The 144,179-nt window shown below is 44.0% G+C and overlaps 2 protein-coding genes across 4 annotated transcripts; one reads left to right on the forward strand and one right to left on the reverse strand.

The window, feature by feature from the left end:
* Positions 1-1,122: 1,122 nt before the first annotated feature.
* Positions 1,123-4,519, forward strand: ppil3 (peptidylprolyl isomerase (cyclophilin)-like 3). The gene is made up of 6 exons (XM_064936379.1): positions 1,123-1,204; positions 2,605-2,679; positions 3,244-3,337; positions 3,558-3,625; positions 3,703-3,821; positions 4,106-4,519. Exons 1-6 carry the CDS (start codon positions 1,202-1,204, stop codon positions 4,230-4,232), a joined length of 486 nt encoding a protein of 161 aa, XP_064792451.1. The 5' UTR covers positions 1,123-1,201; the 3' UTR covers positions 4,233-4,519.
* A 1,616-nt stretch (positions 4,520-6,135) lies between these two features.
* On the reverse strand, positions 6,136-119,894 carry LOC135513807 (collagen alpha-1(XXVII) chain B-like). 3 transcript variants are annotated; one of them, XM_064936746.1, is made up of 60 exons: positions 119,378-119,893; positions 116,321-116,391; positions 110,636-112,035; positions 104,703-104,756; positions 92,915-92,968; positions 87,454-87,507; positions 87,080-87,133; positions 78,626-78,670; positions 76,865-76,918; positions 74,764-74,808; positions 71,429-71,482; positions 70,747-70,791; positions 66,170-66,223; positions 63,237-63,281; positions 61,562-61,615; positions 61,368-61,412; positions 60,766-60,819; positions 60,609-60,662; positions 60,424-60,477; positions 60,269-60,322; positions 59,005-59,058; positions 58,766-58,810; positions 56,201-56,254; positions 39,062-39,106; positions 38,791-38,844; positions 37,931-37,984; positions 35,089-35,142; positions 33,893-33,946; positions 30,264-30,317; positions 29,818-29,862; positions 26,003-26,047; positions 25,692-25,745; positions 20,795-20,848; positions 20,617-20,670; positions 20,358-20,411; positions 19,947-20,000; positions 18,544-18,651; positions 18,188-18,241; positions 17,812-17,919; positions 17,661-17,714; positions 17,106-17,159; positions 16,035-16,091; positions 15,877-15,930; positions 15,720-15,773; positions 15,491-15,544; positions 15,263-15,316; positions 15,028-15,135; positions 14,789-14,896; positions 14,478-14,585; positions 14,312-14,365; positions 13,434-13,496; positions 13,022-13,075; positions 12,868-12,903; positions 10,280-10,333; positions 10,122-10,145; positions 9,941-10,006; positions 9,524-9,695; positions 9,123-9,232; positions 8,357-8,578; positions 6,136-8,057 (listed from the first exon to the last, which is right to left on the reverse strand). In XM_064936746.1, exons 1-60 carry the CDS (start codon positions 119,428-119,430, stop codon positions 7,911-7,913), a joined length of 5,202 nt encoding a protein of 1,733 aa, XP_064792818.1. In that variant the 5' UTR covers positions 119,431-119,893; the 3' UTR covers positions 6,136-7,910. The 3 variants fall into 3 exon arrangements, with proteins under 3 accessions (XP_064792818.1, XP_064792820.1, XP_064792819.1); XM_064936748.1 differs by lacking the exon at positions 6,136-8,057 and adding an exon at positions 8,806-8,854 and having other exon boundaries at positions 8,488-8,578; positions 119,378-119,894; XM_064936747.1 differs by lacking the exons at positions 6,136-8,057; positions 8,357-8,578 and adding an exon at positions 8,585-8,854 and having other exon boundaries at positions 119,378-119,894.
* Positions 119,895-144,179: the final 24,285 nt, after the last annotated feature.

A 144,179-nucleotide genomic window follows, 5' to 3' on the forward strand; every position in this document is an offset into this window, starting at 1 on the left:
TCTGATTAAAGAAGCAATGAAACTGGCCTTTAGACTAGTTGAGTATCTGGAGCATCAGCAGTTGTGGGTTCAATTACAGGCTCAAAATGGCCAGAAACAAATAACTTTCTTCTGAAACCCGGCAGTCTATTCTTGTTCTGACAAATAAAGGCTATTCCATGCGAGAAATTGCCAAGAAACTGAAGAGCTTGTACAACGCTGTATACTACTCCTTTCACAGAAAAGCGCAAACCGGCGCTAACCAGAATAGAAAGAGGAGTGGGAGGCCCCGGTGCACAACTGAGCAAGAGGACAAGTACATTAGAATGTCTAGTTTGAGAAACAGACACCTCACACGTCCTCAACTGGCAGTTTCATTAAATAGTATGCACAAAACACCAGTCACAACATCAACAGTGAAGAGGTGACTCCGGGATGCTGACCTTGCACTCAGTCCTTGGGCCCCCGGTTGCACGTTTTGTTTTTTGCCCTTGCACTACACAGCTGATTCCAATAACCAACTCATCATCAAGCTTTTACTCTTTGAATCAGCTGTGTAGTGCTAGGGCAAACAACTAAACGTGGGCAGAACCAAGTTTGGGAAACACTGGTCCAAAAAAGTACTGTCCCAGAGCTACTGGTCGTGGTTCTCGTGGTTTCATCTTCAACCGAAAATGTGTTTCCCAAAAAAAATGTATTCCCTTTCAATATTCCCGCTGTAATGATGTTTTCCATTTTAACCAAATTAACCAATCCAATCTATCTGTTTCAACGTTGATCTCGTGTACTTAATTTGTATCAGCTGATTGAGGCCGGTGGCAACCATAGAGATAATTAGAGGACACAACATCGTATCTGTCCGATTATGGAATCTATGAGATCATGGGCAGCGCCATTGACAGTAAAATATACTTTGGGGCACTAGAGTCCTTTATCTATTTTTATGCGGCAACAACAAATATGTGATTACATTTCTTGCCACTGTGGGTATTACATATTTTCGTGGGTTATTCAGATTCTCCGGTAATCAAGCACGGGCGATTGAAATTCATTGTATTGTATTTTTCGGCTAATACAAAACACTACGGTAATTCGTAATTTTAACGTCCGATAAAGTAGGCTCATCGAACTATAGACGCAGCGGAACCATTGTGCGTTCAGTGTATGACGCTAGTCGAATCTATTTGTCTGATGCACCATCTCATCTTCCGGCGTTAAGAAAATGGTGAGAATATTCAATCTTACTACGCATGTTTCATGTATAATCTTTGACGAAATGCACAAAACATGTAACAAATACAAGGCCTGTTATCATTGAACACAGTCATCTTTGTTTGAAGTAAATATTTTGCAGCTGTAAACTTCGGGAGCAACACATAAGCTGACGCGTCTGCTACAATGCCAATTTCCACTCCCTAACAATACAATCTACCTCGCTATGTAGTCAACTTCGTGTGAACAAATAATTGCAGGCAATTCTTAATACGTAGATATTACGGATTAATTAAACCATACATGTTTTAAATAATGGTAAGTTACAGTTCATATAAGGAAATCAGTCAATTAATATATATAATAATATTGAAATACATTCATTAGGCCCTGATCTATGGATATCACATGACATCAGAAAACCAGTCAGTATCTGGTGTGACCACCATTTGTTGCATGCAGCGCAACACATCTCCAACACAGAGTGGATCAGGCTGTTGATTATGGAATGTTATCCCTCCTCTGCAATGGCTGCGTGAAGTTGCTGGATATTGGCGGGAACTGGAACATGCTGTCGATCCAGAGCATCCCAAACATACTCAATGGTATGCAGGCCATGGAAGAACGGACATTTTCAACTTCCAGGAATTATATACAGATACTTGTGACATGGGGCCGTGCATTATGCTGAAAGATGAGGTAGTGGCGACAGATAAATGGCATGACATTGGGCCTCAGGATCTTGTCACGGTGTCTCTGCATTCAAATTGCAATCGACAAATTGCAATTGTGTTTGTTGCCCGTAGCTTATGCTTTCCCTTACCATAACCCCACCTCCACCATGGGTCACTGTTCACAAAGTTGACATCCGCAAACCGCTCGCCCACACAACGCCATACAAGCTAAGCTGTCTACCTGCCCAGTACAGTTGAAACCGGGATTCATCCATGAAGAGTACACTTCTCCAGCGTGCCAGTGGCCATCGACGGTGAGCATTTTCCCACTGAAGTCGTTTACGCCACCAAACTGCAGTCAGCTCATGACCCTGGTGAGGACGACAAACGGTTTCATTAGCTGTCTGGGAGGCTGGTCTCCGATGATCCCACAGGTGAAGAAGCCATATGTGAAGGTTGTGGGCTGGCGTGGTTACACGTGGTTGAGGCCGGTTGGATGTACTGCCAAATTCTCTAAAACAACATTGAATTATCTGGCAATGGCTATGGTGGACATTCCTGTAGTCAGCATACCAATTGCACACTCTCAACTTCAGACACCTTTGGCATTGTGTTGTGACAACTTCACTTGTTGCATTCTTATTTTGCATTTATTTTAGTTCAGTATAGACAAATAAGGAAACAATTCACAACTTTGCCTTTTGGACAATATTTAATTATTTTCAAATCCCTTTTACAGGCAGTGACACTGCACACAGACCTTGGGGATTTAAAAATCGAGCTGTTCTGTGAACGTGCCCCGAAATCATGTGAGGTGAGTCACACACTGTGTGTGCTGATTTGCTCTGATCATGGTGTCTCACCGGTCTTTGTTCTACCTCAATACTATACTTGGATTAGTCACCTCCATCGATAGAGGACTTAAAATTCTACAAACGCATGTCATACAGCAATTGGCTGCTACGCACTAGCTCAGCACCGGGATTAAACACTTGTCAAGTCAAACAGTAGTTACCTAGCCATAGCCATCTTCCACCTCTGCACTGTTTTGAGTGGAAATGTAATGCTATTCACTGCAGTTGATGTGCTTGTCCTAAAGCCAGCTGGGCAAGTAGCCTTCCCGTCTGCTTTGTGCCACTGGCATGGTCCTTAAACCAACCCCTTTATACTGCACTTGCCTTTTAATCAGGATTGGAATGATTTTAGGTGCCTATTTTAAATTTGATGTTGCACTAGCATACCCAATCACCATCCCTGCTTTACATCCTTTTGGTCTCTAGAACCAGGATTGAAGAACACTGCTCTACACTAGCAAGTCATTACAGTTGGCTGTAGCCAATAGATTGCTCTAATCAGAACTTTCTGTTTGTGTTGACAGAATTTCTTAGCCCTGTGTGCAGGTGGGTTCTACAATGGCTGCATATTCCACAGGAACATCAAAGGATTCATGGTTCAGACCGGCGACCCCACAGGTAGCTTTATCAGAACTGAATCGTGTTGGAAGGCTTATTGTCTTTAATTTGGCACTTTTTTTTTTAAAGGACCAATAGCCCAATGTACAAGTCAATTACTTTATCAGATACCAATTGTCAGCATGTCACTCCAAACCCATGGAATAGTTTGTTTTCTGATCATGGAAAGAAAATGATCTGCCTCTCTTGACAACATGCATTACTTTTTTAATCTTGGAAGGCACTGGAAAAGGAGGGACGAGTATTTGGGGACGGAAATTTGAAGATGAGCTGAGTGAACACCTAAAAGTGAGTACCTCAATGGGACAGGTAGCAACAATTCTCGGAATATATTAACTGACATTTTTTCATTTATTTCCGTGCAGCATAATGTGCGTGGCGTAGTTTCTATGGCGAACAACGGCCCCAACACTAATGCCTCCCAGTTCTTCTTCACCTATGCCAAGCAGCCCCATCTGGACATGAAGTACACCGTGTTTGGAAAGTAGGTCTTTGTGGATGTCTGAAGTTAGCTAACTAAGAGGATTATCAAGAATGGTTTCTGCTACAATCTGCCGTTGTATGTCATTGGGGATCCAAATACACACAGTGTCACTATTTAATGTGGTTATAAGTGATTGCTAGCAGATCATGACTTCAGTCTGTTATTTTGATCTAAACATTCTCTTGACTCTGCATATTATGTGGTTTGTGTTATCTCCAACATTTTGTGAACTAATGCATTGCTACAATACTTTTTTCCTCTGTTTATTTTCTTTCGATAAGCAGAATAATAGATGGCTTGGAAACACTGGATGAACTGGAGAAGCTCCCTGTCAATGAAAAGTCATTTCGGCCGCTGACTGAGTCTCGTATAAAGGACGTGACTCTTCATGCCAACCCATTTGCAGGATAGACTGTCTTAAGCACACGAACACACATCCCTAGACCTGACATCTGCTAATTTAGGTGAAATCTTCATTTAAGCCTCTCAAATGTTTAGACCATTTATAAACCAGAGGCCTTTGAATTCAGTAAGGCATCTAAAGAGACTGTCACTGGAGTTTAAAATATATTTCCCTTCATTGAATTTGGCATGTAGTATGTCCTCAATGCTTGGCCCTTGCAGCTATGTGAGCTCAATATGTTGGTTTTATAAGTAAATTGTTTAGTATTTTGTACCAAATAAACTTTTTTTTTTTACATTGTGTTTTCTTTTTTACACCATGATAACTTGACATGCCCTGGGTTTGTGAAATCCTTAAAGAAAACTGCATTCGTGGAGTTGCTGAGCACAGCCAACGATGGTGGCTCAATGAAGATTCGTTCACTCAGGGCGTTTACCATTGGAAACGATAGTTGGTTCCGGTCTAATTAACTTGGTGTCTCCCATACACACACCAATCTAATAGCAGCTGGTTCTGGTCTACTTGGTAGTTTGTTGACTTTAATTTAACCGTCTCTGGCACCGCCACAAGTGAACTTGACCGACATAAAATGAAATCGTAATAGACGTTCTAAAAGCAGTTACGGCCTCGGAAGGATTTCGGGTGAGTCGGATTTCAGTGCATGTTACCCCCTCAATCACACCGATCGTAAATGCACCAGAAGTACATTACTTTCCTATGGAACTCTGGGTTTGCCTCGCAGTTGCAGTGCGTTCTGTGGTACATACGTTGGATTTATCAAACGTATGCCTCAAACTGACGGGTTGACAATAGCGGTATCTAATGTTTAACTACGAAAATAGTTTTGTGAACCCAAAAGTGTACGTTTTATTCTAGAGGGGATGAAAAACAATTTGGTTAGGGTGTAGGGGCAGATTTGTTATATTGTCTTCAGGAGATTTTATTTACTTTATCTAGTCTGATCAGTGGAATAATTCTTATAACAATGGGATACAATAGAGGGTAATTACTGTGCTTGTCTGCAAGAACTCTACTGTTATTCCCCACTATTTTATTATTCCACTTCCCAATTTTACCAGTGTTATCACATATTTGAAATCTGATATGGCTACCGGTGTCTGAAAATGTATTTTGAGGCTGTGTTTTTGCAGCCATTTATCAACAGTTTTGAGCAAGTCATACAAATAAGCATTGGATATCTCCAGTAATCAAATATCATTTTGTACATTTTAGTATTATGCACATACTAGGTAGTAAGCAGTAAGGATGTAAGCAGACCCATGGGTAGAACAGGTGAGGTGGCTCATGCTATAGCCTTCATGGTGTCGGACGCTGTCACATTCATCACAGAGGTCAACCTACCCGTGGACAGGGGGCGCTATGCCATGTGTCCAATATAATATCCTGTGACTTCATCAGTGGCCTGTCAATACGAAACCCTGAACTATCTGGTTTGTGTCACTTTTGTATCTCTGGACCCCAGACAGATTAAGTGTACAGTATGCTCTGTTCTAGAGTAGAGAAGGGAAAAAATAAGGATCATGTGACAAATAAGACCCTGAGCTAAATGTTCAGCTAGACTTACATTTTGCTTAAAAATGAGATAAGAGTACCCTCATGTGGCGAAGAGGTGAAGTGTATAGAGTTGAGCCGCTCGCTATTCTTTCAAGATACATTTTTCAATAACTATTCATATTGCAGTATTTAAGTTGCAATAACACATGAGCTGTTTTACAATAAAAGCCTCGTGGTTCATGTACTATGATAACTATTAATACTACATTAAGTATTTAACTTTAATTGAGAACTAAACTCTGCTCAGTGACTTTGTAGCTGACAATGAAAGTTGTACTGGATAGATTATCAACTTTTTTTAATAAGAGAATGAGAACCAATGGAAACACACATCTATTTGGGTTTCAAATATTTATTGAACACCTGAATGTTGAAGAAAATGAAAGTGTTGAAAACTACAAGCTGTATAATTATGATGCTGACAGACAGAGGACCTGCAGAGATGAATGGGTGAAGTACACGATGACCACGGATATCTGTTCCTGGCCCTTAACAAAGACGTCAGATGACCCTTTGGATGTGTTATGGCTATACTAATGTAAGAACATGATGGAGGGCTGTTTAAGATGTGTGATATGAGAGGTATTCTGAGTTTATAGGTTGGTTGGTTGAGCTGACCGCCTGTACAGAGATTTCACAAACATGGTCAGCAAAGTAAAACAGTAAGGCATAAAAGCATTGAAAATGGTTCCAGTACAGTTATGATTATTAAAAAAACAAACCTATATAACAAAATCAATGAAGCCCCAAATTTATAAAAAATAAAAAATGCTCTGCTAATGATGGGTGTCTGGCTTAAAGTTTACAGAAAGTTGCAAAACCCATGGACATTAAATAACATAAATTAGCATGTTGGGATCCACTGTATACAACAAAGCTTTGCATAATTATACACATTTATACATTTCAACAAGTCAAAAATAAGACAAATCTTTCAATAATAGGTTCAGACTCATACAAAGGGGAGTACAATAGCGATGCAGAGAAAGAAACGCTGTTTGCTAGCTTGTTTTGCTAGCTTGGAGTGAATTTGAAAAATGTTCCTTCTTTGCATTCATACTGTGTAAAAAAATATTCCCTTTGCTGTAGACAAGGTTTATATGTTCTGTCAGGATTAAACAAGACCACCTCATAATCCACCACAGGAATTATTATAGCACCAGGTACCAGGTGTCATCATCTCTGGTTCAGCTCATTGAGAGATGGGAGGTAGACCGACTCTTCTGACACTCTCTGGATTCGCTCTCTAACTGCAAGCTTCAATTCATTTGACTAGGGAAACACACATCAGGAATGCAATAGCGCAATAGTTATTCGTAGACCGGTGGGCTTTTCTTCAGCACCTAATCACTATTACAAGTAGATTCATCCGTTATCTGCAGACCAGGCAGGAGAAAATAGCTGGACAGCACACACCTGTGGATGTATGTATGCTGGAAACTAAGCCTAAGCCTGAATGTTGTGATAATATTATATCCAATTGTTGGGTCTCACTGTAAACCTTTAATTGCTTTGAAAAACTGCAGAACGAGATATGTTTATTGCACTTTTATATTAAGATATACATATAACATGTATAAATAATACATGTGTATGTGTGACATTTAGAAGGATAAGTAATGCATTCATAATATGCAAATGCATTTATAATCGTTCCCTATTACTTTACACATTTCATAACATTTTGAGAGTTCATGACCATAGAAAGTAATAAGTTAAAAATGTTGTCCAAGAGTGATGTTAGAGACTCATTATTTTTTATCTCACTCGGGCATCCAGGGCTCGTGCCGTGCGACAGTAAAACAAGTCCCTGAAAAAAGCCAAAGCTTATCTTCTCTTCAGGCAGGCGGTAGGAACTAGTGTGAGACGTCTCAGTATCTCTGCAGTTTCTCCTGGTCTGTCCCTCAATGGTGCACCCTGCCTGTTCCTGCAGTCCGAGCATATGCTGGAGGGTTAGGGGCCTGGCCTGCCTCTCCTGAAGGGCCCCAGTATATGGGGACAGGAAGACCCCCTAACCTTCCCCATCCCCCCGCAAGTCACTCCTATGAGGAGGCTGTGTATGTACTGTATCCTGGGCCTCTATAAGAACAGGCCTCTATAAGAACAGGCCTCTATAAGAAGCACACGGGGCCCACCTCTAGGTGGTAGTGCGAGCCAGGCTCTGTGGCCGGTAGGTTATACACGTCCAGGATGGGGAGTAAGTTGGGGTCCTGGGTCTGGAAGACGAAATGGGTCTGGTGCCAGCGGCCATCTTTGATCTGAAAGACAAGGGGATTTTACTTTTTAGAACCTACAGAGACTGGTTTATTCAGACTGTGCAATACATTATATTCAGTTGGTATACAATTTACTATAATTAGAGCTTAATTACATGGTAGCCTTAAATACATGGTAGCGTTAAATACATGGTAGCCTTAAATACATGGTAGCCTTAAATACATGGTAGCCTATGTAACAACATGTAAAGTGTCATGCACTATTTCATCCACTATTCCACCAGCTGTATGTTCAGTAGGAGAGCAGCCTGTCACATGATCCAGGCTGGAGGTTGACATACCCAGCATTCGTCCTTCACTACGTGGGGCTCCAGGAGCCCTCCAGCCTGGATCATGTCTCCTCCGCTCCAGGCCTTGAAGCGCACCGCGGTGGGGGAGGGCTCCAGGGAGGAGCTGTTGGCCCACACAGGAACGTTCAGGCAGTGGATGGTGATGTGCTGCACTGCCTCAGAGCTCAGGAGATGGAGGAAGTTCATCTGGATACGACCCACCCCCATCTCCAGCTGCAGACGGACACACATCAACTACCGTTACAATTTAATCCCTAATCTATTGTGTCAGACAACACCAGTGGACATGCAAGATTTGGTTCTGGATGCCAGATACAAAACCTGTCTGAAGTAAAAATATAGGATGTGTCAAAAGAAACAAAAGACAGGAAATTCAAATGAGCTAAATAGTAAGAATGCTGTTCTGTAGTACAGTACGACGGTTGTGTGTGGAAACATACAGATGTAGGTTCTTCATTTGAGCCAGTTTGCTACAGCAGGAAAATAATCCTGCAGCAACAGGAAATGTGAATTATTATGTGGATCCTAATTAATGGGCATTTTTGTAGGGGTTGATACATATTTCGTAAGGGAAAATAAAGTCTGAAATTTCAAAGTGTAAATTGCAAACTTCAAAAGCCTTTTTAAATCTAAAATACACTACAAGTTTCTCTGAAAACCTGACTAAAATATTGGATTCCGATTATCAGTTGTTTTGACTGGATTGTGGCTTGTTTTGACTGTAAATGGCTGAGTAGTAGTGGAAGTTGATGCTGACCTTGGATACTGTGATGGGTTTCAGACAGGTCTGACCACCACTGCTGAAGTTACACGTCACCTCGACGGAGTCAGCAGAGCAGCCGAGGTTTGGGTCGATCCAGTAAGTTCCTTAGGAAAGGAGAACAAACTGAGTGAAAAAGGAGTCTTGATACAGTAGTGTACTTTTAACAGAGTGGACAAGTATGTAATGCTTTAGGAAGGGATATCACTGGTCAGGTGTATATAATTATCACTATAGATGACAATTGATAGCTTAGTTATAGCTTATAACTAATCAGGTCCACATTGTCTAGAAAAACTATTGGACCAAGTATACTGTAACTGAAGGATTGAACCCAAAATGTGAACCTCAGGCTACAGTGTGTCCTGTATCTCAGACGATGTTTGTGCCTTCCTCACCATCATTCATCCTCTGTTCACAGTCTTTGAGGTCTCTGCAGATGCGCGCGGGGTTGTCGTGGGTTCCTAGTGGGTTCTTCAGGCTCTGGATCAAGGTGCTGAGGTAGTGGAGGGTCTTGAATATCTCTGTACCCTGGTGGTCCAACATGGGCAGGTCCATGTCGTGGTAACTCTAGAAATGATAAGAGACAAACGGTCACACACTGAGCACCAAATCTGCACAAACATCCAGCCACCATTGGAGAGTGATAAATGACAAGCATGAGGGTAACCGTACTTTTGTCATGCATTAATGCTAATGGAATATTTGTGTAAGAGTTGGTCATACATACAGTACGAACATGCAAGTTCTCTGTATTGTACTGGGTACATTGCTTATTTGCCAAGGGACCAATGATGCTTCTCACAGTGACTCACCTCTGACCTCAGCGCAGCATGGGAATCAATAATGAGCTGAAAAGCAGCACCGATAGCCTCCCTTCTCTAGAAGAGAAGACAAAAAGACAAAAGTATGGACTCTGAAACATTCTCCCACATTCACGCCTTACTCCTCTCCATTGCTTCTGAGAAAGTCCAATTGTAAATAGAGGAGACTTACAAATGGCATAGAACCAGGGAGACCCTATAAGACAATGGAAATAAAAGGGGGGGGGGGCTTAATGCATGGTCCAGTCATAGTGCAGCATATAAAAAAATCTGAAAAACGAGTGATACCACAATTGCAAAGTCTTTACATAAATAACAGAAAATACTTACTGGGGGTCCGGGTGGTCCACGAGGACCAGGAGGACCCCTTGGTCCTTGTACCCCCTGTTTATAAAAAAGCAAGATCAATATTGGATTAATACACCCCCCCTAGACCATAATGCTGCAGTTTGACCTCTCAATATCAAGATCCTCTTCATCTAAACTCCTCTGCCAACAGACGGTAAAGCAGCGGCAAGCAGTAAGTAGCCTTTCTGTCTCAACTTATTCCTAGTTGTCATGGTGAGTGGAACAACAAACAGAAGCACTGAGGGAAATGAAAAGTGCTTTAGGGGTTGAGGCTGAATCTCTTCTAAGCAGTGTGCTCTACATACTAAGCACCCGCTCCTGTCCTGTGATAAGTAGTGTGCTCTACATACTAAGCACCCTATCATGTCCTGTGATAAGTAGTGTGCTCTGTCCTGTGATAAGTAGTGTGCTCTCATACTAAGCATAAGTAGTGTGCTCTACATACTAAGCACCCTATCCTGTCCTGTGATAAGTAGTGTGCCTCTACATACTAAGCACCCGCTCCTGTCCTGTGATAAGTAGTGTGCTCTACATACTAAGCACCCTATCATGTCCTGTGATAAGTAGTGTGCTCTACATACACCCTATCCTGTCACCCGCACCCGCTCCTGTCCTGTGATAAGTAGTGTGCTCTACATACTAAGCACCCTATCATGTCCTGTGATAAGTAGTGTGCTCTACATACTAAGCACCCGCTCCTGTCCTGTGATAAGTAGTGTGCTCTACATACTAAGCACCCTATACTAAGCACCCGCTCATAAGTAGTGTGCTACTAAGCACCCTGTCCTGTGATAAGTAGTGTGCTCTACATACTAAGCACCCTAATAAGTAGTGTGCTCTACATACTAAGCACCCGCTATCCTGTCCTGTGATAAGTAGTGTGCTCTACATACTAAGCACCATACTACCTGTCCTGTGATACTCTAAGCACCCTATCCTGTCCTATTCTGTCCTGTGATAAGTAGTGTGCTCTACATACTAAGCACCCGTCCTCCTGTCCTGTGATAAGTAGTGTGCTCTACATACTATAAGCACCCTATTCTGTCCTGTGATAAGTAGTGTGCTCTACATACTAAGCACCCTATCATGTCCTGTGATAAGTAGTGTGCTCTACATACTAAGCACCCTATCATGTCCTGTGATAAGTAGTGTGCTCTACATACTAAGCACCCTATCATGTCCTGTGATAAGTAGTGTGCTCTACATACTAAGCACCCTATTCTGTCCTGTGATAAGTAGTGTGCTCTACATACTAAGCACCCTATCATGTCCTGTGATAAGTAGTGTGCTCTACATACTAAGCACCCTATCCTGTCCTGTGATAAGTAGTGTGCTCTACATACTAAGCACCCTATCATGTCCTGTGATAAGTAGTGTGCTCTACATACTAAGCACCCTATAAGTAGTGTGCTCTATGTCCTGTCCTGATAAGTAGTGTGCTCTACATACTAAGCACCCTATATCCTGTCCTGTGATAAGTAGTGTGCATGTCCTGTGATAAGTAGTGTGCTCTACATACTAAGCACCCGCTCCTGTCCTGTGATAAGTAGTGTGCTCTACATACTAACCCTATCATGCACCCATATCATGTCCTGTGATAAGTAGTGTGCTCTACATACTAAGCACCCTCTGTCCTGTGATAAGTAGTGTGCATACTAAGCACCCTATCCTGTCCTGTGATAAGTAGTGTGCTCTACATACTAAGCACCCTATCATGTCCTGTAATAAGTAGTGTGCTCTACATACTAACCCTATCCTGTCACCCTATCATGTCCTGTGATAAGTAGTGTGCTCTACATACTAAGCACCCTATCCTGTCCTGTGATAAGTAGTGTGCTCTCCATACTAAGCACCCTATCATGTCCTGTGATAATTAGTGTGCTCTCCATACTAAGCACCCGCTCCTGTCCTGTGATAAGTAGTGTGCTCTACATACTAAGCACCCTATCATGTCCTGTGATAAGTAGTGTGCTCTACATACTAAGCACCCGCCTCCTGTCCTGTGATAAGTAGTGTGCTCTGTCCTGTGATAAGTAGTGTGCATACTAAGCACCCGCTCCTGTCCTGTGATAAGTAGTGTGCTCTACATACTAAGCACCCTATCCTGTCCTGTGATAAGTAGTGTGCTCTACATACTAAGCACCCTATCCTGTCCTGTGATAAGTAGTGTGCTCTACATACTAAGCACCCTATTCTGTCCTGTGATAAGTAGTGTGCTCTCCATACTAAGCACCCTATCCTGTCCTGTGATAAGTAGTTTGCTCTACATACTAAGCACCCTATCATGTCCTGTGATAATTAGTGTGCTCTCCATACTAAGCACCCTATTCTGTCCTGTGATCACTCTAAGCCTTGGTGTAAGGCAGAGCTGGGTTCAAATACTATTTGAAATAATTTCAAATACTTTGTGTGATTCATTTCCTGTCTTAATGGACCAATAGAATAGTGCCACAACTCTAAACCCCGCCCATCTGAAATTCCAGGCAGAAAGGCTAGAGTATATACTCAAAATACTGTTTGAACCCAGGCCTGGAATAAGGGATATGATTCATAAAAACAAGGACACGCACCATATCCCCTCGACTTCCTTTGTCACCTTGGGGACCCTGAGAGAGAGAGAGCGAGCGAGAGAGAGGGGAAGTTACTCCATCGCCCCCCCCAAAAAACTGAGTGATAACATGTTCTTTGGCAGATAAGGGGTATGAGATATGATGATGTACATACTGTATTACCACTGGGGCCGATGATACCGACTGGGCCTGTGGCACCAACATTACCCTGTAGAGAGAGAGAGAGAGAGAGAGAAAGATAAACATTGTTAGTGAGGGCAGCCACTATCTGAATTAACAAGGAATATGTTGTCAATATGGTGGCCCTCTTTCACTTAGTTAGTTGAGCAGGGTGTTTGCAACACCATGATAGTGGGTTTGATTTCCCAGGACCACCCGTACGGAAAATGTATGGATAAAAGCGTCTGAATTATGGCATATACTATATGTATTATATATTAATATGCCCTGTTTTTCAGCCTAGGATGAACTATTGACCCAAGTTCCAATCTATAAATAGGCCATGTCACCTGACCAGGAAAAACACAGAGAATTACGTAATAACAATTTTTCGAATCTCCTTTTACCATCAAGCCATGTGGCCCTTTCGGTCCCTGAATGCCGGCTGGGCCCAGATCTCCTGGAGGTCCCTATGAAGACAAAACATATGTGTTGATAAGATACAATGTGTTAATAAGGCAAGTATCACTTCATATAGAAGCTTAGGCCAACTGAGTGCCAAGGTTGCACCATATGGGCTGTATGTAATATGCACAGTAAGCAACACAGTCAGCAAGAGACACAACACTGCAAGTTTCTTCAGTTAACAGCTCTTTTACTGGAAATTATTATTTGATAGGTCTTGATGATGAGTCAGTAAGCCTACAGTGCGTCTGACATCTAATTTGCCAAGTCAGAGAGTCTATCTCCACTTCTGCATTAACGCCAAGGCTCAGCAGCCTAACATTCCTCTGTGCGATGTGTGTATACAGTATGTTAAAATGGAACACTCTCGGAAAAATGTTCAGTAAAGCCTGTAACTTCTCGGTTTTCTTAGCTGCCCAACACCTGCAGAGCAACATCACTGGAGAGTAATAAAGTAACTGAAGTTATGGCGTGTTAAGTGACATTACACGTGGGTGGAGTAAACTTCTCGTGGACCGTGATAGATTTTCTGCCCCAATGCAGCAGTCTTTAATTCCATTTATCCCTTTCAGAGCAAAGACAATAAACGCTACCAAATCGTTTGAGGCTTTAAATTCCTTTAAAGCTTTTTCCTATTAATCTCCAGCAGATCCCTGATTTCCTGCTGAAAATGGGTTCTGCTTTTTTGCCGGTGTTTTATTAGAACCATATTTTCTGCGGCTTAGAACTTCATTCTTGATGGTCCACGTTTAAAGCCCTGTGTTATTTGATCATGTGACTCAGGTGTGAGATGAAAATGGGGTGGGGAAGTCTAGCGTACCTTCGGTCCGAACATCCCGAGAATCCCTGGGTACCCTGATTCACCTGTGTCACCCTGGGGAGAGAAATGGAACCATCTTCATCGTCCTCACCTCCTCATCATCATTATCATGTCCTAGTCATGATGACCAATCAAACGGACTCAGCAATGTTGCTATGTTACTCACGGGCTGTCCTTTGTTCCCCTGGTCACCCTGTTTTCCTGGAATTCCCATCCCACCAATGTGGCCTCTTTTCCCTGAATATCCAGTTTGGCCGGGGAGACCCCTCTCACCCTGTGACACACACACAAGGACAGACAGCCACTTAGGACCAGTACCGTGTGGAGAAGGTTGATTTCTTTCAACACTCGAGTGGGAAGTTATGATGGAGCAATAGCTCAGGTGCTTATTTCTCGTCCTTCAGACCTTGTACAACATATAATAGGATGACCATGGTGGTCACAGTTCATTGGGGCATGTTCTCTCTTCTCTCTCACCTTGGGTCCGAAGGAGCCCTGGTCGCCTGGAAGCCCTGGCACGCCCATTTTACCACTGTTACCAGCTTTGCCAATGATACCAAACTCTCCGTCGTCTCCTTGCTCCCCCTAAGGAGTGGACACAAACAATTGAGGATGGTTGAGGCTTAACAGAGAAGACCAATCATACAGTAGCAAAATACTCTGCTTATTTCAGTCAATGAAAAGAATGCACAGTTATGGTGTCTGTCCTTCCTCACCTTCATTCCTTTGTCACCATCTTTCCCAGGAGGCCCGTCCATTCCAGGTTGGCCCTCAAGGCCCTCTCTTCCCACCACTCCCTTTGGGCCAGGTGGACCCTCAGGACCCTGGAAAAGATAGAGATTAATGCTACATATGAGATGCATTCTAGCACAGTCAATCAATTAATCAATCAACCAATCAATCAATAAATGACATGCAGTATTAAAATGAAAAGATACAGATCTCACTCACCGGTGGTCCTTTGGTCCCAGACTCGCCTTGTTTGCCCCGTTTGCCTTTCTGACCCTGGAGTAGATCAGAGAGGTATAGACCATCAGCTCCAACATGACATCACTACATAGCAAAAGAGCCCCAATGCATTCAAATCGAATTAAAGGGGTACCAAAGTGGTTGAAACTGGTGTTGTGAGGTAAAACTGGATCCACCAGTTTGGTTGTTGTTGAGGTATTTTGTCCTTACTTGATCTCCTTTGGATCCTTTCAGACCCTGTATTCCCCTTGGTCCAGGATGTCCCTACAATATTAAAAAAAAAAGAACGAACGAATGAAAGATGAAACAATCAAACAAACAACACGTTTTACCTTTCTTTAATAGGTAGATATTCTAATGTGGACACTGTCTCAAATTTGATTTGATTCAGTGTGAGAGAACACATTTTATCATGTCACAAACAGAACATTTTACTTACAGGTAGTCCAGTTGCTCCGGCTTTGCCTCTCGATCCGTCCACCCCTGGCTGGCCCTGGGAAATAGACATTTGTTAATGTTAGCCGTTTCCATGAATAAAGTATATGTTCCAAATGAGACAACATCAACGTATACAATAAAATCGACGTCCCACTTACTAGGTATCCTGGGTCCCCTGATTCTCCTCTGTCTCCCCTGTCTCCGGTAGGACCCTGGTTTCAGATGGGAACCAAACAGAATGAAGCATATAGATCCCTAGCTATTTTAGCAAGGAAACACCAAAGTACACAGCAGGCGGAGGGCTACATGAACTCACTCTGTCACCTTGTGGACCGGGAGGGCCTTCCACCTTATTGTCCTCCCCCTGTTCACCCTGGAAAACATACAGGGAAAACAGATTTTTTTTTTTTCAATTAAACATTTTAATAAAGTTAAATTCATGATATTCCTTCCAGTACAATGGAATATTCCAAGCAATTATAGTTTTTGTTGGTGATGTAATAGGTTGCTTTCAATAAAAAGGGGACCGAGATTGCATTAAATGTTCCAGGGACTTTACAGGGGCCGGTGAATGATGTGGAATGCTTGTAGTATTTCATAGTGCATGAGGATCAGCTAAGCACAGGAGGAAACAGTGGAACAGGGATCCAAAACGAAACAATTTATGAGTAGTGGCACAATATTGATCTCATTAGAAAGTAAGTATGGTCAACATCGTGAGTTGACCAGCAAACAGAAAAGAGTACTTCATATCGAAGTCCTATTTATCAAACTGAACCATGATTGATCTGATTAATGATGACAAGGAGTATTCCAATAGCAGTTGAAAGCAGTTTGTGGCCAATGACCTACATTTGATACAATTTCTCCAGAGTTAATGAGAAGTGCCATTGTGCGTACCATTGATCAATTATATTTAATCGCTTCTTGTGGGATAATCAGACTGAAATAGCCGTGGAATTCAGTCACTCTCAGCGGCTGGAAACCATGTGATATGGCTAGGACTTTTTCCTGATAGCAATGGCCTATCTCTAGTGCCCAGTAATTGCCTATCTCTAGGGCCCAGAGTTTATCCTGGTCAGGGCACGTGTTCAGGAGAAACTCCTAGCTCTACCAACATGTGATAATGGGATATGTGGGACATACAGTATGTATGCAAATGTGTGCAAACATGACTGTCAGTCATTTTGGATAAAAGTGTCTGCTGAATCGCACACATTAACATTAGTTTTATATATTACATGGATTGACTATAGGACAGAATGAGAGATGGACAGTGCTACGGCTGTCACCACTAATCCTCCAAAGACCATAAATCTAGACACACATGTCAAGACACCCACAAAGAGAGAGCTATTAGACACAGACAGGACTGTGGGAAGTGTACCTTTTCACCTTTTGGTCCAGGAGGTCCCAGTGGGCCTTGCCGTCCTGTGTGGCCCTACAATCATGGAGGAGGACAATAGAGACCGTGTTATTCATCACACAGGGCAACAACAATAGCTACCTTCTGGGAGGCATTCAATGGTATGTGTCATTAGGTAAACTATACTCACTGAAGGAAGCAATTTAGATACAGTAGATTTTAGATTTATTTATTTAACTAGGCAAGTCAGTTAAGAACAAATTCTTATTTACAATGACGGCCTACACCGGCCAAACACAGGCCATGCTGAGTCAATTGTGTGCCGCCCTATTGGACTCCCAATCGCAGCCGGTTGTGATACAGTCTAGATTTGAACCAGGTTGTCTGTAGTGACGCCTCTAGCTGAGATGCAGTGCCTTAGACCACTGTGCCACTTGGGAGCCCAATGATAATGTCCTAGGTGGCAATGCTTCATAACTCTTCCTCGATCATCTGGCTATATTTAATTGATATAGAATCATATTGAGTTGATATTGAGTGAAGGATATTGTATGTGGTGAAGGGTACACATTTTACCTCGTATCCTGTGATGCCTGTTTCACCTTGCTGGCCCATTCTCCCTGGTGCACCCTGTAAATGTCAGATGTTCACTGTTTACGACCGAGCACATTAGGAAACCAACATATCAGAGGAAAAACCAGGAACAAATCCACAGGGCCTTCCTTACCACTGGCCCAATGGTTCCTCTCGACCCCTTCGGCCCAGGAAATCCTGCTTCTCCTTGTTCACCAATTGCCCCAGTCTCTCCCAGGTGACCCATGTGACCTTTGCTGCCCTAGAGAAGGGTCGCAATAGAGCAGGCATGCAAAAATAGCAAGGTTGACTTTCAGTGACTGGCAACTCGTGTGTGGATAGTTTTACAGAGTCAACTCTCCATTTTGAATGTCCACTTTCAACACAGTGGCCCTAGAGGCCATTGATGCCTAATGTTTGTTGAATACAATAACAGATAAGGAGACATCACACTTTCTTTAAAAACCAAGAAAGGTACGGTGAAACAACTAACAGGTGTACTTCATGAGGAACTGAGCTGACATACATACCTTCTCTCCTGGTTTTCCTCTTTCACCAAACTTGCCAGGTTTGCCCTCCTGACCCTGGAAGACAGTTATTGGTGGCAGAAGTCAGCAGTTTATTTTAACAGCAATAAACCTCTATGATGAAGACAAGGCAAAGGTCAAAATGGTCATCCACAGTATTCTCAGTAAAGACAGTTTGCAGGAGACAAAAGTGTGTTGGTATCCTTTTTGCCTTGACATGTTGTAGCGTACTAGATGCAGAGTAACATTTCATCTAAAACAACAGCAAGTGAAGTGAGAAACTCATCAATCTGATTCATGAGAACCTGAGAGTCAAGTACAGGAAATGTAAATATGTTAGGTTGAGTTTGGACACTCACCCACACTCCCACTAAGCCAGGAAGTCCGGGAGACCCTTCCTTTCCTTTCAGTCCGGTGCCACCCCTCTCTCCTATACCCCCCTCCGGTCCCATGTCCCCCTTCTCGCCCTGAGCAGAGAACCAAGAAGACAATTATACCTGATTACACATTTCATGGGTGCAGATGTTAGCGGTAGTAGAAAATATTCAGACAAGGTCTTTGAAGGCCGAAGTGGAGAAGGGTAGGGTCCCTTGTGAACAGCAATGTATTTCCAAAACAACTCCTGCCAGAAGGAAGAGCTCAAAATAGGCCTGCTGCCTGCTCCCTGTTTATTTTCACTCAGCGTCAACAGAATTCAGCTCCAACTCTACGACAGCCAGCATCTTACACAATGCAACACTTGAGTCTGACTAAAAAAAATTACAGTTTAACAGTGTAGTACAGTTCATTAACTCCATATGAACATGGCTTAGATCACATCTGATGACGATAGAATCACATTCTCTTGTGAATGGCTGTTCAAAACAGTGACAGTTATCCTAAAACACGCTCTTCTCTTCTACTAAGAACTGGCTATGAACCCATAAGAGTCTGAGCCCTGTCTAAGCTGTATGGAATTGTTTTAAGAAGGTCATAACAAGGATCATTTTGCTATTTGATTTAGAATTTTAAGACCCCTTGAAGCATCCCCAAAATATAACAAATAATTATTTGATGAAAGATCATTTTTGGCCTTACTGCTATTAGCCCATACAAATGCATTGTAAAACACATTCACTACATAGAACAGTAAATAGTTTGTTCTGAAGTGTCTGTCCTATATCTGAGAGAGATAAGAAAGATCAGGAAACATTTGTATATTTGTTTTTTCACATGTATTTAACCCCTTATTTTTTGTATGTACTGTACTTCCATTCACTTTTTCAACTGATACCGGTGGACCTTCAGACGAGTCTTGTGAGGCCTGTCGGTGTCCTAAAGCAGAACCGGCACGTACGTGTTCGCGAGAGTCTCACCTTTCCACAGACGGGTCAGATTAGTGGGTTGCCCAAACTGTTCAGACGCTACAGACCATTTTGTGAGAAGACCGATTTTCTGGACGTCTCATGGTCTGAAAAGCACCGCTCTAGCTCTGTTACCTTTCATCGCAGATGCAGAAGTGCGACATGGGAGGATGCGGTGGATTGAGACGCATCCAATGCAACAACAAAAAACATCTCTCTAGCTTTAACTGATGGGGGCGTGGACATCGACCTTAGGGGGTTAAACAGCCATACCCTAACTGGAGATATGTACATATAACTAACTGGCAAATCGTCTATTGATGTCAATGAGACAATGACTGTCAACTCTGGTCTTAGACTTTCAACGCAAGTTAGGATTCATCACAGTGACTATTACCTTAGTGTTATTCATCTCTTACCTTTAGTCCATCAGGACCACTCTGTCCGGCATCCCCATCGATCCCCATCTCACCCTGAAGGAGAGGGGGTTAAAGTACCAGTTAATAAGGCCAAACTGCCTATGGAACACTGGTCACTTAAATAATACTGTAATAATACTGTATATACTGTATTCTACTGCATTTTTGGTTAATGCCACTCCGACATTGCTCGTCCTAATATTTATGTATTTCTTAATTCCAATATTTTAGATTTGTGTGTATTGTTAGATATTACTGCACTGTTGGAGCTAGGAACACATGCATTTTGTTACACCCGCAATAACATCTACTAAATATGTGTACGTTACCAATAACATTTGATTCGATTCGATTTGATTTTTTACAAGAATCCCAAACATTGGAAGAAGAAGTGTGCTCTGGGGTACTCACCCTCTGTCCGATGAGGCCCTGCTCTCCGAGGTTTCCTGCTGGTCCGAGGGCACCCTGTCACACAGGTCAATAACAAAATGAACAAATTGACGCTTTCCATTTCAATACACTGTGTGCAACATAAATAGACTGAATCGATTACTGGAAATGTGATTACTGGAAATGTGAATATGCCCCCATTAGCTGTTGCCAAGCCAGCTACTCTTCCTGGTGTCCAAACGGCGAGTACCTTGTTGAGTATTAAAGAGTATAATCTTACCTTCTCTCCTGATTCGCCTGGTAGTCCCCACTCCCCAACCTTTCCAGTTGGACCCTGTCAGAGAACAATTACCATTCATAATCAAATTAGGGGGCAAGGCATTGGTCACTGGAGCCTGAACTAAACACATTACACCACGAGAATGGCACACTACGTCATGTAGAATAGTGTAACTCACCTTGACTCCCATCTCTCCCAGTGGACCCATAGTTCCTGGTGGCCCAGTAAGTCCCTATGGTGATAAGACAGAGCCATGGTATGATGTGATGACCGAGAGTACCAAAATACATTGGCCTGCGAAGCCCTTTGTATCCTAGGTAACTACACTGGTAAAACCAAATAAATACAGTGCAGATAAACAGCTAATGTGAGTGAAAAAAGGCAGCAAGAATAGAGTGTGAAAAAGACGTTGAGGATATACATGTGGATGGTGGAGATACGTTCATCTGGACTTGAGATGCAGACCCTCTCCTGGTGTCTTAGAACACAGAGCCAAAGCTTCTGTATGTGGTGGAAACTAGCGAATACTCAAATAGAGCTGTTTGCAGGAAGCTCAGAGTAAATAATCTTATCTTGTCCTCTCTCTCCGTATTATTTTCTCTCTCTCTCTCTCTCTCTCTCTCTCTCTCTCTCTCTCTCTCTCTCTCTCTATATATATATATATATATATATATATATGTCTCTCTCTATATATATATCTCTATGTCTCTGTCTCTCTATATATATATCTCACTCTTTATGTCTATATCTCTATATATATATATATATATATATATATCTCTCTCTCTCTCTCTCTATATATATATATATATATATATATATATATATATATATATATATATATATATATATATATATATATATATATATATATATATATATAAATATATATGTCTCTCTCTCTATATATATATAAATATTTATATATATATCTCCCTCTATGTCTCTCTCTCTCTCTATATATATATATATATATATATATATATATATATATCTCTCTATGTCTCTCTATATATATATATATCTCTCTCTATGTCTCTCTCTATATATATATATATATATCTCACTCTCTACGTCTATATATATATATATATATATATATATCTCTATATATATATATATATATGTATCTCTCTCTCTCTCTCTATATATATATATATATATATATATATATATATATATATATATACATACATATATATATATATATATATATATATATATATATATATATATATATATATATACATACATACATATCTCTCTCTCACTATGTCTCTCTCTGTCTCTCTTGTCTCTCTCTGTCTATCTTTCTCTATATATATATATATATATATGTCTTTCTGTTTCCTTCTCTCCCCCTTTTTCTCCCTCTCTCTTCCCGTTACATAATACAGGATGCAGGATGAAGCTTCCCTGGGCTGCTCAAGCAGAAGCTGCACCATTTCAGCTGACGGATTGAAGATGTACTGTAGAGACAAGTGCACACTTAAGTCTGTCCAATGCCCCTAGTCACCTCTTCTCTAAGATGTTGGTTGGGTCCAATAACCCCTTATTTCAAGCTTCACAGATCCTAACCATAGGCAGAATGATTACCAGCAGGTGTATGGAGACCTTATGGTAAACAAAGTTAGGAATAGTAATGAAATCAGACAGCTTCTTGGCTTGAAGGTGAATTATCATGCAAAACTGATGTGGCAGTAAGTGTTAAGCTCTATTGGAATTTAAATATAGGAAATAACACCCGTATCCCTGACTGGGCTGGAGACAGTTAGGCCTGGCAGGGTAAAACAACAAGATAGCGCCTACAATGGTCGCCCTTTTGCAAGCTCCCAGCCAACTGTTGTTGTGTTATTTTGTACTTTATTTGATCAGAAAGGTTCTAGTATTATTTCCTATGACCGACAAACACTTCTGGACATCAGATCGGAGATTACTCACCACAAATTCGACTTTCCGGTGTGGAATCCTCTGTCTAGACTACCCAAAGCAGTTATCTTCATCACGGAAGCCCTTTTTCCAAAAAGACCCCGCCAGAGGAGGGGTATGAGAGCTGGTGTTCTAGTCCAATTAAGGAAAAGGGCAAACCAACCTCCACACCCTAGTATATTACTAGCTAATGTACAGTCTGTTTTGCTCATGGGATATGTTCCGGGCCTCCTCTGGGAATAGCGTTGACGACTACACTCTGTCTCTGGGTGCATAGTGCATAAAGGATGTTGTTCCTACAGTGACGATAAGAACGTAACGTACCCAAACCAAAAAACTGCATACATGGCAGCATTCATGAAAAACTTAAAGAACAAACCATTGCATTTAACAACAGTAAAGTGACTGGAAACACGGACGAGTATAAACAGAATAAACAACACAGAGCCATTGTCATGGGTCCCCACTGTTCACGAGGACTGCAGGCTCCCCATCTCTGTAGCCAACATGAGTAGGACCTTCAAGCGTGTTAACCCTCGCAATACTGCCGGCCCGGATGACATCCCAAGCTGTGTCCTCAGAGCATGGGCAGACCAGCTGGCTGGAGTGTTTATGGACATTTTCAATCTCGACTATCCCAGTCTATCATCCCCACTTGCTTAAAAATGGCAAACATTGTTCCTCTACCCAAGCAAGCCAAGGTAACTGGATCCTAGACTTCCTGACGCGCTGACCCCAGGTGGTGAGGGTAGGCAACAACACCTCCACCACGCTGATTCTCAACACAGGGGCCCCCATGGAGTGTGTGCTCAGCCTTCTCCTGTGCTCCCTGTTTACCCATGACTGTGTGGCTACGCACAACTCCAACTCAATCAATAAGTTTGCTGACAACACAACAGTGGTAGGCCTGATCACCAACAACAACGACACAGTGGTGCCAAGACAATAACCTCTCTCTCAACAAAACGAAGTAGCTTATCGTGGACTACAGGAGACAGAAGAGGGAGCATGTCCCCATCCTCATCAACTGGCCGCAGTGAATAGGGTCAAGTTCCTCTGCATGCACATCACTGAGGACCTGAAATGGTCTCGCCACAACAACGCCTCTACAACCTCAGACGGCTGAAGAAATGTGGTATGTCCCCTAAGACCCTCACAAACTTCTACAGATGGACCATTGAGAGCATTCAGTAGGGCTGCATCACCACCTGGTACGGCAACTGCTCCACCCTCAAGCCCAATGCATCAACGGGTCATGCTGCCTGCCCTTGGTGACAAGGGAAGGCCAAGAAGATCATCAAGGACCTCAGTCCCGAGCCACGGACTGTTCACTCGGCTGACGCCCGACAGACGGAGACAATACAGATCCATCAAAGCCAAGACCGAGAGACTAAAAAACGGATTCAATTACCAGGCAATCAGACAGCCATCAATAGCCGTCACAAGCTATCACACACTCACACTCACAGCCAACACTGCTGTCCCATGTTGTAGAGACATTGAACCACTGGTCACTTCCCGTTTCACACTGTGTATTTAAATACTGTATCCCCGACATAGCTTTTTCTGATATTACCACTACTGTACATTGTATTTTAGTTATACTGTTTATACACACTGCATATTCATTCATATTCTGGATTCTTGACATACCTCCTAATATATCTACTGCTGTACATAGCATTCCTAGTATATCTTATGTCAATTCCCCCGGTGTACATATGTATAGATTGCATTTTGATACTGCTACAGGGCTATTTTGATACTGCTACAGGGCTATTTTGATACTGCTACAGGGCTATTTTGATACTGCTACAGGGCTATTTTGATACTGCTACAGGGCTATTTTGATACTGCTACAGGGCTATTTTGATACTGCTACAGGGCTATTTTGATACTGCTACAGGGCTATTTTGATACTGCTACAGGGTTATTTTGATACTGCTACAGAGCTATTTTGATACTGCTACAGGGCTATTTTGATACTGCTACAGGGCTATTTTGATACTGCTACAGGGCTATTTTGATACTGCTACAGGGCTATTTTGATACTGCTACAGGGCTATTTTGATACTGCTACAGAGCTATTTTGATACTGCTACAGGGCTATTTTGATACTGCTACAGAGCTATTTTGATACTGCTACAGGGCTATTTTGATACTGCTACAGGGCTATTTTGATACTGCTACAGGGCTATTTTGATACTGCTACAGGGCTATTTTGATACTGCTACAGAGCTATTTTGATACTGCTACAGGGCTATTTTGATACTGCTACAGGGCTATTTTGATACTGCTACAGGGCTATTTTGATACTGCTACAGAGCTATTTTGATACTGCTACAGGGCTATTTTGATACTGCTACAGGGCTATTTTGATACTGCTACAGAGCTATTTTGATACTGCTAGGGCTATTTTGATACTGCTACAGGGCTATTTTGATACTGCTACAGAGCTATTTTGATACTGCTACAGGGCTATTTTGATACTGCTACAGGGCTATTTTGATACTGCTACAGGGCTATTTTGATACTGCTACAGGGCTATTTTGATACTGCTACAGGGCTATTTTGATACTGCTACAGGGCTATTTTGATACTGCTACAGGGCTATTTTGATACTGCTACAGGGCTATTTTGATACTGCTACAGGGCTATTTTGATACTTCTACAGGGCTATTTTGATACTGCTACAGGGCTATTTTGATACTGCTACAGGGCTATTTTGATACTGCTACAGGGCTATTTTGATACTGCTACAGGGCTATTTTGATACTGCTACAGGGCTATTTTGATACTGCTACAGAGCTATTTTGATACTGCTACAGGGCTATTTTGATACTGCTACAGGGCTATTTTGATACTGCTACAGAGCTATTTTGATACTGCTACAGGGCTATTTTGATACTGCTACAGGGCTATTTTGATACTGCTACAGGGCTATTTTGGATGTTGATTGGATTTGCCACCTTTTTTTCTTTTTTTTGAAAAATATTTTAATTGTTTGAGATTTGACTCCATTGATAGAAGGTAAGTTTTTCAATGCACCACTATAACACCTGCTAAACAGTGTATGCGACCAATAAACTTTGATTTGATTTGGGAGATGATGCCTCAGAGTAACATTTAGAGGTAAAAGAACTTACCGGCTCTCCTGCTATTCCTTTGGCACCTGGAGCTCCTGAGGGTCCTTTGCGACCCTGGAATATTACAAACCCATTGTAAGGAATGGAGATAGTTTAGTGCAAGTCCATTTTCTACTATATCCAGTACATCCCATCCCTATGCTAGTTGGTTTCGTTACACCAATACATTACTCTTACATTCATATATAAGTGTAATGTCCAACATGCTACGCACAAGCCTCTCTTTTCCAATTGCTAATGGTTTCCCCCAACAGGTGTCCACCCTAGTCATGACTAACCTAAAACAGCACTCTGTTAGCCCAATCACTTACTGTAAATCCTTTAGGCCCAGCTTCCCCAGGCTCCCCAATATTTCCCTGGAGCAAAATAACACAGAAAGAACAAGGGTTTTAAATAATAAACACATAATATGGTAATTTAGCAGAAATATTATGGTCATTTAGCACTGCAGACACATTTATGTAAAGTGACACATGATTGACATTAATATTCAATGTGAATGTCCAATGCTGGAATCAAATCGACAGCTTTAACATTGAATCTTACCAGCATTGGACTCAACTAAATGAGCCATTGGAACCGCTGATGTAAATGTATTTACAAGTTGAATGTAGTATGAATAGGGAATTGCGTGTTTGTCAATATGCATACTACCGTGCTCCATACTCACGCTCCGAGTGCATTCTCCGAGGACATTCTCTTGGGTACATACTTGTGAGGACGAGAGTGTGGATAACGCATAAAACAAGACATTTGTGCAGCACTCCCCCTACTGTATTACCTCACGCTGAGCAGCACTCCCCCTACTGTATTACCTCACGCTGAGCAGCACTCCCCCTACTGTATTAACTCACGCTGCTCCTCCCCCTACTGTATTACCTCACGCTGAGCAGCACTCCCCCTACTGTATTACCTCACGCTGAGCAGCACTCCCCATACTGTATTGCTCCTCCCCCTACCTCACGCTGCTCCTCCCCACGCTACTGTATTACCTCATGCTGAGCAGCAGTCCCCCTACTGAGCAGCACTCCCCCTACTGTATTACCTCACGCTGAGCAGCACTCCCCCTACTGTATTACCTCACGCTGCTCAGCACTCCCCCTACTGTATTACCTCACGCTGTCCCCCTACTGTATTACCTCACGCTGAGCAGCACTCCCCCTACTGTATCACGCTGCTCCTCCCCCTACTGTATTACCTCACGCTGAGCAGCACTCCCCCTACTGTATTACCTCACGCTGAGCAGCACTCCCCCTACTACTCACGTAGCAGCACTCCCCATACTCCTCACGCTGCTCCCCCTACTGTATTACCTCACGCTGAGCAGCACTCCCCATACTGTATTACCTCACGCTGCTCCCCCATACTGTATTACCCACGCTGTATTACCTCACGCTGAGCAGCACTCCCCTACTGTATTACCTCACGCTGCTCCTCACTCCAGCACTCCCCATACTGTATTACCTCACGCTGAGCAGCACTCCCCCTACTGTATTACCTCACGCTGAGCAGCACTCCCCCCCATACTGTATTACCTCACGCTGCTCCTCCCCTACTGTATTACCTCACGCTGAGCAGCACTCCCCATACTGTATTACCTCACGCTGAGCAGCACTCCCCTGTATTACCTCACGCTACTCCCCCTACTGTATTACCTCACGCTGCAGCCTCCCCCTACTGTATTACCTCACGCTGAGCAGCACTCCCCCCCCTACTGTATTCCTCCCCCTATTGTACCTCACGCTGCTCCTCCCCCTACTGTATTACCTCACTCTGAGCAGCACTCCCCCTACTGTATTACCTCACGCTGAGCAGCACTCCCCCTACTGTATTACCAGTCCCCCTGCTGTATTACCTCACGCTGCTCAGCTCCCCCTACTGTATTACCTGCTCCTCCCCCTACTGTATTACCTCACGCTGAGCAGCACTCCCCCTGTATTACCTCACGCTGCTCCTCCCCCTACTGCAGCAGCACTCCCCCTACTCCCCACTACTGTATTACCTCACGCTGCTCCTCCCCCTACTGTATTACCTCACGCTGAGCAGCACTCCCACTCCCCCTACTGTATTATCTCACGCTGCTCCACCCCCTATTGTATTACACGCTGAGCAGCACTCCCCCTCACTACTGTCCCCATTCACTGAACTCTTCCAGCGCAATGAGCAGCACCAAACAAAATCCACAAAGCAAATGTTCTACTGACTATTACAGCTCACGTAATAATCCAACAATCAAAAAGTTTATCAAGCAAAAAAAGAGAAACAAAGAGATCTTCTGTTGAATCTGACAATTAATCTTAATGGTTGTACAGTCATCTCAAATAAAACTGTGAAGGACACTCCCCCCTACTGTTTTGAAGAACATATCAAGACCATTTCGCTGACAGCACTCCCCTACGTAACTTGTAAAAATTAGAAACTTTCTGTCCAAAAATGATGCAGAAAAATTAATCCATGCTTTTGTCACTTCTCCCCTACTTTCCGGCTACTGTAAAGCACTTAAACTTCCTCACGACTGAACCAAAAAATTTGAGCAGCACCTCCCCCTACTGTTTCATTTTACTGCTCACGCTGAGCAGCACTCCCCTACTGTATTACCTCACGCTGCTTCTGCCCCTACTGTATTACCTCACGCTGAGCAGCACTCCCCCTACTGTATTACCTCACGCTGCTCCACCTATCAATTTGGTCCTGCCGTACTGAAGACCCCTACTGTATTACCTCACGCTGAGCAGCACTCCCCTACTGGGATTCTCTGCCTCTAACCCTATACAGGGGCTGAGTCACGCTGCTCCACCCCCTGGAGGGGGTGTATTACACTCATCGCTGAGCAGCACTCAGCTTTGTCTCAGGATGGTAAGTTGGTGGTTGAAGATATCCCTCCAGTGGTGTGGGGGCTGTGCTTTGGCAAAGTTACCTCACGTGTCTGACCCCTCCTCCCCATTCACTAAACCTCTTCCAGCCAGGACAATGGCAACAATAGACACCAAACAAAATACACACAAAGCAAATGTTCATGATGACTTTGCATAACTATCAGTCAGCTACATAATGAACATTTGAACATCTTGGCCAATAATCCAACAATCAAAAGGTTTCTTCCTAGTTTATCAGCCACCGTGCAAAAATGACATAAAACTATATAAATAAATTTGATTTGATTTGATATTTGCAAAATGTAAAACGATGTCAATTCTACGTGGGTAGCTAGCTGCCAAATAAACAACAGTAGTAGTTAGCCAGTTAATGTTAGGCCTATTGACTTACTATGGGCTCGCATCTAAACATGCATATTAATACATTATGGCCAGTGGTCGATGCATCTAATATAATAATATAATAATAATATATCCCATTTAGCAGACGCTTTTGTCCAAAGCGACAGTGGTCCACTACTTTTACATATGGGTGGCCCAGTGGGAAGCACTGCATCTCAGTGAGCCACACAGGGCATCTCAGTGCTAGAGGTGTCCCTACAGACACCCTGGTTCAAATCCAAGCTGTATCACAACCAGCCGTGATTGGGAGTCCCAAAGGGCGGTGCGCAATTGACCCAGTGTTATCCGGGTTTGGCCAGTGTAGGCCGTCATTGTAAATACACATTTCTTCTTAATAACTGACTTGCTTAGTTAAATAAAATAACATAAATAAATTAACGTATTAAGATAAAATATTGTAGTTAGGTAACATGTGAATGGGAAACATTTCATTCCAAAGTCTGAGCTTATTTTCTCTTGCTTCAACTCAATTAACATGGTTTTACGCGGTTGCGGCATATTTAGGTGCATACTTTCCGTTGAGGCTCGCATCGATATGCTAATGGAGTAAGCATCCGGGTTCCCTCTGTGCTCCGTTTTGCATACTTTGATTTGGATCTCCTACACTCCTATGCTCCAATTTGGTGCACGTGGAAGGAAGTAGGTAGTATGCATTTTGAGAAACACCCATAGGCTCATCGTACTATATTATTCATTACCAGGCATGGCAAAGTAGTCATGTGAGGTAGGAAAGCATATACACAAAGGTCCATGGGTTGGACAAGGCCAATAACTGGGCAGAGTGGGAGGGTATGAGCAAAAACTGTTATTAAAAACATAACGGTCTTAAAACTGCTCATACTACATACCATCTCCCCTGGGAAGCCTAGTTTTCCTGGTGGACCATCGGGACCCTGTAGAAAAACAAATTTGGCAATGTCACTTATGGTCTTACTAACACAGACAGACACACACAGACAGACGCACACACACAATACCCAAGAACTCTTGTCTTTAAGAATGCCACAAACAGTTTACAATCATTTTAATTAAAAGTTTCCCAAAGTTGGCAAAGAAAATATCCCTAAAAGAAGATCATGTCCCAGAAAGTGTCCTTCAGATGTAGACAATAATCAAAGCAATAAAAGACTTGTGTTAAGGCACAAACAGATGCCGCATTGCAGTGTCCATGTTTTCCATTGGCTGTGGTTGGTGTGTTCACTGGGGAGTGAAGTCATAGTGTTCCGTAACTGAGGAGGTCAATGCAGCAGAACAACCAATAGTGTGACCTCTGAACTTTTAACCCCATCCTCACCTTTCCTCCAACTGACCCCTTCTCCCCAGCTGGACCGTCAGGACCCCTCGGACCCTGAAGGAGAGAGCGAGAGAGAGAGAGAGAGTGAGAGAGAGAGTGATATATATATATATGAGAGAGAGAGAGAGAGAGTGAGAGAGAGTGATATATATATATATATATGAGAGAGAGAGAGAGAGTGAGAAAGAGTGATATATATATATATATATATATATATATGAGAGAGAGAGAGAGAGAGAGAGAGGGAGAGAGAGAGAGAGAGAGAGAGAGAGAAAGTCAGGAGAGAGTAATTGAATGAATATAAAGTGTCCTCTTCTTCATGTAGAGCTCTTCAGCCAGAAAGGCGTTTAACAGCAATAAATGTGGTCTAACATAAACGTTTAAATGTTCCCATTCTACTGCAATTGTGTTAATTTGAGGAATTGCTTAAAAAAAACAATTTCATATTTTATTTAGGCACTTCCCATGAATGTGGTGGGTACCGTGGTTACAGAGAGGAAAGAGTGATTATTGGAGACAGTTTTAAACATGCGACTATGGTTGGAGACACAGAGGGAGAGGTGACTGGTCGGTGCTGTAAATGCTAGGGGTTTTCTCCGAAAGCCACTTGTGACCTATACAGTAAAATGCACACTGATGTCTCGATTCTGCTCCCATCGTCTTTCCATGATCACATGGCCACAGTATTCAGCTGAACATTGGGGACAGTGTCACACAGAGAAGCCATGACCTTTCAAATACCAACTGCTAAATCATCTGGACCGAAACAACTAGATATCAATGCCTAGGATTCCTGCAGAGAAACTCAAAATATAAGTGAACAGTTTCACAAATTTGATAAAGGAAAATGATCCATGTGCTTCAGGCATCTAGCATGGGTGCATCAAATATAAAAATCCATTCTGGCATTGAAGAAAGCATGTTCTGTGTGAAGGAGAAAAATACAGGCTTAGTCATATGCAGTGAACCAGCCTCAATGTTTGTGAGGAGAGGACATCGCTGATAGGACAGCAATTATAGGTCACTTATCCCATGTAAATTCCAGTCAGCCGTCTGATTAGGGTTGGGCAGTATGCAGATTTTCATACCTTCATACCGTTTCTATACCATACCGGGGAATACGGTATTACTGGAAGTGCACACAGGGGGCGCTATTTCAAATAGAAAAAAACGTAAATGCACAAAATAAAGGGATCTTGATCCAGGAGGGGATTGAATGTCTCTGTTGTAACCAAGAAGCTTGATCTTGACATCTAGCCACTTTGCTAGCAAGTTAGCCAACCATTTAATGCATAATTGGAGCCCTGAGCTGGATATAATTGATTTGACACATCTTATATTTGTTATAATTATTCTTAACTTAGTGTTAGTTATAAGCAGTGGCATAGCACACACCCCCGGAGTGCCCCCAACCCCCCCCCCGACATTGAAAACATACCGTTGATATTTGGAAATACCCTGGTATACAGAATAAATCGCCCAAGTCTACCTGTGATGTCGGTAAACTACTTTGTTCCATGGCACAGGACAGACTGTAACTAGACACAGTCATTCAGTTTGCTGAGTGATGCCGGTTCTCTGCTCATCTCTCTCCGCTGAGTTCATGGGAATTGAACCATCCTGTTTCTTTCGAACCCGAGATGATCGTGACGCTGACTACACTTGTCCATTCTCTACTCTGGCTATGGACGCCATGATCTGTTCTGCGTCATATACATTCGACCAGACCATGCCTTTTTGCTGAACTTCTTCTAATCAAAATCAAATCATCAAAATCAAATGTATTTATATAGCCCTTCGTACATCAGCTGATATCTCAAAGTGCTGTACAGAAACCCAGCAAGCAATGCAGCTGTTGAAGCACGTTGGCTAGGAAAAACTCCCTAGAAAGGCCAAAACCTAGTAAGAAACCTAGAGAGGAACCAGGCTATGAGGTGTGGCCAGTCCTCTTCTGGCTGTGCCGGGTGGAGATTATAACAGAACATGGCCAAGATGTTCAAACTACCATGCACATTTCTGTGAATACTATGGCTCTTGGTCTTATAGGAAGAAGAGACTGGATGTATGGTCGAGGTCAAAGATTCAAGGTGGCCAGCATGTGTTTTGTTATTGTACACATATGATTTGGGGAGATGCATCCCTTGAGGCCTGCAGAGTCATGTATAAATATAACTTAGACCAGGGGGGTTTAGAGTCAATGACAGAACTGTATACTGTACTCTCGTTGTTCCTCCTCCAGCCTCATTCAAAACCACACTTACTACGGCTGTCCAACCTCAACATACGCCAGCAAACACTCAAGTAACAAAGGAGGACTTGGACTGATGCTATATAGTAAATGGTCCAATCTGTTGTTACAGAAACTTCTGTCTCAAACAGATATATATCATCTTTGTTCCCAGTACTGCTGTGTTACTGGCCAGCCTGGGTGTCAGTCTGCTAGCCTGGGTGTCAGTCTGCTAGCCTGGGTGTCAGTCTGCTAGCCTGGGTGTCAGTCTGCTAGCCTGGGTGTCAGTCTGCTAGCCTGGGTGTCAGTCTGCTAGCCTGGGTGTCAGTCTGCTAGCCTGGGTGTCAGTCTGCTAGCCTGGGTGTCAATCTGCTAGCCTGGGTGTCAGTCTGCCAGCCTGGGTGTCAGTCTGCTAGCCTGGGTGTCAGTCTGCTAGCCTGGGTGTCAGTCTGCTAGCCTGGGTGTCAGTCTGCTAGCCTGGGTGTCAATCTGCTAGCCTGGGTGTCAGTCTGCTAGCCTGGGTGTCAGTCTGCTAGCCTGGGTGTCAGTCTGCCAGCCTGGGTGTCAGTCTGCTAGCCTGGGTGTCAGTCTGCTAGCCTGGGTGCCTGCTCTCTTGAAAACTCCTTATGGGATTGTCATAACATGTTTGGCTTGATACTAGGTCTCTGTTTGTTCCTAGGCTTGATAATGGAGTTGGCAAGATCCCAAACAGATCTGGGACCAGTTGGTGGTGGTGCTGATCTAAAAGGTATCACTGTCTGGCAAGGTTTGAGTAGATTTTGTTGCCTGTGCTTTAATAACTGATGTATATAAGGCATTATTATTTAACTTTGAAAAATGTCTGCCTCAGAACCAGCTGGTGATCGTTTCTAACACTAGTCTACTAACAGGCCTAGGCAGCCTTTGGTCACTGTCCCAATAGATGACGCTGAGGGGTATTTTCCATTTCTTAATGTGTCTTAACTGAGTTTAATTGCATTCATCTTCTATGGTTTATTTTTACAAGCCTTATTATAATTTAGTGCTAATCTAAGTTATTAAATATTCAATATGGTATTGCATAGATCATTAAATGATTTATGCAAAATGATTCCATAATATGCCTATAATTATACCACTTATGCATACTAGAGGGATCAGTCATGAAGTTGGATAGACCTTTGATTAAAGGTAACCCTTTAATCAAACTGTACAATAAAGGGTTACCAAGGGTTATTTTGTAGTTGAAGTTGTGAGACTGTGCATTGGTGTCGGGATAGTAAATCTATAGTTAGCATGCGTAGGTCTGGAAAAGTTTCCACCCACAGCGATACGAGCTTGAATTAATAAAAAATGTAGCCATAACAAATGATGGCGTGTAGAGAAAGTAGTGGATGCTGAAGGAGTACACCCTGTTCCTTACCCTCCTGCCTTTAGGCCCTCTGATCCCACCGAGACCCCTCGAACCGGCTGGACCCTGCAGGAGGAAGAACACACCACATTATATGATGGAAGGCAGCAACGTTACCACACTCACTGAGACGAGTAGCAGGACGGACTAATGAGACAGGAGCTGGGCCTACAGGATGCTAGTGAATGTAATGCATATCTATCATGACCAAAGAGCTGATCCCATGCCCCTGAAGGATATGCATTTAGTCGCACAGGAGATCCTACTGAGATGAAGCATGTCATTTTCAAAGGACACCTGGTCAGAAGAAGTAGAAGAGTATACTCTGCTGTTAACACTAATGCACTCTGCTGCTGCAGTCTCCTGCGCAGCTTGCTAAAGCATCTCTGAGTCTGACCGGCATGTCTTGCCACAACTTGTGTGATGTTGGTGCACGGCGTGAGGAGACTAAAGACATGTAAACGTGCTATAAAGGTAAAGGGTGGGAGCTGCATTAGCTTAGCCAGAGGTGCTAAAGTTTACAGCTGGCATTGCAGTACTGAGCAATCCTGACACTGATTGAGTGTCTTTCTGTCACTTCCCATCAACATCAACCAAGGTATGTGCTGTGGGGAATGTCTCCCAAACGCCTCGTGTGTACAACTGTCTTTAGTGTCTAAATGAGCGAAGATTAAACGGTATTAGTGAGGCCTCATCACAGACCTTTCTTGGCTATGTTTACGTAGCTGGATTCCAAACAAGGCAGGCAACAAACCCTTGAGGAGCCAGAATGGGTAGTAGCCTAAGAGTTTTAAGAGGCTAAGTCTGACCTTTGAAGACACTTAAACTAAACTAAAACAGACTCTATGCCAAGCTGCTGAACGTACCAAATAGAACAGGTTTTAACTTGATGTCTCATTCAGTTTGTTTACAGCAGTGATGCCTTGCTTCTAAATGCATTCTGCCATGCTGCATCTAATGCCAAACTAGAAACGATGCTATTTCAGAATAGTGCTGGTGGGATGGGGTTCATTCTTGTAGTAAATCTACAGGGCACAAGACGTTTAAAATGGTACCAAATGTTATGGGCCGGTTTCCCGGACCCAAATTAAGACTATTACATGGAATAAAAATAATCTCCACTGAAAGTTTTTTCTGGTCCAGGACTATGCTTAATCTGTGTCCGGGAAACTGGCACTAAATGTGTAAAGCTAACAGGCTTTACTTACTGGTATCCCTAGAGGTCCTGATGAACCACACTCTCCAGGAGTTCCAGGATGACCCTGACAGGCACACAGAGCAACAGCATGAAGACGTTCATCACACTTCAAACCCATTTAAAAACCCTTTCTAACATACTCTAATACTGACAGTGAACTGATGACTATTGACAATTGTTAGCTGTATTTTTAGACTGTAAGATGTGGCTGACTGAACAGTTTGGTAGTTAAGGTTACGCTCTTATGGGGGAAAAAGTGCTATCTAGAACCTAAAATAGATTTCCGGCTGTCCCCATAGGAAAATCCTTTGAAGAACCCTTTTTGGTTCCTGTCACACCCTGACCATAGTTTGCTTTGTATGTTTCTATGTTTTGTTTGGTCAGGGTGTGATATGAGTGGGCATTCTATGTTTCATGTCTAGTTTGTCTAGTTCTATGCTTGGCCTGATATGGTTCTCGATCAGAGGCAGGTGTGAGTCATTGTCTCTGATTGGGAACCATATTTAGGTAGCCTGTTTGGTGTTGGGTTTTGGTGGGTGATTGTTCCTGTTCTTGTGATAGTTTGCACCAGTTTAGGTTGTTTCGGTTTTCACGTTACGCTTTTGTATTGATTCGTGTTTCCTTTGTGTCATTAAAACATGAATCTAAATAGCCGCATTTTGGTCCGACTCTCCTTCACATGAAGAAAGCCATTACAGTTCCATGTAGAATCCTTTCCCTAGATGGTTCTACGTGGAACCCAGCATAGTTCTATCTGCAACCAAATAGGGATCTCCCTTGGGGACAGCCAAAAAACTCTTCTGGAACCCTTTTTTGTAAGAGTGTAGTGAGATCTGACATGACTGTATCTGCCTTACTCTATCGCTTCTCAATAGCTGCAGCACTGTGTCGTTATACAATGAACATCTTGAGTCAATATACTGAGAAGATCATGTAGATGCAAACAATATGGGGCTTCCAGCTGTTTGCTGCTGTGTGAAGCATTTACAATACTAGGTAATGAGTTGAGAGACCAAGAAAAGATATAAAAATAATTCATTTGGAAACTTCTGCACATTTACAGTGGGGCAAAAAAGTATTTAGTCAGCCACCAATTGTGCAAGTTCTCCCACTTAAAAAGATGAGAGAGGCCTGTAATTTTCATCATAGGTACACTTCAACTATAACAGACAAAATTAGGGAAAAAAATCCAGAAAATCACATTGTAGGATTTTTAATGAATTTATTTGCAAATTATGGTGGAAAATAAGTATTTGGTCAATAACAAAAGTTTATCTCAATACTTTGTTATATACCCTTTGTTGGCAATGACAGAGGTCAAACTTTATCTGTAAGTCTTCACAAGGTTTTCACACACTGTTGCTGGTATTTTAGCCCATTCCTCCATGCAGATCTCCTCTAGAGCAGTGATGTTTTGGGGCTGTTGCTGGGCAACACAGACTTTCAACTCCCTCCAAAGATTTTCTATGGGGTTGAGATCTGGAGACTGGCTAGACCACTCCAGGACCTTGAAATGCTTCTTACGAAGCCGCTCCTTCGTTGCCCGGGCGGTGTGTTTGGGATCATTGTCATGCTGAAAGACCCAGCCACGTTTCATCTTCAATGCCCTTGCTGATGGAAGGAGGTTTTCATTCAAAATCTCACGATACATGACCCCATTCAATCTTTCCTTGACACGGATCAGTCGTCCTGGTCCCTTTGCAGAAAAACAGCCCCAAAGCATGATGTTTCCACCCCCATGCTTCACAGTAGGTATGGTGTTCTTTGGATGCAACTCAGCATTCTTTGTCCTCCAAACACAACGAGTTGAGTTTTTACAAAAAAGTTATATTTTGGTTTCATCTGACCATATGACATTCTCCCAATCTTCTTTTGGATCATCCAAATGCCCTCCAGCAAACTTCAGACGGGCCTGGACATGTACTGGCTTAAGCAGGGGGACACGTCTGGCACTGCAGGATTTGAGTCCCTGGCAGCGTAGTGTGTTACTGATGGTAGGCTTTGTTACTTTGGTCCCAGCTCTCTGCAGGTCATTCACTAGGTCCCCCCGTGTGGTTTTGGGATTTTTGCTCACCGTTCTTGTGATCATTTTGACCCCACGGGGTGAGATCTTGCGTGGAGCCCCAGATCGAGGGAGATTATCAGTGGTCTTTTATGTCTTCCATTTCCTAATAATTGCTCCCACAGTTGATGTCTTCAAACCAAGCTGCTTACCTATTGCAGATTCAGTCTTCCCAGCCTGGTGCAGGTCTACAATTTTGTTTCTGGTGTCCTTTGACAGCTCTTTGGTCTTGGCCATAGTGGAGTTTGGAGTGTGACTGTTTGAGGTTGTGGACAGGTGCCATTAATACAGGTAATGAGTGGAGGACAGAGGAGCCTCTTATTAAAGAAGTTGTTACAGGTCTGTGAGAGCCAGAAATCTTGCTATTTGTAGGTGACCAAATACTTATTTTCCACCATAATTTGCAAAGAAATTCATTAAAAATCCCACAATGTGATTTAGTTGAAGTGTACCTATGATGAGAATTACAGGCCTCTCTCATCTTCTTAAGTGGGAGAACTTGCACAATTGGTGGCTGACTAAATCATTTTTTGCCCCACTGTATGTACAACATAAATGCTATCCTCGCTACAGTGCATCCCAACATGAAGTTGAGCTGACTGACAGTATGACTAACAAAAACATAATTTCGTACAAGATGTACAAGCTATACATATCTCTTTCTCAGTCAGAAGGTTACCTGTCTTAGTGCCCCAATGCTCATCTCCAAGCCCCCAAATGACATCCTGTCCTACCCATATAGCGTTGAATGCCCCTGGGAATAGAGACGGGGTCCAGACTTACTCCTTACCATCGCCCCCTTTTCCCCTGGCGGTCCAGGCAATCCCATCTCACCACGGCCCCCCTGGAAAAACATATAGCACTGTAGTTTAGTTTATTATTAGCTGCGTTTGTTTCCCCTGGCGGTCTAGGCAATCCCATCTCCCCACCGTCCCCCTGGGAAAACCAACACAGCTATGAGGACCCTGCATCACATAGGTAGGACCAGGAGTTTTCCCTGTAGTTAGTTATGGTCAGGTCACAAAAAAGGTTTAAAAAATGATGATGCCATGGGAATACAGTTAGCAGGGCGGCAGGTAGCCTAGTGGTTAGAGTGTTGGACTCTAGTTTGAATCTCCAAACCGACAAAAATCTGTTGATGTGACCGTTGAGCAAGGCACTTAACCCTAATTGCTCACGATTCGCCGTTGATAATGGCAGACCCTGGCTGTGACCCCACTATCCGATGGTGTCTCAGTGGGATATGCAAAAAATACATTGCCAATTCATACGTGTTTTAACACACACTTGTTGCACGTGTGAAATAGGACAAATATAAGCACTCACCAAATTATTATTATAATGCACTTAATAATTCACATTTCCTGTTGCTGCAAGATTATTTTCTTTCTGTAGTCAATTGGTTCAAATTAAGATCCTACATCTGTAGTTGTAGCACAAGATATCTACAGGAAGCAAACCCAGCAGGCAAAACGGGTTGAAATGGCATAATTAATTTTGACCAGCTTACAAATGTTTGTAATAACGTCATTTCAACCATCTTTGCCCACTGGGAAAGTAGAGCAATAACAAATCTGAATCTTTCAATATGACCGAAACAACAGTTGAAAAGCCTTCCTGTAATGTCCAACGCAAAGATGCACAGCTAACCTTTTCTCCTGCGAGGCCAGGCTCCCCAACAGGGCCGATGAAACCCATCAGCCCCTGCAGAGACCAACACAGGAAAGCACACAGTCAAAGTCCTGTACTTACACCATGGCCTGCAGAGCAGTGGAGCAACAGCAAAACACACACGCATGGACATACGCAGTAAGAGAGAGAAAGACGCACACACACACAAACAGACACACATAAACAGACACACGCAGAGTGAAGTATAAACAAACAGAGAGCGAGAGAGAGGAGAGAGAAAAGCCTTTACCCTCTCGCCAAGCTTTCCGACCTCTCCAGTTATTCCGGTCTCGCCCTACAGCAGAATACCAAATTAGCATTTCAGAAAAAGATTCAAACCTTTTAAATTTCAGATCAGTCAGAGAGAACATGCTTAGTTAGAGGCCAGTCCCCCTGGTAATAGAAACGTGACATCTAATTTACACACAGTTCAAAGAGAGAGCGAGAGAGAGAGAGAGAGCAACACTGTAAACATATGTTTGCCATGCCAATAAAACATTTTGATTTGAATTGAGAAAGAGAGAGAGAGAGAGAGAGAGAGAGAGTGATAGACTCTGGCAGATGGATGGAGAGAGTGATAGATGGAGAGAGTGATAGACTCCGGCAGATGGATGTAAAGAGAGTGACAGAGAGAGTGATAGAGGGAGAGAGTGCTGTATGTGTAACTTTTACTGTTCATTTTTATTGTTTATTTCACTTTTGTATATTATCTACCTCACTTGCTTTGGCAATGTTAACAAGTTTCCCATGCCAATAAAGCCCCTTGAATTTAATTTAATTTAATTTAATTGAGAGAGAGTGATAGAGACAGAGAGTGATAGAGAAAGAGAGTGATAGAGAGAGTGATAGAGAGAGAGTGATAGAGAGTGATAGTGGGAGAGAGTGATAGAGGGAGAGAGTGATAGACGGAGAGAGTGATAGACTCCGGCAGATGGATGGAGAGAGAGTGATAGAGAGAAAAAGTGATCGAGAAAAAGAGTGATAGAGAGAGAGTGATAGACTCTGACAGATGGATGGAGAGAGTGATAGAGGGAGAGTGTGATAGAGAGAGAGTGATAGAGAAAGAGAGTGATAGAGACAGAGTGATAGACTCTGGTAGATTTATTGAGAGAGTGATAGAGAGAGTGAGTGATAGAGGGAGAGAGGGATGGAGAGAGAGTGATAATGAGATAGTGTTTGAGATAGAGAGAGTGATAGAGAGAGAGAGTGATAGAGAGTGATAGACTCTGGCAGATCGATGGAGAGATAGTGATAGAGAGAGTGATAGAGGGAGAGAGTGATAGAGAGAGAGGGTGATACAGAGGTGATAGAGTGAGAGCGTGATAGAGAGAGAGTGATAGAGAGTGATAGAGGGAGTGATAGAGCGCAATAGACTCTGGCAGATGGATTGATAGAGTGATAGAGAGAGTGAGTGAAAGAGAGAGAGAGTGATGGAGAGGGAGTGATAGAGAGGGTGTGAGAGGGAGAGAGTGATAGAGAGAGAGTGATAGAGCGAGATAGTGATAGACTCTGGCAGATGGATAGAGAGATAGTGAGAGAGAGAGATTGAGAGAGTGATAGAGAGAGAGAGTGTGTGATAGAGAGAGAGTGATAGAGGGGGAGAGTGCTGTATGTGTAATGTTTACTGTTCATTTTTATTGTTTATTTCACTTTTGTATATTATCTACCTCACTTGCTTTGGCAATGTTAACATGTTCCCATGCCAATAAAGCCCCTTGAATTTAATTTAATTTAATTTAATTGAGAGAGAGAGTGATAGAGGGAGAGAGTGATAGAGAGAGAGTGATAGAGAGAGAGAATAGAGTGATAGAGGGAGATTAATAGAGGGAGAGAGTGATAGAGAGAGTGATAGAGAGAGAGAGTGATAGAGAGAGAGTGATAGAAAGAGAGAGTGATATACTCTGGCAGATGGATGGAGAGATAGTGATAGAGAGAGAGAGGGAGAGAGAGAGAGTGTGAGAGAGAGAGTGATAGAGAGAGAGAGAGAGTGTGATAGAGAGAGAGTGATAGAGGGGGAGTGATAGAGGGAGAGAGTGCTGTATGTGTAATGTTTACTGTTCATTTTTATTGTTTATTTCACTTTTGTATATTATCTACCTCACTTGCTTTGGCAATGTTAACATGTTTCCCATGCCAATAAAGCCCCTTTAATTTAATTTAATTTAATTGAGAGAGAGAGTGATATAGACAGAGAGTGATAGAGAGAGAGTGATAGAGGGAGAGAGTGATAGAGATAGTGATAGAGAGAGAGTGATTGAGAGAGAGTGATAGAGAGAGAGTGATATACTGGCAGATGAATGGAGAGATAGTGATAGAGAGAGAGAGAGAGGGAGAGAGAGAGATAGTGATATATATATAGAGAGAGATAGAGTGATAGAGGGAGAGAGTGATAGAGAGAGAGTGATAGAGAGAGAGAGTGATAGAGAGAGAGAGTGATAGAGAGAGAGAGTGATAGAGAGAGAGTGTGATAGAGAGAGAGTGATAGAGAGAGAGTGATAGAGTGATAGAGAGAGATTGATAGAGGGAGAGAGTGATAGAGAGACAGAGTGATAGAGAGAGAGTGATAGAGGGAGAGCGTGCACGAGAGAGTGATAGAAAGAGAGAGTGATAGAGAGAGTGATAGTGGGAGAGAGTGAGAGTGATAGAGAGTAATAGACTCTGGCAGATGGATTGATAGAGTGATAGAGAGAGTGGGTGACAGAGGGAGAGAGTGAGAGAGAAAGAGTGATAGAGGGAGAGTGATGGAGAGAGAGTGATAGAGAGAGAGTGATAGAGGGAGAGCGTGATAGAGAGACAGGGTGACAGCGAGAGAGTGATAGAGGGAGAGAGTGATAGAGAGAGCGAGTGATAGAGAGAGAGTGATAGGGAGAGTGATAGAAAGAGAGAGTGATAGAGAGAGAGTGATAGAGAGAGATAGTGAGAGTGATAGAGGGAGAGAGTGATAGAGAGTGATAGAGGGAGAAAGTGATAGAGAGAGTGATAGTGGGAGAGAGCGATAGAGAGAGAGTGATAGAGAGAGAGTGATAGAGGGAGAGAGTGATAGGGAGAGAGAGAGTGATAGAGGGAGCGTGATGGAGAGAGAGTGATAGAGGGAGAGAGTGAAAGAGGGAGTGATAGAGTAATAGACTCTGGTAGATGGATTGATAGAGTGAGTGACAGAGGGAGAGAGTCAGAGTGATAGAGGGAGAAAGTGATGGAGAGAGAGTGAGAGGGAGAGAGTGATAGAAAGAGAGTGGTAGAGAGAGAGTGATAGTGGGAGAGAGTGAGAGTGATAGAGGGAGAGAGTGATAGAGGGAGAGAGTGATAGAGGGAGAGAGTGATAGGGAGAGAGAGAGTGATAGAGAGCGAATGATAGAGGGGGAGAATGATAGAGGGAGAGAGTGATAGAGAGAGAGTGATAGAAAGCGAGAGTAATAAAGGGGGATAGAGTGAGAGTGTGATAGAGAAAGTGACAGAGAGAGTGATAGAGGGAGAGAGAGAGTGATAGAGAAAGAGTGATAGAGAGTAATAGACTCTGGCAGATGGATTGATAGAGAGTGACAGAGGGACAGAGGGAGAGAGTGAGAGAGAAAGAGTGATAGAGGGAGCATGATGGAGAGAGAGTGATAGAGAGAGAGTGATAGAGGGAGAGCGTGATAGAGAGAGAGTGATGGAGGGAGAGAGTGATAGAGATAGTGATAGAAAGAGAGAGTGAGAGAGAGAGTGATAGAGAGAGACAGTGATAGAGAGAGAGTGATAGAGGGAGAGCGTGATAGAGAGAGAGCGATAGAGGGAGAGAGTGATAGAGAGAGAGTGATAGAAATTGAGATTGATAGAGAAAGTGTGATAGAGGGAGAGAGTGATAGAGTGAGAGTGCTAGAGGGAAAGAGTGATAGAGAGAGTGATAGAAATTGAGATTGATAGAGAAAGAGTGATAGAGGGAGAGAGTGATAGAGGGAGAGTGATAGAGGGAGAGAGTGATAGAGGGAGAGAGTTATAGAGAGAGAGAGTGATAGATAGAGAGTGATAGAGAGAGATTGATAGAGAGAGAGTGATAGAGAGAGATTGATAGAGAGAGAGAGTGATAGAGGGAGAGAGTTATAGAGAGACAGAGTGATAGAGAGAGAGTGATAGAGAGAGAGTGATAGAGGGAGAGCGTGCAAGAGAGAGTGATAGAAAGAGAGAGTGATAGAGAGAGAGTGATAGTGGGAGAGAGTGAGAGTGATAGAGGGAGAGAGTGATAGAGGGAGAGAGTGATAGAGGGAGAGAGTGATAGGGAGAGAGAGAGTGATAGAGGGAGCGTGATGGAGAGAGAGTGATAGAGGGAGAGAGTGAAAGAGGGAGTGATAGAGTAATAGACTCTGGTAGATGGATTGATAGAGTGAGTGACAGAGGGAGAGAGTCAGAGTGATAGAGGGAGAAAGTGATGGAGAGAGAGTGAGAGGGAGAGAGTGATAGAAAGAGAGTGATAGAGGGAGAGAGTGATAGGGAGAGAGAGTGATAGAGAGAAAGAGAGAGAGTGATAGAGAGAGAGTGATAGAGAGAGAGTGTGATAGAGAAACAAAGTGATAGAGAGAGAGAGTGATAGAGAAACAAAGTGATAGAGAGAGAGAGAGAGTGATAGACTCTGGCAGATGGATGGAGAGATAGTGATAGAGAGAGAGGGAGAGAGAGAGTGAGAGAGTGAGAGAGAGAGAGTGATAGAGAGCGAATGATAGAGGGGGAGAATGATAGAGGGAGAGAGTGATAGAGAGAGAGTGATAGAAAGCGAGAGTAATAAAGGGGGATATAGTGAGAGTGTGATAGAGAAAGTGACAGAGAGAGTGATAGAGGGAGAGAGAGAGTGATAGAGAGAGAGTGATAGAGAGTAATAGACTCTGGCAGATGGATTGATAGAGAGTGACAGAGGGACAGAGGGAGAGAGTGAGAGAGAAAGAGTGATAGAGGGAGCGTGATGGAGAGAGAGTGATAGAGAGAGAGTGATAGAGGGAGAGCGTGATAGAGAGAGAGTGATGGAGGGAGAGAGTGATAGAGATAGTGATAGAAAGAGAGAGTGAGAGAGAGAGTGATAGAGAGAGACAGTGATAGAGAGAGAGTGATAGAGGGAGAGAGTGATAGAGAGAGAGCGATAGAGGGAGAGAGTGATAGAGAGAGAGTGATAGAGAGAGAGTGATAGAAATTGAGATTGATAGAGAAAGAGTGATAGAGCGAGAGAGTGATAGAGGGAGAGTGCTAGAGGGAAAGAGTGATAGAGAGAGTGATAGAAATTGAGATTGATAGAGAAAGAGTGATAGAGGGAGAGAGTGATAGAGGGAGAGTGATAGAGGGAGAGAGTGATAGAGGGAGAGAGTTATAGAGAGAGAGAGTGATAGATAGAGAGTGATAGAGAGAGATTGATAGAGAGAGAGAGTGATAGAGGGAGAGAGTTATAGAGAGACAGAGTGATAGAGAGAGAGTGATAGAGAGAGAGTGATAGAGGGAGAGCGTGCAAGAGAGAGTGATAGAAAGAGAGAGCGATAGAGAGAGAGTGATAGTGGGAGAGAGTGAGAGTGATAGAGGGAGAGAGTGATAGAGAGAGAGTGATGGAGAGTAATAGACTCTGGCAGATGGATTGATAGAGTGAGAGAGAGTGAGTGACAGAGGGAGAGAGTGAGAGAGAAGAGTGATGGAGGGAGAGAGAGATAGTGAGAGTGATAGAAAGAGAGAGTGATAGAGGGAGAGAGTGATAGAGGGAGAGAGAGTGATAGAGAGAGTGATAGAGAGAATGATAGAGGGAGAGAGTGATAGTGGGAGAGAGTGATAGAGAGACAGAGTGATATAGAGAGAGTGATAGAGAGAGAGTGATATATAGAGAGAGTGATATAGGGAGAGAGTGATAGAGGGAGAGGGTGATAGAGGGAGAGTGTGATAGAGAGAGAGAGTGATAGAGAGAGAGTGATAGAGAGAGAGCGTGCACGAGAGAGTGATAGAAAGAGAGTGGTAGAGAGAGAGTGATAGTGGGAGAGAGTGAGAGTGATAGAGGGAGAGAGTGATAGAGGGAGAGAGTGATAGGGAGAGAGAGAGTGATAGAGGGAGCGTGATGGAGAGAGAGTGATAGAGAGAGAGTGATAGAGGGAGAGCGTGATAGAGAGAGAGTGATGGAGGGAGAGAGTGATAGAGTTAGTGATAGAAAGAGAGAGTGAGAGGGAGAGAGTGATAGAGGGAGAGAGTGATAGAGAAAGAGTGATAGAGGGAGAGCGTGATAGAGAGAGAGCGATAGAGGGAGAGAGTGATAGAGAGAGAGAGTGATAGAGAGAGAGTGATAGAAATTGAGATTGATAGAGAAAGAGTGATAGAGGGAGAGAGTGATAGAGGGAGAGTGCTAGAGGGAAAGAGTGATAGAGAGAGTGATAGAAATTGAGATTGATAGAGAAAGAGTGATAGAGGGAGAGAGTGATAGAGGGAGAGAGTGATAGAGGGAGAGAGTTATAGACAGAGAGAGTGATAGAGAGAGATTGATAGAGAGAGATTGATAGAGAGAGTGATAGAGGGAGAGAGTGATAGAGAGACAGAGTGATAGAGAGAGAGTGATAGAGGGAGAGCGTGCAAGAGATAGTGATAGAAAGAGAGAGTGATAGAGAGAGAGTGATAGTGGGAGAGAGTGAGAGTGATAGAGGGAGAGAGTGATAGAGAGAGAGTGATAGAGAGTAATAGACTCTGGCAGATGGATTGATAGAGTGAGAGAGAGTGAGTGTCTTTTCAAATCTTTTCAACATTTATATCAATGAATTAGCAGACATGTTGGACCAATCTCCAGCCCCAGGACTCACACTATTTGACACAGAGGTGAAATACCTGCTATATGCTGATGACGTGGTACTTCTATCACCAACCAAAGAAGGTCTTCAACAGAAAATTAATATTCTGGAGCAATATTGCCATAATTGGGCCCTGGCAGTAAATATACAAAAAACTAAAATCATGATTTTCCAAAAAAAAAACAGATCAGAAACACAAATATAATTCACCCTGAACAACACCTTAATTGAACACACAAAAAATTACACCTATCTTGGTCTGACCATATCTGCATCGGGAAACTTTAATATGGCAGTGAATGCACTCAAAGAAAAAGCCCGCAGAGCAATGTATGCAATAAAAATGAAATTATTCAAAATCAACATCCCAATTAGAATTTGGACTAAAATATTTGACAGTGTAATCCTACCAATAGCTCTTTATGGAAGTGAGGTTTGGGGGCCACTCAATAAACTGGACTTTAAAATGTGGGACAAACATCCAATTGAAGCCCTACATGCAGAATTCTGTCGGAAAATCCTACAAGTCCAGAGAAATACACCAACTAATGCATGTAGGGCAGAATTGGGCCGTTTTCCAGTAATAATGAAAATACAGAAAAGATCATTAAAATTTTGGCTACATCTGAATTCAAGTCCAAATTCAAGTCTGCAATTTAAATCACTTCAAACCCAAGAGCTGAGCCCAGAAAGAGAGCCCTCTTAGTCAGCTGGTGTTGGACCTCACCAACCAAGCTGACACCAGCACTGCTTCAAAAGAAAGAATTCCAATAAGCAAAATCATGAACCAATCAAAGGAATCATATTTACAACATTGGAAAAATGAAACAAAATCCCAAAGCCGACTAAATTGCTATCTGACCCTAAACAGAGAATATGAATTGGCTGATTATCTCTACTCTGTCAGAGATACGAAGCAGAGACAGATCCTTACCAAGTACAGGCTGAGTGACCACCGATTGGCAATAGAAACCGGCAGACATAAAAAGACATGGCTACCCAAAGAGGAGCGTGTATGTGGTCACTGCATAACAGGGGAGGTAGAGACAGAGATGCACTTTCTCCTTTACTGTGATAAATATTCCTCACAAAGAGATTCATTATTCACAGAAATTACTAAACATATTCCAAATTTTTACAAATTGAACCCAGAGGAAAAACTAAGAATACTCATGGGCGAAGGAGCAATGGCTCCTCTTGCAGCCAAATATGTATTTTCCTGCCATAGCCTGAGGGACACTGAATAATAACATCTGCATAGTAAGCAGTAACTTAATTGTTATTGCTATTATTGTTATTACTGTAATTATTATTATTTTTGTATTTAATTTTGTATTATTATTTACTACACTTTTATATTTTATATTTGCTATCATTTAGAATTTTGTTACAATGTATATTGTATACATTGTTGCTTTGGCAATATTGACACAATGTTTTTCATGCCAATAAAGCAGCTTGAATTTGAATTTGAATTTGAATTTCAGTGACAGAGGGAGAGAGTGAGAGAGAAGAGTGATGGAGGGAGAGAGAGATAGTGAGAGTGATAGAAAGAGAGAGTGATAGAGGGAGAGAGAGTGATAGAGAGAGTGATAGAGAGAATGATAGAGGGAGAGAGTGATAGTGGGAGAGAGTGATAGAGAGACAGAGTGATAGAGAGAGAGTGATAGAGAGAGAGAGTGATATAGAGAGAGAGCGATATAGGGAGAGAGTGATAGAGGGAGAGAGTGATAGAGAGAGAGTGATAGAGGGAGAGTGTGATAGAGAGAGAGAGTGATAGAGAGAGAGTGATAGAGAGAGAGCGTGCACGAGAGAGTGATAGAAAGAGAGTGGTAGAGAGAGAGTGATAGTGGGAGAGAGTGAGAGTGATAGAGGGAGAGAGTGATAGAGGGTGAGAGTGATAGAGAGAGAGAGTGATAGAGGGAGAGAGTGAGAGAGAAAGAGTGATAGAGGGAGAGAGTGATGGAGAGAGAGTGATAGAGGGAGAGCGTGATAGAGAGACAGGGTGATAGAGAGAGAGTGATAGAGGGAGAGAGTGATAGAGAGAGCAAGTGATAGAGAGAGAGTGATAGAGAGAGTGATAGAAAGAGAGAGTGATAGAGGGAGAGAGTGATAGAGAGTGATAGAGGGAGAAAGTGATAGAGAGTAATAGACTCTAGCAGATGGATTGCTATAGTGATAGAGAGAGTGAGTGACAGAGGGAGAGAGTGAGAGAGAAAGAGTGATAGAGAGAGTGATAGATAGAGTGATAAAGAGAGAGTGATAGAGAGAAAGTGATAGAGAGAGAGTGATAGAGAGACAGGGTGATAGCGAGAGAGTGATAGAGGGAGAGAGTGATAGAGAGAGAGTGATAGAGAGACAGGGTGATAGAGAGACAGGGTGATAGCGAGAGAGTGATAGAGGGAGAGAGTGATAGAGAGAGCTAGTGATAGAGAGAGAGAGTGATAGAGAGAGATAGTGAGAGTGATAGAGGGAGAAAGTGATAGAGAGCGATAGAGGGAGAACGTGATAGAGACAGTGATAGTGGGAGAGAGTGATAGAGAGAGAGTGAAAGAGAGAGAGAGAGTGATAGAGGGAGAGAGTGAGAGAGTGATAGAGAGAGAGAGTGATAGAGGGAGAGTGTGATAGAGAGAGAGTGATAGAGTGAGAGTGAAAGAGGGAGAGAGTGATAGAGAGAGAGTGTGATGGAGGGAGAGAGTGATAGAGAGAGAGAGAGTGATAGAGAGTGATAGAGAGAGAGTGATAGAAGGAGAGAGTGATAGAGGGAGTGTGAGAGAGAGAGAGTGATAGAGAGAGAGTGATAGAGAGAGAGTGATAGACAGTAATAGACTCTAGCAGATGGATTGATAGAGTGATAGAGAGAGTGAGTGACAGAGGGAGAGAGTGGGAGAGAAAGAGTGATAGAGAGAGTGATAGAGAGAGAGAGTGATAGAGAGAGAGTGATAGAGAGAGAGTGATAAAGGGGTGATAGAGTGAGAGCGTGATAGAGAGAGTGATAGAGAGAGTGATAGAGAGAGAGTGATAGAGAGAGAGTGATAGAGGGAGTGATAGAGAGAGAGTGATAGAGGGAGAGAGTGATAGAGAGAGAGTGATAGAGAGAGAGTGATAGAGGGAGAGCGTGATTGAGAGAGAGTGTGATAGAGAGAGAGAGTGATAGAGAGAGAGTGATAGAGGGAGAGAGTGATAGAGAGAGAGTGATAGAGGGAGAGTGTGATAGAGAGAGAGGGTGATAGAGAGAGAGTGATAGAGAGAGAGAGTGATAGAGAGAGTGATAGATAGAGTGAGAGTGAAAGAGGGAGAGAGTGATAGAGAGAGAGAGAGAGAGAGAGTGATGGAGGGAGAGAGTGATAGAGAGAGAGAGAGAGTGATAGAGAGAGTGATAGAAGGAGAGAGTGATAGAGGGAGTGTGTGAGAGAGAGAGTGATAGAGAGACAGGGTGATAGAGAGACAGGGTGATAGCGAGAGAGTGATAGAGGGAGAGAGTGATAGAGAGAGCTAGTGATAGAGAGAGAGAGTGATAGAGAGAGATAGTGAGAGTGATAGAGGGAGAAAGTGATAGAGAGCGATAGAGGGAGAACGTGATAGAGACAGTGATAGTGGGAGAGAGTGATAGAGAGAGAGTGATAGAGAGAGAGTGATAGAGGGAGAGAGAGAGAGAGTGATAGAGAGAGAGAGTGATAGAGGGAGAGTGTGATAGAGAGAGAGTGATAGAGTGAGAGTGATAGAGGGAGAGAGTGATAGAGAGAGAGTGTGATGGAGGGAGAGAGTGATAGAGAGAGAGAGAGTGATAGAGAGTGATAGAGAGAGAGTGATAGAAGGAGAGAGTGATAGAGGGAGTGTGAGAGAGAGAGAGTGATAGAGAGAGAGTGATAGAGAGAGAGTGATAGACAGTAATAGACTCTAGCAGATGGATTGATAGAGTGATAGAGAGAGTGAGTGACAGAGGGAGAGAGTGGGAGAGAAAGAGTGATAGAGAGAGTGATAGAGAGAGAGAGTGATAGAGAGAGAGTGATAGAGGGAGAGTGATAAAGGGGTGATAGAGTGAGAGCGTGATAGAGAGAGTGATAGAGAGAGTGATAGAGAGAGAGTGATAGAGAGAGAGAGTGATAGAGGAGAGTGATAGAGAGAGAGTGATAGAGGGAGAGAGTGATAGAGAGAGTGATAGAGAGTGATAGAGGAGAGCGTGATTGAGAGAGAGTGTGATAGAGAGAGAGAGTGATAGAGAGAGAGTGATAGAGGGAGAGAGTGATAGAGAGAGAGTGATAGAGGGAGAGTGTGATAGAGAGAGAGGGTGATAGAGAGAGAGTGATAGAGAGAGAGAGTGATAGAGAGAGTGATAGATAGAGTGAGAGTGAAAGAGGGAGAGAGTGATAGAGAGAGAGAGAGAGTGATGGAGGGAGAGAGTGATAGAGAGAGAGAGAGTGATAGAGAGAGTGATAGAAGGAGAGAGTGATAGAGGGAGTGTGTGAGAGAGAGAGTGATAGAGAGAGAGTGATAGAGAGAGAGTGATAGAGAGTAATAGTCTCTAGCAGATGGATTGATAGAGTGATAGAGAGAGTGAGTGACAGAGGGAGAGAGTGAGAGAGAAAGAGTGATAGAGAGAGTGATAGAGAGAGAGTGATAGAGAGAGAGTGATAGAGAGAGAGTGATAAAGGGGTGATAGAGTGAGAGAGTGATAGAGAGAGAGTGATAGAGAGAGTGTGATAGAGAGACAGAGTGATAGAGAGAGAATGATAGAGAGAGAGAGTGATAGAGGGAGAGCGTGCTAGAGAGAGTGATAGAAGGAGAGAGTGATATAGAGAGAGTGATAGAGAGAGAGTGAGAGTGATAGAGGGAGAGATTGATAGAGAGAGAGAGAGTGATAGAGGGAGAGAGTGATTTAGGGAGAGAGTGATTTAGGGAGAGAGTGAAAGAGAGACAGAGTGAAAGAGGGAGAGCATGCTAGAGAGAGTGATAGAAAGAGAGAGTGAAAGAGAGAGAGTGATAGTGGGATAGAGTGATAGAGAGAGAGTGAGAGTGATAGAGGGAGAGAGTGATAGAGAGAGAGTGTGATAGATAGAGAGTGATAGAGCGATTGATAGAGAGAGTGATAGAGGGAGTGTGTGATAGAGAGAGTGATAGAGAGAGAGAGTGATAGAGAGAGAGTGATAGAGGGAGAGAGTGATATAGAGAGCATGATAGAGAGAGAGTGATAGAGGGGTAGAGTGATAGAGAGATAGAGGGAGAGAGTGATAGAGGGACAGAGTGATAGAGAGAGAGAGAGTGATAGAGGGAGAGAGTGATAGAGAGACAGAGTGATAGAGAGAGAGTGATAGAAAGAGAGAATGATAGAGGGAGAGTGATAGAGCGAGAGTGATAGAGGGAAATTGATAGAGAGAGTGATAGAGAGAAAGCGATAGAGAGAGAGTGTTAGAGGGAGAGAGTGATAGAGAGACAGAGTGATAGAGAGAGAATGATAGAGAGAGAGTGATAGAGAGAGAGTGATAGAGAGAGAGTGTTAGAGGGAGAGCGTGCTAGAGAGAGTGATTGAAAGAGAGTGTGATAGAGAGAGAGTGATAGAGGGAGAGAGTGATAGAGAGAGAGTGAGAGTGATAGAGGGAGAGAGTGATAGAGAGAGAGAGTGATAGAGGGAGAGTGAAAGAGGGAGGGAGTGATAGAGAGAGAGAGAGTGATAGAGGGAGAGAGTGATAGAGAGAGAGTGAGAGTGATAGAGGGAGAGAGTGATAGAGAGAGAGAGTGATAGAGGGAGAGTGAAAGAGGGATGGAGTGATAGAGAGAGAGTGATAGAGAGACAGAGTGATAGAGAGACAGAGTGATAGAGAGAGAGTGATAGAGGGAGAGAGTGATAGAGGGAGTGATAGAGGGAGAGAGAGTGATAGAGTGAGTGATAGAGAGAGAGAGTGATAGAGAGAGAGTGATAGAGAGAGAGTGATAGAAAGAGAGAGTGATAGAGAGAGAGTGATAGAAATTGAGATTGATAGAGAGAGTGATAGAGGGAGAGAGTTATAGAGAGAGAGTGATAGAGAGAGAGGAATAGAGAGAGAGTGACGGAGGGAGAGAGTGATAGACAGACAGCATGATAGAGAGAGAGATAGAGAGAGAGTGATAGAGGGAGAGAGTGATAGAGAGAGAGTGATAGAGAGACAGAGTGATAGAGAGAGAGAGTGATAGAGAGACAGAGTGATAGCGAGAGAGTGATAGAGAGAGAGTGATAGAGAGAGAGAGAGTGATAGAGGGAGAGAGTGATAGAGAGACAGAGTGATAGAGAGTGATAGAGACAGAGTGATAGAGAGTGATAGAGAGAGAGAGTGATAGAGAGAGAGAGTGATAGAGAGAGAGTGATAGAGAGAGAGTGATAGAGGGAGAGAGTGATAGAGAGACAGAGTGATAGAGAGAGATAGAGACAGAGTGATAGAGATTGATATAGTGATAGAGAGACAGAGTGATAGCGAGAGAGTGATAGAGAGAGAGTGATAGAGAGAGAGAGAGTGATAGAGGGAGAGAGTGATAGAGAGACAGAGTGATAGAGAGTGATAGAGACAGAGTGATAGAGGGAGAGAGTGATAGAGAGACAGAGTGATAGAGAGAGCGTGATAGAGAGAGAGTGATAGAGGGAGAGAGTGATAGAGAGACAGAGTGATAGAGAGTGATAGAGACAGAGTGATAGAGGGAGAGAGTGATAGAGAGACAGAGTGATAGAGAGAGCGTGATAGAGAGACAGAGTGGTAGAGAGAGAGTGATAGACTCCGGCTGATGGATGGAGAGAGAGTGATCGAGGGAGAGAGCGATAGAGAGACAGAGTGAAAGAGAGACAGAGTGATAGAGGGAGAGCATGCTAGAGAGAGTGATAGAAAGAGAGAGTGATAGAGAGAGAGAGTGATAGTGGGATAGAGTGATAGAGAGAGAGTGAGAGTGATAGAGGGAGAGAGTGATAGAGAGAGAGATTGATAGAGAGAGTGATAGAGGGAGTGTGTGATAGAGAGAGTGATAGAGAGAGAGTGATAGAGAGAGAGTGATAGAGGGAGAGAGTGATATAGAGAGCATGATAGAGAGAGAGTGATAGAGGGATAGAGTGATAGAGAGATAGAGGGAGAGAGTGATAGAGGGACAGAGTGATAGAGAGAGAGAGTGATAGAGGGAGAGAGTGATCGAGGGAGAGAGTGATAGAGAGAGAGTGATAGAAAGAGAGAGTGATAGAGGGAGAGTGATAGAGGGAAATTGATAGAGAGAGTGATAGAGGGAGAGAGTGATAGAGAGAGAGTGATAGAGAGAAAGCGATAGAGAGAGAGAGTGTTAGAGGGAGAGAGTGATAGAGAAACAGATTGATAGAGAGAGAATGATAGAGAGAGAGTGATAGAGAGAGAGTGATAGAGAGAGAGTGATAGAGGGAGACAGTGATTGAAAGAGAGTGTGATAGAGAGAGAGTGATAGAGAGAGAGAGTGATAGAGGGAGAGAGTGATAGAGCGAGAGAGTGATAGAGGGATAAAGAGGGAGGGAGTGATAGAGAGAGAGAGTGATAGAGGGAGAGTGAAAGAGGGAGGGAGTGATAGAGAGAGAGTGATAGAGGGAGAGAGTGATAGAGAGAGAGAGTGATAGAGGGAGAGTGAAAGAGGGAGGGAGTGATAGACAGACAGCATGATAGAGAGAGAAATAGAGAGAGAGTGATAGAGGGAGAGAGTGATAGAGAGACAGAGTGATAGAGAGAGAGTGATAGAGACAGAGTGATAGAGGGAGAGAGTGATAGAGAGACAGTGATAGAGAGAGCGTGATAGAGAGACAGAGTGGTAGAGAGAGTGATAGACTCCGGCAGATGGATGGAGAGAGAGTGATCGAGGGAGAGAGCGATAGAGAGAGAGTGATAGAGGGAGAGAGTGATAGATAGAGAGAGTGACAGAGGGAGAGTGATAGAGGGAGAGTGATAGAGAGAGAGTGATAGAGGGAGAGAGTGATAGAGAGACAGAGTGATAGAGAGACAGAGTGATAGAGAGAGGGTGATAGAGAGAGAGTGATAGAGAGAGAGTGAAAGAGAGACAGAGTGATAGAGACAGAGTGATAGAGAGAGAGTGATAGAGAGAGAGAGTGATAGAGAGAGAGTGATAGAGAGAGAGTGAAAGAGAGAGAGAGTGATGGAGAGGGAGTGATAGAGAGAGTGATAGAGAGAGAGTGAAAGAGAGAGAGAGTGATGGAGAGGGAGTGATAGAGAGAGTGATAGAGGGACAGTGTGCTAGAGAGAGTGATAGAAAGAGAAATTGATAGAGAGAGAGTTAAAGAGAGAGAGAGAGTAGTAGAGGGAGAGAGTGATAGAGATAGAGAGTGATAGAGAGAGAGTGATAGAGAGAGAGTGATAGAGATAGTTATAGAAAGAGAGAGTGACAGAGAGAGAGAGTGATAGAAATTGAGATTGATAGAGAGAGTGATAGAGGGAGAGAGTGATAGAGAGAGAGTGATAGAGAGAGAGTAATAGAGAGAGAGTGATAGTGAGAGTGATGGGGGGAGAGAGTGATAGACAGACAGCGTGATAGAGAGAGAGAGATAGAGAGAGAGTGATAGAGAGAGAGAGTGATAGAGAGAGAGTGATAGAGGGAGAGAGTGATAGAGAGACAGAGTGATAGAGAGAGAGTGATAGAGGGAGAGAGTGATAGAGAGACAGAGTGATAGAGAGAGAGTGAAAGAGAGACAGGGTGATAGAGAGAGAGTGATAGAGAGAGAGTAATAGAGAGAGAGTGATAGTGAGAGTGATGGAGGGAGAGAGTATTAGAGAGAGAGTGATAGAGAGAGTGTAATAGAGAGAGAGTGATAGTGAGAGTGATGGAGGGAGATAGTGATAGACAGACAGCGTGATAGAGAGAGAGAGATAGAGAGAGAGTGATAGAGGGAGAGAGTGATAGAGAGAGAGAGTGATAGAGAGAGAGTGATAGAGGGAGAGAGTGATAGAGAGACAGAGTGATAGAGAGAGAGTGATAGAGGGAGAGAGTGATAGAGAGACAGAGTGATAGAGAGAGAGTGATAGAGAGACAGAGTGATAGAGGGAGAGAGTGATAGAGAGACAGAGTGATAGAGAGAGAGTGATAGAGACAGAGTGATAGAGGGAGAGAGTGATAGAGAGACAGAGTGATAGAGAGAGCGTGATAGAGAGACAGAGTGGTAGAAAGAGAGTGATAGACTCCGGCAGATGGATGGAGAGAGAGTGATAGAGGGAGAGAGTGATAGAGAGAGAGAGTGATAGAGGGAGAGAGTGATAGAGAGAGAGTGATAGAGGGAGAGTGACAGAGGGAGAGTGACAGAGGGAGAGTGATAGAGAGAGAGTGATAGAGGGAGAGAGTGATAGAGAGAGAGAGTGATAGAGAGAGAGTGATAGAGGGAGAGAGTGATAGAGAGATAGAGTGATAGAGAGACCGAGTGATAGAGAGAGAGTTATAGAGACAGAGTGATAGAGGGAGAGAGTGATAGAGAGACAGAGTGATAGAGAGAGCGTGATAGAGAGACAGAGTGGTAGAAAGAGAGTGATAGACTCCGGCAGATGGATGGAGAGAGAGTGATCGAGGGAGAGAGCAATAGAGAGAGAGAGTGATAGAGGGAGAGAGTGATAGAGAGAGAGAGTGACAGAGGGAGAGTGATAGAGGGAGAGTGATAGAGAGAGAGTGATAGAGGGAGAGAGTGATAGAGAGACAGAGTGATAGAGAGACAGAGTGATAGAGAGACAGAGTGATAGAGAGAGGGTGATAGAGAGAGAGAGTGATAGAGAGAGAGTGATTGAGAGAGAGTGATAGAGAGAGAGTGAAAGAGAGAGAGAGTGATAGAGAGACAGAGTGATAGAGAGAGTGATAGAGAGAGAGTGATAGAGAGAGAGTGATATAGAGAGTGTGAAAGAGAGAGAGAGTGATGGAGAGGGAGTGATAGAGAGAGTGATAGAGGGACAGTGTGCTAGAGAGAGTGATAGAAATAGAGAGTGATAGAGAGAGAGTGATAGAGAGAGAGTGATAGAGGGAGAGAGTGATAGAGGGAGAGAGTGATAGAGAGACAGAGTGAAAGAGAGAGTGATAGAGAGAGAGTGATAGAGAGAGAGTGATAGAGGGAGAGAGTGATAGAGATAGAGAGTGATAGAGAGACAGAGTGAAAGAGAGAGTGATAGAGAGAGAGTGATAGAGTGAGAGATTGATAGAGAGAGAGTGATAGAGAGAGAGTGATAGAGAGAGAGTGTTCCCACGAGAAAAGGGCAACCAGTGAGGAACAAACACCATTGTAAATACAACCCATATCTATGCTTATTTATTTTATCTTGTGTCCTTTCAAATTTGTACCTTGTAAAAACACTGTATATATATATATATAATATGACATTTTCAATGTCTTTATTGTTTTGAAACTTCTGTATGTGTGATGTCTACTGTTAATTTTTATTGTTTACCTTACTTGCTTTGGCAATGTTAACACATGTTTCCCATGCCAATAAAGCCCCTTGAATTGAATTGAGTGATAGAGAGAAAGAGAGTGATAGAAAGAAAGAGAGTGATAGAGAGAGAGTGGTAGAGAGAGCGATAGCGAGAGAATGATAGAGAGAGAGTGATAGACTCCGGCAGATGGATGGTGCATTACATTAATAGAATCTGACCTTCAGTCCTTCGGGACCTGTTTTCCCTGGGAATCCCTGCCTTCCAGGTCTGCCCTGAACAGAAAACATACATGAGCCATAGTACTGAACCTCATCAAACAGTAAAGTAGAATCATCATCTGCCCTAAAGATAACCGTCCTAGTACCATAACCCACCCGCCACCACACTAACAAACCTACAGACAGAATACTGTCTTTTGATTGGACGTATGGGTTACAACAATACAACACTCAAAAACATTAAAACGTTTAAGAGCACCAACAAAGCACTCGGCTTTCACACTCATTTTGTGGAATGTCTTCTGTTATTGTCAAAGTTTTAATTTATGCCTGAAAAAGATGTGCTACTTTTGTTGGCTTTTCCTGGCAAAGAAGAGAAAGGTCACTGTCCCTCTCTATATTATTCAAAGGCCCAAATCCATCAATAATGGAACCGAGAATTTAGCTCACTAACGCATTAGTAAAACATCATTGGATCTAATGTGTTATATTGAATCACTATTTTCAATGAGTTGTGGTGTCTGTCTTTCGGAGATGGCCGTTTGGAATACTCTGTTCTTTAATGTGCTTCGCCATCTGTATGAGAGAGTAGAACTGGATTAGGGCTCTGCTGTTGTTGGATTTGATTACGGCTCTGCTACTGTTGAACTGGATTAGGGCTCTGCTGTTGTTGAAATGGATTAGGGCTCTGCTGTTGTTGAACTGGATTAGAGCTCTGCTGTTGTTGAACTGGATTAGAGCTCTGCTGTTGTTGAACTGGATTAGGTCTCTGCTACTGTTGAACTGGATTAGGGCTCTGCTATTGTTGGACTTGATTAGGGCTCTGCTACTGTTGAAATGGATTAGGGCTCTGCTACTGTTGAACTGGATTAGGGCTCTGCTGTTGTTGAACTGGATTAGGGCTCTGCTGTTGTTGAACTGGATTAGAGCTCTGCTGTTGTTGAACTGGATTAGGGCTCTGCTATTGTTGGACTTGATTAGGGCTCTGCTACTGTTGAACTGGATTAGGGCTCTGCTACTGTTGAACTGGATTAGGGCTCTGCTGTTGTTGAACTGGATTAGGGCTCTGCTGTTGTTGAACTTGATTAGAGCTTTGCTGTTGTTGAACTGGATTAGGGCTCTGCTATTGTTGGACTGGATTAGGGCTCTGCTAATGGTGAACTCGATTAGAGCTCTGCTATTGTTGAATTTGATTAGAGCTATGTTATTGTTGAACTGGATTAGAGCTCTGCTATTGTTGAACTGGATAAATGCTCTGCTATTGTTGAACTGGATAAATGCTCTGCTATTGTTGAACTGGATTAGAGCTCTGCTGTTGTTGAACTGGATAAATGCTCTGCAATTTTTGAACTGGAATTTTGCTCTGCTGTTGTTGAACTGGATTAGGGCTCTGCTATTGTTGGACTTGATTGGTGCTCTGCTATTGTTGAACTGGATTAGTGCTCTGCTGTTGTTGAACTGGATTAGAGCTTTGCTATTGTAGAACTGGATAAATGCTCTGCTAACTAGAGTGATATATTGACATGTATTGTTGAATTTGGGTCGACTCCAGACTAACTCTTTATTTAGTCTATAATGGATGCAAATGGGAAGTCTCTGTAGGAAGATGCATTATGATGGAATCCAAGGCCAGGCTACTCACTGACACAATCCGAAAAAAGGTCTGAATTTCAGAGCTCGTTTACCGGATCTAGGAGAGAGAAAGCCTGCATCCCAAATGACACCCTATTCCCTACACAACTTTAGACCAGAGCTCTATGGGCGCTAGTCAAAAGTAGTTCACTATATAGGGAATGAGGTGCTATTTGGGATGCAACCATAGTCTATCCTCATAGATATCCAGATGTTTAGGATTATTAAGAGTAAGGAATGGAGGATATGTCCATCTATGGTGGAGGACAAGCTCACAAAATATTAGGCAAGGGAAACAGAGAGCCATTCCAAGCCGTTTTATAAATTGATTTTTCAGTATTTTTAATGAAGCATTAACATTTACTTCCAGTGTTTAGCAAAATGGCCACTCTCCAAAAGTAACATCTTAAAAATGAATGCAGTAAGTAGATATTTGGACAGTTTTCATAATAGTCCTACTAACTGGGCTAACTGCCTACGGACGGAAATGAATGGCTTTATTTTCATTGGTTCAAAACCAGAAATCTTAGTTTTTTTATATAAGCCTATCTCATCCCAGGCTGTTGTCTTTGTATAACAGATGAGCACCATGTGGAGATGTGGCCGAGCACAGCAGTTTTACTAACCAAACTCATGCCACAAATGCACAATAAGCAGTCAGCCATATATCAAAATAGATTTTCTGCACAATAGAGTGACAACACTGCCAAGAGCTAACGGTATATAGCTAACCATATCATAGTGATTCAGCTGGATTTAAACACCAACTGAAGCAAATTGCTTCCCTCTCTGAAGGTTCCTGGTTATGAAACAGGCTTTGGGATGGTGAGAGGTGAACATTTGGGGATTTTCATGTGCTGAGTGACCTATATTGTATTTTTGGACTTCCTTGTTTTGTTTGTTTTGGTTTTGAGCTGTCCAATCAGCGCTCACCTCCGGTCCTGTAGGTCCAGGTGGTCCAAGTGGCCCCTCATCGCCCTGGAAAACAATATGGAGACAGAGGGTCAAGACAGGGACAAAACCCCTTTGCACCATCACTGGACTATGCGGAAACGCTAGATCATTGCTGTCATATATCTTACATACAGTACATACTATATACATAGAGAGCCTGGGTCTTGACATGTAATGAATACGTCAAGCATTGTTTTATGTAGTAAACTAAAGACCACCTCTAGTCCAGCTGTTCCTCTGAGCCCTGGTAAACCTCTGTTTCCTGGCTTCCCCTGAGAAGAATGATACAGGACGTTAGATTGTGTACGGACCCCATGTTGCTGTCCATGGAGCACTGGCAGTCCGACAGCACTGGTCCCCAGCGTTCCCCACGCGATCCAGAAAGGACTTCTAAGGTCCATGGACCTGCTCCTTGCCAACCACTGGTCTTTGTATTCACTAAAAACCAACTAAACCTCTCACAGCACTAAAGATACTCATTGCTCATAAAAGTGCTTGATCCTGCCAACTACGCCACATGAGGATGTCAAGTAGCTACATTAAAGCCACGTTTATACCTGGTTCTAACATGCATCTTTTTTCGTGATCTTGTCCACATTCTGATTGTGCCCACATTTTCAGACAGGTGTAGACAAGTAAAACATGCATTGTGGTCTGATTATGATCAGGCACACATTGTAGACAGGTGTAGACAAGTAAAACATGCATTGTGGTCTGATTATGATCAGGCACACATTGTAGACAGGTGTAGACAAATAAAACATGCATTGTGGTTTGATTATGATCAGGCACACATTGTAGACAGGTGTAGACAACTAAAACATGCATTGTGATCTGATTATGATCAGGCACACATTGTAGACAGGTGTAGACAACTAAAACATGCATTGTGATCTGATTATGATCAGGCACACATTGTAGACAGGTGTAGACAACTAAAACATGCATTGCGGTCTGATTATGATCAGGCACACATTGTAGACAGATCTGGACAGAGAAACCATTTAAATCATCATTCATATCATTGACAGGTGGCACCATTGACTTATGGCATCAATATTTATCTTAAAAATTATATATATTATTTTGAAAGAATAGCTGTTAAATAATTTGCATACAGGGAGGGACCAGGAGATTTTTATTTATTTATTTAAGCTTTATTTAACAAGGCAAGTTAGTTAAGAACAAATTCTTATTTACAATGACGGCCTAGGAACACTGGGTTAACTGCCTTGTTCAGGGGCAGAACGACAGATTTTGACCTTGTCAGCTCGGGGATTCGATTTAGCATCCTTTCGGTTACTGGCCCAATGCTCTAACCACTAGGCTACCTGCCACCCCAAAGATCTGGTCACAATGCTTACACGGTGGGCGGATATAAGACACATCAGAATGTGGACAAGATCAGGACAAAGGACGCATGTTAGCACCAGGTATAAACAAGGCTTAATAGGTGTGAGAGTTTCATTATAGGCTACTGACCTTTGGGCCCTCTGGGCCGTTGTGACCTGGTGGGCCGATGTCTCCTGGGAAACCCTGAGAACAACCAGACAACAGGTGGTAATCTCTACTATCCATCACAAGGAGAAGGTAAGTCCTGGGTCATGAGAAATATTGACGCCCACACAGGGCCTTACCTCTTGGCCCGGAGGGCCAGGTATACCATCAGGACCCGGCTCACCTGTCGCCCCCTAGGACAGAGACAGCATTGTAGTTTGCTGGATACCCTTTATAGCACTAGCCATTTCAAAAGTGATAACCTAGTAATATACTGTACATGGCCCCTGGTACACATACCCTATATAAGGGTTAATGGACTCACATGTGGCCCTGGTTTCCCTCGAATGCCTGGCAATCCTGGTGAACCCTGGATACCCTGTAAAACAAGGAGAGCCTTTCTGTGAAACGAAAGGATAAACCCCTGATACAGAGACTCAGACGACAGTCATCACCATCTGTTAAGTAGGGAAGTGAAATACCTTGTCACCTTGGAATCCATTCTCTCCTTGTTCCCCTGGAAGACCAACGTCGTCCTGAAGAAAGACAGAGGATAGGAGCGGTGAGAGTTAGGAATACATTGAAAGTACAGTACTAATCCTGCACTCTATTGATGAGTCCTGCAGTCAGCTGAGGGCATGAGGCAGACCCAGTATGACCAGCAGGCAGCTCTAGGGCTGTCAGCTGGTGACCTGTAGACAGCACAGGAACACTGCACATCTGGCTGAGTACAGTATGTGTATATGTGTATGTTTTTACAAAGAAAAGTACATATTTCTCAGTAGTTTATACATACAGTATGTGTGATATATGGAGAATATAGCAAGCCCATGCTCTAAACTAACAGTGATTGATGATAAGCTACAGTAGATACAGTTAGATACCATCTATAGTAGGCTTGAGGGTGGTCTACAAACTGTTCCTGAATCAGATTTATAGAGATGTCTATGGTAGTTTACAGCATGTAACCACCTCGTTCCCAGAGAGCCAGCTGGTAGATGAGAATATATTGCATGGAAACATTTTTATCTGATAGCATGGTTGATTTAAATACAATAGGCTAATAATGAGGTATTCAGATCACCTTATCACCTTTCAGTCCTGGTTCTCCTGGGTTTCCGGGTACCCCCTGAATAACCAGATGAGTAAACAGATATAACATTGCCATAGCGATAGAGATGAACCCCTCTTGAAATGATGGCACCTGCATTATATTACATATACATCATCATGTAACAGCATTTACAGCCAAAGTGAGTAAAGGAGTAGGTTAGTTACCTTGAGTCCACACGGTCCTGGCAAACCCATCATCCCTAGAGGACCCATGTCTCCCTGCCACAAACAACATACAGAACACACACACTTAGAAGACTTGGAATACTTGGAACAGTGCAGTAGAACAACAATATCATACACATTCTCAACAAGCTTGTGAGATGATGTAATGCTCTTGCTCTATGTTCTTTATGGCAACATTTGGGACATCTGCTTAGCTCTGTTTATCATCAACAATATTGCAACAAGGCAAGTCATAAACAGAGATCCCCAACCAAGCAGAGTGTCCTGGAGAGAGAAGCACAGAGCTCCCAAACCAAGCAGAGTGTCCTGGAAAGAGAAGCACAGGCATCGCAAATCAGCAGAGTGTCCTGGGGAGAGAAGCACAGAGATCCCAAACCAAGCAGAGTGTCCTGGAGAGAGAAGCAGAGATCCCCAAACCAAGCAGTGTCCTGGAGAGAGAAGCAAAGAGATCCCCAAACCAAGCAGTGTCCTGGAGAGAGAAGCACAGAGCTCCAAAACCAAGCAGAGTATCCTGGAGAGAGAAGCACAGAGATCCCAAACCAAGCAGAGTGTCCTGGAGAGAGAAGCACATAGCTCCCAAACCAAGCAGAGTGTCCTGGAGAGAGAAGCAAAGAGATCCCCAAACCGAGCAGTGTCCTGGAGAGAGAAGCACATAGATCCCAAACCAAGCAGAGTATCCTGGAGAGAGAAGCACAGGCATCCCCAAACCAGCAGAGTGTCCTGGAGAGAGAAGCACAGAGATCCCAAACCAAGCAGAGTGTCCTGGAGAGAGAAGCATAGAGATCCCAAACCAAGCAGAGTGTCCTGGAGAGAGAAGCATAGAGATCCCAAACCAAGCAGAGTATCCTGGAAAGAGAAGCACAGGCATCCCCAAACCAGCAGAGTGTCCTGGAGAGAGAAGCACAGAGATCCCAAACCAAGCAGAGTGTCCTAGAGAGAGAGGCACATAGATCCCAAACAAAGCAGAGTGTCCTAGAGAGAGAAGCAAAGAGATCCCCAAACCAGCAGAGTGTCCTGGAGAGAGAAGTACAGAGATCCCAAACCAAGCAGAGTGTCCTGGAGAGAGAAGCATAGAGATCCCAAACCAAGCAGAGTGTCCTGGAGAGAGAAGCAAAGAGATCCCCAAACCAAGCAGTGTCCTGGAGAGAGAAGTACAGAGATCCCCAAACCAAGCAGCGTGTCCTGGAGAGAGAATCACAGAGATCCCAAACCAAGCAGAATGTCCTGGAGAGAGAAGTACAGAGATCCCCAAACCAAGCAGCGTGTCCTGGAGAGAGAAGCACAGAGATTTCCAAACCAAGCAGAATGTCCTGGAGAGAGAAGTACAGAGATCCCCAAACCAAGCAGCGTGTCCTGGAGAGAGAAGCACAGAGATCCCAAACCAAGCAGTGTCCTAAAGAGAGAAGCACAGAGATCTCCAAACCAGCAGAGTGTCCTGGAGAGAGAAGCACAGAGCTCCCCAAATCATGCACAGTGTCCTAAAGAGAGAAGCACAGAGCTCCGCAAATCATGCACCGTGTCCTAAAGAGAGAAGCACAGAGATCCCCAAACCAGGCCAAGTGTCCTGGAGAGAGAAGCACAGAGATCCCCAAACAAGGCAGAATGTCCTGGAGAGAAGTACAGAGTGAAGGTACACATGGCTTTAAATACTCACAATGAGGCCAAGAACTCCATTAGGACCAGGGGCTCCCAGCTCTCCCTAAGAAATAAAGAGAGAGAGAGAGATAGAGAGAGAGAGAGCAGATTTCTAAGGTTATAGGCTTTGTTCTAAACAAATACAGGCAGAAGAGAGGCACAGTGTTCCTTTACGCTGCTGGCAAAAGGAGGGGGGAGAGACCCCAGCCCTTGGTTTGTTTGTGTTTTCCCCTGATAGCTTGTGTAATCTCCAGCTCCCATCTCGTGGGCCAGGCCAAGCTAATGAAAGATGGTGCGACACACAGAGAGGGGCTTGTTGTCCCCGGTAATTACCCCACTGCTACATGCCATGCCCATATCCGCTCCAGGGAGAGAGAGAGAGGGAGAGGGGGGAGAGAGGGAGAGGGGGAGGGGGAGAGAGAGAGAGGGAGAGGGGGAGAGAGATAGGAAAATGAGGTGGAAACTGAACTGCACTTTCTAACCTCCTGCCAAATGTATGAACATATTAGAGACACATATTTCCCTCAGATTACACAGACCCACAAAGAATTCGAAAACAAATCCAATTTTGATAAACTCCCATATCTATTAGGTGAAATACCACAGTGTGTCATCACAGCAGCAAGATGTGTGACCTGTTGCCACAAGAAAAGGGCAACCAGTGAAGAACAAACACCATTGTAAATATAACCTATATTTCTATTTATTTATTTTTTCTTTTATACTTTAACTATTTGCACATCATTACAACACTGTATATATACATAATATGACATTTGTATTGTTTATTTCACTTTTGTTTATTATCTATTTCACTTGCTTTGGCAATGTAAACATATGTTTCCCATGCCAATAAAGCCCCTTAAATTGAATTGAATTGATAGGGAGAGAGAGTGAAAGAGATAGACAGCGAGAGCAAGAGAGAGAGAGAAACGGAGAGAGAGGGAGAAAGAGGGGAGAAGGGGGAGGGAGAGGGAGAAAGAGGGGAGCTTTTTCTAAAAGGGGAGATAGATGTTAGAGTCCAGTGTGGCCTTCCTGCCCCCTCCCCCTTCTCCCCTCCCTCCCCCTTCTCCCCTCCCTCCCCCTTCTCCCCTCCCTCCCCCTTCTCTCCTCCCTCCCCCTTCTCTCCTCCCTCCCCCTTCTCCCCCTTCTCTCCTCCCTCCCCCTTCTCCCCTCCCTCCCCCCCCTTCCCCCCCTCTCCCCTCCCTCCCCCTTCTCTCCCTCCCTCCCCCTTCTCCCCCTCCCTCCCCCCTTCTCTCCTCCCCCCTCCTCTCCCCCTTCTCCCCTCCCTCCCCCTTCTCCCCCTCCCTCCCCCTTCTCTCCCCCCCCTTCTCTCCCTCCCCTCCCCCTTCTCTCCCCCTCCCTCCCCCTTCTCTCCCTCCCCCCCCTTCTCTCCCCCCCTCCCCCTTCTCCCCTCCCTCCCCCTTCTCTCCCCCCCCCTTCTCTCCTCCCTCCCCCTTCTCCCCTCCCTCCCCCTTCTCTCCCCCCCCCCCCTTCTCTCCTCCCTCCCCCTTCTCTCTCCCTCCCTCCCCCTTCTCCCCCCCCTCCCTCCCCCCCCTTCTCCCCTCCCTCCCCCTCCCCCCCCCTTTCCCCTCCCCCCTTCCCTCCTCCTCTAGCTTCATTATGACTGAAGGAGAAGTTATTGAGCCAACAGGAACTTTCCCTCTCCCCTGTTGAAACAACAGGGCAGGAAATGGTGTTGAAGAGGTCTGTTGAGGTCAGCCAATCACAATATCTCTATACAGTTGCCACTCATAGAGCTGTTAAGAAAGGTAGAGTTGAGGAAGCTTCAGAACCACATTATGCCCTCATGTCAAACTAACTTGAGTGGGATGTGGTCTAAGAAATTGCTTTAGTGAAGATATGATTATCTTTTTGACCTTGTGAAGTACAATACCCGCTTCATTGCTTGGATACACACACTTATGCAGTGATCTGACTCTCCCAAGTTGTCACCAATGCAGCTACTGAGAAGTACATACGAGTGTATATACTGCTACTATAATAACTAGTTAGCAATGTGAGTGCTCTAGGTTACAGATCTTACAGACATTACTGCAACATTTAAAACAGTAGACAAATTGTCCAGATCTCAGAGTCCAGAGCCCCCTCCCTCATGACTGTGAATGTGGATAACTGTGGTCTGACATGATCAAAGACCAGAACTGGATGCTCTGGGCATGTAACTATATAACAAACTCTCAGGCTGGAATCATTACGGGCTCAGGAGTAGGAAATCCTCAGGAGGTCCCAGGAAGAAGCAAATGAAATAAAATGCAGTGTGGAAGTTTACGTACCCCAACAGGGGAAACTAAAAGGGGTTGTTTTCAATTCATCAAGTGTGACCTCTATTTACCATGTCTTCACCAGACAAATAATGATAGTGTGTGTGTGTGTGTGTGTGTGTGTGTGTGTGTGTGTGTGTGTGTGTGTGTGTGTGTGTGTGTGTGTGTGTGTGTGTGTGTGTGTGAGAGAGAGTTTAAGTAGTGCCTGGAAACAAACAGCCAGGGTATGCAGTTTATACCATTTATGGGCTGATTGAGCCCACTTGACCGCTGTACTACAATGATGTAAATCAGTCATTCAAAATCTCTAAATAGATTGTTGTTGTGTATACTTCAGGAGATAATGCAATGGCTAATTATTGAATCCAAACCAAGATACAAAAACAAAAAGGCGAGACCTGTGACTTTCAAAACAAACAACAGATACCTTCAATAAAGGCTGAAACTCAAATTGCTTTTTTTGTTGTTCAAATACCTTGAGCGTTTGATTGAGCCTGCCTGGAGTACCAGAAGGATGAGCTTTGCACTTTTGGGACTATTCCATTCATTCCATTGCGCCAGCTAAGCTCAATAGAGCACAACATAAGTATTTGAAAGAAAACATATTATCTGAACATAGGTCTGAAGTGATGGCCAGGGGAACAGTCATCTCTGCTGTTTCACTTACTGGGTTTCCGTCTGGTCCTGGTGGTCCCCGCTCGCCAAAGTCCCCAGCAAACCCCTGAGTACACAAACACAAAGAGAGTAGGCATGTTATTACTCTGTACCGGGGTGGCAGAGAGCTGTTAAACACTATGGAAGAAACAGATTGAAACACAACCCTTCTGCAAAGCAACACAATTGTACTAAAAATAATGGTATTGAACCATAATGCTTGGCATGGCCAACCATATCATTACATACCATTACTTTCCCACACCCAGAGTAGTTGACCATGAGAACATGTTGTTGGAATATTGGGCTTCCTAGTATAAACCATAATGGTATGGCTGTATATTAGACATAAAGCTAAAGTATTACGGCATGCACATTGGTTACAATGCAGTATTTGCAGTATTTGTTGCGTGGTTTTGCTTACAGTTCAGTTCAGCACATCAGCAGATAAAATAATAGTGATGCACTTCTAAATGAGTTTAGTTCATGAGTCATTACTTAATTTCCCTTCTAGTAACTACAGTATTCATTTATTGATTCTTTACTTCTCCTTTATGTTTACCCACACTGCACTTCTGGATGTGCGGAAAATAAACAAAACACAATGTCAGCACTCAGTAGACAAACTCCATCCCTGTCAAAGAGGTTTGCAGAATAAACCCCAAGCAAGCGAGCAGCACGTCAAACAGCACTTCCAACAGCACGTCAAGCAGCACGTCCAGCAGCACGTCAAGCAGCACATCAAGCAGCATGTCAAGCAGCACGTCAAGCAGCATGTCAAGCAGCACGTCAAGCAGCACGTCAAACAGCACGTCCAGCAGCACGTCAAGCAGCACGTCCAGCAGCACGTCAAGCAGCACGTCAAGCAGCATGTCAAACAGCACGTCAAGCAGCACGTCAAGCAGCATGTCAAGCAGCACGTCAAGCAGCACGTCAAGCAGCACGTCAAGCAGCATGTCAAGCAGCACGTCAAGCAGCACGTCAAGCAGCACGTCAAGCAGCATGCTCTAAACAAGCTCCTTGGACTCTTTACTCCTAGAGACTGTGTGCGTGCGCAGCGGCAGGAAATTCCATGGCTGAATGTTTGGGAGTGCGCGTGCTGCACTGAGCCTCGCTGGCAGGAGCCCTAACCAGCAGCCTGGGGACTGACTGGCTGGCCCAGGATCTGCTGACTGGGCTCTTTCCTTTCCTCCTCCTCCTGGCTCCATCTGTTCCATTATAAAACCAGAGAACAAGAGCTGTGACGCTATAATAGGCTACACTGAGGCTCTGGGAGGCCGAGGTTTCCGCTAGGCCACACGCTCAACGTGTGCTGCTTGTCACAATGCCAAGGTCAACAACACCTTGCTGTAGCTTCAGCCTTGGCCCTTCTCCATCACAGAATACAAGTACTGTAGTTACTGTATAGACTGTGGTTACTGTATAGACTGTAGTTACTGTATAGAGTGTAGTTACTGTAGCTACTGTAGCTACTGTAGTTACTGTAGTTACTGTATAGACTGTAGTTACTGTAGCTACTGTAGTTACTGTATAGACTGTAGTTACTGTATATACTGTAGTTACTGTAGTTACTGTAGCTACTGTGGTTACTGTATAGACTGTAGCTACTGTAGTTACTGTAGTTACTGTATAGACTGTAGCTACTGTAGTTACTGTATATACTGTAGTTACTGTAGTTACTGTAGTTACTGTATAGACTGTAGCTACTGTAGTTACTGTAGTTACTGTATAGACTGTAGCTACTGTAGCTACTGTAGTTACTGTAGTTACTGTATAGACTGTGCCTGTATGATTAATGGTACTAGTAGTAGAGGTCTCATAGGCCCACAGAGAGAGGATGGAAAATGTAATATTAGATGAAGCGATGGTGATATTACCAGCCATTTCTATTGCAGGAGATATTATTCAGAAGGATGGAATGTGTGTGGCAGGCAGAGTGTTGAGTTAAGCATTAGCAAAACATCTGGGGAAAGTCATACATTGGTAATTGCTGCAATGTGATGCCTTCCAAAATGTGCAAAATGGCGCTTTTACCCAAACATTACAATAGTGTTGGTTTAAACTAAAACATAGCTACTCCGCAGCTCTCGAGTTGTTTTAACTCAAAGACGTTACTTGAAAGATTGCAGGTAGTAACGACATCTGCTGGAAAGGCAATAGGTCTGATCCCAGATTAGATGAGTTCTGTCATATGCAAGTGCCACTCAGAGAACATTACGCTAGTGACTGTGAACACACAGAATGTTTAGACGACTCAATGTAAGGAAGAAAAAGTAGCTACTGAAGATGAGAAGGAGATGGGCTGGTACGGCACCACAGAAACAAACACACAGAGAGATGCCGGCATCAAATGCTAAAGTTGCACTCTCCTCATAAAAAAAATGACATCTTACTAATTTAGCAGACACTCTTATCCAGAGTGATTTACAGGAGCAATTAGGGTTAAGTGCCTTACTCAAGGGCACATCAACAGATTTTCCACCTAACCTACCTTTCGGTTACTGGCCAAATGCTCTTAACAGCGAGGCTACCTCAACAGCTATTTATAGTCTGTGCCAGCTTCAATTGTCGTTCACTGACCATCGTCAGCTTAATAACCCACTTCACCATGTAACATTGTAAAACTGTGCTTGGGAAGAAATCTCTATTACATAAGTCATTTGGAACATCAGGATTTTCCATGTAAGCACATCTCAATATGTTGATGGGAGAATTGGAAATCCCCATGCAGGCGCCAATGAAAATACTTCCCTGGTCTGTGACTAGCTGGGCTGGAATTCCAAAACCAAAAGTTCCTCCACTGCACAAAACATTGTTCCAATGTAATAGATTTTGTTATAGTCTAATGTAAAAGGCTTTGTTATAGTCTAATGTAAAAGTCTTTGTTATAGTCTAATGTAAAAGTCTTTGTTATAGTCTAATGTAAAAGGCTTTGTTATAGTCTAATGTAAAAGGCTTTGTTATAGTCTAATGTAAAAGGCTTTGTTATAGTCTAATGTAAAAGGCTTTGCTATAGTCTAATGTAAAAGGCTTTGCTATAGTCTAATGTAAAAGTCTTTGTTATAGTCTAATGTAAAAGTCTTTGTTATAGTATAATGTAAAAGGCTTTGTTATAGTCTAATGTAAAAGGCTTTGTTATAGTCCAATGTAATAGACTTTGTTATAGTCTAATGTAAAAGGCTTTGTTATAGTCTAATGTAAAATGCTTTGTTATAGTCTAATATAAAAGGCTTTGTTATAGTCTAATGTAAAAGGCTTTGTTATAGTCCAATGTAATATACTTTGTTATAGTCTAATGTAATAGACTTTGTTATAGTCTAATGTAATAGACTTTGTTATAGTCTAATGTAAAAGGCTTTGTTATAGTCTAATGTAAAAGGCTTTGTTATAGTCTAATGTAAAAGGCTTTGTTATAGTCCAATGTAATAGACTTTGTTATAGTCTAATGTAAAAGGCTTTGTTATAGTCTAATGTAAAAGTCTTTGTTATAGTCTAATGTAAAAGGCTTTGTTATAGTCTAATGTAAAAGGCTTTGTTATAGTCCAATGTAATAGACTTTGTTATAGTCTAATGTAAAAGGCTTTGTTATAGTCTAATGTAAAAGGCTTTGTTATAGTCTAATGTAAAAGGCTTTGTTATAGTCCAATGTAATAGACTTTCAAATAACACAGACACAATCAATGTCTCAATTGTCTCAAGGCTTATAAACGCTTATTTAACCTGTCTCCTCCCCTTCATCTACACTGATTGAAGAGGATTTAACAAGTGATCAATAAGGGATCATAGCTTTCACCTGGATTCACCTGTTCAGACAACATCAAGGAAAGAGCATGTCATGTTCTTAATGTTTTGCAAACTCCGTGTATAATCAATGGGATAGTTGCCAATAGTGTCCTAGTTGTAGTCCGTTGAGATCTCATCCTATTCTAAATGATATACTGTATAGACTAGTGGAAATATGCAAACAGACTCGAGGCTCAAGGTGTAGCCAGCCATCTCAAGAGTGAAAAGACAACAGTCTTCAACAGTCTTCCACTGTGGTTGTGTGGAGGCTACCACAACATGTATCACTGATGTATGTTTAAAGCCAAGATGCCCCCATACACACTCAAGGCTGTTCCTCTGAATAATAGCCATGCCATACTCACTAAATTACACTAGCTGTATCTTTAAAGGGCAATTCTGACACTTTTCAACCTCATATTCATCATCTCCAGCACCAAACCAGTATCTAGCTTGTTTCTATGGTCGGTGGTTAAAAATATTAGAAGAAAGGCCCTTTAAAAAAGGCTTCTCTGTGACATCACAGGGTAGTATTAGAAGTAAAAACCTGTGAGTTTCAACCTGCAACATGTTCCTGGACCAAGGGAGGGTATTTTCCTGCTCCCCGCGTCACCGCTTTAACTTTTGGTGAACTTTTAAACTGTTTTTACATATGTTGACACTGATATTGTGCTGGAGATAATGAAAATTAGGTTGAAAAGTGGTGGAATTGACCTTTAAGTTATGACAGAAGGTGAAAAAAGGAAAAGATGAGTTCATGGTATTATTGCATTCTCTATAAAAAGGTATGTGGAGAGAAATCTTTACCGGCCTACCCATCTTGCCCTTCTTCCCATGAACACCAGGGATTCCCTGAGGAAGTAGAGAAAGAGACAAGGATGGGAAAAGAAAAAAGAGAGGAGGGAAACAGCAAAATAAGAGGCAAATGTCAATAATAATGTAATATTTATTTTACAAGCAGATTATGAATGTTTCTTTAAGGTAGCCTACTAGAACCAATACACATACTGTATCAAATGGAAGCTAGTGCAAGCATGTCCAAAAATACTCTCTAATATAGCCTACAATTCTACTCCAGTGGCCTGGGGGGGTTCTGGGAAAATGAGTCTTCATCAGGCTATTCCAAAGCAGCTCTTAGTGTTAGACCATCTCCTGACTATTATCCAACGAGTAGGGATGGCTGGAATTCCACCAGCACTTGATCCTGTATTGGGGGATGACTCCAGTCATCTTACTGCTAGCATTTCATCCAGTGTAAGCACCTCTATTTCACAATCATTTAAACTCACTAAGGGTTAGATCAGATCATCCTGACTGATAATAATGCCCACAGGAGGGTTTTCAGCTACTGTGTACCCCTCCCATAGGACTAAGAGAGGTGGTCTCTTTTTAGTGCCAGTAATGCACCAAACAACTAATTCAAAGAGGTAGAAAGGTTATTGTATAGTTATTCATTTTCATATTCTAGGAGATATTCTGGACTACTTACTCTCTCACCATCAGGTCCAGGAAGGCCAAAAACCCCAGGGATTCCTATGAAACCCTGCAGAAATATTGGTGGGATAAAGGGGTATAGGTGACAGGAAGAGGATAAGGAGAGTGGGATGACAAGGGGAGAGCAGAGAGTAATGGAAGGGAGGGAGGAAGGAAGTGAAATAAGGGTCATGGAATAAAGCAGAGGAGAGGAGACAGATAAAGAAATGGATAGTGAAGAAGGAGGTGGGGGAAGAGAGTGGGGTGAGGAGAATAGAGGGATGAGGGACAAAAAGGAGATCAATTACATTTCTATAACTCTCTTCTTTGGTTTCATCACATCAGTGTGGCTTTAGTCCTTTTTGGTGAGATTCTGTTGGCCGTAGGGGTGGGGCTCTTCGTGAAGAACAAAGCCTTGAGGCAAGTGTATATGCCCATGGACTGCATGGTGCTGCCTTCCACGATGTAGTCCAAGGGCACATACCCTCACGTCAGGGATCTCTGATGATTCCAGGGTGGCTGCTTACTGATGGAGGGCTAGATGAGGGAGAGAGGAGGGCTAGATGAGGGAGGAAGGAGGGAGAGAGGAGGGCTAGATGAGGGAGGGAGGAGGGCTAGAGGAGGGAAGGAGGAGGGCTAGAGGAGGGCTCGAGGGCTAGATGAGGGAGGGAGGAGAGAGAGAGAAGGGCTAGATGAGGGAGGGAGGAGGGAGAGAGGAGGGAAGGAGGAGGGCTAGAGGAGGGCTTGAGGAGGGCTAGAGGGAGGGAGGAGGGCTAGAGGAGGGAGGGAGGAGGGCTAGAGGAGGGAGGAGCGAGAGAGGAGGGGGAGAGGAGGGCTAGAGGAGGGCGAGAGGAGGGAGAGAGGATGGCTAGAGGAGGGTGAGAGGAGGGGGAGAGGAGGGGGAGAGGAGGGAGAGAGGAGGGCTAGAGGAGCGAGAGAGGAGGAAGAAAGGAGGGCTAAAGGAGGGAGAGAGGAAGGCTAGAGGAGGGAGAGAGGAGGGAGAGAGGAGGGCTAGAGGAGGGCTAGAGGAGGGGGAGAGGGGGGCTAGAGGAGGGCTAGAGGAGGGGAGAGGAGGGAGAGAGGAAGGAGAGAGGAGGGCTAGAGGGGGGGGGAGTGGGAGGCATATGGGAACTGGAGGACAAGATATGATCAAAGGGAAAAAATACATTCAAGAGTCAACAGGACCATGTTGGTCTTCAGATGAAAGCCAACAGAAGGGTGCAGGGTGGTATCGCTGTTGGTACTATACTAGCAACAACAAATACAACAATAACAACAACAAATATCAACAAATATCACCAGCAACAACAATTGACATTCAGGTGAAAAGTTTTTCAACACAAGCTAATTACTTTTACAGCACCTCAAATCTCTTGTTGTACCAGCATCACCACAAAGAGCTCTGTGATTTTAATCATGGTGAGTTAACAGGGCCAGCTTTTTCGACGAATGGTGTTTACGTTATGGCTTTTTATGTGACCGCTCTGGTCTTGTTGATTTATTTAACATGCTTTTCACAGTTTATTTAACACAGCAAGTGGCTAGAGACCTCTAGAACAAAGTCATCTTTAGAGTAGGGTGTACTGTACTGTACAAACAGAGAATGTGAGTGTGTGGCCTTACTTTTTTCAAAAACCATACTGTGTTTTAATATGCCTTGGGCAGGCACCCTGGTTGAATGTGATGCTCTCTGACTTTGACAGAAGTCATAAAGAATCTTCTAAACATATTTCAATAATATGACTGTATTGGCAGTGGATTTATACAGGAAGTAAATAGAACATGATAGAAATCATATCAAACAGTGAATATTCAGTAAGGTTCATTTGGTACATATCATTCTATAAAAACAAATACAGTGCATTCAGGAGGAATTCAGACCCATTGTGTTTTTAGTAACATCATTATTCTAAAATGGATTAAACATTTTTTTAAATCATCAATCTACACACAATATCCCATAAATACAAAGTGAAAACAGGCTTTTTAGAAATTTTTGTATTCAAAATAAAAAAAAAACATGAATCCCTTATTTACATAAGTATTCAGAGCCTTGACACCCAAAACCATGACACCTGAAATGGAGCTGAGGTGCATCCTGTTCCCATTGATCACCCTTAAGATGTTTCTCCAACTTGATTGGAGTCCACTGGTGGTAAATTCAGCTCATTAGACATTATTTAGAAATGCACACACCTCTCCATATAAGGTCCCACAGTTGACAGTGCATGGCAGAGCAAAAACTAAGCCATGAGGTCGAAGGAATTGTCCGTAGTGCTCCAAGACATTATTGTGTTGAGGCACAGATCTGGGGAAGGGTACCAAAAGGGTGCTAGCCGTCTAGCCAAACTGAGCAATTGGGGGAGAAGGGCCTTGGTCAGGGAAGTGACAATGAACCCAATGGTCACTCTGACAGAGCTGCAGAGTTCCTCTGTGGAGATGGGAGAACCTTCCAGAAGGACAACCATCTCTGCAGCACTCAACCTATCAGGCCTTTATGGTAGAGTGACAGCCCTCTTGGAGTTTGCCAAAAGGCACCTAAAGGACTCTCAGACCATGAGAAACAAGATTCTCTGGTCTGATGAAACCAAGATTGAACTCTTTGGCCTGAATGCCAAGTGTCATATCTGGAGGAAACCTGGTACCATCTTTACGGTGAAGCATGGTGGTGGCTGCATCATGCTGTGGGGAAGTTTTTCAGCGGCAGGGACTTAGAGACGAGTGACAGGACAACGACCCTAAAAACACAGCCAAGACAACACAGGAGTGGCTTCGTGATAAGTCTCAGAATGACCTTGAGTGGCCCAGCCAGAGCCCGGACTTGTACCCGATCAAACATCTCTGGAGAGGCCTGAAAATAGCTGTACAGCGACGTTCCCCCATCCAACCTGACAGAGCTTGAAAGGATCTGCAGAGAAGAATGGGAGAAACTCCCCAAATACAGGTGTGCCAAACTTGTAGCGTCATACCCAAGAAGACTGCCAAAAGTGCTTCAACAAAGTACTGAGTAAACGGTGTGAATACTTAAATGTGATATATTTACGTTTTAAATTTTTTATACATTTGCAAACATGTATTTGCTTTGTCATTGTGGGGTATTGTGCGTAATTGATGAGATAATGAAAATTAAAAAATCAATTTTAGAATAAGCCTGAAATGCAACAAAATGTGGAAAAAGTCAAGGGGTCTGAATACTTTCCAGATGCTCTGTATCTGTCACATTTATCAGACAGAAACACTCAAAACAGAACAAACAGCACAGTCAAGTTATATAGTATCTTGACAACTGATTAACAACCCTATACAGAACAGAGATAGTACTTTGTTAGTGCCATTTTTTAGATGACTCACCCGGACTCCTTTAGGCCCCATAATGCCAACAGGCCCAGGTAAACCCTACAGAGCACAGCATAACAAATTACATTACAAATGGATTTACGTAAAGCATTTCATAATGCATACAATACATTACATGTGTAATGTCCATAAAACAGATAGAATTGTAAGTGGATTGGACCCAAATTGTAATTAGTGCTTCACTATACTTTCACATAGTGCTATCATAACTAACTGACGATTATTCATTTTGGCTGAATATTTCCAACATGTGTTTACAGGCATGCAGATTAGTGGAGGGACGGTCTTGTTTGGGACTCATAGAACATCTCCATTAGGTCATCTTGAAGTTGAGAAGACGTCAATGAACATACATGGGCTCTATCTGCACTGTCTCAATTGGTCCAGTGATTCACACTGTCTCAACTCCTCAGGAGACCAGCTGGTCCAGTGATTCACACTGTCTCAACTGATCCAGTGATTCACACTGTCTCAACTCCTCAGGAGACCAGCTGGTCCAGTGATTCACACTGTCTCAACTGATCCAGTGATTCACACTGTCTCAACTCTTCACTGTAGCCAGTGATTCACAGTCCACAGTTGGTAGGGGGTGCTAAAACCTAATCCATCAGTCTGAAGTGTGTGGGTGTCTGAAGTGTGTGTCTAGCTAGGGAGTTACAACAGTGTGTGTGTGTGTGTGTGTGTGTGTGTGTGTGTGTGTGCGTGCGTGTATATCTGGGGAGTTACAACAGTGTGTGTGTGTGTGTGTGCGTGCGTGTGTGTGTGTGTGTGCGTGCGTGTGTGTGTATATCTGGGGAGTTACAACAGTGTGTGTGTGTGTGTGTGTGTGTGTGTGTGTGTGTGTGTGTGTGTGTGTGTGTGTGTGTGTGTGTGTGTGTGTGTGTGTGTGTGTGTGTGTGTGTGTGTGTGTGTGCGTGCGTGCGTGCGTGTGTGTGTGTATATCTGGGGAGTTACAACAATGACAGGGTAAGAGCACTAAAGATACAGAGACAAAACACTCCGCCCCAGGTCTGAACTCTAAGCTAACATAAACATTTTCTAACAAGCCGAGCTATGAGTGATTCTGCAGCTGTGCGTGTGTGTAGGCGGCGTTACAAACATGCGTTCTGTTCTGGACAGCAGGGAGGAAGCATGTTTTACCTCGTGGAGAAACCCACATACTACTCGTCAATGAGAGACTTTTAAAAACGTATTCAAATGATATTCCCAGAAGTGGCAGCGCTGCATGAAACGCACAGTGTGAGCTACTAAAGACTCCTACGGAAACGTATTCCATGGGAGGAGCAGCTACGTTAGTCACAGATTGATTGCATTTCCATGTTCAGTCAAGGTATTGACTACTAAGTAAAAGCCTATGGCAAATCCAGGGGCAGCAAACCGAAGAATCATATCTCTAATCCTGTCACAGGTGCTTTTGACAGTCTTACAGTGTTGCAGCTCTTTCAAAGACCCTTTCATTCTCTCTGCCCACCTCGTCCAGAGTGTTTACATGCCCAATCCCTCACTCTAGCCTCTTATGAGCGGAGTGTGTTTGGTGTGTGAACTGTAGCCCCGCTTAGCCTTAGCTTTATCCAGCACCGGAACACGAGACATGAGTGTGTTTACTGTGTGTACTGTAGCCCTGCTTAGCTTAGCCTTAGCTAGCACCTCTCTCTCTCTCTTACAGCTGTTAATGTACTGTATGGTGTACTGTAGCCCTGCTTATCTTAGCCTTAGCTAGCACCTCTCTCTCTCTTACAGCTGTTAATGTACTGTATGGTGTGTGTAGCCCTGCTTAGCTTAGCCTTAGCTAGCACCTCTCTCTTTCTTACAGCTGTTAATGTACTGTATGGTGTGTGTAGCCCTGCTTAGCTTAGCCTTAGCTAGCACCTCTCTCTTACAGCTGTTAATGTACTGTATGGTGTGTGTAGCCCTGCTTAGCTTAGCCTTAGCTAGCACCTCTCTCTTTCTTACAGCTGTTAATGTACTGTATGGTGTGTGTAGCCCTACTTAGCTTAGCCTTAGCTAGCACCTCTCTCTTTCTTACAGTTGTTAATGTACTGTATGGTGTGTGTAGCCCTGCTTTACCAGCACCACGACACTAGATTTACTGCACCTGCCTGCCAGGATAACCTTTGGCCCCTGGGCTTCCGTCTGCCCCTTGCTCGCCCTGCAGAAAGAGGGAAAGGAGAGAAGGAGTGAGTGAGATGAGAGAGAAGGATTGAGATGAAAGAGGGGGGCCATTCTCAGCCTCCATGTCGTTGGAGTGAAGCAGTGTGAGTTCAGGAAGAGGGGGAAATACAGGGAGAGGGTTCCATCTACACACTTCATAAAGACCCTTTGTTTCGTCAGAACTGCGTTTGGAAGGCAGGAGAGCCACTGCAAAGTTCAACTGACTCCCAGTGGGTAGTTTTACGTTGTGGTAGAACCACGTACAGTTGGACTACTGTACAGTAGTAATCTGTTAATCATGGGGCTTTCCTTCACTAAAATATTTTCCATGTGGTGAAATAAATCTTCAATTAATCCCTTCATGAAACTTGAAATACTTAATTTTTTAAAACTTTAAATATATGCAAAGAACAACATGGTTTTTTAATGAATGGAACATTACCGCTTATTTGTAATGAGAGCCAACCAATGTAATTACAGACTACCGGCAATGATGTTAATGCATCATGCATTTTCATTTCCCACTGAAAACCCAAACACGAACTTCGCTGTGAGAGCCCAGTGTTGCATACAGCAACAGAAGAGCCAAAGAGGCTCAGTGATACTCTAGATCACTAGGACATTTCCTGACCACATCAGCCTGACCAGGAACAACTCTGGGCCCTACGTATAGCCTTTAACTAAGGCCCAGATCATGTTCCTGCTCAGGCCATGTGGTCAGTGAGAACTCAAGACTCTTTGTACTGATAGTACACTACACATTGCACATTCTTTCTAGTGAATGTAAACGCACTAAACGCTATTTTTAGTATTTCTTTGGATTCCCTGGGAGAAGTGACCTTAGGTTGTCCAGACTATTTGACCCACTTTAAGCTCTGCCAAAAACTAAATTTCTCTGGCCAAGATTGCTTAAGAACTAATGTGTTCATGTTTAACATCCTCCCCTGACAAGGCTTAGTCTCCTCCTCCTTCTAATGGCCTTATTTTTCTTCTCGGATCTCTCTCTCGCTCTCTCTTGCTATATATATATATATATATATATATATATATATATATATATATCTTTTCCTTCTCTCTATCTCTCTCCTTCCCTCCCACTCCCTTTGTCTCTCTCTCTCTCTCTCTCTCTCTCTCTCTCTCTCTCTCCCCCTCTCCCTCTCTCCCTCTTTTATTTGTTCTGTTCAGGAATTCATGTTTGGGTCCTCAGGGAGCAATGTGTTCTGACAGCCGAGCCATAGCTTCAGCTTCATTGGGTAAACAGATGGAGAGTCTATTGTCTGATGTATGCAGTGGTTTAAACACAGTTTAGGTTGAAGATGACGAAGGATAAGACAACGGGATTCTAATATCCCATGACACTTTGCAAAAATCTTTTAAATGCACTGGTCCAATGAATTTGCTAAGTGTTCTATAGCTGCTGCATGGAATGTTTCTTAACCTGTATATATTCGACCGAGGACGCAGTCAGGAAGACCGACACATTAATACCAGTTCAAAGACACAGAAAGAAGGCAGTTAAAATAACTACTGAAACAAGCAAAACTATATGAAGCTGTTACTCATGAGAATACGTTTCATGTAACAGTGCTTTGCAGAAGCTGCCCAATCTGCAATAGGTCTTTACCAGACCAGATTCTGAGCTATCCTATGTTCATGTATCGTTAGCAGAAGTTATTGATACCATATGATAGAACAGAATACTCACAGAATCTCCTGGTTGACCAGCAGGACCTGGATGGCCTTTCTGTCCCTGCAGAGAGAGGAACAATACAGTTTGAAAACTTTGTATAGATATGATAAGGATCACATAACTCCTCATATCAGGGATATGAATAGTACCGATATGCTATGCTTCATTTCAGTTACCAAGTTCAGTTACCATAGAAACAAGATACTGACTCACATGTAGTCAATCAGAGACCAGTGGAACATTAACGAAGTTCTGAGAAGAGGAAAGGAGGGAAATAGTATAGAGGAGTTTTTGATCAAAGAGTTCCTTGAAAATCTCAAGGTTCTGTTATGTAAGAACACACACACACACACACACTGTGTGGAGCTGAAATCATGTCAGAGTGTTTCCCTGTGTTTAATTACTGTATGTTTACTGGAGGAGACTCCTCACCTCACACGCTTCAAGATTGCTTCGATCACGTGGACTGGGATATGTGCCGGATAGCGCCGAACAACATCGATTTATACACTGATTCGGTGAGTGAGTTTATTAGCAAGTGTTGTACCCACAGTGACCATTAAAACCTTCCCCAACCAGAAACCGTGGATTGATGGCAGCATTCGCACAAAACTGAAAGCTCAATCCACTGCTTTTAATCAGGGCAAGGCGACCAGAAACATGACCGAATACAAACAGTGTAGCTATTCCCTCTGCAAGGCAATCAAACAAGCTAAGCGTCAGTATAGACAAAGTAGAGTCGCAATTCAGCGGCTCAAACACGAGACGTATGTGGCAGGGTCTACAGTCAATTACAGACTACAAAAAGAAAACCAACCCAATCGTGGACATCGATGTCTTGCTCCCAGACAAACTAAACAACTTCTTTGCTCGCTTTGAGGACAATACAGTGCCAACGACACGACCCGTTACCAAAACCTGCGGGCTCTCCTTCACTGCAGCCAAAGTGAGTAAAACATTTAAACGTGTTAACCCTTGCAAGGCTGCCGGCCCAAAGAGCATCCCTAGTCGCGTCCTCAGAGCATGCGCAGACCAGCTGGCTGGTGTGTTTACGGACATATTCAATCAATCCCTATCCCAGTCTGCTGTTCCCACATGATTCAAGAGGGCCACCATTGTTCCTGTTCCCAAGAAAGCTAAGGTAACTAAGCTAAATGACTATTGCTCCATAGCACTCATCATGAAGTGCTTTGAGAGACTAGTCAAGGATCATATCACCTCCACCCTACCTGACAACCTAGACCCACTCCAATTTGCTTACCGCCCCAATAGGTCCACAGACGACTCAATCGCAATCACATCACACAAGTCTTGGCTGATTTCTTTTGATTTTCCCATGATGTCAAGCAAAGATGCACTGAGTTTGAAGGTAGGCCTTGAAATACATCCAAGGTATGTACATCCAATCAATACATTCAATTGACTCAAATTATGTCAAATAGCCTATCAGAAGCTCCTAAAGCCATGACATAATTTTCTGGAATTTTCCAAGCTGTTTAAAGACACAGTCAATTTAGTGTATGTAAACTTCTGACCCACTGGAATTGTGATACAGTGAATTATAAGTGAAATAATCTGTCTGTAAACAATTGTTGGAAAAATTACTTGTGTCATGCACAAAGTAGATGTCCGAACCGACTTGCCAAAACTAACGTTTGTTAACAAGAAATTTGTGGAGTGGTTGAAAAACCTAGGTCTATGTAAACTTCCGATATCAACTATGTGTTTCTCTGTGTGTGTATATGTGTGTGTGTGTATATGTGTGTGTATGTATATGTGTATATGTGTGTGTATATATATGTGTTGGTGTATATGTGTGTGTATGTGTCTGTGCATGTATATGTGTGTATGTGTGTGTGTTATGTGTGTGTATATGTGTGTGAATGTGTGTGTATATGTGTGTGTATGTGTGTATATGTGTGCGTATGTGTGTGTATGTATATGTGTGTGAATGTGTGTGTGCATATATGGATGTGTGTCTATGTGTGTGTGTCTATGTGTGTGTATATGAGTGTGTATATGTGTGTATATGTGTGTGTATGTGTGTGTGTGTGTGTATGTATATGTGTGTGTATTTGTGCGTGTATATATGTTTATATAAGTGTGTGTATATAAGTGTCTGTGTATAAGTGTGTGTATGTATATGTGTATATATGTATATGTGTGTGTGTGTGTATGTATATGTGTGTATTTGTGCGTGTATATATGTTTATATAAATGTGTGAGTATAAGTGTCTGTGTATAAGTGTGTGTATGTATATGTGTATATATGTGTGTGTATGTGTGTGTGTGTGTATATATATATATATATATATATATAGCACTGACAGGCTGACCCCCCCCCACCCCTTCAACCTCTGCAGCAATGCTGGCAGCACTCATACGTCTGTTTCCCAAAGACAACCTCTGGATATGACGCTGAGCACGTGCACTCAACTTATTTGGTCGACCATGGCGAGGCCTGTTCTGAGTGGAACCTGTCCAGTTAAACCGCTGTATGGTCTTGGCCACTGTGCTGCAGCTCAGTTTCAGGGTCTTGGCAATCTTCTTATAGCCCAGGCCATCTTCATGTAGAGCAACAATTATTTTTTTCAGATCCTCAAAGAGTTCTTTGCCATGAGGTGCCATGTTGAACTTCCAGTGACCAGTCAGTATGAGGGAGTGTGAGATCGATGACACCAAACACACCTGCTCCCCATTCACACCTGAGACCTTGTTACACTAACGAGTCACATGACACCGGGGAGGGAAGATGGCTAATTGGGCCCAATTTGGACATTTTCACTTAGGGGTGTACTCACTTTTGTTGCCAGCGGTTCAGACATTAATGGCTGTGTGTTGAGTTATTTTGAGAGGACAGCAAATTTACACTGTGATACAAGCTGTACACTCACTACTTTACATTGTAGCAAAGTGTAATTTCTTCAGTGTTGTCACATGAAAAGATATACTCAAATATTTACAAAAATGTGAGGGGAGTACTCACTTTTGTGATATACTGTATGTGTGCATATGTGTGTGTGTGTATATATATATGTGTGTATATGTGTGTATATATATTCTATATCCTACAGTTTACATACAGACCACCCACCACAGCATGCGGTTCCAAACGCCATCTACAAAAGTTTACATACAGACATTATGGGATACTTCTATGCAGCCAAGCCATTATCTTACAGGTGATTCGTAAACAGAGGCCTGGATTTTTTTCTGTCCCTGCTACCAATCAAGCACCACCTGAAGACCGAAATACACTATATTAGGTCTTTACTGCCCAGTTCACTGGAGCAGAGTCAATGGCACCCTATTCCCTGTATAGCGCTAATACTTTTGACCGTAGCCTTATGAGGACAAGGAAGGAGCCAATGCACGTCCATGGAGAAGGGAAAGGAGGGAAGAATATGTCTGGGCTCCAGAACCAGCGACATACAGCTGAGCACCGAGAAGAGAAATGCTGCAGTCTCTGATCTGAGGCTCCCTGCCAGAGAGACAGAGGAGAGGAGTAGTCTCTGATCTGAGGCTCCCTGCCAGAGAGACAGAGGAGCAGTCTCTGATCTGAGCCTCCCTGCCAGAGAGACAGAGGAGAGGAGTAGTCTCTGATCTGAGGCTCCCTGCCAGAGAGACCGAGGAGAGGAGTAGTCTCTGATCTGAGCCTCCCTGCCAGAGAGACAGAGGAGCGGTCTCTGATCTGAGCCTCCCTGCCAGAGAGACAGAGGAGAGGAGTAGTCTCTGATCTGAGGCTCCCTGCCAGAGAGACAGAGGAGCAGTCTCTGATCTGAGCCTCCCTGCCAGAGAGACAGAGGAGAGGAGTAGTCTCTGATCTGGCCTCCCTGCCAGAGAGACAGAGGAGCAGTCTCTGATCTGAGCCTCCCTGCCAGAGAGACAGAGGAGAGGAGTAGTCTCTGATCTGAGGCTCCCTGCCAGAGAGCCCGAGGAGAGGAGTAGTCTCTGATCTGAGCCTCCCTGCCAGAGAGACAGAGGAGCGGTCTCTGATCTGAGCCTCCCTGCCAGAGAGACAGAGGAGAGGAGTAGTCTCTGATCTGAGCCTCCCTGCCAGAGAGACAGAGGAGCAGTCTCTGATCTGAGCCTCCCTGCCAGAGAGACAGAGGAGAGGAGTAGTCTCTGATCTGAGGCTCCCTGCCAGAGAGACCGAGGAGAGGAGTAGTCTCTGATCTGAGCCTCCCTGCCAGAGAGACAGAGGAGCGTTCTCTGATCTGAGCCTCCCTGCCAGAGAGACAGAGGAGAGGAGTAGTCTCTGATCTGAGCCTCCCTGCCAGAGAGACAGAGGAGCAGTCTCTGATCTGAGCCTCCCTGCCAGAGAGACAGAGGAGCAGTATCTGATCTGAGGCTCCCTGTCTACATGTGTGCCATTGAAGGCGTATTTCAGTCCGAATGTGAAGTGAACATAAGCCCAGCTAGTTGAATAATGTGATTCAAATAGCCATGTAGTATCTGTTGCTATAAACTGTATTGGAGGAGAAGTGTGTGCCTGAACACATAGTTCTGAGCAGTGTATACAGCCATTGCTCTCGGTTTAGAGAACATCAAAGAAAACACTACTTTATCATAAATATAATAATATATAGGAACGAGGCAGGGTCTTGACCATGATCCACAGTTGTACATGCACGTCACAAGCTCTAATCTCTCCCATCTTGTATGAAGCAGTAAAATGACTTTGGCAGACAAATAATATTCTTTCCTTTGGATTCTTTCATTATAAATGAGAAACTGGCTTCATGTTCTCATGTCTTTCATCCCCATGTTACAATATTAACTGTGACAGAGATTAGTAGTAAATATGCCATTTTGCACAAATTCCACCCTTCACCAATGCCATTCTCTCCTGAACAAATAGGAAACCTAACCAAGGCCCATCCACCAAACGTGTCAGACCATTACCTATAGCCAGGAATATGAAGGGAAAGTCTAGGAGAAAAAAGACTCAGCTAGTGTCTAATAACCATCAGAGCAATTTCAATATGCCAATGATATCATGGCTGGGCTGGCAGTGGAAAGAGCATGGTCCAGACGCATGTGAGCAAGCATGCTACCATTCACACACACACACACACGCACGCACGCACGCACGCACGCACGCACACACACACACACACACACACACACACACACACACACACACACACACACACACACACACACACACACACACACACACACACACACACACACACACACACACACACACACACCGCTCCACTTCATCCAGGTCCAAGGCTGGTAATGCTCTCCCCAGTGTGTCAGTTTCCCCACCAGCCCACCGGCCTCTTCTGATTTACTAGCCCAACCGCTGACTCTGTCTGTCTGACTGCAGGGTTACCTTGGCCCATGATATATTTTACATGTTTCCCACAGAGGGAGAGTAAGACACAGACTCTGTCTGGCCCCAGGCCAGGGACAAGGCCATGGGGTAGAACTTCAAGAGGCGCAGGGAGCAAGTGCCCACACATCTGTTGAGATTACAGGGTACTGTACGTACAGTAGAACACAGTCAGTGAGGTTACAGGGTACTGTAGAACAGTCAGTGAGATTACAGGGTACTGTAGAACACAGTGAGTGAGGTTACAGGGTACTGTAGAACACAGTTAGTGAGGTTACAGGGTACTGTAGAACACAGTCAGTGAGGTTACATGATACTGTAGAACACAGTCAGTGAGGTTTCAGGGAACTGTAGAACATAGTCAGTGAGGTTACAGGGTACTGTAGAACACAGTCAGTGAGGTTACAGGGTACTGTAGAACACAGTCAGTGAGGTTACAGGGTACTGTAGAACACAGTCAGTGAGGTTACAGGGTACTGTAGAACACAGTCAGTGAGGTTACAGGGTACTGTAGAACAGTCAGTGAGGTTACAGGGTACTGTAGAACACAGTCAGTGAGATTACAGGGTACTGTAGAACACAGTCAGTGAGGTTACAGGGTACTGTAGAACAGTCAGTGAGGTTACAGGGTACTGTAGAACACAGTCAGTGAGGTTACCGGGTACTGTAGAACACAGTCAGTGAGGTTACAGGGTACTGTAGAACACAGTCAGTGAGGTTACAGGGTACTGTAGAACACAGTCAGTGAGGTTACCGGGTACTGTAGAACACAGTAAGTGAGGTTACAGGGAACTGTAGAACATAGTCAGTGAGGTTACAGGGTACTCTAGAACATAGTCAGTGAGGTTACAGGGTACTCTAGAACACAGTCAGTGAGGTTACAGGGTACTGTAGAACACAGTCAGTGAGGTTACAGGGTACTGTAGAACACAGTCAGTGAGGTTACAGGGTACTGTAGAACACAGTCAGTGAGGTTACCGGGTACTGTAGAACACAGTCAGTGAGGTTACAGGGAACTGTAGAACATAGTCAGTGAGGTTACAGGGTACTCTAGAACACAGTCAGTGAGGTTACAGGGTACTGTAGAACACAGTCAGTGAGATTACAGGGTACTGTAGAACACAGTCAGTGAGATTACAGGGTACTGTAGAACACAGTCAGTGAGGTTACAGGGTACTGTAGAACACAGTCAGTGAGGTTACAGGGTACTGTAGAACACAGTCAGTGACCACAAAATAGTGAGATATCTATGTGTTGGCCTTGGTAACGAACTAAACACATAACTTTCAGCTACATCCCAGCATAATTCTGAGGTTTCTCATGCTGACAATAGTGAGTAAGCGATAAAATATTCCCCAGCTGGACACCCACCCCCCTACAGTACATTAGTTAGAGGGATGTAACAGTCACTAACACCTACAGTACATTAGTTAGAGGGATGTAACAGTCACTAACCCCTACAGTACATTAGTTAGAGGGATGTAACAGTCACTTAACCTCTGTCCACACTTAGAGCAAAGCTGCAATTACCATCATTCAGCTCTTTAATGGAAGAAAGAGACTCTATTTTCCCATAAACTATTTTTTCCATTACGCACATTATACAGGGTGCATCCCAAATGGCTCCCTATTCCCTATGTGGGTTCTGGTCAAAAGTAGTGCACTACATTGGGAATAGGGTGCCATTTAGTATGCACACACATGGACAGCTGAAAAAGACCCTCTATTTTACTGTAGTGAATGAAACAACCTTGACTGGAGCCTAAGCCAGATGGTCTTTCAGCGCCAGCCGGTCCTATGGTGTAGCTGTTGTTTCTACGCCAGGTTCAGACTTTACTGCTCTCATACAAATGGGTCCAAAACGGACTGCATGTTGCTAAACAAAGCTCATCATCATTAGGGAGACGGTGGTCATTTTTAATTAGCACCAGTTCAGCTCTGGGTTTAAATAGTTTTTGTTTTCTTTCAAAAAACAATTTGGAATAGCCCCAAAAGTGCAAACGCCGGCAATATGGCTCTCCAGGCAGAATCAATCAAACACTTAAAGGTTTTGAAAGAAAACGTGTGATGTGAACCCAGGTCTGCACTGGTTGGTTGGAGACCTAAAGCACCCTTAGTTGTAGATCTCTGGACTTACATTTCTGTATTATACTCAGAGTTTCTGTTTTTCTTCTCTCTCTGGCAGTGGATCATGTGTGGAATAACCCAATGATACACTGCCTGCCAGCAGTAATTTAGGAGAGATAGTGTCTCCAAGTCTGTTCCCACCAGCTTTTAGTATTTTATTTTCTGCTAATGAAAAACACGTGTTTGCTGCAAGGCAGCATGGGGCACGGAGCAGATGTCCTTCTTCCCACCTGAGTGTGTGTAATAGTCTCCCATGGGACATGTGTGATTAAGCTGTGTTACATGCCCAGGGCAAGGCCAAGTCTGAAGTAATCAAACACACAAAACAGCTCTGACAGCCTGGTAAACCCCTGGAATACTGACACGTGTGACTGACCGTCAAAGAAATGAGCATCCTAGAAAATGACTGAATAAGGATCCTCATCCTCAGTTTGGACGTGTTGATTTGAGGCAGTGCACCAAAGCAGCTGAAGCCGTAACAAAATGTCCGTTACTAAACATAGTAGCTGCAGAATACTGTTGAGAACGGTTGTCAAAGAGAGGCAATGACATAACATTTTGAGCTGTGAAAGCGTGATTCCAACTGTGAAAGGTTCCCACCAAAAAAGACTCTCCTCAATCGCCCTCCTTGTGTTGGAAGCCATTAGTGATGATGTCACAACCCAGCTATTCCATTCCAATCCGCCTCCTCCTGAGTCCTGAAGAAGAGTCTGTCTGAACCACTCTAAACGTACAGGACTACTATGCCTTCACTATGATAGGCTCTTCTCCAAATAAGAGAATAAACATCATTTGGAAAAAAAAAGAATGCTCTTGGTTTCAGCCCTCCTAACCAGTCCTCTTTGAGATTCCTGCTGAACAAAGCTCAAAAGAGATGTAGGAGTGGGCAGGCAGGGTGTAGCCTAGGATTTAGTGCCCTTCAATGTGGTCTATTGTACTCATTCAAAGAGTCTGATTCATAGAGTAACGTGAGCATGGCAGGATTAAGGGTCTCCTACCTTTCTACCAACTTCACCAGTCAGTCCAAGAGGTCCTGAAGCACCACGGTCTCCCTAGACAGATCAGAATTAGAGATGTACATACAGTTACAAGTCAACTTCATACTCTTCATGTACATGAAACACGTCTCTACTATATTACTTGCTACTTGCCAGCTAACACATTAGGTCATATCGGACAATATTGAAAATTGGGCTATTGCAAAATCTGTTTCCATTTTGTTGAGTAACTCTCAATGACAAAAGCTCAATGATATGATTCTCTGTTACAGATAACTTATTATAATATTGAATTATTACATTATCCCGTGTTATTAGGTTAGCCGTTGTTACACTCTCCCTTTTTAAAGAACACTGAAACATAAGATACTCACTCTCTCTCCTTTTGGAGCTCTGCCCGGTGAAAGGCCAGGGTCTCCTTTCCGTCCCTGGAACAGAGTACACACGCACACGCACACGCACACGCACACGCACACACACACACACACACACACACACACACACACACACACACACACACACACACACACACACACACACACACACACACACACACACACACACACACACACACGGAGAGAAACAGAGACACAGAGAGAGAGACAGAGAAATAAACTGTTTAGTAGTCAGATTCCCCTGATTCTCCACTTATGGCATTAGTCTCCAAATACTGAACAGATGTACAGTCGTGGCCAAAAGTTTTGAGAATGACACCAATATTAATTTTCACAAAGTCTGCTGCCTCAGTTTGTATGATGGCAATTTGCATATACTCCAGAATGTTATGAAGAGTGATCAGATGGATTGCAATTAATTGCAAAGTCCCTCTTTGCCATGCAAATTAACTGAATCCCCCAAAAACATTTCCACTGCATTTCAGCCCTGTCAGAAAAGGACCAGCTGACATCATGTCAGTGATTCTCTCGTTAACACAGGTGTGAGTGTTGACGAGAACAAGGCTGAAGATCACACTGTCATGCTGATTGAGTTTGAATAACAGACTGGAAGCTTCAAAAGGAGGGTGGTGCTTAGAATCATTGTTTTTCCTCTGTCAATCATGGTTACCTGCAAGGAAACACGTGCCGTCATCATTGCTTTGCACAAAAAGGGCTTCACAGGCAAGGATATTGCTGCCAGTAAGATTGCACCTAAATCAACCATTTATCGGATCATCAAGAACTTCAAGGAGAGCGGTTCAATTGTTGTGAAGAAGGCTTCAGGGAGCACCAGAAAGTCCAGCAAGCGCCAGGATCATTTCCTAAAGTTGATTCTGCTGCGGGATGGGGGCACCACCAGTACAGAGCTTGCTCAGGAATGGCAGCAGGCAGGTGTGAGTGCATCTGCACGCACAGTAAGGCGAAGACTTTTGGAGGATGGCCTGGTGTCAAGAAGGGCAGCAAAGAAGCCATTTATCTCCAGGAAAAACATCAGGGATAGACTGATATATTCGCAAAAGGTAAAGGGGTTGGACTGCTGAGGACTGGGGTAAAGTCATTTTCTCTGATGAATCCCCTTTCCGATTGTTTGGGGCATCCGGAAAAAAGCTTGTCTGGAGAAGACAAGGTGAGCGCTACCATCAGTTCTGTGTCATGCCAACAGTAAAGCATCCTGAGATCATTCATGTGTGGGGTTGCATCTCAGCCAAGGGAGTGGGCTCACTCACAATTTTGCCTAAGAACACAGCCATGAATAAAGAATAGTACCAACACATCCTCCGAGAGCAACTTCTCCCAACCATCCAGGAACAGTTTGGTGACGAACAAGGCCGTTTCCAGCATGATGGAGCACCTTGCAATAAGGTGCTCGGGGAACAAAACATAGATATTTTGGGTTCCTGGCCAGGAAAGTCCCCAGACCGTAATCCCATTGAGAATTTGTGGTTAATCATCAAGAGGCGGGTGGACAAACAAAACCCCACAAATTCTGACCAACTCCAAGAATTTATCATGCAAGAATGGACTGCCATCAGTCAGGATGTGTCCCAGAAGTTAATTGACAGCATAACATTTCTGTCATTCTCAGAACATTTTGCCACGACTGTAGATTTCTGAAATCTTGAAAGAAGGTTCAGGACAGCGACTTGATTCCCTTATATAGTATTTATTACTGTTGTGTTTTGAAGCAAAGTGCTTCGTCGAAGCACAGATGTTGATATCTCCCATATACCTGAACTTAAAGAGCCTACTCAATGTTACAGTATATATGAGTTAAAGTAAAAAGTTATTCTCACATGTGCCGAATACAACAGGTATACTTTACTGTGAAATGCTTGTTTTACGAGCCCTTCCCAACAATACAGAGTTTAATTTATTAGATTTCCTTATAAAAATAGTAACACGAGGAATAAAACACACAAGGATGGAGCAAAATATAGGGAGTACCAGTACCAGATCAATGTGGAGCTATATACAGGGAGTACCAGATCAATGTGGAGCTATATACAGGGAGTACCAGTATCAGATCAATGTGAAGCTATATACAGGGAGTAACAGATCAATGTGGAGCTTTATACAGGGAGTACCAGATCAATGTGGAGCTATATACAGGGAGTACCAGTACCAGATCACTGTGGAGCTATATACAGGGAGTACCAGTACCAGATCAATGTGGAGCTATATACAGGGAGTACAACGTGGAGCAGTACCAGATCACCAGATCAATGTGGAGCTATATACAGGGAGTAGCAGCACCAGATCAATGTGGAGCTATATACAGGGAGTAGCAGCACCAGATCAATGTGGAGCTAAATACAGGGATTAGCAGCACCAGATCACTGTGCAGGGATATATATTTGAGTTGTATTATACATAAAGGCACCAAAATTTTCAGTGTTGCCGTATTGGGACAGTCGAATAACTCTTTTTTTAGATAAGTGTAACAATAAAGAGCAGATTAGAAAGATATGATGCATGTGAAATACCAGTATCAATGTGGACATGTGTGTCAATCAGGGAGTGTACCAGATCAATGTGTGTGTGTGTGTGCAGTCAATGTGGAGTGTGTGTGTGTACATAAAGTGTTACCGTATTGTGTGTGTGTGTGTGTGTGTGTGTGTGTGTGTGTGTGTGTGTGTGTGTGTGTGTGTGTGTGTGTGTGTGTGTGTGTGTGTGTGTGTGTGTGTGTGTGTGTGTGTGTGTGTGTGTGTGTGTGTGCGTGCGTGCGTGCGTGCGTGCGTGTGTGTGTACGTGCGTGTGTATTTACATGTTCTCTAACATGGCAATCAGAACTCAAGCACTGGAGTTTATATTAGTTAACGGTAGTGATCAGATACACACACAATTGCCTGATGTAAAGGTGCATTTATACATTATCTGCAAAGTTATGCTGTTTATTCACACAAAGGTGGAGAATTACAGTTTACATGCCGGCCTGTAGTGTGAGGGAGTGAATGGTTTCACACACAACAATTGTATTTACACAAGACAGAGTCCATTAATATGAGTGACCAGGCACATTCCTTGTCCTTTTCAGGCAGTAGTGGGATGCTGTCTGACTACTGCTGTAGTCTAGAGTACTAGGAAGTGATTACTTTCTAATCTTAAATACTGTACCATAAAAACGTTAAACGCATATAATCCAGGAGTTTTTCACTGACCACTTGATCTGACCCAGAATAACTCAGGGCCCTTTAAATATAACTAGAGCCCATGGTTTTTACTGGCCAGGTGGAAAGGAAAACAACCTGGCCCTCGACATGTTAATTGGCCCATTCAAGGATTAACACAGAAACATTTGCAACCAGCAGTAACATATGTGTTTGTTCAAAGGAATTGGATCAAAGGGAAATCATTTTACACACACTGGGCTTCTGAACAAACCCTGCATGATGGGTAACTTTTATGAATGCCCTCCTGCAGTTTATGACGTTGTCCTGTTTGCCTACGATGAAAGAGTCTCCACCTGAATGCACCAGGCCAATTTCAGCAGGTACTCTAGTCAGCAATCACTGTTGGTGCTAAAACTGTGAAAAGACATAAACGGTCACAAAATAATACAATTATTCTACTAGGCTACTGAGGGTAAAAAAATATATACGTTTCTCCATTATTGCCTCCATCGCACCATTTAAGTCTACATTTTCACGTAAGCCCCAACTTTGCATGAAATGTCAGTGCATCCCAAACAGCACCCTATTCCCCTATGGGCCCTGGTCAAAAGTTGTACGCTATAGGGATTAGGGTGGCATTTGGGACACATCCATGGTCTTTAAACGTCCTCCAGACCAGCCTATCCTGGACAGGGCTAGGGAAAGGAGGTTGTAACGGGTGCCAACATCTACACTTGTGAACACTCTATTCATTTCATTGTCCAACTGACAATTCTTTTTCAGTGGAAACTTTTAGAATTGCACTTACACTTGACGCCTCATTTGCAAGTAAAAAAAAAAAAGGTATTTAATTGTTCCTCTTTAAATTTACAACCAGAAAATAAACCACCTGCTTTTCATCCCTGTGTAGTTTTGGGGGGTCATTGAGCAGACACTCTTATCCAGAGCACCTAACAGGAGCAATTAGGGTTAAGTGCTTTGCTCAAGGGCAAATTAACAGATTTTTCACCTAGTCATCTGGGGGATTCAAACCAGCGACCTTTCGGTTACTGGCCCAACACTCTTAACCAATCTGCCGGCTACTGGCCCAACACTCTTAACCACTAGCCTATCTCCCGGTTACTGGCCCAACACTCTTAACCACTAGCCTATCTGCCAGTTATTGGCCCAACACTCTTAACCACTAGCCTATCTGCCAGTTACTGGCCTAACACTCTTAACCACTAGCCTATCTGCCAGTTACTGGCCCAACACTCTTAACCACTAGCCTATCTGCCAGTTACTGGCCCAACACTCTTAACCACTAGCCTATCTGCCAGTTACTGGCCCAACACTCTTAACCACTAGCCTATCTGCCAGTTACTGGCCCAACACTCTTAACCAATCTGCCAGTTACTGGCCCAATGCTCTTAACCACTAGCCTATCTCCCGGTTACTGGCCCAACACTCTTAACCACTAGCCTATCTGCCAGTTACTGGCCCAACACTCTTAACCACTAGCCTATCTGCCAGTTACTGGCCCAACATTGTTAACCACTAGCCTATCTGCCAGTTACTGGCCCAACACTCTTAACCACTAGCCTATCTGCCAGTTACTGGCCCAACACTCTTAACCACTAGCCTATCTGCCAGTTACTGGCCCAACACTCTTAACCACTAGCCTATCTGCCAGTTACTGGCCCAACACTCTTAACCACTAGCCTATCTGCCAGTTACTGGCCCAACACTCTTAACCACTAGCCTATCTGCCAGTTGCTGGCCCAACACTCTTAACCACTAGCCTATCTGCCAGTTACTGGCCCAACACTCTTAACCACTAGCCTATCTGCAAGCCACAGTTGATTGGTGGTGTTATAGAAGACATGGATTAACCACTGATTAAGCAACGGCCATTTTCTGAAGAATTCCATTATGGCCCATTAAAAGCACAGAAATAGTGCTTTTGGCATACTAACTATATCCATATTATGACCTGTAAGCATACTACATACTAAATTTACAATACGGCACATATAGTACTGTTAGTGCGGTTAGTATGAGTATTCGAACACAGCTATGAATTAACCACTGTGCTTTCACTCTGTCTTTATGAGTACTGACACAGGCACAGTTCAAAGAGGACATGACCGCCATAGAGTTTCATATGGAATCACAGGATCTACATGGAAATAATGTTATCACTATATACAGCACTATCACCAATACCTGTCTCTATATTGGCCCTCTAATGTGGCCCTATGTGGCCCCCAAAACACCTATGGATCATAATTGATCTACTGAACACATACCTTGAGTCCAGGCGGGCCGGGGCGACCTGGGTTTCCGTGTGGACCAGGAGGACCCTACAAAAACAAGAAGACACAATGTTGAGATGAAACGAAGATTGGGGAGAAAAACAGGTTGATCTACCATACATGTGTTTCAGTACGAATGGGAGTGTGACAGTGTGTTCATGTATTGGCTCATGTACATGCTTCAACCACTTTGTGGTTTTCGTAAAGGAGTAGGGATGCTTCTATATTCATCACTGTCTGAGTAATCATACTGCCTGTAGACTTTCCACTGTTTAATGTCTGGCTATGCAACTGGTCAAGGTTGTGTAGGTGCTCTGCAGACCAAATGCATTCTGTCTGTGTGTCTCTCTGTCTGTGTGTCTGTGTCTCTGCTTGTCTGCCTGTCTGTCTGATTGCCTGCATGTTTGTTTCCCTGCCTGCCCGCCCGCCTGTCTGAGTTATTAAATGTGGATGTGGATTTCCTCATCGGTTCACTATTCCACCCTCATCCCAGGGGCCCACAGAGCAGAGTGAAGGTAATGCCAGTCAACCATTTATATAGTGGATATTCTGTCTCTCTTATGGGAGTAATGCCAAAAACTGTTGGTACAGGTAGAATCCCATTGGACCAAGTATGCCAAATGTTTTAGCGGGGAACCAACTAAATAGCAACCCCTGGTAATTAATGGTAAAGGATAAGTCCTCTTGGGGAAACAGAACATACATTCCAAGTGGGCCCCATTCAACAGAACATACATTCCAAATGGGCCCCATTCAACAGAACATACATTCCAAGTGGGCTCCATTCAACAGAACATACATTCCAAGTGGGCCCCATTCAACAGAACATACATTCCAAATGGGCCCCATTCAACAGAACATACATTCCAAATGGGCCCCATTCAACAGAACATACATTCCAAATGGGCATTCCAAGTGGGCTCCATTCAACAAAACATACATTCCAAATGGGCCCCATTCAACAGAACATACATTCCAAACATACATTCCAAGTGGGCTCCATTCAACAGAACATACATTCCAAATGGGCCCCATTCAACAGAACATACATTCCAAATGGGCCCCATTCAATAGAACATACATTCCAAGGGGCCCCATTCAACAGAACATAGAACATACATTCCAAGTGGGCCCCATTCAACAGAACATACATTCCAAGTGGGCCCCATTCAACAGAACATACATTCCAAATGGGCCCCATTCAACAGAACATACATTCCAAGTGGGCCCCATTCAACAGAACATACATTCCAAGTGGGCCCCATTCAACAGAACATACATTCCAAGTGGGCCCCATTCAACAGAACATACATTCCAAGTGGGCCCCATTCAACAGAACATACATTCCAAGTGGGCCCCATTCAACAGAACATACATTCCAAGTGGGCCCCATTCAACAGAACATACATTCCAACTGGGCCCCATTCAACAGAACAGGGAGTTAGGGCCGATAGAACCCTTTGGAAAAAAGTATTGTGAAGGTGTCTTCTGACAAATCTGATAAAATGTGATTCAAATCAACATTGAATTATTTGGGGGAGAGATAAGCTGCACCTTAGACAATGTTGGACTTGCTGGGGTAATGTCCATCACAAACACCTCTGGTGACAGGGATAATGACAGTTGAAGTTATGACTTAAATGTGTTTGTTTTCCCCGTCGTACATGAAAAGACAATTAACTAAAAGCATTCCTGAACACCAAAACCCTCTTGACTCCCTAGTGTTTCATTGTGGAGAAGAGAAGAGAGAGGTGTAATTAGTTTCAATCACATCCAGATGAGAGAGAGAGGAGAGAGAGGGGAGAGAGAGATGAGAGACAGAGTAGAGAGAGAGGGGAGACAGAGGGGAGACAGAGGAAAGAGAGAGAGGGGAGACAGAGGAAAGAGAGAGAAGAGAGAGAGAGACAGAGGAAAGATAGAGGAGAGACAGGAGAGAGAGAGAAGAGACAGAGGAGAGAGAGGGGAGACAGATGAAAGTGAGAGAAGAGACAGAGGAAAGAGAGGGGAGACAGAAGAGAGAGAGAGAGAAGAGACAGAGGAGAGAGAGAGAGAGAGAGAGAGACAGAGGAAAGTTAGAGGAGAGACAGGAGAGAGAGAGAGGGGAGACAGATGAAAGTGAGAGAAGAGAAAGAGGAGAGAGAAAAGGGAGACAGAGGGGAGAGAGAGAGAAGAGACAGAGGAGAGAGAAAGGGGAGACAGGAGAGAGCGAGAGAGAGAGAGGAGAGACATGAGAGAGGGGGGGACATGAAAGTGAGAGAAGAGACAGAGGAGAGAGAAAGGGGAGACAGAAGAGAGAGAGGAGAGAGAGAGAGAGACAGAGGAAAGATAGAGGAGAGACAGGAGAGAGAGAGAGGGGAGACAGATGAAAGTGAGAGAAGAGAGAGAGAGAGAGACAGAGAAACAGAGAAACAGAGGGAAGATAGAGGAGAGACAAAGGAGAAAGAAATGAGAGATGAGGGGAGGGCCAAGTGTTTGGTTTAGTAATGCTGCCTGTCTCAGTCTCTGTTATTTAGTGTATGTGCGCTTTATTATCAGCCTGTAGAGAAGTTGCTTTATTATCAGCCTGTAGAGAAGTTGCTTTATTATCTGCCTGTAGAGAAGTTGCTTTATTATCAGCCTGTAGAGGAGTTGCTTTATTACCAGCCTGTAGAGAAGTTGCTTTATTATCAGCCTGTAGAGAAGTCTCTTTATTACCAGCCTGTAGAGAAGTTGCTTTATTATCAGCCTGTAGAGAAGTTGCTTTATTATCAGCCTGTAGAGAAGTTGCTTTATTATCAGCCTGTAGAGAAGTTGCTTTATTATCAGCCTGTAGAGAAGTTGCATTATTATCAGCCTGTAGAGAAGTTGCTTTATTATCAGCCTGTAGAGAAGTTGCTTTATTATCTGCCTGTAGAGAAGTTGCTTTATTATCAGCCTGTAGAGGAGTTGCATTATTATCAGCCTGTAGAGAAGTTGCTTTATTATCAGCCTGTAGAGAAGTTGCTTTATTATCTGCCTGTAGAGAAGTTGCTTTATTATCAGCCTGTAGAGAAGTTGCGTTATTACCAGCCTGTAGAGAAGTTGCTTTATTACCAGCCTGTAGAGAAGTTGCTTTATTATCAGCCTGTAGAGAAGTTGCGTTATTACCAGCCTGTAGAGAAGTTGCTTTATTATCAGCCTGTAGAGAAGTTGCATTATTATCAGCCTGTAGAGAAGTTGCTTTATTACCAGCCTGTAGAGAAGTTGCTTTATTATCAGCCTGTAGAGAAGTTGCTTTATTATCAGCCTGTAGAGAAGTTGCTTTATTATCAGCCTGTAGAGAAGTTGCTTTATTATCAGCCTGTAGAGAAGTTGCTTTATTATCAGCCTGTAGAGAAGTTGCATTATTATCAGCCTGTAGAGAAGTTGCTTTATTATCAGCCTGTAGAGAAGTTGCTTTATTATCTGCCTGTAGAGAAGTTGCTTTATTATCAGCCTGTAGAGAAGTTGCGTTATTACCAGCCTGTAGAGAAGTTGCTTTATTACCAGCCTGTAGAGAAGTTGCTTTATTATCAGCCTGTAGAGAAGTTGCATTATTATCAGCCTGTAGAGAAGTTGCTTTATTATCAGCCTGTAGAGAAGTTGCATTATTATCAGCCTGTAGAGAAGTTGCTTTATTATCAGCCTGTAGAGAAGTTGCTTTATTATCAGCCTGTAGAGAAGTTGCTTTATTATCAGCCTGTAGAGAAGTTGCATTATTATCAGCCTGTAGAGAAGTTGCTTTATTATCAGCCTGTAGAGAAGTTGCTTTATTATCAGCCTGTAGAGAAGTTGCTTTATTACCAGCCTGTAGAGAAGTTGCTTTATTATCAGCCTGTAGAGAAGTTGCTTTATTACCAGCCTGTAGAGAAGTCAGCAGCTTTCACTACCCCCCACATCCTACCCTGCCCCCTCAGCCCCAGTCCCAGCACACCACACACAGCTCACTGGACATATGGAGACACTTACCAGAAGCTCATCTACAGATTTCCTATCTCTGCATTCAACCATTCAGTGCATCTCATTGCATTTGCATTAGCTGGATATTACAACATATGGAAATCATTATCTCTTAATACAAAGACGGGAAAGAAATATAGAGAGGGGAGAGAGAGACACACAGAGAGAGAGAGAGAGAGAGAGAGAGAGAGAGAGAGAGAGAGAGAGAGAGAGAGAGAGAGAGAGAGAGAGAGAGAGAGAGAGAGAGAATTAGGCCAATATCCACTGATAATAAAAACTCAAAAAAGAGAAATTAAGTTTTGGAAACATCTAAAATACAGTGACCCCCTCTCATATCACTACCAAGCCCTGTAATGCCAAGAGCTGAGCAAAGACAAGAGTACCCTCATCCAGCTGGTCCTGGGGCTGTGTTCACAAACCTGTTCTACTAACACACTGAAGCCTCAGGACCAGAACATCCAATCAATCAGGATAAACCAAATTACAACACATTCCAAACAAAACGACATTGCTTATTGGGAAACACAAACACAAACACAAAGCAAAATGCAGTGCTATCTAGCCCTAAATCGACAGTACACTGTGGCTAAATATTTGACCATGGCTACTGATCAAAACCTTAGAAAAACCTTGACAAAGTACAGACTGAATGAGCACAGCCTTGCCATTGAGAAGGGTAGACACAGGAAAACCTGGCTCCCTGTAGAGGAAAGGCTGTGCAACCACTGCACAACAGCAGAACCTGAGACGAAGCTACATTTCCTGACAAAATGTTTAAAAAATAAATAAAAAATTAGAGAGTGTCATTTCCCCAAATTTGAAACCCTTATTCAAGGTTTCAAAGACCTCCCTGATGAGAGTAGGCTACCCGTCCTGTTGGGGGAGGACGAGGAGAGCGGTGGGTTGGCAGCACACTACATTGCTGCCTGCCATAAGTTGAGGGACAGTGTCTGACAAACCAATCAACCATACATGTACTCTACTGTATGCTTATTGTTATTGTTGTGGTTATTTTGACACTTATTGTTGTTACTGTTGTTCCGTTGACAATTTTGATTCTCATTTTTATTTTATATTGTAAATATCCAAAATAAGCTTTGGCAATATGTACATATTGTTACGTCATGCCAATAAAGCAACTTGAATTGAATTGAATAACATTGAGAGAGAGAGAGAGAGAGAGAGAGAGAGAGAGAGAGAGAGAGAGAGAGAGAGAGAGAGAGAGAGAGAAAGAGAGAAAGAGAGAAAGAGAGAAAAGACATAGATAGAGAGAAAGAGAGAGAAGACAGAGATAGAGAGAGCAAGAAAGAGAGAAGACAGAGATAGAGAGAGCAAGATAGAGAGAGCAAGAAAGAGAGAAGACAGAGAGAGAAGACAGAGTGAGAGGATACAGAGAAAAGACAGAGTGAGAGGATACAGAGAAAAGACAGAGAAAGAAGACAGAGTGAGAGGATACAGAGAAAAGACAGAGAGAGAAGACAGAGTGAGAGGATACAGAGAAAAGACAGAGATAGAAGACAGAGTGAGAGGATACAGAGAAAAGACAGAGAGAGAAGACAGAGTGAGAGGATACAGAGAAAAGACAGAGAGAGAAGACAGAGTGAGAGGATACAGAGAAAAGACAGAGAGAGAAGACAGAGTGAGAGGATACAGAGAAAAGACAGAGAGAGAAGACAGAGTGAGAGGATACAGAGAAAAGACAGAGAGAGAGTGAGAGAGAGAAGATATAGAGAGAAGACCGAGAGTGAGAGAGAGAGAAGAGAGAGCGAGAGAGTTTACTGTTCATTTTTATTGTTTATTTCACTTTTGTATATTATCTACCTGACTTGCATTGGCAATGTTAACACATGTGCCCAATGTCAATAAAGGCCCTTGAATTGAATTGAGAGAGAGAGAGAGAGAGAGAGAGAGAGAGAGTGAGAGAGAGAGAGAGAGAGTGAGAGAGAAGACAGAGGAAAGACAGAGAGAGAGAGAGAGAGAGAGAGAGAGAGAGAGAGAGAGAGAGAGAGAGAGAGAAGACAGAGGAAAGACAGAGAGAGAGAGAGAGAGAGAATGGTGGAGAGTAAGAAGAGATAAACAGGAGGCACATGCAGAGACTAAGATATTAGCTTACACATCATATTCAATGAAGTGACATGGAGCAAAGTGATGGGAAGGTAGAGAGATATTCCCCTATGGAGACAGAAGTAGCATTACTCAGTTTATCCTTCAGCCTTACAGTGTGTGGCCTGACATAGTAGGAGTAACCCTCTCTTCTCCCCTGAGCCCTGATAGTATCCCCACTGATCCCTGTAAAAAGAGGCCTTTGGCTTGTACACGAGGAAAGAAATGTGCCCAGGTGTGTATGTGCACACACACTCACATCAGCTCATGCCTGACACACGTCAGCTCATTCGTCAAACACACACACACAAATGCACACACACATACACACACATGGCTCTCTCTCCCCCCCGAGACCCAGGCATGGGTCTGGGGTCTAGGCCTGCCTGTGGATGAAGGGGCAGCTGTGTCACAGGGGGAGAGCTGGGACCAGGATCATGATGTGGGCCAACAACTTTTACAGGGGTGACACGTGCTACTGTCTTTACAGCACATTAATCCAGAACAGACATTCTAACACACTCTGAGGTTAAACGGACCAGAGAGAGACATGACGCTTGGATCCAGATGACTTGAAGTCAGATAACAGACTTCTCAGAGCTTTAATGTGCTCTACGACACGAGTATGTAGAAAGCAAATGGGTGAGTATATACATTATGTATGTAGAGCACATAACCCTCATATTGCGGTCATTGATTTATCTTTGGAGGAAAATATATGTGTACTGTTGTACTGTATAAACACAGACCTGGATTTAAAATACTATTTCAAATATCTAAAATACTTTGACATACATTCGAAGTAAGTATTCAGATATATTTTACTTTAGTTTAATATTTTAATGTACACTACACAACCAAAAGTATGTGAATGCCTGCTCGTCGAACATCTCATTCCAAAATCACGGGTTGCCCCCCCCCTTTGCTATTATAACACTCTTCTGGGAAGTCTTTCCACTAGATGTTGGAACATTGCTACGGGGACCTTCTTCCATTCAGCCACAAGCGCATTAGTGAGGTTGGGCACTGATGTTGGATGATTAGGCCTGGCTCACAGTCGGCGTTACAATTCATCCCAAAGGTGTTTGATTGGGTTGAGGTCAGGGCTCTGTGCAGGACAATCAAGTTCTTCCACATCGATCTCGACAAACCATATCTGTATGGACCTGGCTTTGTGTACAGGGGCATTGACATGCTGAAACAGGAAAGGACCTTCCTCAAACTGTTGCCACAAAGTTGGAAGCACAGAAGTGTCTATAATGTCATTGTATGCTGCAGCATTAAGATTTCCTTTCACTGGAATTAAGGGGCCCAAACCATGAAAAACAGCCCTAGACCATTATTCCTCCTCCTCCAAACTTTACAGTTGGCACTATGCATTCGGCAAGAAGCGTTCTCCAGGCATCCGCCAAACCCAGATTCGTCCGTCAGACTGCCAGATGGTGAATCATGATTCATCACTCCGGAGAACGCGTTTGGCGGCGAGCTTTACACCGCTCCAGCCGGTAAGTTTCCACTTCACAATAACAGCACTTACAGTTGACCGGGGCAGCTCTAGAAGGGCAGAAATTTGACGAACTGACTTGTTGGAAAGGTGGCATCCTGTCACGGTGCCACGTTGAAAGTCACTGAGGCCAGTAAGGCCATTCTACTGCTAATGTTTGTGTATGGAGATTACATGGCTGTGTGCTCGATTGTATACACCTGTCAGCAACGGGTGTGGTTGAAATAGCTGAATCCACAAAATGTGGGGTGTCCACATTTGTATATATAGTGTATTTGGAAATAGACTTGGAAAGTATTTGACAGTATTTTCAAATACTTATTTCAAATACTATTTTCAAACACCTGGGATAAATTCATGGGACTGTATTTGAGTCCGTATATTTGAGTATTTGAAATACAATTTGTCAGACTATTTGTTTTTGTTTTTACAAATAAGCATTCAAATAGTCAACAAAAAAATACTTGTTTTGGGCTGTGCATTCAAAAATACTCCAATTGACAAAAAAGTATTTTAAATACCAGATACTCAAATACATATATACCATATCTGAACCCAGGTCAGATAAACAATACCCAACCAAGAACATTAATCTTGATTTCCTCATCAGTGCCACTACCCTTTCCACAGAGGGTTCTACATGGAACCCAAAATAATTCTACCTGCAACCTAAAAGGTTTCTCCTATGGTCACAGCCCAAAAATTATTTTGGAACCCTTTTTTCTAAGAGTATACTGCACTGCTATCTACTGAACTGCACACTACAGCACCTTCACACCTTCCCTGCTGCCTACGCTGTGCTGAGGGTCAGTTCCCCACAACACAAAGGCTCCTTTGATGGCGGCTCAGGCACCAGGCACCATGCCTCCCTGCAGGGCTGGGTGATATCTTCCTCAGGCAGGCACGGCTTTCTTTGAGTGCTAGCTGGCTAGCCGCCCGCAGGCTTGACGACTGAGCTGAGGAACGCTGGTGTGAGGCTCTCAGGTGTCTGAAGAGGAAGAGGTGAAGGAAGAGTTGAGTTGAGACAGGCTGCCCACAGTCAGACATGACACCTCTCTGTCAAGAGAAACGGGCTGTTAACGTTAGTGAGGTAGCTCACGTTCACACAGCACTGACCGTCACCAAGCCTTTACTGCAGTAGCTGAGCTGTAATTATGAATGGGGGATGGCTATACGTCTAGACGACTCACGATTACACCTCACATATCTGTGTCTAAGGTGACAGGTCAAATGAGTTCAATGGTTAGGTTACGTCAGTCCCCTGAAAACAGGTTTCATTAAATCAGTATTCACCCTCCAGAGCCACCAAGGTCATTTCTAAAGGTTTATGAAGGTCACAGAAAATAAGTTGTGTTTCGTATAATGTCATTGCACTGTTTAAACCGTTTCTCATGTCTTTGTCAATATTAGAATAATCAAAATCTTCCCCCATTTGTTGATGTTTGCTGATTTGCTGACAGGCAGGCAGGCAGGTGGCATGTTTGCAGGTGGCAGGCAGGCAGGCAGGCACAGGCAGGCAGGCAGGCAGGTAGCAGGCAGGCAGGCAGGCAGGCAGACAGGCAGGCAGGCAGGCAGGCAGGCAGGCAGGTAACAGGCATATCCAGCTGACAGGCAGGCAGGCAGGCAGGTAGGCAGGCAGGCAGGCAGGCAGGCAGGCAGGCAGGCAGGTAGGCAGGCAGGCAGGCATGCAGGCAGGCAGGCAGGCAGGCAGGCAGGCAGGCAGGCAGGCAGGCAGGCAGGCAGGCAGGGCAGGCAGGTAGGTAGGCAGGCAGGCAGGCAGGTAGGCAGGCAGGCAGGCAGGCAGGTAGGCAGGCAGGCAGGCAGGCAGGCAGGCAGGCAGGCAGGCAGGCAGGCAGGCAGGGAGGCAGGCAGGCAGGCAGGCAGGCAGCTCAACCACTTCTTTTAGACATCAAACAGTCTTGAGGGCAAATTCTATCTTCCACTTAAGTTCCATTTACACTTAGTCTCCTATTGACGCCTAGATAACACCTACAGCATCATAGTGTAAAATTGTGTGCAGCATCAAAAGTTCTAAATTCACCTTCTGCTACCATTTCTGACAAGCCGTCTATGCATACAATTTGATACCACACAGAACGCACTGCAACTGCCTCTGCAACGCAATGCTGCAAGGCAAACGCAGCGTTCCATTGGAAATGAATGTACTTCTGGTGTACCGAAACGCAATGCCGCTGTCGGTGTGATGGAGGCGTTAAGATCAACCCAATACAGTACAAGATACTGCACCACCAAGTCACTCAGGAATCATTCAGTCCACAGTGAATTGGAGTGAGTTGTCTGGCAATCCGGGTCTCAGGCTCTTGATCATGAATGAACGGCTTGAAGGTAGTGTACTGGCGGGAGCTGGTGGTGAGCTCCAGTCTGGCTCTTAAAGGCCTTTAATAAGACGGGGACAAAGCTCTCTTTCTTCAGTTAAAGAGATTGGGTTCCCACAGCCTACCCCTCTGAGGACCCAGACCAGCGCCCGGCCTCCAACCTCCAGCCCCCAGACTCCAGCCTCCAGAAAGTAGCACAGTCTCATAGACTACGGCTGGTAGCTGATACACACACACGTATGCAGGCAGACACACATACCTACGCAAATACACGTACAGTCACTCACACTACCTAGAGAACTCAGTCTGCCCAGGATGGCTGAACAGACAGTAAACTAACCATTTGTCTGTTTCTTGCTGACTTCCTTCACTCACACATACTGTATGTATTATCTTGACATTCATTAGAAACATATCTGTTTCTGTAAAACAGTACTGCTGAAAATCCATGAAAAGCTGAAAAATGGAAGAGAGGATTTCATTATCATCGTGGGAAAGAAACAATATCTTCTGATGCTCTAATCTCAAAGAGCCACTCCTGATCCATTGATAAATCCTTAGATATCTCGTGGTGGGATTCAGGCTTGCTTCCTACTGAGTCTAATAAACATCCATTTGAATATGACATGGATTAGATAGGTCCTATGTTCAAAGGTTGTTCCAGCTGCTCTACAGACCAAACCATGGCCCTAAGAGAGGTCACAGGGAGTTTAAACACAACCACAACGACATAAATATTCAGAGAAACATAACATGTCTTTGTTTTGCTCACAACATGAGCATATTCTAGCTCACATAAAGCGCTGCTCATTTTACTAAGGCAAGAAACACTGACTGAATAGGGAGCCGCAAGTGGAGAAGCATGGCAATGGTGAACGATTTCATTTAGAGCACGAATACACTGGAAGCATTGATGCAAATAGAAGTAGCCTAACATAGAGGCCAAGTGAAATTATACAACAGGTGGGTCTAATCCTGAATGCTGATTGGTTAAAACCGCATTCTAGCCGGTGCCTATTCTACAAGCACCAGTGGTATATAAATACCCAAAATAGTATGCTACTTAATCTAACTAATCCAGAGTTGTTTCTAAGTTTTACATAACGTATTCATTCTTTAACACCTGAATTGCTCCTGTATATACCCCATACAATGAATACCTTGTGTGTTTCCCTTAAAGAATGTAGGTTTCACTCACTAATTTGCCTTCGGCTCCACTGACTATCATAGTCTTACAGCTGTTTGCTTTCCAGCTTTAGAGGCATACCTTGGCGGCAGACAAACACAGTGTGATCAGAGCCAAAGGAAACTGAACCTAGGGTGAATAACGCTCCATAATCCAGAGATGTTATTGAGAGCTTTATCATAATTCTCTATAAACCCCTCTGTATTAAGACACTACTAATGGTGTTATCTTAAAGGGATACTATGGGATTTTGGCAATGAGGCGCTTTATCTACATCACTAGAGTCAGATGAACTCGTGGATACCATTTGTATGTCTCTGCGTGCAGTTTGAAGGAAGTTGCTAACTAGAGCTAGAGCAGTTGCTTACTAGCGTTAGCTGGAAGTCTATAGTATCATAGATCATAGACTGGTACCATAGACTGGAATACCATAGACTTCCAGTCATTGCGCTATAGAAGATACCATAGACTTCCAGTCATTGCGCTATAGAAGATACCATAGACTTCTAGTCATTGCGCTAATGCTAGTTGGCATTGGATCGTGAAACTACCTCTAACTTCCTTCATACTGGACACAAAGACAAAAACGTTTTGGAATATAGACAGTACAATGGACCAGACAAAGGGCCCCCTGGTTAAGAATCACTGTTTTAGTGTAGTCCAAGAGGAACAGGAACACAACCAGGAGAAACTCACCCGAGGCCCCCTCTTCCCCGGCGTCCCTGGCTTCCCAGGAGGTCCTTGAAGTCCCTAGAAGGGGGAAAGAATATGTCAATGAAGCAGGAAGTGAGTAAGAGCAATAACAGACTGTGTACAAGAAGTGGATTGAATTGATTGAATGAAGCCACGTGTGAGAACAGAACTTGAATGAGATACAGTTCCATGGAAGAGTTGGCACTTGGAAGAGTTTGAGAGTTGGAAATGTAACATACAATCCACATAGTGGCATGTCATCACTAGCTGAGCTAACTGCCCTCATTACACTGGCAGTAAAACACCTATCAATCTAATACTAATTTTCAGGAGCTGCATATCGAAACAAGACTTTGTTCTTTTTCCTGCCATTCTGCAAGCATAGCCTGTTACACTCAACACAGGTTAGTTTCAACTTGGATCAGTGCTCGCGAACCTTCTTTGTTAGGTCTTGGGTTTTGATGTTGGCAGTGTGGTTGAGAGCATATTGTTAAGCCAGCTACGGCTCACTCCCACTGAAACCAATATTATTCCAATTCCAAAACCACTCCAGTGCTTGGATGTGGAAGTGTGAGTCATTGTGCTGGCAGGGCGGCCTGGACTGTGGACCGGGGCCTGCATTGGTCGGTTCCAAACACAGCCACTCTTGTTAATTACGGGCATCAGCTAGCTTTAAACCAATTACACACATGGATTAGCTCAGCTATCAAAGGTCATTGCTAATGAGGGGTCAGAGTCTGCAAACCCAAGCAGAGAGCAGACCCTTAGTTATGTTTGGAAATGTTAGGTTTTGATCTCATTTCTACTTTTCCACCAGGCTCATAAAACACAACGACAAGACAGGAAAGAGGAAATGAAAAACATCTTGAGAACTACGTAGGAACATACAGTAGGAACTACGTTTTGTTAACATATAGTTTGATCTATGGTTTTGTAAACATACAGTAGGAAGTAGGGTTGTGTAAACATACAGTAGGAAGTAGGGTTGTGTTAACATACAGTAGGAAGTAGGGTTTTGTTAACATAAAGTAGGAACTATGTTTTTTAAACATAAAGTAGGATCACCGGTTTGTCAACCTACTGTGGCTTGCGAAAGTATTCACCCCCCCTTGGCATTTTTCCTATTTTGTTGCCTGGAATTAAAATAGATTTTTGGGGGGGTTGTATCATGTGATTTAAACAACATGCCTACCACTTTGAAGATGCAAAATATTTTCATTGTGAAACAAACAAGAAATTAGACAAAAAAAATGAAAACTTGAGCGTGAATAACTATTCCCCCCCCAAAAGTCAATACTTTGTAGAGCCACCTTTTGCAGCAATTACAGCTTCAAGTCTCTTAGGGTATGTCTCTATAAGCTTGGCACATATAGTCACTGGCATTTTTGCCCATTGTTCAAGGAAAAACTACCTCCAGCTCCTTCAAGTTGGATGGGTTCCGCTGGTGTACAGCAATCTTTAAGTCATACCACAGATTCTCAATTGGATTGAGGTTTGGGCTTTGACTAGGCCATTCCAAGACATTTACATGTTTCCCCTTAAACCACCCAAGTGTTGCTTTAGCAGTGTCCTTAGGGTCATTGTCCTGACAGAAGGTGCACCTCCGTCCCAGTCTCAAATCTCTGGAAGACTGAAACAGGTTTCCCTCAAGAATTTCCCTGTATATAGCTCTATCCACCATTCCTTCAATTCTGACTAATTTCCCAGTCCCTGCCGATGAAAAACATCCCTACAGTATAATGCTGCCACCACCATGCTTCACTGTGAGGATGGTGTTCTCGGGGTAATGGAAGGTGTTGGGTTTGCGTCAGGAATAGCATTTCCCTTGATGGCCAAAAAGTCTCATCTGACCAGAGTACCTTCTTACATATGTTTGGGAAGTCTCCCACATACCTTTTGGCGAAGACCAAACTGTCACGATCGTCATTAAGGAAATTACCGGATCAAGGTGCAGCGTGGTAAGCGTACATTTTTTGTATTTTAAATGTCACCAACAAAACAAAAAAACAACAAAATGAATGTGAAGCTCTGTAAGGCTATACCTGCCACAAACAAAGACAACAACCCACAAATGAGAAAAGGAAAAAAGGCTGCCTAAGTATGATTCCCAATCAGAGACAACGATTGACAGCTGTCCCTGATTGAGAATCATACCCGGCCAAAAACAAAGAACCAGAAAGCCTAGACTTTCCACCCGAGTCACAACCTGACCAAACAAACATAGAGAATAAAAGGATCTCTACGGTCAGGGCGTGACAGTACCCACCCCCCAAAAGGTGCGGACTCCGGCCGCAAACCTGACACTATAGGGGAGGGTTCGGGTGTCATCTATCTTGGTGGCGGCTCTGGTGCGGGACGCAGACCCCGCTCCACCTCTGGCTCCCCCCACTTTGAAGGCACCTCAGGGACCCTCGTCGCCGACCCCGGACTGGGGACCCTCGCCGCAGGCCCAGGACTGGGGACTGTCGCCGGAGGCCCCAGACTGGAGCTCGTTGCCGGAGGCTCCGGATAGGAGACCGTCGCCAGAGGCTTCGTGCCATGGATCATCACTGGAGGCTTCGTGCCATGGATCATCTCTGGAGGCTTTGTGGCTTGGATCATCACTGGAAGCTTCGTGCCATGGATCATCACTGGAGGCTTCGTGCCATGGATCATCACTGGAGGCTTTGGGCCAAGGATCATCACTGGAGGCTTCAAACGTGGAGCTGGAACAGGTCTCACCGGACTGAGGAGACGTACTGGAAGCCTGGTGCGTGGAGCTGCCACAGGGCTTACCAGGCTGGGGAGACGCACTGGAGGTCTCAAGCGTAGAGCCGGCACAACCCGTCCTGGCTGGATGGTTACTTTCGCCCGACAACCACGGGGCGCTAGCACAGGCTGTGCAGACGCACCGGAGTCACAGTGTGCAGAGCCGGCACAGGATATCCTGGGCCGAAGAGACGCACTGGAGGCCAGGAGCACTGGCTGGATGCCCCTGGCTGGATGCCCGGCCAAAGCGAGGAGCTGGAATATAGCTCACCGGGCTGTGACTGCGCACTGGAGACATGGTGCGCATCACCGCCGGCACCATGCCGCCAGTCACACGCTCCCTACCAGGAGTTAACTCCGCCAACCTCCCCATGTGCCCCCATTTTGGGGGAGTGTTAAAATAGAGTAAGAACTATGTTTTTTTGTTTTAACATAACCATAGATTCTATTAGATGTTAACAAAACCATAGATCCTACTGAATGTTGTGCCCAGGTAGGATGGCAGGGAATGAAATGGGAGTTATTGGTATTTTTTGACACTCTTGGCCTTGGCCATGTGTCCCCGTGTCACGGACTATTTCATGTGTTTTCATGTGTTTGGTGGTGTCACTCTTCTCACAATGTTGTATGTTGATGTAATTGATAATAATAATTGCAATGTCTGCCCTTGACTATGTCCAAAGTCAAATCAAATACTGATCTCAGATCTTTTTTTGTCAGAAATTGCAGAATGTATTTTATATTCAAAGTATGACATAGTTAATAGTTTTTATATAATAGCCTTTGTTTGTTATATTGAGGACATTATGCAGGCCTTGCTGTGAGGCAAGTCACTGGTCTGGGGTACAGATGATGGTTACCCACATTTTCCATTGTTAACTGAAGCCCAGAGAGCCCCAGCGTTAGGTCATACCTGACCGAACAGAGCAGCGTTGTCAATTCTTTCCGCTCGTACTTCTGCCGTGAGGGAATCCACACGGCTATGTACGTCATAGCCGCTTAAAGGTGGGAGATACATGTTTATTGGAGAGAGAGTCTAAAATTGATGTTGGGCTGGATTTTCCTCATGCTTGGTCAAGGCTGACGTTACCAGGATACAGACCTAGTCTGCATCCCATGACGTTACCAGGATATAGGCCTAGTCTGAATCCCATGACGTTACCAGGATATAGCCCTAGTCTGCATCCCAAATGACCAAAATTAGTGCACTCTGTAGAGAATAGGGATTGGGAGACAGGCATAGTTTGTCTCCTGCCTGCCATGATAATGTGTTAGAATGCCGTTCAAGTTCCACTGCTATGTAACACCGTTCTATCATCCAAGGTTTGCAGCAGCTAGAATAACTCACTAATTTAGAACCAAGAATTCCACAACTACAATTTGTTTCTATTCCTGTCAGTAGAATTAGGATACTAGACGTTCTTTGTAGCAGCGCAATTCTAATTTAGATAGAACTATTGGCAAGCTTTGTTTTGAAGGTTTTGTGGCAGCCGGTCTGACTACTGGAATCTTCAAACACTGTTGAAGTCCACTGCAGTGCAAAGCTTGGCATCTGTCAGGTTACACATGTCCTGGCATAGCCCACACTGGTCTCTGTCTTCAAGCTGTCAGTGGCATTTCAATTGTGGACCACACCAAAGCATAACCACTCTGAGAGCTGGTCTCCTCAATGTGTACTTACAGTAGGCTTGTTCGATGAAGACGTGTTTCTCTAGCTGTGTAAAGTAGTCTTGTGGTGCATTTCCACTATCATGTTAACAAAACCATAGATCCTACTATATGTTTTTGTTAACATGGGCACCATAATATTCCAATGTTACAATAAGAACAAATGACCTATATGCTATGAGCAACCGATGGTCTGTTAGGAGCTGTACAGTCATGCTTGTTATAGTTTTCAAAGTTGTTCAAACATCTGACTTCATAACATTTCTCATTACAATGTGAATTTGTCCATGTATCATTTACATCGCTTTCACAAGACAAGAAGTCTTCACTTCAACCCAAAAACATTGAAGCACACGTTTTTAAATTACACCACAGGTTTGAACTAACTCAACAAAATGTACAGAAAATCTTCATCTGACAAATCACACACTCAACAAATCCATATCGCCGTAAATTGAATGATTATCGGGTCAAGCATTCCTGTCCCTATAATTAGGCCCCACTTCATAAAACGGTTAAATGTTCCGAGGCATTTTATCCAACATGACCTCTGATCCTGCTCTAAAGGTCTACATTTATCCTCCCGGGAGGAATCTCTCGGCCCGGCGTCAGGCCCTCAGCTCAGACACACAGACCCCTGGCGGGCATGGCCCTTCTGTTGGCCTGGCTATTTCTACCTATCCCGCTAAAAAGGAAATCTCACATTAGCAAGCAAGCACCGGTAGCTAGCACAGGCTCGCCAGCCTTTCATACTTGGGGGGAGGGGGGCACTAGCGAGCAGGCTATAGAGGAGGTAACGTTTTAGTGAGCTCCTACTAAAACACAAGATAGAATCAAAAAACTGAAAGTGAAAGATGGAGCCTCTGCAATATGTTATGTAAAATGAACAACTGAAGGGCAGTTTACAAGTAAAAGTGACATTTCTAAGCCTTGTAATTCCCAATAAAAGCCTGCAAAGACACTTTTCTCAGTCAGTGCCTTTCTGGCTTTATAGGACACACAGCCAGGGCTGGGGGGGGCACTTCGATGTCTGTAACCCAGGGAAGAGCTTCGTGTCAGGGGCTTATAAATTGTATGAACCTACCCCCAACACCCAACCACCCCTTCATCAACAGAGTGACTTAGCATCAGGTTCCCTGCTTGTTTAACACCATGGGTGGGGGAGGGATTAGAACAGTAAAGAACAGAGCTCAGTGTGAAATATGGCTATCAGGTGTTCAAAGGCATCATGCTGATGCTGCCAGGCATGTTTTAAAATATATATATATATATTGTTTTAACCCTAATTTAACTAAGGCAAGTCAGTTAAGAACAAATTCTTATCTACAATGACGGCCTACCACGACCAAACCCGGACAACGCTGGGACAATTGTTCGCCGCCCTATGGGACTCCCAACCACATCCGGATGTGATACAACCTGAATTCAAACCAGGGACTGTAGTGACGCCTCTTGCAATGAGATACAGTGCCTTAGACCACCTGCGCACACACACCTCTATTTAAAAAACATGTTCTTACCGCGGGTCCTGGTTCTCCCTTTAGTCCAGGTGGTCCCGGCCCAGCCAGCAATGAGAACTGGGTCGGTTCCAAGTCCCAGGTTTGGAAGCCATCTGTGGAAGGCGGAGTGACAGGGATAAACAAGGTGTCTTTGACAGCCTCCACATTGGTCACTCTGGGCTCAGGTTTCTGTGCAGCCAGAGCGGTCAGCTGCTTCCTCTGTACGAAGAGGACAGAGGTGTTTGAAGAAGAAGCAGAAGAAGAAGAGCCTTGTTTGGATGCTGCCGTGGTTTGGTGGTCTGGCTTCTTCTTTGGTGGCGTTGTGGTTGTGGAAAGAAGTGGTGCAGCAGTCAAACTGCTCTCCGTGGGTTTCTGGGTTTTAACACCTGGTTCCACTGCTGTGCTCTTTTTAGCTAAACTGTCGCCACGGGACGTTGGCATTGGGGATGTTTGTGTTTCGATGGTCCTGAGGGGTACAGTAACAGTTTGGGTCGTGACCACAAAGGGGCGCTTTAATCCCTGCCTGGCCGTTGTCGGGGTGACAGCCACAGGACGAGACAGGGACATAGTTCCAGGCTTTGGTGTCACAAAACTCTTACGCACAGAGAGGGTCGGCGCCACTGTGGGGCGGTTAGTTGGGACAACAGGCTTAGTCCTGGTTCTTTCCTCAGTCAAGGCCAGATTAGGGCTGGGGGCCTTCCTGGGTATTTCAGTCGGCATTAGAGGGGTGAAGAGGGCGAGAGTAAGGTTTGAGTCTGAGGGGATCAGAGGTAGCAGGGATGGGAGATTTACGGGCCTGTAGTTGTCAGCCTCCCTGCACTGTTTCTTAATGTACTTACAATAGTTATGAGCTGCCTTGGCAGAGGGATAAATATCAAACTGGCAAATGGCACCCTCAAACTGCACTGAGTTCTGGGCCATCTTACCCAAGAGGAAAGAACCCTCGGGATCCAGGGCCTCCTCTTTTTTAGAATGCAGATCTGCATGTACACTAGTCTTCCCACAAGAAGTATATAATGAGACCCTCTGGCCTCGGATGTCCAGGGCCAGGTTATGCCACTGGCCGTTGTGAACGTCATAATCGAAACTGACCAAGTCCCTCTGGCCCACGTAGACCAGCACCTTCCCCAGGATGAACTGGACCCCCAGCTGCAGTCTCCTCCTCTTGGACAGGACGGTGAAGAGGAAGGCGCTGTTGACGCGGTGGGAGCACAGGCTGAGGATCAGAGACAGGTTGGTGGTGGGGTAGGAGGCAGGGGGTAGGACGGACGACAGTGGGGCCTGGACCCGGGCCCGTTGGGTGAGGATGACCCCAGACTTAAAGGGGATGACCCCCTGGGGTGCGAAGCGGGCCCCTGTGGACGATACACCTCCTCCGGTCCTTGTCCCTGTAAGCCCCAGCTGTTGTAGAACGTCCACATCTACAGAGGAGCAGAAGAAACACACCATTAGGCAGATCACATGACCATAGCTCATTTAGAAGATGTGAAAGACATTTTCAGAAAAATGGAAACTCAACTGGTGAAAAATCAAGTGTTTCAGACACAAAGACTCAACATCAGGCTGTTTATAGACAGCTTCCAGATGATGTCAGATTACAGGTTGTATTTGGAGGTGTGATGTGACAGCAAAGTGACATCGTATTTATGTTGATGTTTGCCTTTTTCTGTCTCCTCTCACTACAAATATAGTGATGTCAACTGCACAGAGGAGATCTTGTTATGAACTAGGACATGTTCCAGGCATTCAGCCATCTTTCCAGGATTTCTCTCAGACAAAGAGTCTTCTGAGTTACCACATTTACATCATGTGTTTGGTTTAATTCAGTAGTCAAACGTTGGCAATATGTTCCATCAATCATGACATCAAGATGAGACAGTGAAACTGCGATTCGTTGCGAACAATTGATTTTCTGATGTCAGACATCAGTCATTCACTAAAATAGGTGGGGGGAATAGATTTCTGATTCAGACTGAAGTCTCAAAGACAGTGTTCCTCGTACTCAAGTATCAAGATCAGTTCATCCAAGGTCTTACCAGCAACAACTGTTTATGCATACATGTGGGATATACATGTGGGATATACATGTGGGATATACATGTGGGATATACATGTGGGATATACATGTGGGATATACATGTGGGATATACATGTGGGATATATATAAAGGTGGGATATACATGTGGGATATACATGTGGGATATACATGTGGGATATGCATGTGGGATATGCATGTGGATATACATGTGGGATATACATGTGGGATATACATGTGGGATATACATGGGATATACATGTGGGATATACATGTGGGATATTCATGTGGGATATTCATGTGGGATATTCATGTGGGATATACATGTGGGATATACATGTGGGATATACATGTGGGATATACATGTGGGATATACATGTGGGATATACATGTGGGATATACATGTGGGATATACATGTGGGATATACATGTGGGATATACATGTGGGATATTCATGTATACATGTGGGATATACATGTGGGATATACATGTGGGATATACATGTGGGATATACATGTGGGATATACATGTGGGATATACATGTGGGATATACATGTGGGATATATTTACAATGTGATTTCATTTGAATGTGTGACCTACAACAACTAAAAGAGCAGGGGTCACAAGAGTTGATCACAGACATTTCAGCATCGCATTAGTGGAAACCAAGGCAGTGCTCAGGGAAGGCCCGAGAACAGCCTGATATATGTTTGAGTTGCTTCTGGGACAATTGTAGCACTTTAGCTAACCCTAACGCATTCCCTGACCTGCCACATTAATTATCCTAACCTGCTGCGTTAGTTCTCTTGACCTGCTACGAAAAGTCACTTCTGCTAGTCAAAACCGGAAGATCTGCCGTGAGAACACTCTTTGTTGGCCCTTTTCACCTTTTAACGTGGCAGTGGAATGAGTAGAGGTGAGTAGAGGCTAAGGTTAAAAACACTATGCAAAATCAAATTAACTGATTTGATTTCTTCATTAGAAGTGAATTTAAAAAAATGATGTAACCAAATAAATGAAACACTGCAAGCCCGAGCCATATCTGAACCTGTTCTGAGTCCAAACTGGCAGCTCCCTGACTAAAATGTGGAGATCCTGTGGCAAAAACCGCTCATAAAGGGATAGCCAGCGATCTCCACTGGGGCTGTGCATCAACGTTCAACTCCACCAATGGCCCACAGATTATGTAGCTATTATGTCAGTCTTGGTTAGAAAAACCTCTTGAAACAGAAGTTCAACGGCTCCCTGGAGAGAAGACAGTGATGGTGGTTTTTAACAATGAAGGATATCTGCAGATCTACAAAGCAGACAGAAAACCTCCCTTTCCTTTGTCTGGAAATGAACAATGTGTTCTGCTGAGTACGGTGTAAAAATGACTGGAACTGACTGAGACAGGAGGCCAGGATTAAGCAGTTATTGTATTGTGGAAACTTTACAGTAGCCTGGATGTTCCAGGTTTTAATTACAATCTCATGGGAAGGAATAGAGATTATAGATAACTGTTGTAACTATATGCCGGTTAAACTTATAGTGCTTTGTGCTTAGTGTTCGTGACTGCATACATTTTTTAAGATGCTCAACTTTCAAATGAGTACTTATGTCAGACCCTGACCCCCAAACCAGGATAGTAAGAGCTCTATAGGAAGTGCTTCAAAGGAAGTGCTCTACAGGAAGTGCTCTAAAGGAAGTGCTCTACAGGAAGTGCTCTACAGGAAGTGCTCTAAAGGAAGTGCTCTACAGGAAGTGCTCTACAGGAAGTGCTCTACAGGAAGTGCTCTACATTCTACACATTTGTGAAACTGGTAAGAAAGACATGCTGGTAAGAAAGACATTCAGCTTTAAGAAAGCAGCTTTACTTACAGGAGATCAAATGGTCTAGAAGGAAAATCAAATAAATCAGATGAGTTGTTGTAGCAAAACCTTCAACACTTGTTACAACATTGTTACAACATTGTTACAACGTTACACTTGCTTTTAAATAGCTGATAGGAGATCAACCTGATACAGTCCAGTCCAGTCTATTGCTTGCCTACAGTAATATATCTGAAGTATGGTACTGTAGTAAGCCATCTGGGTACCACCAGGGACAGTGTTCGCACCATACTGATTGAGGCCCACAAAGGCTGAATCAGCATCATGAACCAGCTCCCTGCACCAGCTAGGCTACACTCAGAAAAAAAGGTGTCATCTAGAATCTAAAAGGGTTCTTCGGCTGTCCTCATAGGATAACCGTTTGAAGAACTATTTTTGGTTCCATGTAGAACCCTTTTCAGTTCCATGTAAAACCATTTCCACAGAGGGTTCTACATGAAACTCAAAAGCGTTCTATCTGGAACCAAAAAGGGTTATCCTATGGGTACAGAATAACCATTTTGGAGCCCTGTTAAGGACCAAGCTCAACAGGCAAACATTGTGGTATATTGTAGATAGAAATACGATGAACATCGATAACATGATTCTCCATTCTACATAATACAATTATCCGAACAAACCCCAGGTTGAAGTATTGTGGCTGAAATGGTCAACCCTGTCTTTGTGACCCACATATTGTCCAAGAGCAGATTCCTTCAGAACTGATGTAAAACAAATGTGGACAACAGTCAACTAAACACTGAGAGAGTTGGATGATATACAGTGCTACTATAGAGAGGAAGAATTACACAACAGTACAGACACTCTCTCTGCAGCTATGATTCTCAAAGGCTATTGGGACATCAGTCATGTTATAAGGGAAGGAGGTGGGTTTGCAGGCTGTATATTATGCTTGCGTCCCAAATCACACCCGGTTCCTTATTTAGAGCATGACTTTTGACAAGTACCCATAAGGCTCTGGTCAAAAGTTGTGCACTATAAAGGGGATAGGGTGCCATTTGTGAAGCTGATATGTTCAGGCAAGTGGTAGATAGGGAGGGCATGACAGACCCCCTGCACATGGAAAGAACTGAAGCTGAACTTGAAGACAAAAACAAAAATGTCCTTCATCAGCAGAATGTCCCATGATACTGTAGTTTAAAATGATCTGGTTTTCATTCTGAAAATGCAGTAATTGCACTAAGTAGATACGTGACGAATTGTAATAACATAATAGTGGGTTTGCTAGAGGAAGTGGCACAGTGAAAACCCTATTACAGGTTAAAGTACATCCAGATCTCCACAGACTATAAATGCAGCCGTCTCATCAGAGATAGTGGAGGGGGGTGCGCAGTATTGTTTGAGAGAATCCCACATTCTGAGGGATATCAGAAGATTCCAGATAATCTCAGTAGAAGCTTCATCTCCCACCATTGAAAAAGAACAGAGAGATTTATCTCCATCACATCTCCACTTCCACATCAGAAGATACGATCTAATTTACAATCCACCTTTCACCCCTGTATATAAAATCATACACTTTAGGCTGTGGACTTCAACTTGACTCTCTCCAAGTGTGTGTGTGTGTGTGTGTGTGTGTGTGTGTGTGTGTGTGTGTGTGTGTGTGTGTGTGTGTGTGTGTGTGTGTGTGTGTGTGTGTGTGTGTGTGTGTGTGTAAAGTGTGTAAAGTGTGTAAAGTGTGTAAAGTGTGTAAAGTGTGTGTGTCTCAACCCATTTGGTCTACATTGGTATCCAATACGAGATATACACATTTGTATATACATGACTTCTTACTCCAGAATGAGATAATGAAACCTCACCTTCAGGGTGTGCTTGTGTTAGTCCCACAAAACAGGTACTATAGAGAATAGTCCAGAGTATCAGAGCTCTCCTGTGGGGTAGAGAAAGAACATGGTCATACACACACACACCTGCACGTACACGTACACGTACACACACACACACACACACGCACACGCACACGCACACGCACACGCACACACACACACACACACACACACACACACACACACACACACACACACACACACACACACACACACACATAACTGGGGTTGTATAAGGTTATTTCTACACTCATAATTTTTGTTTATAATTATTAAACAATTTATAACGTTATTGCTCCTGAGTGGTCAGATCTTATGCACAGTAACCCATTGAGGCAGCAGCATCAGTACTGCTTTCACCTAAATCCCATCTAGATGTTCTAGTCACTGATGCACCAGATGATCTGGCCCTTAGGAGGGCTAGGTAGCTACTGCTCCCCCTCAGACTGCCTCTGAGTAGGCCCTCCAAACACTTGCATTAACCCCACCAATGGTTCTTAGAAATCAAGGAGGCAATGAGAGGGGGAAAAACTAGAAAAAGTCCTTCATTTACAAGAGCAGGGGGAGACAAACATCTGGAAACATCAACACTAAGGAACTCAACACAGGAAACCAATGCAGTAAACCATCAGTCAGCACTTACAGGTCAGATAGTGACTTCACATACATAAACGGGCTTATTTATCCTGTGAGTGTGTTTTGTAGTAGTTACCATGACTACGTTAAACTGAAGATATTGAAAGTAGATGAGACCAAAGAATGAGTCTCAACGATGTACCGGGATTATCTATGAGTAGTTTTCACCCTGGATGTCAGCTTGGATAAGTGTTTTTACACATATAAAGTGTAAAAATGTTATGCCTATATTTGGTTTCACCAGCAATGCAGACCTGTATACTCTCGTTGGCTGGCCCTCGCTTCATATTCATCGCCATCTATAAGTCTTTGCTAGGTAAAGCCCCTCTTTATCTCAGCTCACTGGTCACCATAGCAGCACCCACTCATAGCACACACTCCAGCAGGTATATTTCACTGGTCACCCCCAAAGCCTATTCCTCCTTTGGCCGCCTTTCCTCACAGTTCTCTGCTGCCAATGACTGGAATGAATTTCAAAAATCACTGAAGCTGGAGACTCATATCTCCCTCACTAACTTTAAGCATCAGCTGTCAGAGCAGCTCACAGATCACTGCACCTGTACATAACCCATCTGTAAATAGCCCATCCAACCCTATATTGTTATTTATTTGATTTCTTTGCTCCTTTGCACCCCAGTATCTCTACTTGCACATTCATCTTCTGCACATCTATCACTCCTGTGTTTAATTGCTGAATTGTAATTACTTCACCACTATGGCCTATTTATTGCCTTACCTCCCGAATCTTACCTCACACTGTATATAGATATTTTTTTTCCTATTGTGTTATTGAATGTACGTTTGTTTATTCCATGTGTAACTCTGTGTTCTTGTTTGTATAAAATTAAAAAAACATTTACAAGGCACCAGCAATGAGTATGTTAGCTGGATGAGAGCCTTAAAGTAAGTATGTGGTTACGGCACAGCAGCTTGTCCACAATCTGTTAAACCCATTCACTTCTGTGGGGTTTCCTCTTACAGAATAAGGCCTCGCAATGACCTGCAGGCCTGAAAACTCCAGCCAGGCAGCCAAGGAGGGAGGGAGGGAGACACTGGCTGAATCCCAAACGACCCCCTTCCCCTTCCCCTCGCCCCTCCATTTCCACATTCGTGCGCGCCTTTGCCTTATGCACAAGTGTCCCAAAACTGAGGGAGTGAAAATTATGGAGGGTGTAAGGGGTCATTAGACCCTCCAAAAACCACTTTGGCCGAGCCAGCAACGCTGCCGGCTTCAGAGTGAAGTGGAATCCCATAAGGCACTGAATTGTTTTTAAATTAGCGCAATTTCAGCGGGTCGGCTACAACTGGATTCATCTGGTTTTCATGGGAAATCGAAAGAGAGCCTGTGACGCGACTTCCGCTTTGGGAAATGAACAAGCCGACAGTCCATCTTAACTCTTCCTCCACATTTACTGGATGGCCAGCGGAGAAGAGAACCTCCCCCTGTAGCTTTTTTCTCTCTCATCAAGACCAGAAAGATAAACAAGCCACTCAGGTGTTTACTTTACGCCTGCTACGTTAGGCTAGTTGAGTTGTGAACACAACTAGATTGAATGTAATATGATGCAACTTTTTAATGAATAGTATATTCCCCACCCACTTATCGAACTAGCCAATGAGAACTGTGCGATGTAGGAAAGAAGAGGAGTGGAAAAGGAGGGGAGGGAATAATAGGATCCCCCCTCCTCTCTCTAAATCTAACCCCAATCCCAACAATCACTCCCACAGCATTCATCTGGCGCTGCAGCAGTGCACAGCTGCATAAGCAGCAGAGAGTGCAACTTTTACATTCACCAGAGTTTATAAAAGGGAAACACTTCATTTTTTAAAACTAAATGTTTTTAATTGGAACTTGTATTTTACTAACACATTGCAATGCTGAAATCCTAAATGTGTTATTGCTATCATTAATAACTATCTAATAATACCCAAATTATTAATAGTAATTTGGGTATAATTTGGATTCCAGCTCTACTGGAATCCAGCACTTTTCACAGGCTCTTCCAAGTTTCCTCTGACAATGTTTCTGCAAGTCCTCTGCACAGACACACAACTCCCCCAAAGTAGGCCAGGTCCTTATTCCCTGGGGATCCTCTCATAGATAAGACTATTATGTCATAGCTGACAAATGCAACATGAAAATGGCAAGGCAAAATATTAGTCTACACATTGGGATCATGTAACATGGATAATTCATTCATTGACACCGACATGATTCCCTCTTTGTATCTATTCTTGTGTGCTCTCAAGAAAATAAACATGGGATTCTTCTGGGATGTATGGACACGCAATGTCCTACTGGAGATGAACAGATGCTCACATGTAAGTTAAATCACTATCAGTCTACATAAGAGATGAAAGGGAGAGCTATTTGTTTGGATAACGTGTACTCACCCCCCGACTCCAGCTGTTTTGAGTTTGGAGTACGGGGCATTGTCCGGCTCCATAGCGGTTACTTCATTCTTTCTTGAGACTTTTTACAACAGTCCAGACGTGGCAGGAGACATACGCGAATTATTTCCATTCCAGCTGATCCTTTACAACTTTGACAGGGAACCAAAAATGCACCGGGGATAATAGATCAATAGATGAATATAAAGTGGCTTCCTCCTTTCTAAGAGTCGTTCCGTTATCTTTCTTCAGGAGATCATGACAGAGAACAAACCTCGATCTATCTTGAAAAGCTCCATCGGTGTGTTTTAGCGCGAGGCAAACAACCCACAACCGGTGGATGTCACAATCTGTGGGAGAAGTCCAATCTCTCTCCACACTCATACAAGCACCACGGTGGAATCTATGACGACCGCCTTGTAGCCTACGCCGACGTTTCTAATATGCAAGATATCGTGGACTGAGTGAGTGAATTCTTTGCTCGGGACTCGGAGAAACACACCTCCCTCTGTCGCCCTCAGCTGACATTGAAGGAGGAAACAAATGAAACACACATGTATGGTGTAAAGAAGCCGTTTCATTGGAAGGTGTGTCTTGCTTGCTTGGAAAGCAAAACCTTCTCAAATTGCAACTTGCATGGTCATAGTAAGTAAGTAATAATAATACAAGGGATTGATGTAGTGGTAGGTGTCAGAAGATCATGCATGCACTTCACTGCATTGTGAAACTCACATGAGATGTATGACTGTATCGTCTAATATAGCCCTAGACCTCTTCAGAGACTGTGATTATGCATGAGTAACCTACAGCAGTGCAATTATTTTCTGGGCATGGTGACAGATCTAGACTGTAGACAGATGGGTTGTTTGTTTACCCTGCACACTGACACTCACACACAAAACAAAAACACACATAGCCTACACTACATAGGCACACACAAACACATACCGACACGCACACACACACACACACACACACACACACACGCACACACACACACACACACACACACACACACACACACACACATGCACACGCACGCACGCGCACACACACACACACACAGCACACTTTCACACTCATCATTTGCTGCTGCGCCTCTGTTCTTTATTTTACTCCTATTATCATCTGTCCTGATGCCTAGTCACTTTACCCTGCCTTCATGTACATATCTACCTCAAATACCTTATTATCATCTGTCCTGATACCTAGTCACTTTACCCTGCCTTCATGTACATGTCTACCTCAAATACCTTATTATTATCTATCCTGATGTCTAGTCACTTTACCCTGCCTTCATGTACATATCTACCTCAAATACCTTATTATTATCTATCCTGATGCCTAGTCACTTTACCCTGCCTACATGTACATATCTACCTCAAATACCTTATTATTATCTATCCTGATGCCTAGTCACTTTACCCTGCATTCATGTACATATCTACCTCAAATACCTTATTATTATCTATCCTGATGTCTAGTCACTTTACCCTGCCTTCATGTACATATCTACCTCAAATACCTTATTATCATCTATCCTGATGCCTAGTCACTTTACCCTGCCTTCATGTACATATCTACCTCAAATACCTTATTATTATCTATCCTGATGCCTAGTCACTTTACCCTGCCTTCATGTACATGTCTACCTCAAATACTTGATTATATCTATCCTGATGTCTAGTCACTTTACCCTGCCTTCATGTACATATCTACCTCAAATACCTTATTATTATCTATCCTGATGCCTAGTCACTTTACCCTGCCTTCATGTACATGTCTACCTCAAATACTTGATTATATCTATCCTGATGTCTAGTCACTTTACCCTGCCTTCATGTACATATCTACCTCAAATACCTTATTATTATCTATCCTGATGTCTAGTCACTTTACCATGTCTTCATGTACATATCTACCTCAAATACTTGATTATTATCTATCCTGATGTCTAGTCACTTTACCATGTCTTCATGTACATATCTACCTCAAATACTTGATTATTATCTGTACATATCTACCTCAAATACTTGATTATTATCTGTCCTGATGTCTACTCACTTTACCATGTCTTCATGTATATAAATAACACATATGCTGAGTAAACATTTCACGGTAAAGTCTACTCCTGTTGTATTCGGCACATGTGACAAATAACATGGGATTTTATATACACTTGTTTTGTCTGGGGCAAGGTGGCACATTGATGTTCCACTGCTCTCCAGTGCAGCATACTCAACATACTGTACATGGACATTTATCTGAGAAGATGTGAAAGGGACACGGTCACACGGTACATTTCCCCATAGAGACATTTCCTCTTCTCCTCTTGTTGGCCTCGCAGAAAAGCTGGCATTCTTTATTGTCTTCTGATTTGTTTACTGACGTTTCAGTGTTCCGGGCCACAGCTGCCCACCTCACCTACAGTCAGTACTGTATATCCGCTCATGCCTGTGAGCTGGAGCCAGAGTAGAGCTCTCCGCCTAGCGCTGCTGCTGTTGCAGTCGTGTGCTGTGAAATTCCTATGTCAAAGAAAGTCCTCATTGACCCGCCCTCAACAAACACGCGGTGACAGTGTCCAGCCGAGCCCCAACAGAGCGCCGATTCAGCTCCCTGCAACTGGATCCCCCATCCCTGAGCCCGGGCTCCCGGCACACAGAGCCCCTCACAGTTCTCCCCTAGCAGGCAGGCAGGACTAGGCCTTTGCCCCAAATGGCACGCTATTCCCTATATAGTGCACTACTTTTGACAAGTTTTGGTCGCTATAAAGGGAATAGGGTGCCATTTGGGACGCATCCCAGGAAGGGTGCACACCACCTTGAAAGAGCACTTCCCATGTACCTGTCTGAGCGTACATGTCAGATGGTAGATTTTGTTACTTCAAACTTGTATTTCGCAGACAATGGATGCAATGTCCTAGAAGTGGTAGCAAAGCAGGCTCAACAGATTAGACAGGTTTTGAGTGTTGAGGGGTTTTGTTTCAGCAACTGTAGGTCTGTGATGAGTGATAACTTACTGTAGGCCTACTGACATAATCTGTAACAGTGCATAGCCTATCTTTCTGTTTCTCTATCCTGCCTCATTTTGCCAATATTTCATGGAAAACATGAATGAACTGTCATGTCTTGTTATGTCTGTTCCTGTCCTTTCTCTTCATTCTCTCTCTCTGCTGGTCTTTTTAGGTTACCTTCTCTGTCTCTCATTCCTCAGCTGTTCTACATCTGCCCTAACTAGCTCTTTCACTCTTCACACCTGTTCTCTCTTCCCCCTCTGATTAGGTCTCTATTTCTTTCTCTGTTCCTGCTACTTTCAGTGTCTGATTCTTGTTTGTGTTTTTTGATGCCAGAAGCAAGCTGTCGTCTCGTTTGCTTCCACCTTGTCCTGTCCTGTCGGAGTCTGCATGGCAGGTGCAACCTGCATTATACTACGTTCTTTTGTTCCATTGACTACGTTGGAAGAGGATTTATGCCATTCCTGTTTTTTATTAAAGAACTCTGTTTTCTGTTAAAACCGCGTTTGGGTCTTCACTCAAGTTCATAACAGAAGAATCAGACCAAGAATGGACCCAGCGGCTCCGGACCCTTTTCACTCCGCCGTCGAGATCCAGGGAGCGATGCTAGGCAGACACGAGGAGGAATTGTCTGCTGCTCAACATGCCGTTGAGACCCTGGCCGTCCAAGTCTCCGACCTCACAAGACGGGTTCACCAACTCCACCTCGATCCACCGCCCACTTCCAGGGTTTCCGAGTCTCCGGAGCCCAGGATCAACAACCCGCCGTGTTACTCTGGGGAGCCCACTGAGTGCCGCTCATTCCTCACTCAGTGTGATGTGGTGTTCTCTCCAGCCCAACACTTACTCCAGGAGCGCAGCCCGCATCGCCTACGTCATTTCTCTCCTCCTTACGGACGGGCGCGTGAGTGGGGCACGGCAGTCTGGGAGGCGAGGGCTGAGTGTATTAACCAGTATCAGGACTTTAAGGAGGAGATGATACGGGTTTTTGACCGTTCTGTTTTTGGCGAGGAGGCTTCCAGGGCCCTGTCTTCCCTATGTCAGGGGAATAGATCCATAACGGATTATTCTATTGAGTTTCGCACTCTCGCTGCCTCTAGTGACTGGAACGAGCCGGCTTTGCTCGCTCGTTTTCTGGAGGGTCTCCACGTCGAGGTTAAGGATGAGATCCTCTCCCGGGAGGTTCCTTCCAGTCTGGACTCCTTAATAGCTCTCGCTATTCGCATAGAGCGACGGTTTGATCTTCGTCGCCGAGCTCGTGGAAAGGAGCTCACGTTCTCCGTTGCTCCCCTCTCCACATCACTGCCACCTGCCGCATCACTGCCACCCTCCCCGCCGGCTCGGATGCTGAGCCTATGCAGCTGGGGGTATTCGCATCTCGGCCAAGGAGAGGGAACGGAGAATCACCAATCGCCTCTGTCTCTACTGCGGCTCCGCTGGTCATTTTGTCACCTCATGTCCAGTAAAGGGCCAGAGCTCATCAGTAAGAGGAGGGCTACTGGTGAGCGCAACTACTCAGGCCTCTCCTTCTGGATCACGCACTACCTTTCCGGTCCATCTCCGCTGGCCCGGTTCATCTGCTTCCTGCAGTGCCTTGATAGACTCTGGGGCGGAGGGCTGTTTTATGGACGAGACCTGGGCTCGGGAACATGACATTCCTCTCAGACAGTTAGGGGAGCCCAGGGCCTTGTTCGCTTTAGATGGTAGTTCTCTCCCCAAGATTCAGCGTGAGACGCTGCCTTTAACCCTCACTGTCTCTGGTAATCATAGCGAAACCATTTCTTTTTTAATTTTTCGTTCACCTTTTACACCTGTTGTTTTGGGTCATCCCTGGCTAGTGCGCCATAACCCTTCTATTAATTGGTCTAGTAATACTATCCTATCCTGGAATGTTTCTTGTCATGTAACCTGTTTAATGTCTGCTATCCCTCCTGTTTCCTCTGTCTCTTCTTCACAGGAGGAGCCTGGCGATTTGACAGGGGTGCCGGAGGAGTATCACGATCTGCGCACGGTGTTCAGTCGTTCCAAGGCCACTTCTCTCCCTCCACACCGGTCGTATGACTGTAGTATTGATCTCCTTCCGGGAACTACTCCCCCGGGGTAGATTATACTCTCTGTCGGCTCCCGAACGTAAGGCTCTCGAGGATTATTTGTCGGTTTCGCTCGACGCCGGTACCATAGTCTCCTCCTCCTCCCCCGCCGGCGCGGGGTTCTTTTTTGTTCAGAAGAAGGACGGGTCCCTGCGCCCATGCGTGGATTATCGAGGGCTGAATGACATAACAGTTAAGAATCGTTATCCGCTTCCTCTTATGTCTTCAGCCTTCGAGATCCTGCAGGGAGCCAGGTTTTTCACCAAATTGGACCTTCGTAACGCCTACCATCTCGTGCGCATCAGGGAGGGGGACGAGTGGAAGACGGCGTTTAACACTCCGTTAGGGCACTTTGAATACCGGGTTCTTCCTTTCGGCCTCGTTAACGCTCCAGCTGTTTCAGGCACTAGTTAACGACGTCCTGAGAGACATGCTGAACATTTTTGTTTTCGTTTACATGGATGATATCCTGATTTTTTCACCGTCTCTCTCGATTCATGTTCAGCACGTGCGACGCGTCCTCCAGCGCCTTTTTGAGAACTGTCTTTATGTGAAGGCTGAGAAGTGCACTTTTCATGCCGCCTCTGTCCCTTTTCTCGGTTCCGTTATTTCCGCTGAGGGCATTAAGATGGATCCCGCTAAGGTCCAGGCTGTCATTGATTGGCCCGTTCCTAAGTCACGCGTCGAGCTGCAGCGCTTTCTGGGCTTCGCTAATTTCTACCGTCGTTTCATCCGTAATTTCGGTCAGGTGGCAGCTCCTCTCACAGCCCTTACTTCTGTTAAGACGTGCTTTAAGTGGTCCGTTTCCGCCCAGGGAGCTTTTGATCTTCTTAAGAATCGTTTTACATCCGCACCTATTCTTGTTACACCTGACATCTCTAGACAGTTTGTTGTTGAGGTTGACGCGTCAGAGGTGGGCGTGGGAGCCATTCTTTCTCAGCGCTCTCTCTGACGGCAAGGTCCATCCTTGCGCGTTTTTCTCTCATCGCTTATCGCCGTCAGAACGTAACTATGATGTTGGTAATCGCGAACTGCTCGCCATCCGCTTAGCCCTAGGCGAATGGCGACAGTGGTTGGAGGGGCGACCGTTCCTTTTGTCGTTTGGACTGACCATAGGAACCTTGAGTACATCCGTTCAGCCAAACGACTTAATGCGCGTCAGGCTCGTTGGGCTCTGTTTTTCGCTCGTTTCGAGTTTGTTATTTCTTATCGTCCGGGCTCAAAAACACCAAACCTGATGCTTTATCTCGTCTCTTCAGTTCTTCTGAGGTCTCCACCGACCCCGATGGGATTCTCCCTGAGGGGCGTGTTGTCGGGTTGACTGTCTGGGGAATTGAGAGGCAGGTAAAGCAAGCACTCGCTCACACTCCGTCGCCGCGAGCTTGCCCTAGGAACCTTCTGTTCGTTCCCGTCCTACTCGTCCGGCCGTTCTTCAGTGGGCCCACTCTGCCAAGTTAGCCGGCCACCCCGGCCTTCGGGGTACGCTCGCTTCCATTCGCCAGCGTTTCTGGTGGCCCACTCGGGAACGTGACGCGCGTCGATTTGTCGCTTTGTTCGGTCTGCGCGCAGACTAAATCTGGGAACTCTCCTCCTGCCGGCCGTCTCAGACCGCTTCCCATTCCCTCTCGACCGTGGTCTCACATCGCTTTAGATTTTATCACCGGACTGCCTTCATCAGCGGGGAAGACAGTTATTCTTACGGTTGTCGATAGATTCTCTAAGGCGGCTCATTTCATTCCTCTCGATAAGCTCCCTTCTGCTAAGGAGACAGCTCAGATCATTATCGAGAATGTTTTCCGAATTCATGGCCTTCCGTCTGACGTCGTTTCCGACAGAGGCCCGCAGTTCACGTCTCAATTTTGGAGGAGTTTTGCCGTTTGATTGGGGCTTCCGTCAGTCTCTCGTCCGGCTTTCATCCCCAGTCTAACGGTCAAGCCGAACGGGCCAATCAGACTGTTGGTCGCATTTTACGCAGTCTTTCTTTTTGTAACCCTGCGTCTTGGTCAGAACAGCTCCCCTGGGCAGAGTACGCCCACAACTCGCTTCCCCTCGTCTGCTACCGGTCTATCCCCTTTTCAGTGTAGCCTCGGGTACCAGCCTCCGCTGTTCTCATCTCAGCTCGCCGAGTCCTGCGTCCCCTCCGCTCAGGCTTTTGTCCAGCGTTGCGAGCGCACCTGGAAGGGGGTCAGGTCGGCACTTTGCCGTAATAGGGCGCAGACTGTGAGGGCCGCTAATAAGCGTAGGACCAAGAGTCCTAGATATTGTTGCGGTCAGAGAGTATGGCTCTCCACTCAGAACCTTCCCCTTAAGACAGCTTCTCGCAAGTTGGCCCCGCGGTTCATTGGTCCGTTCCGTATTTCCCAGGTCATTAATCCTGTCGCAGTGCGACTTCTTCTCCCGCGCTATCTTCGTCGCGTTCACCCGGTCTTCCATGTCTCCTGTGTTAAGCCCGTTCGCGCCCCCGCTCGTCCCTCCCCCCATCCTTGTCGAGGGCGCACCCATCTACAGGGTTCGTAAGATTTTGGACATGCGCCCTCGGGGCCGTGGTCATCAGTACCTAGTGGATTGGGAGGGGTACGGTCCTGAGGAGAGGAGTTGGGTTCCCTCTCGGGACGTGCTGGACCGTTCGCTGATCGATGATTTCCTCCGTTGCCGCCAGGTTTCCTCTCGAGTGCGCCAGGAGGCGCTCGGTGAGTGGGGGGTACTGTCATGTCTTGTTATGTCTGTTCCTGTCCTTTCTCTTCATTCTCTCTCTCTGCTGGTCTTTTTAGGTTACCTTCTCTGTCTCTCATTCCTCAGCTGTTCTACATCTGCCCTAACTAGCTCTTTCACTCTTCACACCTGTTCTCTCTTCCCCTCTGATTAGGTCTCTATTTCTTTCTCTGTTCCTGCTACTTTCAGTGTCTGATTCTTGTTTGTGTTTTTTGATGCCAGAAGCAAGCTGTCGTCTCGTTTGCTTCCACCTTGTCCTGTCCTGTCGGAGTCTGCATGGCAGGTGCAACCTGCATTATACTACGTTCTTTTGTTCCATTGACTACGTTGGAAGAGGATTTATGCCATTCCTGTTTTTTATTAAAGAACTCTGTTTTCTGTTAAAACCGCGTTTGGGTCTTCACTCAAGTTCATAACATGAACCCTGGTGGAATGAGTGTACAGCTACAGTAGCACGCAGCTCCAACAAATATGATGATACAGCAAAACCTGACTTTGTAAAAAGACCTAGAGGCTAGTTTATATATTAAGGTTTTATGAGTTGACTTTCCTCCACTCATCACACGACTGCCATGTTGAAGCCCTTGTCTTTAACCATTGACAGGTGTGGACGACTCTGCATTTCATTCTTTATTCCAGACTAGAGGCGGATAACGGAAGCCAGCTGTCCCCTTATACTTTGATATTACAATAGATATTAGAAGTTCAGTGTCTGCAGGAAATTGGAGGATTTTCCTGTAGACTGGGAAATGTATACCCTAGCTGTCCATATGCATCACACAACATCCTAGACCAGTCATGTATAGAATTTACAAGCAACATTTTAATGGATATACGATGTACAGTAAGTGATCTGAATAAGAGCAGGATTTATGGGCCATATCTTACTTGATATGGCCCATAACTTAAGTTATTATTAGAACAGTCCTCCGTCGATAAGACAGTGGATGAATCAAATGCATTATTATTTAAATATTGAGAAAATGTGGGCTACAGAGAGAAATAAAATAAAATAGAACCATTAGCAATATGACATTAAAATATTAGAAGAAATATCCAAAGGATGATAAAGTGTAATTGTTTTAATTATGAGAACAAACAACATGGGTATGAACATGTAGCTTTGAGCAAGTATGATGTCATTAATGTTTGTTGAACTGTATTAGTTATTGATCTTTATTCATCTTTTTGTCTTCATGCTGAAGGTCAGGCATGAAGTCCCAGACAACATCATGTCTCGTTTAGTGGATCCATGTCTGTGAAATATGAAGTTGTCTATTGTCTAAAAAAAAAACAGACCTAGCAGTTATTTCATGTCAGGTTAGAAAGATGATGATGGAAAGTCTTGTATGATAAACACAGACACTTTTGTTTTTACTCCCTTGTCTTTGGGGAATTAAGCCCAGCTGAAAGCCTCTATCTGGACACAGCTGGATTCAATATGGTATCCCTTGACACTCTGTTTACCCATTCTATACATTCAACCAGGAAATCTGGAGGAAATATCTATTCGTTTGTGGCAAATGACTCCCTTAGATTCGTAATGATGTATTAGGCCCAGCCTACATTGAGGATATTTATACCTGCACAGCATGTGTTATAGTGAATGGATGACATTCACTATAACAACAAGTACAATTCAAATGAGATGAGGTTTAATGCCTTGCCATGACTTTTGAAACAATGACTTTCTCAGCTGTCCAAATAGAATTAAGACCATAGAAAAACAAGCTATACAATATTATAGTGTTATATTTAATTTTGTAGTGAAGACTTCCAAATAAGTGACTTGTGATGTCTGCTGGTCTGGAGAGTATCTATACAGTCCCATTTGGGTGGTATTTCAAGCATGTCAGATGTTGAGGAAGACTGGGTGGTACTTGAATAGATACTTGTGAAAAAGGGAAAGACAGTGTGCAGACCGACACCTGAGTAGACAGTCAATGTGCGTGGTCATTGCTGTGAGGGCTAGGGGCTGAATACCAGGAAATGTGTTGAGATTGACAGAAGTAAATATGGCCAGACTTGACTCTAGGTAGTCGGTTTTTAATTGTATTAACAGTGAAAGAGACACCACTGTATCATACACTCAGTGGACAGTTTATTAGGTACACCAACCCGTTCATGAAAATTGTTCGCTCATACAGACAGTGAGCCACGTGGCCGTGGCTTGCTGTATGAAGCAGGCAGACAGGCATCGAGGCATTCAGTTAATGTTCGATTGATAGTTATAATGGGCAAAACGAGTGACCTAAACGACTTTGAGCGTGGTATGATTATTGGTTCCAAGTGCGCCAATTCCAGGACCTCTGAAACGGCCTCCTGGGCTTTTCACGCACGACACTGTCTAGGGTTTACTGACAAAGATGCAACAAATAAAAAACATCCAGTCAACGGTAGTCCTGTGGGCGACAACAGCTCTTTGATGAGAGAGATCGAAGGAGAATGACAAGAATTGTGCAAGCTAACAGGCAGGTCACAAACAGACAAATAACAGCACAGTACAACAGTGGTGTGCAGAATGGCTTCTCGGAAAGCACAAGTCGTCGGTCCTTGTCACAGATGGGCTATTGCAGCAGATGACCACACCAGGTTCCACTCCTATCAGCTAAAAACAAGAACAAGCTGCTCCAGTTGGCACGTTATCACGAACACCGGACAATTGAGGAGTGGAAAAACATTGCCTGGTCCAAAGAATCATGGTTCAATCACGGATTTGGTGTAAGCAGCATAAGTCCATGGCCCCTCCTGCCTGGTGTCAACGGTACAGGCTGGTGGCGGTGGTATAATGGTGTGGGGAATGTTTTTCTGGCACACGTTAGGTCCATTGATACCAATTGAGCAATATTTGAATGCCACAGCGTATCTGAACATTGTTGCTGACCAGGTGCAGCTGTTCATGGCTACAGGGGGGGGTCCGACCTGGACGGCATTAATCAGATTAATTGGAGGTAATGAGAGACTAGCGTCCTATTCAGGGGGTGTACTTGTACATGAAGCTGCCTCACGCTACAGAAACAGGAGATGCTCCTATGAGCTCTTCCAGCTCGCACAAGCCAAGGCTACTTTACTTTTTTGTTTGTGCTGAAAGGTATGCAAGGCTACTTCTTGTCAGCTGTGTAGAAACAAACCTGCTTCAAATAATGCAGTTGTGTAGTTGATATTGTTCCAAAAAGGGTTCTTTGAGAGAAGAGTGCCCACTATGTAAAGCGATTTGGAGGACGGGGAAGATGAGGTCACACCTGAGAGATTCGGACTGGGAGCTCTGAGGTTTTCCATCCCCCATTCAGTCAGGTTCAAGGCCAGTCTATCTGTCTCTAAGACAACAGGAACACTGACAACTCACATGGTGTTAATCTGAAGGAGATGGAGGGGTGGGTGGGAGTGGGACCACAACCTTATTTAGTCCTAGACATATTTATTTACTTTAAATGAACAAAACTGAACAAAAATTTAAATGCTACATGCAAAAATGTCAATGATTTTACTGAGTTACAGTTCATATAAGCAAATAGGTCCAGCCAATCAAAATGAGTTTTTACCCATAAAAGGGCTTTATTACAGACAGAAATACTTCTGTTTCATCAGCTGTCCAGGTGGCTGGTCTCAGATGATCCCGCAAGCGAAGAAGCCGGATGTGGAAGTCCTTGGCTGGCATGGTTACACATGGTCTGCGGTTATGAGGCTGGTTGGACTTACTGTCAAATTCTCTAAAACGATGTTGGAGAAAGCTTATGGTAGAGAACATAACATTAAATGATCTGGCAACAACTCTGGTGAACATTCTTGCAGTTAGCATGCCAATTTCACGCTCCATCAAAACTTGAGACATCTGTGGCATTGTGTTGTGTGTCAAACTTCTCATTTTAGGGGGGCCTTTTATTGTCCTTAGCACAAGGTGCACCTGTGTAATGATCATGCTGTTTAATCGGCTTCTTCATATGCCATATCGGTCAGGTGGATGGATTATATTGTCAAAGGAGAAATTCTCACTAACTAAACTAATTTGTGCTCAACATTTGAGAGAAATAAACTTTTTCTGTGTATGGAATATATCTGTTGTCTTTTATTTCAGCTCATGAAACATGGGACCAACACTTATTTTTTTCGTTCATTATAGTTAATCAAGCTAATATGAATCACAGTGAGCTCTCTAACATGATCTACTCTGTTCTATTCTGACAGGTACATTACTGTAATGAATACTCATGGAGAAAAAGGTGTAGATTGATGCGCAGAGCACGGCAGGCGTTTATGTTACCTTCACAGGCAGTCAATGGTCATACACAGGTAGGCAAACAGGCAGGTCAATCAAAACTAGGACTGAAGGCTATAACCTGTTCTCACAAACGAGCTAGGAAAAGGCTTAGTAGAGTCAAAACAAACAATACCGCACAAAGGCACAAACAGATTGAACTGAACTAAGTAAGGAGCTGATGAGACCATGTGAGTAACTAACACGGGTGAAATCAATGAAGAAAAATTAAAGACGGGGCTACATCCAAGAACACAAAGAAACAGGGCTACATTCAAGAACACAACAAAACAAAACACAAGGTTGACTGAGAAAATAAATACAGAACTCTAGTGTTCTAGTGTTTGGCACAATTATGCAGTCAGTTAGAGGCTATTTAGAAATGTTTCTATACCAGAACAAACCAACCCAACAGGTCAAATTATAAATTATATATATTTTTAAAGGGGTAGATCAGCTTTATTATTGCAGATAGATCGTAGCTTCCATCAGCGTAATTGTCTGCATTATTTCCAATCCTCCATATATTTTTGGGGTAAATACATACAGTGCCTTGCGAAAGTATTCGGCCCACTTGAACTTTGCGACCTTTTGCCACATTTCAGGCTTCAAACATAAAGATATAAAACTATTTTTTCGTGAAGAATCAACAACAAGTGGGACACAATCATGAAGTGGAACGACATTTATTGGATATTTCAAACTTTTTAACAAATCAAAAACTGAAAAATTGGGCGTGCAAAATTATTCAGCCCCCTTAAGTTAATACTTTGTAGCACCACCTTTTGCTGCGATTACAGCTGTAAGTCGCTTGGGGTATGTCTCTATCAGTTTTGCACATCGAGAGACTGAAGTTTTTTTCCCATTCCTCCTTGCAAAACAGCTCGAGCTCAGTGAGGTTGGATGGAGAGCATTTGTGAAGAGCTAATTTCAGTTCTTTCCACAGATTCTCGATTGGATTCAGGTCTGGACTTTGACCTTGCCATTCTAACACCTGGATATGTTTATTTTTTAACCATTCCATTGTAGATTTTGCTTTATGTTTTGGATCATTGTCTTGTTGGAAGACAAATCTCCGTCCCAGTCTCAGGTCTTTTGCAGACTCCATCATTTTCTTCCAGAATGGTCCTGTATTTGGCTCCATCCATCTTCCCATCAATTTTAAACATCTTCCCTGTCCCTGCTGAAGAAAAGCAGGCCCAAACCATGATGCTGCCACCACCATGTTTGACAGTGGGGATGGTGTGTTCAGGTTGATGAGCTGTGTTGCTTTTACGCCAAACATAACGTTTTGCATTGTTGCCAAAAAGTTCAATTTTGGTTTAATCTGACCAGAGCACCTTCTTCCACATGTTTGGTGTGTCTCCCAGGTGGCTTGTGGCAAACTTTAAACAACACTTTTTATGGATATCTTTAAGAAATGGCTTTCTTCTTGCCACTCTTCCATAAAGGCCAGATTTGTGCAATATACGACTGATTGTTGTCCTATGGACAGAGTCTCCCACCTCAGCTGTAGATCTCTGCAGTTCATCCAGAGTGATCATGGGCCTCTTGGCTGCATCTCTGATCAGTCTTCTCCTTGTATGATCTGAAAGTTTAGAGGGACAGCCAGGTCTTGGTAGATTTGCAGTGGTCTGATACTCCTTCCATTTCAATATTATCGCTTGCACAGTGCTCCTTGGGATGTTTAAAGCTTGGGAAATCTTTTTGTATCCAATCCGGCTTTAAACTTCTTCACAACAGTATCTCGGACCTGCCTCGTGTGTTCCTTGTTCTTCATGATGCTCTCTGCGCTTTTAACGGACCTCTGAGACTATCACAGTGCAGGTGCATTTATACGGAGACTTGATTACACACAGGTGGATTGTATTTATCATCATTAGTCATTTAGGTCAACATTGGATCATTCAGAGATCCTCACTGAACTTCTGGAGAGAGTTTGCTGCACTGAAAGTAAAGGGGCTGAATAATTTTGCACGCCCAATTTTTCAGTTTTTGATTTGTTAAAAAAGTTTGAAATATCCAATAAATGTCGTTCCACTTCATGATTGTGTCCCACTTGTTGTTGATTCTTCACAAACAAATACAGTTTTATATCTTTATGTTTGAAGCCTGAAATGTGGCAAAAGGTCGCAAAGTTCAAGGGGGCAGAATACTTTCGCAAGGCACTGTATATTTATATATACAGTGCCTTCGAAAAGTTTTCAGTCCCAATTACTTTTTCCACATTTTGTTACAGTCTTAATCTAAAATGGATTAAAAAAAATAATGGCACAGGCTCCCTAGGATAGGATAAAGTAATACCTAGGATAGGATAAAGTAATCCTTCTCACCCCCCCCCCCCTTAAATGATTTAGATGCACTATTGTAAAGTGGCTGTTCCACTGGATGTCAGAAGGTGAATTCACCAATTTGTAAGTCGCTCTGGATAAGAGCGTCTGCTAAATGACTTAAATGTAAATGTAAATGTATAATAATTACTCATCAATCTATACACAATAGCCCATAATGACAAAGCTAAAAACAGGCTTTTAGAAATGTTAAAATACAGAAATACCTTATTTACATAAGTATTCAGACTCTTTGGTATGAGATTAGAAATTGAGCTCGGGTGCATCCTGTTTCCATTGATCATGCTTGATGTTTTTCAACTTGGAGTCCACCTGTGGTAAATTATATTGATTGGACATGATTTGGAAAAACACACATCTGTCTATATAAGGTCCCATAATCGACAGTGCACGTCAGAGCAAAAACCAAGCCATGAGGTTGAAGGAATTGTCCGTAAGGCTCCGAGACAGGATTGTGTCGAGGCACAGATCTGTGGAAGGGTACAAAGAAACGTCTGCAGTATTGAAGGTCCCCAAGAACACTGTGGCCTAAATCATTCCTAAATGGAAAAAGTTTGGAACTCCCAAGACTCTTCCTAAATCTGGCCTCCCTGCCAAACTGAGCAATCAGGGTAGAAGGGCCTTGGTCAGGGAGGTGACCAAGATCCTGATGGTTATTCTGACAGAGCTTGAGAGTTCCTCTGAGGAGATGGGAGAATCTTCCAGAAGTACAACCATCTCTGCAGCACTTCACCAATCAGGCCTTTATGGTAGAGTGGCTAGATTGGAGTTTGCCAAAAGCACCTAAAGACGCTCATTGAGAAACAAGATTCTCTGGTCTCCATGAAACCAAGATTGAACTCTTTCGCCTGAATGCCAAGCATTGCGTCTGGAGGAAACTTGGCACCATCCCTGCGGCACAGTCCAACACTCAGACATATTTTCCAAACGAAGCATTTGTGTTTAGTGAGTCCACCAGATCAGCGGCAGTAGGGATGACCAGGGATGTTCTCTTGATACGTGTGTGAATTGGACCATTTTCCTGTCAAAATGTAACGAGTACTTTTGGGTGTCCGGGAAAATGTACAGTGCCTTGCAAAAGTATTCATCCTCCTTGGCGTTTTTCCTATTTCGTTGCATTACAACCTGAAATGTAAATATATTTTTATTTGGACTTCATGTAATGGTCATACACAAAATAGTCACAATTGGTGAAGTGAAATGAAAAAAAAAAAAACTTATTTCAAAAATGTAAAAATAAAAAACTGAAAGTGGTGCGTCCGTATGTATCCCCTATGAAGCCCCTAAATAAGATCTGGTGCAACCAATTACCTTCAGAAGTGACATAATTAGTTCAATAAAGTCCACCTGTTTGCAATCTAAGTGTCACATGATCTCAGTATATATACACTTGTTCTGAAAGGCCCCAGAGCCTGCAACACCACTAAGCAAGCGGCACCACCAAGCAAGCAGCACAATGAAGACCAAGCTGCTCTCCAAACAGGTCAGGGACAAGGTTGTGGAGAAGTACAGATCAGGGTTGAGTTAAACATTTTTTATCAGAAACTGTGAACATCCCACGGAGCACCATTAAATCCATTATTAAAAAATTTAAAGAATATGGCACCACAACAAACCTGCCAAGAGAGGGCCGCCCACCAAAACTCATGGACCAGGCAAGAAGGGCATTAATCAGAGAGGCAACAAAGAGACCAAAGATAACCCCGAATGTGCTGCAAAGCTCCACAGCGGAGATTTTAGTGTCTGTCGATAGGACCCCTTTAAGCCGTACACTCCACAGAGCTGGGCTTTACCGAAGTGGCCAGAAAAAATCCAATGCTTGCATATGGTAAAATAAGCAAATAGCTTGCAAAGAAAAAAATAAGCAAATATGTTTAGTGTTCACCAAAAGGCATGTGAGAGACTACCCAAACATACAGTGGGGCAAAAAAGTATTTAGTCAGCCACCGATTGTGCAAGTTCTCCCACTTAAAAAGATGAGAGAAGCCTGTAATTTTCATCATAGGTACACTTCAACTATGACAGACAAAATGAGGGAAAAAAAATCCAGAAAATCACATTGTAGGATTTTTAAGGAATTTATTTGCAAATTATGGTGGAAAATAAGTATTTGGTCACCTACAAACAAGCAAGATTTCTGGCTCTCACAGACCTGTAACTTCTTCTTTAAGAGGCTCCTCTGTCCTCCACTCGTTACCTGTATTAATGGCACCTGTTTGAACTTGTTATCAGTATAAAAGACACCTGTCCACAACCTCAAACAGTCACACTCCAAACTCCACTATGGCCAAGACCAAAGAGCTGTCAAAGGACACCATAAACAAAATTGTAGACCTGCACCAGGCTGGGAAGACTGAATATGCAATAGGTAAGCAGCTTGGTTTGAAGAAATCAACTGTGGGAGCAATTATTAGGAAATGGAAGACATACAAGACCACTGATAATCTCCATCGATCTGGGGCTCCACCCAAGATCTCACCCGTGGGGTCAAAATGATCACAAGAACGGTGAGCAAAAATCCCAGAACCACACGGGGGGGCCAAGTGAATGACCTGCAGAGAGCTGGGACCAAAGTAACAAAGCCTACCATCAGTAACACACTGCGCCGCCAGGGACTCAAATCCTGCAGTGCCAGACGTGTCCCCCTCCTTAAGCCAGTACATGTCCAGGCCCATCTGAAGTTTGCTAGAGAGCATTTGGATGATCCAGAAGAAGATTGGGAGAATGTCATATGGTCAGATGAAACCAAAATATAACTTTTTGGTAAAAACTCAACTCGTCGTGTTTGGAGGATAAAGAATGCTGAGTTGCATCCAAAGAACACCATACCTACTGTGAAGCATGGGGGTGGAAACATCATGTTTTGGGGCTGTTTTTCTGCAAGGGGACCAGGATGACTGATCCGTGTAAAGGAAAGAATGAATGGGGCTTTATCTCCGCCGTGTTGATTGAGTACTTTTGTGTTCCAGTTCCTTATATTAGAATATGTATTATTTAGCTAATTATCCTTTCATCTTATCAATTTATGAGATACTATAAATGGAAAGTCTAAAACAAATTATTCTCCAACATTAATGGTGTAGTGTAGTTGTAGTTTATTTCTTTTAACAATTGTTGTATTTTAATGAAGTTGTTTGTCATGATGATAGCAACGCTTACACCTCGTTGTGTGAAGTGTTTTGTCCTAGATGTATTTCATTTTTGTAAGTCTCTAGGTGTGTCTCACAAGGAGAGATTTGAACCACCCTTGTCTATTAGTGGTCTGAGTCTTCAGTAGTTGAACTTCATTTTTAAAGTCCTACAAGTTAGGAAGGTAAATCAAGTATTTATAGGTATACATTCAGTGGGGTGTGAATGCTTTAATCTCAGATTACATTATATGAGTTCTTATTCTATATGTAAGTACCTGTTCTGATCTAATCAAATGTGAGACTAAGTAATTCGTTGCACAGTACATGACCGTCAAATAATGTTAGGTAAGACAATTCAAATGTTGATATTAATATGCTAATTTTATGGCACTTCTTCAAGTTTGGGTTTCGGTTGCCATGATAGCTAGCTAGTGATGTCTTGCCCCATGTAGCTTTTGGAGAGTCAAAGGAAATATGTAACTGCCAAGTCATAGAGGCATTGCTGTGGGGACATTTTATTTGCAGATCAAACACTGATGAATATACCATATTGAAATCATGCTCTTTTTGGACAGATGTCAAACAGCAGCATGAGCCATTGTTCATGGAATTTGCCAGTGCCTAGACATATTCCAGTCAGATTACCAGGGGACTGGTGAATAGAAAATAAATGGCACTAGCATACAAACTTCCAGTAACCCATATCCGGGAGTGGGACATGCCTCATTTGCAGTAATAAAATAAAATAATTCCATTGCGGGATTCTCTCGATATGATGCCAAAATCTCAGAATGTCTTGGTTTTGCTCTAACTGACCATTGAATTTCAAACCTGAAGCCAAGCAGAGAATGGCTCATTTGTCATAATGTGTAATAGATTTTCTATTTTTGTTGGTTTTACAGCAGCCCAACATGCGTCATCATGTTGCTTCTCTACACAGAGCATGAGCCTTTCTATAAATCTCTCCAAGATTCCTCCATTCTGCCCCAACCAGAGCTGTTGTCCCTCCCCAGCCTGGAGCCTTGGTGGTGGGCCGCCCAGCAGACCGACAGCCCCGCCGACAGGGCCTTAGAGAAGTCTCACTGTAATGCTACATCTCACAGATATATAGCTAGCTCCCTTTTTGTAATCCCTTGCCAAAATGTAGCTTGTCCACAGCCATCCTCTAGCTATTCTATGCTGACAGACAGTTAAGGAACAGCTTTAGCGCAGCTGCTCTCTCTCCATTACTGTACATCTCACATTCTGGAGATAGATCATCCTCCTTGGGGTGGTGAGGAGGATGATGATCATGATGAATAGAGAAGGTCATTACTTGTTTGGGAGGTGGAATTGTGCATTCAAGACAACTGGGAACTCTGGGAAAAAAACGAGTTCAGATTGGGAAAAAATGTGATGTCAGTGATGTTGAATTCGGAGAAGTCGGAGCTCTAGAATGAGACCCGAGTTTCCAATTTGAAATTACAAGTTGGATGACCATTCAAACCAGTTTGTTCCAGTCGGAGTGTCACGTTCTGACCATAGTTCTGTTATTTTATTCTTTGTTTTAGTATGGTCAGGGAGTGTGTTGGGGTGGGCAATCTATGTTTGTTTTTCTATGTTGTGTTGTGTTCGGCCTATTATGCTTCTCAATGAGAGGCAGATGTCGTTAGTGGTCTCTGATTGAGAATCATACTTAGGTAGCCTGGGTTTCACTTTTGGTTTGTGGGTGTTTGTTTTCCGTGTGAGTGTTTGGGCCACACGGTACTGTTTCGGTTTTGTAAATTCACATCATCATTTATTGTTTTGATTCAGTGTTCAGTGCTTTCTTTAATTAAAATCATCATGAACACTTACCACGCTGCGCTTTGGTCTCAGATGAAGAGGAGGAAAGCCGTTACTCGGAGCTTGTTTATTTCCAAGTTCCCAGTTGTCTTCAACGCACTGGAGTCAGAGGTCGGAGATTTCTTAGTTCTCCGTTCCGAGTTGTCTTCAACGCACTGGAGTCAGAGTTCGGAGATTTCTTAGTTCTCCGTTCCGAGTTGTCTTGAACGCACCGGAAGAGTTCTGTCATATCAGCATAAACTACAGTCCCTGGTTCAAATCCAGGCTGTATCACATCCGGCCATGATTGGGAGTCCCATAGGGTGGCGCACAATTGGCCCAGCGTCGTCCAAGTTTCGCCGGGGTAGGCCTTCATTGTAAATAAGAATTTGTTCTTAACTGACTTGCCTGGTTAAATAAAGGTTAAATTAAATAAAGAATTAAATACAAAAATAAGGGCCAAGCTGCCGTTAGCACTGGCTCTGCTGGCTCCTCACGACACTTGTTAAACAAATATTTAAAGTTGAAAATAAATAACCTGCATTCGTCAAGCAATGCCAGTAAGTAACATCTGGCTCAGACCAGAAAAAACTAATTAGGTTGGTGTACGTGTAGAGCCGGGACGGCATGAACCCAAACGGACCTGACAGAGGCTCTGCTGTTCGGCCACAGATACTGGTCTATACACCACCCCAGCCCTCTGTACACACAAACACACTGACTGGGTCTTTAAATGGAGGGAGAGAGACCATGTCTACAGTACACACACACACACACACACACACACACACACACACACACACACACACACACACACACACACACACACACACACACACAGAGCCCTCATGGTTCAGAGGGAGGGCTGACCCTCAGTAGCCACACTTGGCACAGGTCGTCCTACCATTTGGTTTTGGTGCTGATGTGAATGGGATGGTTGTCTGAAGAAACTGGTAGATTCTATTAACCGCACTGTGAAATTACCCACAGTAGGCCACTGGACAGTCCCATTATTATGTCTGTCTTTAATTGAGTGTTTGATAGCATCTCAGAGTTTACAGTTCACAGGTTAAAGAGATTGAACAGCACTTACAAATTCATAACACGTTGAACAAAGTGCAGGACATATATCATTTTTTTGCAGGATGCCATATACAGTATCAAATCAAATCAAACTTAGTTTGTCACATGCGCTGAATACAACAGGTGTAGACCTTACCACGAAATGCTTACTTACGAGCCCTTAACCAACAATAATACAGTTAATGAAAGAGTTAAGAAAATATTTATCAAATAAATTAAAGTAAAAAATAATAAAAAGCAATGCATTAAAACAACTATATACAGGGGGTACAGGTTAGTCAAGGTCATTTGTGCATGTAGGTTGTCACGCCCTGGTCTTAGTATTTTGTGTTTTCTTTATTTATTTGGTTAGGCAAGGGTGTGACATGGGTTTTGGTATGTGGTGTGTTTTGTCTTGGGGTTTTTCATAGGTATTGGGATTGTGGCTTAGTGGGGTTTGCTAGCAAAGTCTATTGCTGTCTGAAGTGGTTCTCAATCAGAGGCAGGTGTTTATCGTTGTCTCTGTTTTGGAACCATATTTAGGCAGCCATATTCTTTGAGTGTGTGGTGGGTGATTGTCCTTGTTTCTGTCTCTGTGTTACTTTGCACCAGTATAGGCTGTTTCGGTTTTCGTGTTACGTTTCTTGTTTTGTAGTATTCGTTTTTCCTTTGTTTTATTAAACATGAATCTCAATAGCCACGCCGCATTTTGGTCCGACTCTCCTTCACCTAAAGAAAGCCATTACAGAATCACCCACCACAAAGGACCAAGTGGCGTGACAAAGGGCAGCAGGAGCAACAGCAACAGCGGCGCAATGAGGAATGGACATGGGACGATGTATTGGATGGCAAGGGTTGCTACACATGGGAGGAGATCCTGGCGGGAAAGGATCGCCTTCCATGGGAACAGGTGGAGGCAGCGAGGAGAGCAGAGGCAGCCAGAGAGGAGCCAGCGATATGAGGGAACACAGTTGGCAAGGAAGCCCGGGAGTCAGCCCCAAAAATTTCTTGGGGGGCTCACAGGGAGTATGGCGACGCTAGGTAGGAGACTTACGCCGACTTCCTGTGCTTACCGGGGGCTAGAGAGACCGGGCAGGCACCTTGTTATGCTGTGGTGCGCACGGTGTCCCCAGTGCGGGTGCATAGCCCGGTGCGGTACATTCCAGCTCCGCGTATCTGCCGGGCTCGAGTAAGCGTCGTGCCAAATGCCATGAAGCCGGCTCTACGCATCTGGTCCCCAGTGCGTCTCCTTGGGCCGGCTTACATGGCACCAGCATTGCGCACGGTGTCCCCGGTTCACCTGCATAGCCCAGTGCGGGCTATTCCACCTCGCCGCACTAGCAGGGCGACCGGGAGTATTCAACCAGGTAAGGTTGGGCAGGCTCGGTGCTCAAGAGCTCCAGTGTGCCTGCACGGTCCGGTCTACCCAGTACCACCTCCACGCACCAGCCCTCCGGTGGCAGCTCCCCGCACCAGGCTTCCTGTGTGTGTCCTCGGCCCAGTACCACCAGTGCCACGCATCAGGCCTACAGAATCTTCCTCCTCCAGCGCTGCCGGAGTCCCCCGACTGTTCAGCGCAGTCAGAGCCTTCCTCCTCTACAGCGCTGCCGGAGTCTCCCGCCTGTTTAGCACTGCCAGAGCCTTCCTCCTCTCCAGCGCTGCCGGAATCTCCCGCCTGTTCAGCGCAGTCAGAGCCTTCATCCTCTACAGCGCTGTCGGAGTCTCCCGCCTGTTTAGCGCTGCCAGAGCCTTCCTCCTCTACAGCGCTGCCGGAGTTTCCGCCTGTTCAGCGCTGCCAGTCTGAAAGGAGCAGCCAGAGCTGCTAGTCTGCAAGGAGCAGCCAGAGCTGTCAGTCTGCAAGGAGCTGCCAGTCTGCAAGGAGCTGCCAGTCTGCAAGGAGCTGCCAGAGCTGCCAGTCTGCATGGAGCAGCCAGAGCTGCCTGTCTGCAAGAAGCCGCCAGAGCTGCCAGTCTGCAAGAAGCCGCCAGAGCTGCCAGTCTGCAAGAAGCCACCAGAGCTGCCAGTCTGCAAGAAGCAGCCAGAGCTGCCAGTCTGCAAGAAACCGCCAGAGCTGCCAGTCTTCAAGGAGCAGCCAGAGCCGTCAGTCAGCATGGAGCAGCCAGAGCCGTCAGTCAGCATGGAGCAGCCAGAGCCGTCAGTCAGCATGGAGCAGCTAGAGCCGCCAGTCAGCATGGAGCAGCCAGAGCTGCCAGTCAGCATGGAGCAGCCAGAGCCGTCAGTCTTCCAGGATCCGCCAGTCAGCCAGGATCTTCCAGATCCGCCAGTCAGCCAGGATCCGCCAGTCAGCCAGACTCTTCCAGATCCGCCAGTCAGCCCGGATCTGCCGGAACCGCCAGGCAGCCAGCCAGCCAGGATCTGCCAGAGCCAACTACCTGCCTGAGCTTCCTCTCAGTGCTGAGCTTCCTCTCAGTGCTGAGCTTCCTATCAGTGCTGAGCTTACCTTACCTTCTTTCTTTATTTGGCCAGGCCAGGGTGTGATATGGGTTTTGGTATGTGATGTGTTTTGTCTTGTGGTTTTTCATAGGCATTGGGATTGTGGCTTAGTGGGGTTTGCTAGCAAAGTCTATGGCTGTCTGAAGTGGTTCTCAATCAGAGACAGGTGTTTATCGTTGTCTCTGATTGGGAACCATATTTAGGCAGCCATATTCTTTGAGTGTGTGGTGGGTGATTGTCCTTGTTTCTGTCTCTGTGTTACTTTGCACCAGTATAGGCTGTTTCGGTTTTCGTGTTACGTTTCTTGTTTTGTAGTATTCGTTTTTCCTTTGTTTTATTAAACATGAATCTCAATAGCCACGCTGCATTTTGGTCCGACTCACCTTCACCTAAAGAAAGCCGTTACATAGGTAAGGAAAAGTGACTATGCATAGAGCGAGTAACAGCAGTGTAAAAACAAATGGGGGGCGGGGGCTCCGGTACCGCTTGCTGTGCGGTAGCGGAGAGAACAGTCTTTGACTTGGGAGACTGGAGTCTTTGACAATTTTTGGGGCTTTCCTTGATGCCACAAATTGGCTACCAAGAGCGTTATCACACAGTCGTCCAGAACAGCTGATGCTCTCATGCATGCTTCAGCATTGCTTGCCTCGGAGTGAGCATAAAAGGCATTTAGCTCATCTGGTAGGCTTGCGTCACTGGGCCACTTGTGGCTGGGTTTCCATTTGTAGTCCGTAATAGTTTTCAAGCCCTGCCACATCTGACGAGCGTCAGAGCTGGTGTAGTAGGATTCAATCTTAATGCTGTATTGACACCTTGCATGTTTGATTATTCATCGGAGGGCATAGCAGGATTTTTTATAAGCATCCGTAGTGTCCCGTTCCTAGTGTCCCACTCCTTGAAAGCAGCAGCTCTAGCCTTTAGCTCGATGCAGATTTGGCCTGTAATCCATGGCTCCTGTTAGGGATATGTACGTACGATCACTGTTAGGACGACGTCGTTGATGCACTTATTGATGAAGCCGATCACTGAGGTGGTATACTCCTCAATGCCATTGGATGAATCCCAGAACATATTCCAGTCTGTGATTGCAAAACAGTCCTGTAGCATAGCATCCGTTTCAGCTGAGCACTGGTATTTCCTGCTTTAGTTTTAGCTTGTAAGCAGGAATCAGGATGATAGAATTATGGTCAGATTTACCAAATGGAGGGTGAGGGAGAGCTTTGTATGGGTCTCTGTGTGTGGAGTAAAGGAGGTCATTTGGCATGTTTTTTTCTCCATCTTTTCTTCACGCAAATGATGGGGATTTGGGCCCGTTCCCTAGAAGAAAAATCTTTGTCCAGTTCGAGGTGAGTAGTCACTGTTCTGATGTCCAGAAGTTTGGTCAAAAGAGATGGTAGCAGCAACATTATGTACAAAATAAGTTACAAACAACGCAAAAAAATGAACAACATAGCACAGTTGATTAGGAGGCCATAAAACGGCAGCCATCCCCTCCAGCGCCACTATAATAGTTTATGGATGACGTTGTACAACATTTTTCACGTTTTGGCTCGTGAGTTCTGCTTTCAAAACTACTGGCTGAAATTATACAAAACCTCAGTAGCATTACTTTAAGAGAATATTATAATGACTGGAATAAACCATTCTGAAACCGGACTCAATCAGTTTGCTTACATGTCTGTGTTTCACTACTGATAGCCTACTGTACAGTAATGTGTATTTCACTATGGGCAGAAACTCTCACCTGCTGCCCAGACAGACATCCACACATTGACAAAAGAGGTGTGACTAGGGAGTTTTCACATGGCAGCTCAGATGTAAGCATGACAGGTCTGGAGGATCCACAGACAAAGAGGTACAGAGAAAGAGACCAGAGTGTGTGAGTGAGACTGACTGACTGGGACGTCAGTGTTTTAGTCAGAGCACAGACAACC

The sequence above is a fragment of the Oncorhynchus masou genome, chromosome 25 (genome assembly GCF_036934945.1).
Source record: "Oncorhynchus masou masou isolate Uvic2021 chromosome 25, UVic_Omas_1.1, whole genome shotgun sequence".
NCBI classification, from domain to species: domain Eukaryota; kingdom Metazoa; phylum Chordata; class Actinopteri; order Salmoniformes; family Salmonidae; genus Oncorhynchus; species Oncorhynchus masou.

Bases quoted from the DNA above. Each gene is read 5' to 3' on its own strand.
- ppil3 (XM_064936379.1), top strand. The intron at 3,338-3,557 runs GTAGCTTTATCA...TAATCTTGGAAG, and splicing joins TCAGACCGGCGACCCCACAG to GCACTGGAAAAGGAGGGACG. The intron at 3,626-3,702 runs GTGAGTACCTCA...ATTTCCGTGCAG, and splicing joins AGCTGAGTGAACACCTAAAA to CATAATGTGCGTGGCGTAGT.
- LOC135513807 (XM_064936746.1), bottom strand. From the start codon at position 119,430: ATGGAGCCGGACAATGCCCCGTACTCCAAACTCAAAACAGCTGGAGTC. The intron at 59,059-60,268 runs GTCAGTAGCCTA...CATTCTTCTCAG, and splicing joins ACGGCCCAGAGGGCCCAAAG to GGGAAGCCAGGAAACAGAGG. The intron at 58,811-59,004 runs GTGGTCTTTAGT...ATTGTTTTCCAG, and splicing joins GAGGAACAGCTGGACTAGAG to GGCGATGAGGGGCCACTTGG.